Here is a 144,179-nt window from a genome sequence, read left to right as displayed (position 1 = left end):
TACATTTGCAAGAGCACTGGAGGGCAGCACTATAAGAATGTTACCCATCTGCAAGAGCACTAGATGGCAGCACTATAAGAATGTTACCCATATGCAAGGGCTCTAGAGGGCAGCACTATAAGAATGTTACCCATTTGCAAGAGCACTAGATGGCAGCACTATAAGAATGTTATCCATTTGCAAGAGCACTAGATGGCAGCACTATAAGAATGTTATTCATTTGCAAGAGCACTAGAGGGCAGCACTATAAGAATGTTATACATTTGCAAGAGCACTAGAGGGCAGCACTATAAGAATGTTACCCATTTGCAAGAGCACTAGAGGGCAGCACTATAAGAATGTTACCCATTTGCAAGAGCACTAGAGGGCAGCATTATAAGAATGTTACCCATTTGCAAGAGCACAGGATTGCAGCACTATAAGAATGTTATCCATTTGCAAGAGCACTAGAGGGCAGCACTATAAGAATGTTATCCATTTGCAAGAGCACTAGAGGGCAGCACTATAAGAATGTAATCCATTTGCAAAAGCACTAGAGGGCAGCACTATAAGAATGTTATCCATTTGCAAGAGCACAGGATTGCAGCACTATAAGAATGTTATCCATTTGCAAGAGCACTAGATGGCAGCACTATAAGAATGTTATCCATTTGCAAGAGCACTAGATGGCAGCACTATAAGAATGTTATCCATTTGCAAGAGCACTAGAGGGCAGCGCTATAAGAATGTTATCCATTTGCAAAAGCACTAGAGGGCAGCGCTATAAGAATGTTACCCATCTGCAAGAGCACTAGAGGGCAGCGCTATAAGAATGTTACCCATCTGCAAGAGCACTAGAGGGCAGCACTATAAGAATGTTACCCATTAGTAAGAGCACTAGAGGGCAGCACTATAAGAATGTTATCCATTTGCAAGAGCACTAGAGGGCAGCGCTATAAGAATGTTATCCATTTGCAAAAGCACTAGAGGGCAGCGCTATAAGAATGTTACCCATCTGCAAGAGCACTAGAGGGCAGCACTATAAGAATGTTACCCATTAGCAAGAGCACTAGAGGGCAGCACTATAAGAATGTTACCCATTAGTAAGAGCACTAGAGGGCAGCACTATAAGAATGTTATCCATTTGCAAGAGCACTAGAGGGTAGCGCTATAAGAATGTTATCCATTTGCAAAAGCACTAGAGGGCAGTGCTATAAGAATGTTACCCATCTGCAAGAGCACTAGAGGGCAGCACTATAAGAATGTTACCCATATGCAAGGGCTCTAGAGGGCAGCACTATAAGAATGTTATACATTTGCAAGAGCACTGGAGGGCAGCACTATAAGAATGTTACCCATCTGCAAGAGCACTAGATGGCAGCACTATAAGAATGTTACCCATATGCAAGGGCTCTAGAGGGCAGCATTATAAGAATGTTATCCATTTGCAAGAGCACTAGAGGGCAGCACTATAAGAATGTTACCCATTTGCAAGAGCACTAGATGGCAGCACTATAAGATTGTTATCCATTTGCAAGAGCACTAGATGGCAGCACTATAAGAATGTTATCCATTTGCAAGAGCACTAGAGGGCAGCACTATAAGAATGTTATCCATTTGCAAGAGCACTAGAGGGCAGCATTATAAGAATGTTATCCATTTGCAAGAGCACTAGAGGGCAGCACTATTTCCTGCCGTGCTCCAGACGCTACCTAGGTATCTCTGCAACAAAGAATATAATGGAAAAAGAAGCAAGATTGATAATAGAAGTAAGTTGGAAACATTTTTTAAATTGTATGTTCTGTCTGACTCACAAAATAAATATTTTTGGTGTCATCTCCCTTTCAGCTCACTACTCCATGAAGACGTAAGGAAGGAAGGGAGAATTTAAGAAGTAATATCCAGCAGGAGATGATATGAAATTGAAATGGTTTCTCTTGTTAGAACACGTTTCTAATCAAATTCCTCTTATCAGGGCTAGTAGAGGAATAATGATTTATCTGAAAGAAGGAAAGCCAGGAATTAAATAAGCTTCAAAATGCTTCTTTTAATTCAGTAAATGTTTTAAGTGAATCACTATTGAGAACTTTGTAGATAGGGATATGGGTAATGCCACCATCTATTCTAATCACTTTGATTAAATGGGAGTAAATAAAACTTGTGTTGCCCAATAACGGAGTTAGGGGAGATAGGATACTTGATAAGGATGGATATTTATGGGATAGATGATAAGGATGGATATTGATGGGATAGATGATAAGGATGGATATTGATGGGATAGATGATAAGGATGGATATTGATTGGATAGATGATATGGATGAATATTGATGGATAGATAATAAGGATGGATATTGATAGGACAGATAAGGATGGATATTGATTGGATAGATAATAAGGCTGAATATTGATGGGATAGATGATAAGGATGAATATTGATGGATAGATAATAAGGATGAATATTGATGGATAGATAATAAGGATGGATATGGATGGGATAGATGATAAGGATGGATATTAATGGGATAGATAAGGATGGATATTGATAGGATAGATGATAAGGATAGATATTGATCAGATAGATAAGGATGGATATTGATGGGATAGATAAGGATGGATATTAATGGGACAGATAAGGATGGATATTTATGGGATAGATAAGGATGGATATTAATGGGATAGATAAGGATGGATATTAATGGGATAGATTAGGATGGATATTGATGGGATAGATAATAAGGATGGATATTGATGGGATAGATGATAAGGATGGATATTGATTGGATAGATAAGGATGGATATTGATGGGATAGATAAGGATGGATATTGATGGGATAGATAAGGATGGATATTGATAGGATAAAAAATAAGGAAGGATATTGATAGGATAAATAATAAGGATGGATATTAATGGGATAGATTAGGATGGATATTGATGGGATAGATAATAAGGATGGATATTGATGGGATAGATGATAAGGATGGATATTGATTGGATAGATAAGGATGGATATTGATGGGATAGATAAGGATGGATATTGATGGGATGGATATTGATGGGATAGATAAGGATGGATATTGATAGGATAAAAAATAAGGAAGGATATTGATAGGATAAATAATAAGGATGGATATTGATGGGATAGATAAGGATGGATATTGATGGGATGGATATTTATGGGATAGATAAGGATGGATATTGATAGGATAAAAAATAAGGAAGGATATTGATAGGATAAAAAATAAGGAAGGATATTGATTGGATAAATAATAAAGATTGATATTGATGATATTTTGAGAGAGGCTATTCTTCCTATCCACGATAGACCTAGACGGGAAAGCCATGAGTGAAGGGAAGACTGTATATACTGATTTAAGGGATTGTAATTTAATTTGAAAATATCCGAGAGGTTGTAGAAGATTGGGTGTTGAACCGTGTTATTTTGTGAACTTCATGTAGTGTTTGGTGAGTGGCGGAGATATTAAGAATATCTGTTTTATTGTAATTAATAGAAAAATCGGCCAATGGTTGTATCTATCAAATGTATTTATTAATGGAATGACAGAAAATATAGGGGATGACAGCGTTAATATAATATCATCAGCAAATAGGAAAATGTTATATTCTGTCAGGCCCTGTATGGAGTGAGGACAAATAAAAGGGGGCAGTCTTGTCCGGTACTATTAAAGGGACAGTCTTCTCCAGAATGGTTACTGATAATCCCTTTATTACCCATTCCCCAGTTTTGCACAACCAACACACTTACATTCATATACTTTTTACCTTTGTTATTACCTTGTATCTAAGCCTCTGCCCCCTGATCACATGGCTATTAATTTATTATCTATTGAGTTGCATTTTAGCAAAATTAGTGCAATGTCAGCCACAACCATTGTTAATAGCCTTCTAGGTATCCATGGAGATAAAGAGTTATTGAACTGGAAGAGATTTCAAAGCATGTATTAAAGGGATAGTAAAGTCCAAATTAAACTTTCATGATTCAGATAAAGAATGTAATTTTAAACAACTTTCTAATTTACTTGTATCATCAAATTTGCTTTGTTCTATTGGTATTCTTAGTTGAAAGCTAAACCTAGGTAGGTTCATATGCTAATTTCTAAGCACTTGAAGGCTGCCTCTTATCTGAATGCATTTGACAGTTTTTCACAGCTAGAGGGCGTTAGCTCATATGTTTTATAAAAAGTAACATTGTGCTCACGCACGTGAAGTTATTTAAGAGTCAGCACTAATTGCCTGAAATGCAAGTCTGTCAAAAGATCTGAGATAAGAAGGCAATCAGCAGAAGCTCAGATACAAGGTAATTACAGAGGCTAAAAGTATATTTTTACAACAGTGTTGTTATGCAAAACTGGGGAATGGTAAAGAAAGGGATTATCTATCTTTTTAAACAATTACATTTTTGGTGTTTACTATCCCTTTAACCCCTTAACGCCCTTATGCCGTTCTAACCGCAGTGGGCTTTAACACCCTTAGGACGGCATAGAACGTCCTACCTAGCCTTTTAGCCATACTAAAGCCAAAGGCGCTTCCCGAATGGGATCACGGGCTGGAGGGCGTGCCTAGTGTCACTCCCCCCAGACACGATCCCATTGCATGAACGATCGAGTGATTTTAATATTTAACTTATTTGTTTTTATTGGAACTTTGTTCTGGTGTAGACATATAAGTCCGGCCGTTAAGGGGTTAATTGTATATTTCTAGTGGTATTATCCTTCAATTCTCATCCTAAAACAAAGCCAGTTTGGTCAGGATGGACCAAGAGTGGGAGGATTCTATTCATGCTATTGGCTTACACCTTAGCATAAATGTTGACATTGGTATTAATCAGAGATATTGGTTTATAGCTCTGTGGTAACAATGGACTCTCTAACATGGACTCAGGAAATGGGCATTGACTATCCATAGAGTAAAACATATCCGTAAGAGGCGATGCGAGAGTATCTTTAAAATGCGAATAATAGTGAGTAGTGAAGCCGTCTGGGCATGGGCCTTGCCAGCAGGAAAGCTTTTGATAGCGATAACACTGCAGATTCTGTAATAATGCTTCTAGTGCATCACTGTCTTCTGCAGATAATGTAGGGGACTGTATTTGTTAAGAGGAGCGATTGAAGAGTAAGTGGGGAGGGGGACTTGAAGAATATAATTTTGTATATTATTGCAAAATGTATCAGTAATATCATCATTAGTGACACATACCTTGGTACTTGGCGTGTGCGCCTGTTTACACGTGTTCTGGTCTCCTGTACCCTCAATTCTAGATACACATTAGAGGGGTGTAATTTATGCTCCGGAATATTGTCTACGCTGCTTACTTAAAGTGGCTTTTATTTGAATCAATTACGTCTTTAAGTCCACTTGTGAGCCATCTCACAGATATTCCAGCGTGCGGATATTAGAACAAATATCCAAACATAATTAGTCACTATTCATTCATTTCCTTTTATCTGAGGGGGTTAACCCCTTAAGGACAAGGCCATTTTTCAATTTCTTTCCCTTAAGGACCAGGGCTATTTTTACATTTTTGCAGTGTTTGTGTTTAGCTGTAATTTTCCTCTTACACATTTACTGTACCCACACATATTATATACCGTTTTTCTCGCCATTAAATGGACTTTCTAAAGATAGCATTATTTTCATCATATCTTATAATTTACTATAAAAAAATTATAAAATGAGGTAAAAATTGAAAAAAACCCCACACTTTTTCTAACTTTGACCCCCAAAATCTGTTACTCATCTACAACCACCAAAAAACACCCATGCTAAATAGTTTATAAATTTTGTCCTGAGTTTAGAAATACCCAATGTTTACATGTTCTTTGGAGTTATAGGGCAATACATACAAGTAGCACTTTGCTATTTCCAAACCACTTTTTTTTCAAAATAAGCGCTAGTTACATTGGGACACTGATATCTTTCAGGAATCCCTGAATATCCCTTGACATGTATATATTTTTTTTTTTAGAAGACATCCCAAAGTATTGATCTAGGCCCATTTTGGTATATTTCATGCCACCATTTCACCGCCAAATGAGATCAAATAAAAAAATTGTTCACTTTTTCACAATTTTTTTCACAAACTTTAGGTTTCTCACTGAAATTATTTTCAAACAATTTGTGCAATTATGGCATAAATGGTTGTAAACGCTTCTCTGGGTTCCCCTTTGTTCAGAAATAGCAGACATATATAGCTTTGGTGTTGCTTTTTGGTAATTAGAAGGCCGCTAAATGCCACTGTGCACTACATGTGTATTATGCCCAGCAGTGAAGGGGTTAATTAGGGAGCATGTAGGGAGTTTCTAGGGTTAATTTTAGCTTTAGTGTAGTAGACAACCCCAAGTATTGATCTAGGCCCATCTTGGTATATTTCATGCCACCATTTCACCGCCAAATGCGACCAAATGAAAAAAAAGTTACACTTTTCACAATTTTAGGTTTCTCACTGAAATTATTTACAAACAGCTTGTGCAATTATGGCACAAATGGTTGTAAAAGCTTCTCTGGGATCCCCTTTGTTCAGAAATAGCAGACATATATGGCTTTGGCGTTGCTTCTTGGTAATTAGAAGGCCGCTAAATGCAGCTGCGCACCACACGTGTATTATGCCCAACAGTGAAGGGGTTAATTAGAGAGCTTGTAGGTTTAATTTTAGCTTTAGTTTAGTGTAGTAGACAACCCAAAGTATTGATCTAGGCCCATTTTGGTATATTTCATGCCACCAGAACTAATGTAATTGTGTGCATGCTTCTTTTTGTATATGGAAAATGTCAGTCTAAAAACAGATTGAGGGTAAGAAGGCGCCAGACATAGGGTAATATTGTTACAATCTGCAAACACGCTCAAGTAACATATAGATGGAATACTTACAAACGCAGCGGCACCAAATTGTGCCTAGTGAGACAGACCGGGACCTCAACCGTCGCCCGGAAGACCAACCAATGGCGTGCACCAAACTCCCGCAGTCACGTGAATGTTGTAGCCAATCACCGATTCTTTGGGCTCACACACCTTCCTTGCAGACGTCCGATTCAAACAATAGGATCACAGTGTAGACAAACCAGGTGTCCCATACACTGCGGTTTCAAGATATTGATTGGTAACAGTGCTAGAGTGAAAGTAAAACCCACTCCAAACGAGGTACACTAAAAACAATTTATTTAAAATGTTTAAAATCAGCAACGCGTTTCTCGACCATGCAGGGTCGTTTCATCAGGCTTCAGGGTCGTTTCATCATTAAAGCCTGATGAAACGACCCTGCATGGTCGAGAAACGCGTTGCTGATTTTAAACATTTTAAATAAATTGTTTTTAGTGTACCTCGTTTGGAGTGGGTTTTACTTTCACTCTAGCACTGTTACCAATCAATATCTTGAAACCGCAGTGTATGGGACACCTGGTTTGTCTACACTGTGATCCTATTGTTTGAATCGGACGTCTGCAAGGAAGGTGTGTGAGCCCAAAGAATCGGTGATTGGCTACAACATTCACGTGACTGCGGGAGTTTGGTGCACGCCATTGGTTGGTCTTCCGGGCGACGGTTGAGGTCCCGGTCTGTCTCACTAGGCACAATTTGGTGCCGCTGCGTTTGTAAGTATTCCATCTATATGTTACTTGAGCGTGTTTGCAGATTGTAACAATATTACCCTATGTCTGGTGCCTTCTTACCCTCAATCTAGATTCGCTCATCGTACCCCAAACAATTGGAAGAGCTGCCGTATTTTGGACTCGATTGGACTTTTTATCCGACATTACCTTCCGTGAGCGCACCTCTACAGGGAGTCCTAAAAAACCCCTGAAACCTTTGTAGTCTAAAAACAGGTAGTCTTTAATAGCGACCAATCTATGGAGTTGAGATCACATGATCACACTGGATATTAAACACTTTGAGATGGTAATATAAATTATATATATTAAAAACCTACAATATACTTTATTTATTGTGTCCTCTTTTTCTTTAATTCTATTCTGAAATTGTGAGCTTTTCAGTTCCTGTTAGAGATAGTACAGACCACTGTTTTATTCCACACAGCCATTGGCTACGCACTCTAGTGACCTATTTATAACTGTCCCTAATTGGGCACAGCAGAGAAAGGAACCTAACTTACAACATGGCAGCTCCCATTGTTTTATAGACACTAAAACTTTACACTTATTTTGTCAGTATCTAAACAACTAATGAAACTTTAATCTTCTTCAAATGCACCTTTTTATCTAGCATTTATTTAGTTTAATGTCCCTTTAATAAAATATAAATGCTATACATGTACAATGTGTGTTTAGTAAATGAACATATATAATAATAGTAACACTGATACGGAAGTGGTATTTTGAGAATACAAAAGGAATTGGATGTTTTCTTTTGAAAAAGCCTGTGTGTTATTTGATTGACTGTGTGGGACACCTGGCTGTGATATTGCTGGGAAATTCACATTGGGAACCTCAGATTCTAACGCCTATATTAGATCATCAGCCACAGTATTCATGCACCAATAGAACAACCAGAACTAATTAGCAATGTTCTATTTAATGATGAAGATCTGATGTCACTAATATGTTTATACTCCGGCTGTAACTGTATGCAGGTTGCGCCAATTCACGGAAGGTAACTGACCTGTCTAACAGGTTTTAGCTTCAAAACAACCCTCAGGAATTTCCAATGACCTGAGTTTCTTTTCCTGAAAGCTATTGTAAAATGAAGGGAGAGCTGTGTGTCTATATATGCACAGTGTATTTAAATCTACAGCATATACACACACATAATACCACAGGAAAGAGGGAACAGTTACATACAGGATGTGACTACTGCGCACCCCATCCTTGTATTGTAATTTTATGGATAACTCTAACCCATCTACCTGTAGATTGCCTATCCAATGTGCACTACATGTTTGTTTCGGGAATGATAACAGTGCAAGAAATTCTCATGTGTTTGCATAAGTTGATAATATCATAAAACCATTAATTATGCCCCTATCCTCCAAATCCTTTAGTAAATGTTGTTGGTTTTAAAGATCTTAGACAACATTTAGATAGGACCGCTGGTCATTCAGGGGAGAACCTGAAATGTATACAAGAGTATATACAAAGTTTAAAAAACATCTTACATGACATAAGCGTCAGATGTAGTTATGTGGCCTTCCTTGCTAAAGGAGCAACACATATAGACCAACAGGTATACTTTAGATACTTGTAAATCCATGTCCAGAGTAAGTAAAGACTGTGTATACCCACAAAGTAAATTTACAAAGTGCATAGTTAATGAAAATATTCCTAATTAATGCTCAGTGTCTGCATGATAAATGTATGTGCATACATATAAATCAATCACTTATACGATGGAATAAAAGAGATACCAATGGATCTTATCTCTAAAGGATCTCTACAAATAATGAAAAACAGAATTTATGTTTACCTGATAAATTACTTTCTCCAACGGTGTGTCCGGTCCACGGCGTCATCCTTACTTGTGGGATATTCTCTTCCCCAACAGGAAATGGCAAAGAGCCCAGCAAAGCTGGTCACATGATCCCTCCTAGGCTCCGCCTACCCCAGTCATTCGACCGACGTTAAGGAGGAATATTTGCATAGGAGAAACCATATGTTACCGTGGTGACTGTAGTTAAAGAAAATAAATTATCAGACCTGATTAAAAAAACCAGGGCGGGCCGTGGACCGGACACACCGTTGGAGAAAGTAATTTATCAGGTAAACATAAATTCTGTTTTCTCCAACATAGGTGTGTCCGGTCCACGGCGTCATCCTTACTTGTGGGAACCAATACCAAAGCTTTAGGACACGGATGAAGGGAGGGAGCAAATCAGGTCACCTAAATGGAAGGCACCACGGCTTGCAAAACCTTTCTCCCAAAAATAGCCTCAGAAGAAGCAAAAGTATCAAATTTGTAAAATTTAGAAAAAGTGTGCAGTGAAGACCAAGTCGCTGCCTTACATATCTGATCAACAGAAGCCTCGTTCTTGAAGGCCCATGTGGAAGCCACAGCCCTAGTGGAGTGAGCTGTGATTCTTTCAGGAGACTGCCGTCCGGCAGTCTCATAAGCCAATCGGATAATGCTTTTAATCCAGAAGGAGAGAGAGGTAGAAGTTGCTTTTTGACCTCTCCGTTTACCAGAATAAACAACAAACAAAGACAAAGTTTGTCTGAAATCCTTAGTAGCTGCTAAGTAAAATTTGAGAGCACGAACTACATCCAAGTTGTGCAACAAACGTTCCTTCTTTGAAACTGGATTAGGACACAAAGAAGGCACAACTATCTCCTGGTTAATGTGTTTGTTAGAAACAACTTTTGGAAGAAAACCAGGTTTAGTACGCAAAACCACCTTATCTGCATGGAACACCAGATAAGGAGAAGAACACTGCAGAGCAGATAATTCTGAAACTCTTCTAGCAGAAGAAATTGCAACCAAAAACAAAACTTTCCAAGATAATAACTTAATATCAACGGAATGTAAGGGTTCAAACGGAACCCCCTGAAGAACTGAAAGAACTAGGTTGAGACTCCAAGGAGGAGTCAAAATTTTGTAAACAGGCTTGATTCTAACCAGAGCCTGAACAAAGGCTAGAACATCTGGCACAGCTGCCAGCTTTTTGTGAAGTAACACAGACAAGGCAGAAATCTGTCCCATCAAGGAAATCAGAATGTCGTCCAAGTAAGGTACTACAGCAATGCCCCTTGGTCTTAGCACCGCCAGAAGGGACCCTAGTACCTATGAGAAAATCCTAGGAGCAGTGGCTAATCCGAAAGAAAACGCCACGAACTGGAAATGCTTGTCCAGGAATGCAAACCTTAGGAACCGATGATGTTCCTTGTGGATAGGAATATGTAGATACGCATCCTTGAAATCCACCTTGGTCATGAATTGACCTTCCTGGATGGAAGGAAGAAGTGTTCGAATGGTTTCCATCTTGAACGATGGAACCTTGAGAAACTTGTTCAAGATCTTGAGATCTAAGATTGGTCTGAACGTTCCCTCTTTTTTGGGAACTATGAACAGATTGGAGTAGAACCCCATCCCTTGTTCTCCTAATGGAACAGGATGAATCACTCCCATTTTTAGCAGGTCTTCTACCCAATGTAAGAATGCCTGTCTTCTTATGTGGTCTGAAGACAACTGAGACCTGTGGAACCTCCCCCTTGGAGGAAGCCCCTTGAACTCCAGAGAATAACCTTGGGAGACTATTTCTAGCGCCCAAGGATCCAGAACATCTCTTGCCCCAGCCTGAGCGAAGAGAGAGAGTCTGCCCCCCACCAGATCCGGTCCCGGATCGGGGGCCCGCATTTCATGCTGTCTTGGTAGCAGTGGCAGGTTTCCTGGCCTGCTTTCCTTTGTTCCAGCCTTGCATAGGTCTCCAGGCTGGATTGGCTTGAGAAGTATTACCTTCCTGCTTAGAGGACGTAGCCCTTGGGGCTGATCCGTTTCTGCGAAAGGGACGAAACTTAGGTTTATTTTTGGTCTTGAAAAGACCTATCCTGAGGAAGGGCGTGGCCCTTGCCCCCAGTGATATCAGAGATAATCTCTTTCAAGTCAGGGCCAAAGAGTGTTTTCCCCTTGAAAGGAATGTCAAGCAATTTGTTCTTGGAAGACGCATCCGCTGCCCAAGATTTTAACCAAAGCGCTCTGCGCCACAATAGCAAACCCAGAATTTTTTCGCCGCTAACCTAGCCAATTGCAAGGTGGCGTCTAGGGTGAAAGAATTAGCCAATTAAGAGCACGAATTCTGTCCATAATCTCCTCATAAGAAGAAGAATTACTAATAATCGCCTTTCCTAGCTCATCAAACTAGAAACACGCGGCTGCAGTGACAGGGACAATGCATGCAATTGGTTGTAGAAGGGAACCTTGCTGAACAAACATCTTTAGCAGACCTTCTATTTTTTTATCCATAGGATCTTGGAAAGCACAACTATCTTCTATGGGTATAGTGGCGCGCTTGTGTAGAGTAGAAACCGCCCCCTCGACCTTGGGGACTGTCTGCCATCAGTCCTTTCTGGGGTCGACTATAGGAAAACAATTTTATAAATATGGGGGGAGGTACTAAAGGTATACCGGGCCTGTCCCATTCTTTACTAACAATGTACGCCACCCGCTTGGATATAGGAAAAGCTTCGGGGGGCCCCGGGGCCTCTAAGAACTTTTCCATTTTACATAGTGGTTCTGGAATGACCAGATAATCACAATCATCCAAATTGGATAACACCTCCTTAAGCAGAGCGCGGAGATGTTCCAACTTAAATTTAAAAGTAATCACATCAGGTTCAGCTTGTTGAGAAATGTTTCCTGAATCTGAAATTTCTCCCTCAGACAAAACCTCCCTGGCCCCCTCAGACTGGTGTAGGGGCCCTTCAGAAACCATATCATCAGCGTTCTCATGCTCTACAGAATTTTCTAAAACAGAGCAGTCGCGCTTTCGCTGATAAGCGGGCATATTGGCTAAAATGTTTTTGATAGAATTATCCATTACAGCCGTTAAATGTTGCATAGTAAGGAGTATTGGCGCACTAGATGTACTAGGGGCCTCCTGTATGGGCAAGACTGGTGTAGACGAAGGAGGGGATGATGCAGTACCATGCTTACTCCCCTCACTTGAGGAATCATCTTGGGCATCATTTTTACTAAATTTTTTTATGACATAAAATACATATAGTTAAATGAGAAGGAACCTTGGTTTCCCCACAGTCAGAACACAATCTATCTGGTAGTTCAGACATGTTAAACAGGCATAAACTTGATAACAAAGCACAAAAAACGTTTTAAAATAAAACCGTTACTGTCACTTTAAATTTTAAACTAAACACACTTTATTACTGCAATTGCGAAAAAGTATGAAGGAATTGTTCAAAATTCACCAAAATTTCACCACAGTGTCTTAAAGCCTTAAAAGTATTGCACACCAAATTTGGAAGCTTTAACCCTTAAAATAACGGAACCGGAGCCGTTTTTATATTTAACCCCTTTACAGTCCCTGGAATCTGCTTTGCTGAGACCCAACCAAGCCCAAAGGGGAATACGATACCAAATGATGCCTTCAGAAAGACTTTTCTATGTATCAGAGCTCCACACACATGCAGCTGCATGCCATGCTGTCCTCAAAAACAAGTGCGCCATACCGGCGCGAAAATGAGGCTCTGACTATGATTAGGGAAAGCCCCTAAAGAATAAGGTGTCAAAAACAGTGCCTGCCGATATAATCATATCAAAATACCCAGAATAAATGATTCCTCAAGGCTAAATATGTGTTAATAATGAATCGATTTAGCCCAGAAAAAGTCTACAGTCTTAATAAGCCCTTGTGAAGCCCTTATTTACTATCTTAATAAACATGGCTTACCGGATCCCATAGGGAAAATGACAGCTTCCAGCATTACATCGTCTTGTTAGAATGTGTCATACCTCAAGCAGTAAGAGACTGCACACTGTTCCCCCAACTGAAGTTAATTGCTCTCAACAGTCCTGTGTGGAACAGCCATGGATTTTAGTTACGGTGCTAAAATCATTTTCCTCATACAAACAGAAATCTTCATCTCTTTTCTGTTTCTGAGTAAATAGTACATACCAGCACTATTTTAAAATAACAAACTCTTGATTGAATAATAAAAACTACAGTTAAACACTAAAAAACTCTAAGCCATCTCCGTGGAGATGTTGCCTGTACAACGGCAAAGAGAATGACTGGGGTAGGCGGAGCCTAGGAGGGATCATGTGACCAGCTTTGCTGGGCTCTTTGCCATTTCCTGTTGGGGAAGAGAATATCCCACAAGTAAGGATGACGCCGTGGACCGGACACACCTATGTTGGAGAAATATTAATTACCAATGTTCAGTATCTGCATGAAAGAACCTTAGTGCATATAAATTACACATAACATAGGTATAGAGATACCAATAGATTTTATCTCTAAAGGAGCTCTACATATAGTAAAATATTCATGACCAATGTTCAGTATCTGCATGAAGAACCTCTGTGCATATAAATTATAGACTTGTGCGCGGCGAAAAAATTCGTATCGATTCGGATGTTTTCGAATTTTATTTTCGGATCGATTTGAATTCGGATACATTCGAATGCATTTGTTTCGGATTTGTTCGGATTCTAATAAATTCGGATGTATTCGGTTCGGATTCGATTCGTAAATTCGGTATGTGTTAGGTGGGATGTGCTGTGTATTAGACTAGTATTATGTACTGTAATATTAGGTGTAACCCATAGCAGAGTGATATAACCTAATATACAGTACAATACTAGTGTAATTGTGATTAGTCCATGGCCATCCGAATGTTACGAATAAATCCAAACTAATTTGGATTTATTTGTTAGATTCGGTGCTACGGTAATTCGGAAATTCGAATTTGACAAATTCGTCCGAATTTAAAATTTCGAATGAAACGAAACGCACATGTCTAATAAATTACACATAATCTAGGTATAAAAGAGATACCAACAAATCTTATCTCTACAGGATCTCCACGGTTGTATTAAAGTGTAAACTTTGGCTATTGAATCCACACTATATATAATTATTCATAAAAAGAGGGTCACTTTCATTCATAAAAATAATTACCATTAGTGATCGTAAACATAGCGCCATTCCTCCACCCAAATCCCATACTCTATTTTTCTCTTTGATGACGAATCCTGCTTCAGCCAATCATTGCATGCGTACTTTGGCGTCCAAATCGAGTATGAGATGCAGACAGAGGAATGGCACGATGTTTACAATCACTAATGGTAGTTATTTTAAGAATGAATTGTCTATTTTTGTGAATGAAAGTGCTCCTATTTTTATGAATAATTATATAAAGTAAGATTCAATATCCAAAGTTTACAGTCACTTTAAAATACAGATAAATCCTACAAACTGCAATAGGAAATAAACATGCAGAGTATAATAAATCAAAAGGTAAATACCTAGAGGGGTATATACTATAGATTGTATAGTTAAGATATAATGAATATCTGGCATGTTAAGGGGGTCCTGAGGACTGGAGTTGAGAAACACTGCCCTAAACTACCCCCTGGCAGCTCCTGTATTGGTACTCACCCTTTTCCTGGATTTGGCAGGTACTGAAAATCAGATTACAACCTGTTCAGAAGTAGGCCCCAAATGTTGTAGCTGAAATCTAGTCACAGAGTATGCAGATTGAGAGAAAAGCCCAGAAACACTGAGGGGGCGGAGCTACAGTCAGGAGTAAAGCTAGAGTCCTTGTATAATGAAAAATCACTTTTGGTTGTTTGTGAATAAAATATAGTGCACTAAGCATATAAACCCTGTCAAATTGTGTTCCCAAGCCAAACCGGAACCTGCACAACTGCACCACATCATGCACTAAGCCTTTGCCGGTTCTCTTAAAGGGCCATACACATTTTTTTTTTAAAGTGCTCAAATAATAATCCATAAAGCTGCCAAAGGGTTAAAATGGGTCAGAGGTTTCTCTAATAATGTTCCCAATACTAGTAGAACTGCTAGGGACATGACATAGAGAAAAAATTATGTCATAAGAAGAGCAGGTTAAGTCTCCTGGCTATGCTGCACTTGTGTCAGAGTACCTACAAATAGCTTCTGGGCTGTGTCTGTGTTGTGTAAAGGCACTTACCTTACGCAGCACCACTCCACTGGCTTACCAGGCATATCAATGTCAATGCAGCAGTATCCAGTAGAGAGCCCATCCAGTGCAGGTATCGAGTACTGCAGTGGATTGCAGTAGAAAATACTGTAGTCCCCACAACACCTAAGGGTAGTTATGGCTGAAGTCCGGTTAGGGAAATGCTGTGCACATAACAAGGTATTCATGTGTCCCTGTATTATTCAGCTGCTGTGAAGTCTTTTCTGTCTGCTTTGTAAACAATACTCCCCAGGGACTCTGGGTCTCACATAGGTCTAAGCTCCCAATTTGTAATCCATAAGCAAGTAGCTAGAACAATCTTTATTCTCAACCATCTCCTACGAGGCCAAGAACAAAACTTAGAGAGAGATGGGAGGGTTTTAAAGCTCTTGTATGGGTTCTTGACCTTCTCCTAGTGCTGGAGTGTATTACATTTTTACAACTATCTCCATTACCCCTATTTTAGCATTTGAAATAGCTGATTTAGCCTGTGGTATCCCCACCTATACTGAAAGTTTCTATACTGGAGTATAGGCTATATAAATAGCCTAAGTAAACACAACCAGCAGAAGAAATTACACCCAGTGGGGTGCAGGATAGTTAAAGGGATAATAAATTCAAAATTAAACTTGCATGATTCAGATAGAGTATGTAATTTTAAGACACTTTTAAATTCACTTGTTTTCAACTGTGCTTTGTTCTCTTAGTATCCCTTGTTTGAAAAAGAATGTGCACATACCCTACACTATTGGGAGATAGCTGCTGATTGGTGACTGCACACATTTGTCTCTTGTGATTGGCTCACTAGATGTGCTTAGCTAGCTGCCAATCTTCCTTCAGCAAAGGATAATAAGAGAATAAAGCAAATTTGATAATAGAAGTAAATTGTAAAGTTGATTAAAATTATATGTTTTATTCTAATTATGAAAGAAAAAGTATATTTATGCTTACCTGATAAATTGATTTCTTCTATGATACGACAAGTCCACGGATTCATCCTTTACTTGTGGGATATTATCCTCCTGCTAACAGGAAGTGGCAAAGAGCACCACAGCAGAGCTGTCTATACAGCTCCTCCCTTAACTCCACCCCCCAGTCATTCGACCCAAGGTACAGGAAGAAAAAGGAGAAACTAAAAGGTGCAGAGGTGACTGAAGTTTTAAATCAAAAAAATATAACCTGTCTTAAATTGACAGGGCGGGCCGTGGACTCGTCGTATCATAGAAGAAATCAATTTATCAGGTAAGCATAAATTTACTTTTCTTCTATAAGATACGATGAGTCCACGGATTCATCCTTTACTTGTGGGATACAATACCAAAGCTATAGGACACGGATGAACGGGAGGGACAAGACAGATGGCTAAACAGAAGGCACCACTGCTTGAAGAACTTTTCTCCCAAAAATAGCCTCCGAAGAAGCAAAAGTATCAAATTTGTAAAATTTGTAAAAGGTATGAAGTGAAGACCAAGTCGCAGCCTTACAAATCTGTTCAACAGAAGCATCATCTTTAAAAGCCCATGTGGAAGCCACCGCTCTAGTAGAGTGAGCTGTAATTCTTTCAGGAGGCTGCTGTCCAGCAGTCTCGTATGCCAAACGGATGATGCTTTTCAGCCAAAAGGAAAGAGAGGTAGCCGTAGCTTTTTGACCTCTACGTTTTCCAGAATAGACAATAAACAGAGAAGATGTTTGAAGGAAATCTTTGGTCGCTTGCAAGTAAAACTTCAAAGCACGAACCACGTCCAAGTTGTGCAACAGACGAGCCGAAGAGATAGCAACTAAAAACAGAACTTTCCAAGATAGAAGCTTAATATCTATGGAATGCATAGGTTCAAACGGAACCCCTTGAAGAACTCCATGGCAGAGCAACAGGTTTAAACACAGGCTTGATTCTAACTAAAGCCTGACAAAACGACTGAACGTCTGGAACATCTGCCAGACGCTTGTGCAGTAAAATTGATAAAGCAGATATCTGTCCCTTTAGGGAACTAGCTGATAACCCCTTCTCCAATCCTTCTTGGAGAAAGGACAAAATCCTGATCTTACTCCATGAGTAGCCTTTGGATTCACACCAATAAAGATATTTACGCCATATCTTATGATAAATTTTCCTAGTGACAGGTTTTCGAGCCTGAATCAAGGTATCTATGACCGACTCAGAGAATCCCCGCTTGGATAAAATCAAGCGTTCAATCTCCAGGCAGTCAGCCGCAGAGAAACTTGATTTGGATGCTGGAACGGACCTTGAATGAGAAGGTCCCGTCTCAGCGGCAGTGTCCACGGTGGTAGAGATGACATGTCCACCAGGTCTGCATACCAAGTCCTGCGTGGCCACGCAGGTGCTATCAAAATCACTGAAGCTCTCTCCTGTTTGATTCTGGCAATCAGACGAGGAAGGAGAGGAAAGCCAGGTTGAACGACCAAGGTACTGCTAGAGCATCTATCAGTAGTGCTTGAGGATCCCTTGATCTGGACCCGTAACAAGGAAGTTTGGCATTCTGACGAGATGCCATCAGATCCAATTCTGGTGTGCCCCATTGATGAATCAATTGTGCAAACACCTCCGGATGGAGTTCCCACTCCCCCGGATGAAAAGTCTGACGACTTAGAAAATCCGCTTCCCAGTTCTCCACTCCTGGTATATAGATTGCTGATAGATGGCAAGAGTGAGTCTCTGCCCATCGAATTATTTTGGAAACCTCTATCATCGCTAGAGAACTCTTTGTTCCCCCCTGATGATCGATATATGCTACAGTCGTGATATTGTCCGACTGGAATCTTATGAATCTGGCCGAAGCCAGCTGAGGCCACGCCTGAAGCGCAATGAATATCGCTCTCAGTTCTAGAATATTTATCGGGAGGAGAGCCTCCTCCTGAGTCCACACACCCTGTGCTTTCAGAGAATTCCAGACTGCACCCCAGCCCAATAGGCTGGCGTCCGTCGTCACTATGACCCATGCTGGCCTGCGGAAACACATTCCCTGGGACAGATGATCCTGTGACACCCAACAAAGAAGAGAGTCTCTGGTCTCTTGATCCAGATTTATCTGAGGAGATAAATTTGCATAATCCCCATTCCACTGATTGAGCATGCATAGTTGCAGTGGTCTGAGATGCAAGCGAGCAAACGGAACTATGTCCATTGCCGCTACCATTAGTCCGATTACCTCCATACACTGAGCCACTGACGGCCGAGGAATGGAATGAAGAGCTCGGCAGGTGGTTAAAATCTTTGATTTCCTGACCTCCGTCAGAAAAATTTTCATGTCTACCGAATCTATCAGAGTTCCCAGGAATGGAACTCTTGTGAGGGGGATAAGTGAACTCTTTTTTACGTTCACCTTCTACCTGTGAGATCTTAGAAAAGCCAACACGATGTCTGTGTGAGATTTAGCTAGTTGGTAAGTTGACGCCTGAATTAAGATATCGTCCAGATAAGGCGCCACTGCTATGCCCCGCGGCCTTAGAACCGCCAGAAGGGACCCTAGCACTTTTGTGAAAATTCTGGGAGCTGTGGCCAACCCGAAGGGAAGAGCCACAGACTGGTAATGCTTGTCCAGGAAGGCGAACCTGAGGAGCTGGTGATGATCTTTGTGGATAGGAATGTGAAGATACGCATCCTTTAAATCCACGGTGGTCATATATTGACCCTCCTGGATCATTGGTAAAATAGTCCGAATGGTCTCCATCTTGAAGGATGGGACTCTGAGGAATTTGTTTAGGATCTTGAGATCTAAGATTGGTCTGAAGGTTCCCTCTTTTTTGGGAACCACAAACAGATTGGAGTAAAACCCCTGCCCCTGTTCTGCTTTTGGAACTGGGCAGATTACTCCCATGGTATAAAGGTCTTCTACACAGCGTAAGAACGCCTCTCTTTTTGTCTGGTTTACAGACAATCGAGAAAGATGGAATCTCCCCCTTGGAGGAGAATCTTTGAAGTCTAGAAGATATCCCTGGGTCACGATTTCTAAAGCCCAGGAGTCCTGAACGTCTCTTGCCCAAGCCTTAGCAAAGAGAGAAAGTCTGCCCCCTACTAGATCCGGTCCCGGATCGGGGGCTGCCCCTTCATGCTGTCTTGGTGGCAGCAGCGGGCTTCTTGGCCTGTTTACCCTTGTTCCAAGTCTGGTTAGGTCTCCAGACTGACTTGGATTGAGCAAAATTCCCCTCCTGCTTTGCAGCAGGGGAGGAGGTAAAGGAACCACCTTTGAAGTTTCAAAAGGAACGAAAATTATTTTGTTTGGTCCTCATCTTATTTGTCTTATCCTGAGGAAGGGCATGGCCTTTTCCTCCAGTGATGTCTGAAATGATCTCTTTCAGTTCAGGCCCGAATAGGGTCTTACCCTTGAAAGGAATGGCTAAAAGCTTAGATTTTGATGACACGTCAGCAGACCAGGACTTAAGCTATAACGCTCTACACGCTAAAATGGCAAAACCTGAATTCTTTGCCGCTAATTTAGCCAGTTGAAAAGCGGCATCTGTAATGAAAGAATTAGCTAGCTTGAGAGCCCTAATTCTATCCAGAATATCATCTAATTGAGTCTCAACCAAAACGCAGCTGCAGTAGTTACAGGAACAATGCACACTATAGGTTGCAGAAGAAAACCCTGATGAATAAATATTTTCTTTAGAAGACCCTCCAATTTTTTATCCATAGGATCTTTGAAAGCACAACTGTCCTCAATAGGTATAGTTGTACGCTTAGCCAGGGTAGAAATAGCTCCCTCCACCTTAGGGACCGTCTGCCACGAATCCCGAATGGTGTCTGATATGGGAAACATTTTCTTAAAAGTAGGAGGGGGAGAAAACGGAATACCTGGTCTATCCCACTCCTTAGTAAAAATGTCCGAAATCCTCTTAGGGACCAGAAAAACATTAATGTAAGCAGGAACCTCTAGATATCTATCCATTTTACACAATTTCTCTGGTGGAATTACAATAGGGTCACAATCATCCAGAGTCGCTAAAACCTCCCTGAGCAACAAGCGGAGGTGTTCTAGCTTAAATTTAAAAGCCGTCATATCTGAGTCTGTCTGAGGGAACATCTTTCCTGAATCAGAAAGCTCTCCCTCAGACAGCAATTCCCTCACCCCCAACTCAGAACATTGTGAGGGTTCATCGGAGATGGCTAATAAAGCGTCAGAGGGCTCAGCATTTACTCTCACACCGGACCTACTGCTCTTCCCCTGCAACCCAGACAGTTTAGATAAAACCTCTGTGAGGGTAGTAGACATAACTGCGGCCATATCTTGCAGGGTGAAAGAATTAGACGCACTAGAAGTACTTGGCGTCGCTTGTGCGGGCGTTAATGGTTGTGACACTTGGGGAGAATTAGATGGCATAACCTGATTCTCTTCTGACTGAGAATCATCCTGCGACATACTTTTATCAGCTAAAATATGTTCTTTGCAATTTATTGCCCTTTCAGTGCATGAGGGACACTTTTTAAGTGGGGGTTCCACAATGGCTTCCAAACACATTGAACATTGGCTTTCCTCAATGTTAGACATGTTAAACAGGCTAGTAATGACCACAAACAGGCTCGAAAACACTTTATTTAGTGAAAAAATAATCTTAAAAAACGGTACTGCGCCTTTAAGAGAAAAAAAGCAAACACGTTTTGCAAAACTGCTTTAAAATAATCAAATCGTTTCAATTTTTTTATATAAGTATTCAAATTATGCAGCTAAGTTTGTCCCACAAGGAAAGGAACACTTAACCCTTACTGTTACGGATAATTAATAAACGTTTAAATCCGGAAAAAAACACCCCCTACACCTCGCCACAGCCCTGCTGTGGCGCCAACCTGCCCTCAGGGATCTGGAAAACAGGGTTAAAGCTTCGATTTGGCCCAATACTCTCACAAGGGCCACTGGAGTTGGAGCTTGCTGCTTGCCTGTCAAATACAACTGCGTAACTGAGGCGCGAAAAAATAGGCCCCGCCCATCTCACTCGATGTCTCTCAGCCCAAATGAACCGCACCAGAGCGGTCTCAAACTAGCCATGTGGGTTCTTAAACCCAAAAAGAAGCCAAGTGTACCCTCTCATTAAAGCATCAAAAACGTTCCTGCCAAAAACGTTATCAGCACTCCCAGTTAAATAAACGTTTGCCCACAAACATTCAAACTCAGTGTCAACCATTTTTTCTTAGCCCCTATATGCAAGCTTAGTAATAACCCTCTTCTTTTGGGATTACTGCTTACCCTTACCCTCATGGGGATACTGTCAGCCAATTCTGAAATACCACAGTCTCTCCAGAAAAAAATGACTGAACATACCTCACTGCTTATAGCACGAAAAACGTTCCTCACACTGAAGTTTCTTAAGTACTCCTCAGCCATTCTGTGGGAACTGCTCTGGATCTCCAGCCTCCAGGCAGAAGTCTTCATCCATCTGCTGCCTGAGAGTAAATAGTACACACCGGTACCATTTAAAATAAAAAACTCTTGCTTGAAGAAAATAAAAACTAATATTTTATCACCACTTTCACTTTACCCTTCCTAGTATTTAGAGTAGGCAAAGAGAATGACTGGGGGGTGGAGTTAAGGGAGGAGCTATATAGACAGCTCTGCTGTGGTGCTCTTTGCCACTTCCTGTTAGCAGGAGGATAATATACCACAAGTAAAGGATGAATCCGTGGACTCGTCGTATCTTATAGAAGAAATGCTGGTTTCCTGTTCCTTTAAGTAATAAAATGATAATGTTCCATTGAGCTTTGGTTTACAGATAAATATAAGATAAGGAAGCAAGTGTGTGTACACAAAGTGATAACATAATGAGATCTGATATTACCTAAAGCTCAACCCATTGTAATAGGCTGTGGTTTAAAAGCACAAAACCAGCTACTTCATATACACAAATAAACCTGAATATGCAATTTATCATACATTTTATACTCAGCAGCTGGTAGAACAAGTCATTAAGAAAACATTAATATAAAACAGTTTTACAGTGTACTGTCCCTTTAACAAGACGTTCCCAGAGGCCTGCTGTAAGGTTATCAGTGATATGTATAAGCATAGGTTCTGTGTGAAGTCCAATTTTATTTCAAGAACTTAGCCTTTTGTTTTATGTGTAACCTCTGTCTTTTTGTCATTAAAATTTTAATCTAATTCTGTCTTTGGGCTGTAGTTTCTGAATTCACAAACTCCTAGAGACAAGGTTGTAATCACGTTATCAAACTGTTAATGATGTGGGTTATTGGTAAATTTGCTATGCTAAGTATTACTGGAGTGTAATTGGGGTTCCCCAAGACACCCTTATCCAAAGTTCTTGAGTGGTGGCAGTGTAGTTAAACAGGGGTGGTGCAGGCTGGATTTGGGGGTTGATTTGGTGTCCCTTTATGCCCTTGTAGAAGTATAGGAATAAGGTAGCCATTGGCTGAGTGCTATTAACCCCTTCATGCCCACAGTCACAGCTGGTCAGATAGACTTAGCCGTAACATCTAACCTCAGACAAGTAATTACATTATTGGAACTCACTTTGATGTGGTCACTGTTTGTTCCCCGATGAGCTCTTCTCTCTCTTAATTACATATTCAGACCAACCATATTGTTCTAGAAATCATATTACATTACAACATCAAAACGTAGAACTATGTATTTAAATAAAATCCCACAGATGTGTCACTATTTGCATTACGTTAAAGACAACCTGCAGCACTTGACTGTCTCAGTTTAATTACCTCCTTATTTGACACACATCCGTAACTCCTTTTCTTTAATTTACAAGGCTCAGTTTTTTCACGTTCAAGGTCTTTATTCTTTAAGAAATGTTAATTGATCAGACAGCCAATGGCAAATCATAGGTTTCCTTTTCGTGTTTAGTAGCCACTGTGAAATACACTGCCTTTCTGACACATGCCATAGAGAATTCTGAATAAATATCGCTACAGGGCCCGAGGTATGTACAAATATCTCAGCCAAAAATATTATGTTTACAAATTTATATACAATAAAAACAAGAACAGAAAATTAAATGTAAACTGTCATATCAGAAGTTTAACAGTAAGAACAGTGTGTTGGAGAGGAGAAAAAAACCGTAAAGACATCAGAGATTTGAGGTTGAATAAGTGTTAAAATTAAGTGTGCTTAAAAATAATGTGCAGAGGACATTTCAAGATTAACACTCACAGCTCGGAGAGACCTCAATGATCTCACCAGGGAAGGATTTAAACGGGAAGGCCGAAATAATGCTGAAATATATTATATAATATCTATGTACATATAAACAAAAAAAGAACATTTATATTGAACTAAACCGAACGCTCTAGTGGATTTGCTCGTTATCGTTTGTGAGTGGGCTCCACAGAGACTGAGGCACATCAAGACAAAGGAAAATGTACACAAATAGAAAGCTCCAAAGGCTCACAATGTACCTAGTAATCAAACAGGTTGCTGAACAGCCTCAGTGCTGGCACTGCGGGGCGCACAGCATTGCTGCTTTATCTCAACATAAAACCGTTCTTGCAGGGTGAAAGTACTTTTGCGGAGATGAACTTCGCTGCATTCCCTGTAATTCAGCAAGGAGAGGGGAGATGAAGGTTTTGGAGCACTTTATCCCAAGCTTGGTACTTTCTTGGCAGGTGAGGAACATCCATTCTTCCTTCTTCACCTGCTGCGTCAAATAGCTACGGTCTTCCTACTAGACATAGAGAGACACGGGAGAGGAGGTATAACGCCAACAGAACTTTGTACTTCAAGTTTCCTTTGAGTTGGTACCACAACACTACACGATATAAGGAACTTGAAGCAATGTCCAAGGTGACGAGAAGCATTCGAATGGCAGCAGCAGATATTCAACTCTTTATTGCCAATCCAGCTCAAGTATATAGTTTAAAGTTAAGCATGTTTTGTTCTCTTATGAAACTGTAGAACCACAGTTATTATAGCAGTCCATCCTCTGGGCTCATATACTCAAAGGAATTAATCCTGGTGGTGACGGAGGTTTGGACCCTATTACTCCAGGAGGGTCGTATCCATTCACTGCCCTGAAATGAGACAGAATGATTTATAAAACATCAAAAAGGTGGTAGGGGGAATAAAAAAACAAACATTTGCAATCAAACGGGAGTATTCTTAACACCTTAAAAAGACAAAAAGCTGCAATAAAAATGCTCTAATTTATTAAATCATTATCTTACGGCTCTATTGCTGGCTTTGTGTTCCTAAAACCGATATGGGCCGGTGAGCAAATAACGAACATAATGTCTGTGTAGCTGTCAATCACATGCCCATGTCCGACTCAGGAGCAGAAATGCACAGCTAGTCTTGTGCGGAATTTAACACTTTTGTAGGAGTTAATAATCTTATAGTGATCTATAAGAGAAATAAGATTGTGCTACTGCAACTTTAGGTCTAAACTAAACCGACCAATAAGGGAGCAGAATAAATTAGAGGAAATAGTTTAGAATGGCTAAAAATGGGAACCAATTCTGTCGTTACATCATAACAGAGATCTGCCACACACGACTAAGCAAAACATAAACGTAGGACAAACACATCGATACATGACTCCACACCAGTCATGTATATAGCTGTAAGTGTAAACACATTTGTTATGGTGAGAAGGAGCCCAACGTGCAGGTCTGTCTACGTCTCACCTCTACAAGGGGAGTGTCTGCATTGTTAGCACTGCTCAGAGGGGAAACGTGAGTTAGGAGACAGCCCAATCCTGCAGCTGTTAGTAGTAACAGTTTGTGTTATTACCTCTTCAGATCAGCAAGCGTAAAACCCAAGGAATGATTCTAGCCAATATCACTGGCAGATACGGCTGCTCTCTATCTCTAGGTCACTTACTGCTTTTAGGAACAGCCAGGGCATTAGATGCCAAGACAAATAATCAGAGCAATTCAGGAAATCAAACTTCATAATAAAATTTGGTGAGTACAAAATGTATAACATTGTACTTGTGAGTATGAGCGGTCAGCAAGCACAATGCTGGTAAACAATGTACTTGTGAGTATGAGCGGTCAGCAAGCACAATGCTGGTAAACAATGTACTTGTGAGTATGAGCGGTCAGCAAGCACAATGATGGTAAACACTGTACTTGTGAGTATGAGCGGTCAGCAGGCACAATTCTGGTAAACACTGTAGTTGTGAGTATGAGCGGTCAGCAAGCACAATGCTGGTAAACACTGTAGTTGTGAGTATGAGCGGTCAGCAGGCACAATGCTGGTAAACACTGTACTTGTGAGTATGAGCGGTCAGCAAGCACAATGCTGGTAAACACTGTACTTGTGAGTATGAGTGGTCAGCAGGCACAATGCAGGTAAACACTGTACTTGTGAGTATGAGCGGTCAGCAAGCACAATGCTGGTAAACACTGTACTTGTGAGTATGAGCGGTCAGCAAGCACAATACTGGTAAACACTGTACTTGTGAGTATGAGCGGTCAGCAAGCACAATGCTGGTAAACACTGTACTTGTGAGTATGAGCGGTCAGCAGGCACAATGCTGGTAAACACTTTAGTTGCGAGTATGAGCGGTCAGCAGGCACAATGATGGTAAACTGGTACTTGTGAGTATGAGCAGTCAGCAAGCACAATGCTGGTAAACACTGTACTTGTGAGTATGATGGTAAACACGCACTGTACTTGTGAGTATGAGCGGTCAGCAGGCACAATGCTGGTAAACACTGTAGTTGTGAGTATGAGCGGTCAGCAGGCACAATGCAGGTAAACACTGTACTTGTGAGTATGAGCGGTCAGCAGGCACAATGCTGGTAAACACTGTAGTTGTGAGTATGAGCGGTCAGCAGGCACAATGATGGTAAACAATGTACTTGTGAGTATGAGCGGTCAGCAGGCACAATGATGGTAAACACTGTACTTGTGAGTATGAGCGGTCAGCAGGCACAATGCTGGTAAACACTGTACTTGTGAGTATGAGCGGTCAGCAAGCACAATGCTGGTAAACACTGTACTTGTGAGTATGATGGTAAACACGCACTGTACTTGTGAGTATGAGCGGTCAGCAGGCACAATGCTGGTAAACACTGTAGTTGTGAGTATGAGCGGTCAGCAGGCACAATGCAGGTAAACACTGTACTTGTGAGTATGAGCGGTCAGCAGGCACAATGCTGGTAAACACTGTAGTTGTGAGTATGAGCGGTCAGCAAGCACAATGCTGGTAAACACTGTAGTTGTGAGTATGAGCGGTCAGCAAGCACAATGCTGGTAAACAATGTACTTGTGAGTATGAGCGGTCAGCAAGCACAATGCTGGTAAACACTGTACTTGTGAGTATGAGCGGTCAGCAGGCACAATGATGGTAAACATGCACTGTACTTGTGAGTATGAGCGGTCAGCAAGCACAATGCTGGTAAACAATGTACTTGTGAGTATGAGCGGTCAGCAAGCACAATGCTGGTAAACACTGTACTTGTGAGTATGAGCGGTCAGCAAGCACAATGCTGGTAAACACTGTACTTGTGAGTATGAGCGGTCAGCAGGCACAATGCTGGTAAACACTGTACTTGTGAGTATGAGCGGTCAGCAGGCACAATGCAGGTAAACACTGTACTTGTGAGTATGAGCGGTCAGCAGGCACAATGCAGGTAAACACTGTACTTGTGAGTATGAGCGGTCAGCAGGCACAATGCAGGTAAACACTGTACTTGTGAGTATGAGCGGTCAGCAAGCACAATGCTGGTAAACACTGTAGTTGTGAGTATGAGCGGTCAGCAGGCACAATGCTGGTAAACAATGTACTTGTGAGTATGAGCGGTCAGCAGGCACAATGCAGGTAAACAATGTAGTTGTGAGTATGAGCGGTCAGCAGGCACAATGCTGGTAAACACTGTAGTTGTGAGTATGAGCGGTCAGCAGGCACAATGCTGGTAAACACTGTACTTGTGAGTATGAGCGGTCAGCAGGCACAATGCTGGTAAACAATGTACTTGTGAGTATGAGCGGTCAGCAGGCACAATGCAGGTAAACACTGTAGTTGTGAGTATGAGCGGTCAGCAGGCACAATGCTGGTAAACACTGTACTTGTGAGTATGAGCGGTCAGCAGGCACAATGCTGGTAAACAATGTACTTGTGAGTATGAGCGGTCAGCAGGCACAATGATGGTAAACACTGTACTTGTGAGTATGAGCGGTCAGCAGGCACAATGCTGGTAAACACTGTACTTGTGAGTATGAGCGGTCAGCAGGCACAATGCTGGTAAACAATGTACTTGTGAGTATGAGCGGTCAGCAGGCACAATGCTGGTAAACACTGTACTTGTGAGTATGAGCGGTCAGCAGGCACAATGCTGGTAAACACTGTACTTGTGAGTATGAGCGGTCAGCAGGCACAATGCTGGTAAACAATGTACTTGTGAGTATGAGCGGTCAGCAGGCACAATGCTGGTAAACACTGTACTTGTGAGTATGAGCGGTCAGCAGGCACAATGCTGGTAAACAATGTAGTTGTGAGTATGAGTGGTCAGCAGGCACAATGCTGGTAAACAATGTAGTTGTGAGTATGAGCGGTCAGCAGGCACAATGCTGGTAAACACTGTACTTGTGAGTATGAGCGGTCAGCAGGCACAATGCTGGTAAACACTGTACTTGTGAGTATGAGCGGTCAGCAGGCACAATGCTGGTAAACACTGTACTTGTGAGTATGAGCGGTCAGCAGGCACAATGATGGTAAACACTGTAGTTGTGAGTATGAGCGGTCAGCAAGCACAATGCTGGTAAACACTGTAGTTGTGAGTATGAGCGGTCAGCAGGCACAATGATGGTAAACACTGTACTTGTGAGTATGAGCGGTCAGCAAGCACAATGCTGGTAAACACGCACTGTACTTGTGAGTATGAGCGGTCAGCAGGCACAATGCTGGTAAACACTGTACTTGTGAGTATGAGCGGTCAGCAGGCACAATGCTGGTAAACACTGTACTTGTGAGTATGAGCGGTCAGCAAGCACAATGCTGGTAAACACGCACTGTACTTGTGAGTATGAGCGGTCAGCAGGCACAATGCTGGTAAACACTGTACTTGTGAGTATGAGCGGTCAGCAGGCACAATGCTGGTAAACAATGTAGTTGTGAGTATGAGTGGTCAGCAGGCACAATGCTGGTAAACACTGTACTTGTGAGTATGAGCGGTCAGCAGGCACAATGCTGGTAAACAATGTAGTTGTGAGTATGAGCGGTCAGCAGGCACAATGCAGGTAAACACTGTAGTTGTGAGTATGAGCGGTCAGCAGGCACAATGCTGGTAAACACTGTAGTTGTGAGTATGAGCGGTCAGCAGGCACAATGCTGGTAAACAATGTAGTTGTGAGTATGAGCGGTCAGCAGGCACAATGCTGGTAAACACTGTACTTGTGAGTATGAGCGGTCAGCAGGCACAATGCTGGTAAACACTGTACTTGTGAGTATGAGCGGTCAGCAGGCACAATGCTGGTAAACACTGTACTTGTGAGTATGAGCGGTCAGCAGGCACAATGATGGTAAACACTGTAGTTGTGAGTATGAGCGGTCAGCAAGCACAATGCTGGTAAACACTGTACTTGTGAGTATGAGCGGTCAGCAGGCACAATGATGGTAAACACTGTACTTGTGAGTATGAGCGGTCAGCAAGCACAATGCTGGTAAACACTGTACTTGTGAGTATGAGCGGTCAGCAGGCACAATGCTGGTAAACACTGTACTTGTGAGTATGAGCGGTCAGCAGGCACAATGATGGTAAACACGCACTGTACTTGTGAGTATGAGCGGTCAGCAGGCACAATGCTGGTAAACACTGTACTTGTGAGTATGAGCGGTCAGCAGGCACAATGATGGTAAACACGCACTGTACTTGTGAGTATGAGCGGTCAGCAGGCACAATGATAGTAAACACGCACTGTACTTGTGAGTATGAGCGGTCAGCAAGCACAATGATGGTAAACACTGTACTTGTGAGTATGAGCAGTCAGCAGGCACAATGCAGGTAAACACTGTAGTTGTGAGTATGAGCGGTCAGCAGGCACAATGCTGGTAAACACTGTAGTTGTGAGTATGAGCGGTCAGCAGGCACAATGCTGGTAAACACTGTACTTGTGAGTATGAGCGGTCAGCAGGCACAATGCTGGTAAACACTGTACTTGTGAGTATGAGCGGTCAGCAGGCACAATGCAGGTAAACACTGTACTTGTGAGTATGAGCGGTCAGCAGGCACAATGCTGGTAAACACTGTAGTTGTGAGTATGAGCAGTCAGCAGGCACAATGCTGGTAAACACTGTACTTGTGAGTATGAGCGGTCAGCAAGCACAATGCAGGTAAACACTGTAGTTGTGAGTATGAGCGGTCAGCAGGCACAATGCTGGTAAACACTGTACTTGTGAGTATGAGCGGTCAGCAGGCACAATGCTGGTAAACACTGTACTTGTGAGTATGAGCGGTCAGCAGGCACAATGCTGGTAAACAATGTACTTGTGAGTATGAGCAGTCAGCAAGCACAATGCTGGTAAACACTGTACTTGTGAGTATGACCGGTCAGCAAGCACAATGCTGGTAAACACTGTAGTTGTGAGTATGAGCGGTCAGCAAGCACAATGCAGGTAAAACACTGTACTTGTGAGTATGAGCGGTCAGCAGGCACAATGCAGGTAAACACTGTACTTGTGAGTATGAGCGGTCAGCAGGCACAATGCAGGTAAACACTGTACTTGTGAGTATGAGCGGTCAGCAAGCACAATGCTGGTAAACACTGTACTTGTGAGTATGAGCGGTCAGCAGGCACAATGCTGGTAAACACTGTAGTTGTGAGTATGAGCGGTCAGCAAGCACAATGCTGGTAAACAATGTAGTTGTGAGTATGAGCGGTCAGCAAGCACAATGCTGGTAAACACTGTACTTGTGAGTATGAGCGGTCAGCAGGCACAATGCTGGTAAACACTGTACTTGTGAGTATGAGCGGTCAGCAGGCACAATGCTGGTAAACACTGTACTTGTGAGTATGAGCGGTCAGCAAGCACAATGCTGGTAAACACTGTACTTGTGAGTATGAGCGGTCAGCAGGCACAATGCTGGTAAACAATGTACTTGTGAGTATGAGCGGTCAGCAGGCACAATGCTGGTAAACAATGTACTTGTGAGTATGAGCGGTCAGCAGGCACAATGCTGGTAAACAATGTACTTGTGAGTATGAGCGGTCAGCAGGCACAATGCTGGTAAACAATGTACTTGTGAGTATGAGCGGTCAGCAGGCACAATGCTGGTAAACACTGTAGTTGTGAGTATGAGCGGTCAGCAGGCACAATGCTGGTAAACAATGTACTTGTGAGTATGAGCGGTCAGCAGGCACAATGCTGGTAAACACTGTACTTGTGAGTATGAGCGGTCAGCAGGCACAATGCTGGTAAACAATGTACTTGTGAGTATGAGTGGTCAGCAGGCACAATGCTGGTAAACACTGTACTTGTGAGTATGAGCGGTCAGCAAGCACAATGCTGGTAAACACTGTACTTGTGAGTATGAGCGGTCAGCAGGCACAATGCTGGTAAACAATGTACTTGTGAGTATGAGCGGTCAGCAGGCACAATGCTGGTAAACACTGTAGTTGTGAGTATGAGCGGTCAGCAGGCACAATGCTGGTAAACAATGTACTTGTGAGTATGAGCGGTCAGCAGGCACAATGCTGGTAAACACTGTACTTGTGAGTATGAGCGGTCAGCAGGCACAATGCTGGTAAACAATGTACTTGTGAGTATGAGTGGTCAGCAGGCACAATGCTGGTAAACACTGTACTTGTGAGTATGAGCGGTCAGCAAGCACAATGCTGGTAAACACTGTACTTGTGAGTATGAGCGGTCAGCAGGCACAATGCTGGTAAACAATGTACTTGTGAGTATGAGCGGTCAGCAGGCACAATGCAGGTAAACACTGTACTTGTGAGTATGAGCGGTCAGCAGGCACAATGCAGGTAAACACTGTACTTGTGAGTATGAGCGGTCAGCAGGCACAATGCTGGTAAACACTGTACTTGTGAGTATGAGCGGTCAGCAAGCACAATGCTGGTAAACACTGTACTTGTGAGTATGAGCGGTCAGCAGGCACAATGCAGGTAAACACTGTACTTGTGAGTATGAGCGGTCAGCAGGCACAATGCTGGTAAACAATGTACTTGTGAGTATGAGCGGTCAGCAAGCACAATGCTGGTAAACAATGTACTTGTGAGTATGAGCGGTCAGCAAGCACAATGCTGGTAAACACTGTACTTGTGAGTATGAGCGGTCAGCAGGCACAATGATGGTAAACACTGTACTTGTGAGTATGAGCGGTCAGCAAGCACAATGCTGGTAAACACTGTACTTGTGAGTATGAGCGGTCAGCAGGCACAATGCTGGTAAACAATGTACTTGTGAGTATGAGCGGTCAGCAGGCACAATGCTGGTAAACACTGTACTTGTGAGTATGAGCGGTCAGCAGGCACAATGATGGTAAACACGCACTGTACTTGTGAGTATGAGCGGTCAGCAGGCACAATGCTGGTAAACACTGTACTTGTGAGTATGAGCGGTCAGCAGGCACAATGCTGGTAAACAATGTACTTGTGAGTATGAGCGGTCAGCAAGCACAATACTGGTAAACACTGTACTTGTGAGTATGAGCGGTCAGCAGGCACAATGATGGTAAACACTGTACTTGTGAGTATGAGCGGTCAGCAAGCACAATACTGGTAAACACTGTACTTGTGAGTATGAGCGGTCAGCAGGCACAATGATGGTAAACACTGTACTTGTGAGTATGAGCGGTCAGCAGGCACAATGATGGTAAACACTGTACTTGTGAGTATGATGGTAAACACTGTACTTGTGAGTATGAGCGGTCAGCAGGCACAATGATGGTAAACACTGTAGTTGTGAGTATGAGCGGTCAGCAGGCACAATGCTGGTAAACACTGTACTTGTGAGTATGAGCGGTCAGCAGGCACAATGCTGGTAAACACTGTACTTGTGAGTATGAGCGGTCAGCAAGCACAATACTGGTAAACACTGTACTTGTGAGTATGAGCGGTCAGCAGGCACAATGATGGTAAACACTGTACTTGTGAGTATGAGCGGTCAGCAGGCACAATGCTGGTAAACACTGTACTTGTGAGTATGAGCGGTCAGCAAGCACAATGATGGTAAACACTGTACTTGTGAGTATGAGCGGTCAGCAAGCACAATGCTGGTAAACACTGTACTTGTGAGTATGAGCGGTCAGCAGGCACAATGATGGTAAACACTGTACTTGTGAGTATGAGCGGTCAGCAGGCACAATGCTGGTAAACACTGTACTTGTGAGTATGAGCGGTCAGCAGGCACAATGCTGGTAAACACTGTAGTTGTGAGTATGAGCGGTCAGCAGGCACAATGCAGGTAAACACTGTACTTGTGAGTATGAGCGGTCAGCAGGCACAATGCTGGTAAACACTGTACTTGTGAGTATGAGCGGTCAGCAAGCACAATGCTGGTAAACACTGTACTTGTGAGTATGAGCGGTCAGCAGGCACAATGATGGTAAACACTGTACTTGTGAGTATGAGCGGTCAGCAGGCACAATGCTGGTAAACAATGTACTTGTGAGTATGAGCGGTCAGCAGGCACAATGCTGGTAAACACTGTACTTGTGAGTATGAGCGGTCAGCAAGCACAATGCTGGTAAACAATGTACTTGTGAGTATGAGCGGTCAGCAGGCACAATGATGGTAAACACTGTACTTGTGAGTATGAGCGGTCAGCAGGCACAATGATGGTAAACACTGTACTTGTGAGTATGAGCGGTCAGCAAGCACAATGCTGGTAAACACTGTACTTGTGAGTATGAGCGGTCAGCAGGCACAATGATGGTAAACACTGTAGTTGTGAGTATGAGCGGTCAGCAAGCACAATGCTGGTAAACATGCACTGTACTTGTGAGTATGAGCGGTCAGCAAGCACAATGCTGGTAAACAATGTAGTTGTGAGTATGAGCGGTCAGCAGGCACAATGCTGGTAAACAATGTAGTTGTGAGTATGAGCGGTCAGCAGGCACAATGCTGGTAAACATGCACTGTACTTGTGAGTATGAGCGGTCAGCAGGCACAATGATGGTAAACACTGTACTTGTGAGTATGATGGTAAACACGCACTGTACTTGTGAGTATGAGCGGTCAGCAAGCACAATGCTGGTAAACACTGTACTTGTGAGTATGAGCGGTCAGCAGGCACAATGCTGGTAAACAATGTACTTGTGAGTATGAGTGGTCAGCAGGCACAATGCTGGTAAACAATGTACTTGTGAGTATGAGCGGTCAGCAAGCACAATACTGGTAAACACTGTACTTGTGAGTATGAGCGGTCAGCAGGCACAATGATGGTAAACACTGTACTTGTGAGTATGAGCGGTCAGCAGGCACAATGATGGTAAACACTGTACTTGTGAGTATGAGCGGTCAGCAGGCACAATGATGGTAAACACTGTACTTGTGAGTATGAGCGGTCAGCAGGCACAATGCAGGTAAACACTGTACTTGTGAGTATGAGCGGTCAGCAAGCACAATGCTGGTAAACACTGTACTTGTGAGTATGAGCGATCAGCAGGCACAATGCTGGTAAACACTGTACTTGTGAGTATGAGCGGTCAGCAGGCACAATGCTGGTAAACACTGTACTTGTGAGTATGAGCGGTCAGCAGGCACAATGCTGGTAAACACTGTACTTGTGAGTATGAGCGGTCAGCAGGCACAATGCTGGTAAACACTGTACTTGTGAGTATGAGCGGTCAGCAGGCACAATGCTGGTAAACATTGTACTTGTGAGTATGAGCGGTCAGCAGGCACAATGCAGGTAAACAATGTACTTGTGAGTATGAGCGGTCAGCAGGCACAATGCAGGTAAACACTGTACTTGTGAGTATGAGCGGTCAGCAAGCACAATGCTGGTAAACAATGTACTTGTGAGTATGAGCGATCAGCAGGCACAATGATGGTAAACACTGTACTTGTGAGTATGAGCGGTCAGCAGGCACAATGCTGGTAAACACTGTAGTTGTGAGTATGAGCGGTCAGCAGGCACAATGCTGGTAAACATTGTACTTGTGAGTATGAGCGGTCAGCAGGCACAATGCTGGTAAACACTGTACTTGTGAGTATGAGCGGTCAGCAGGCACAATGCTGGTAAACAATGTACTTGTGAGTATGAGCGGTCAGCAAGCACAATGCTGGTAAACAATGTACTTGTGAGTATGAGCGGTCAGCAAGCACAATGCTGGTAAACACTGTAGTTGTGAGTATGAGCGGTCAGCAAGCACAATGCTGGTAAACACTGTAGTTGTGAGTATGAGCGGTCAGCAGGCACAATGATGGTAAACACGCACTGTACTTGTGAGTATGAGCGGTCAGCAGGCACAATGCTGGTAAACACTGTACTTGTGAGTATGAGCGGTCAGCAGGCACAATGCTGGTAAACACTGTACTTGTGAGTATGAGCGGTCAGCAGGCACAATACTGGTAAACACTGTACTTGTGAGTATGAGCGGTCAGCAGGCACAATGCTGGTAAACACTGTACTTGTGAGTATGAGCGGTCAGCAGGCACAATGCTGGTAAACAATGTACTTGTGAGTATGAGCGGTCAGCAAGCACAATGCTGGTAAAAAATGTACTTGTGAGTATGAGCGGTCAGCAGGCACAATGCTGGTAAACAATGTACTTGTGAGTATGAGCGGTCAGCAGGCACAATGCTGGTAAACAATGTACTTGTGAGTATGAGCGGTCAGCAGGCACAATGCTGGTAAACAATGTACTTGTGAGTATGAGCGGTCAGCAGGCACAATGCTGGTAAACAATGTACTTGTGAGTATGAGCGGTCAGCAGGCACAATGCTGGTAAACACTGTACTTGTGAGTATGAGCGGTCAGCAAGCACAATGCTGGTAAACACTGTACTTGTGAGTATGAGCGGTCAGCAAGCACAATGCTGGTAAACACTGTACTTGTGAGTATGAGCGGTCAGCAGGCACAATGATGGTAAACATTGTACTTGTGAGTATGAGCGGTCAGCAGGCACAATGCTGGTAAACACTGTACTTGTGAGTATGAGCGGTCAGCAGGCACAATGCTGGTAAACAATGTAGTTGTGAGTATGAGCGGTCAGCAGGCACAATGCAGGTAAACACTGTACTTGTGAGTATGAGCGGTCAGCAAGCACAATGCTGGTAAACAATGTACTTGTGAGTATGAGCGGTCAGCAGGCACAATGATGGTAAACACTGTAGTTGTGAGTATGAGCGGTCAGCAAGCACAATGCTGGTAAACACTGTACTTGTGAGTATGAGCGGTCAGCAAGCACAATGCTGGTAAACACTGTACTTGTGAGTATGAGCGGTCAGCAGGCACAATGCTGGTAAACACTGTACTTGTGAGTATGAGCGGTCAGCAAGCACAATGCTGGTAAACACTGTACTTGTGAGTATGAGCGGTCAGCAAGCACAATGCTGGTAAACACTGTACTTGTGAGTATGAGCGGTCAGCAGGCACAATGATGGTAAACACTGTACTTGTGAGTATGATGGTAAACACGCACTGTACTTGTGAGTATGAGCGGTCAGCAAGCACAATGCTGGTAAACACTGTACTTGTGAGTATGAGCGGTCAGCAAGCACAATGCTGGTAAACACTGTACTTGTGAGTATGAGCGGTCAGCAAGCACAATACTGGTAAACACTGTACTTGTGAGTATGAGCGGTCAGCAGGCACAATGATGGTAAACACTGTACTTGTGAGTATGAGCGGTCAGCAGGCACAATGATGGTAAACACTGTACTTGTGAGTATGAGCGGTCAGCAGGCACAATGATGGTAAACACTGTACTTGTGAGTATGAGCGGTCAGCAGGCACAATGCTGGTAAACACTGTACTTGTGAGTATGAGCGGTCAGCAAGCACAATACTGGTAAACACTGTACTTGTGAGTATGAGCGGTCAGCAGGCACAATGCTGGTAAACACTGTACTTGTGAGTATGAGCGGTCAGCAAGCACAATGCTGATAAACACTGTACTTGTGAGTATGAGCGGTCAGCAGGCACAATGCTGGTAAACACTGTACTTGTGAGTATGAGCGGTCAGCAAGCACAATGATGGTAAACACTGTACTTGTGAGTATGAGCGGTCAGCAAGCACAATGCTGGTAAACACTGTACTTGTGAGTATGAGCGGTCAGCAGGCACAATGATGGTAAACACTGTACTTGTGAGTATGATGGTAAACACGCACTGTACTTGTGAGTATGAGCGGTCAGCAGGCACAATGCTGGTAAACACTGTAGTTGTGAGTATGAGCGGTCAGCAGGCACAATGCTGGTAAACACTGTACTTGTGAGTATGAGCGGTCAGCAGGCACAATGCTGGTAAACACTGTACTTGTGAGTATGAGCGGTCAGCAGGCACAATGATGGTAAACACTGTACTTGTGAGTATGATGGTAAACACGCACTGTACTTGTGAGTATGAGCGGTCAGCAGGCACAATGCTGGTAAACACTGTAGTTGTGAGTATGAGCGGTCAGCAGGCACAATGCAGGTAAACACTGTACTTGTGAGTATGAGCGGTCAGCAGGCACAATGCTGGTAAACACTGTAGTTGTGAGTATGAGCGGTCAGCAGGCACAATGCTGGTAAACACTGTACTTGTGAGTATGAGCGGTCAGCAAGCACAATGATGGTAAACACGCACTGTACTTGTGAGTATGAGCGGTCAGCAAGCACAATGCTGGTAAACACTGTACTTGTGAGTATGAGCGGTCAGCAGGCACAATGCTGGTAAACAATGTACTTGTGAGTATGAGCGGTCAGCAGGCACAATGCTGGTAAACACTGTAGTTGTGAGTATGAGCGGTCAGCAAGCACAATACTGGTAAACACTGTACTTGTGAGTATGAGCGGTCAGCAGGCACAATGCTGGTAAACACTGTAGTTGTGAGTATGAGCGGTCAGCAAGCACAATGCTGGTAAACACTGTACTTGTGAGTATGAGCGGTCAGCAGGCACAATGCAGGTAAACACTGTACTTGTGAGTATGAGCGGTCAGCAAGCACAATGCTGGTAAACAATGTAGTTGTGAGTATGAGCGGTCAGCAGGCACAATGCTGGTAAACACTGTACTTGTGAGTATGAGCGGTCAGCAGGCACAATGCTGGTAAACAATGTACTTGTGAGTATGAGCGGTCAGCAAGCACAATGCAGGTAAACACTGTAGTTGTGAGTATGAGCGGTCAGCAGGCACAATGCTGGTAAACAATGTACTTGTGAGTATGAGCGGTCAGCAGGCACAATGCTGGTAAACACTGTACTTGTGAGTATGAGCGGTCAGCAGGCACAATGCTGGTAAACACTGTACTTGTGAGTATGAGCGGTCAGCAGGCACAATGCTGGTAAACAATGTAGTTGTGAGTATGAGCGGTCAGCAGGCACAATGCTGGTAAACAATGTACTTGTGAGTATGAGCGGTCAGCAAGCACAATGCTGGTAAACACTGTACTTGTGAGTATGAGCGGTCAGCAGGCACAATGCTGGTAAACAATGTACTTGTGAGTATGAGCGGTCAGCAAGCACAATGCTGGTAAACACTGTACTTGTGAGTATGAGCGGTCAGCAGGCACAATGATGGTAAACACTGTAGTTGTGAGTATGAGCGGTCAGCAAGCACAATGCTGGTAAACACTGTAGTTGTGAGTATGAGCGGTCAGCAGGCACAATGCTGGTAAACACGCACTGTACTTGTGAGTATGAGCGGTCAGCAGGCACAATGATGGTAAACACGCACTGTACTTGTGAGTATGAGCGGTCAGCAGGCACAATGATGGTAAACACGCACTGTACTTGTGAGTATGAGCGGTCAGCAGGCACAATGATGGTAAACACTGTACTTGTGAGTATGATGGTAAACACGCACTGTACTTGTGAGTATGAGCGGTCAGCAAGCACAATGCTGGTAAACACTGTACTTGTGAGTATGAGCGGTCAGCAGGCACAATGCTGGTAAACAATGTACTTGTGAGTATGAGCGGTCAGCAAGCACAATACTGGTAAACACTGTACTTGTGAGTATGAGCGGTCAGCAGGCACAATGATGGTAAACACTGTACTTGTGAGTATGAGCAGTCAGCAGGCACAATGCTGGTAAACACTGTACTTGTGAGTATGAGCGGTCAGCAAGCACAATGCAGGTAAACACTGTACTTGTGAGTATGAGCGGTCAGCAGGCACAATGCTGGTAAACACTGTACTTGTGAGTATGAGCGGTCAGCAGGCACAATGCAGGTAAACACTGTACTTGTGAGTATGAGCGGTCAGCAGGCACAATGCTGGTAAACACTGTACTTGTGAGTATGAGCGGTCAGCAGGCACAATGCAGGTAAACATTGTACTTGTGAGTATGAGCGGTCAGCAGGCACAATGCAGGTAAACACTGTACTTGTGAGTATGAGCGGTCAGCAAGCACAATGCTGGTAAACAATGTACTTGTGAGTATGAGCGGTCAGCAGGCACAATGCTGGTAAACATTGTACTTGTGAGTATGAGCGGTCAGCAGGCACAATGCAGGTAAACATTGTACTTGTGAGTATGAGCGGTCAGCAGGCACAATGCTGGTAAACATTGTACTTGTGAGTATGAGCGGTCAGCAGGCACAATGCTGGTAAACATTGTACTTGTGAGTATGAGCGGTCAGCAGGCACAATGCAGGTAAACATTGTACTTGTGAGTATGAGCGGTCAGCAGGCACAATGCAGGTAAACATTGTACTTGTGAGTATGAGCGGTCAGCAGGCACAATGCTGGTAAACAATGTACTTGTGAGTATGAGCGGTCAGCAGGCACAATGCTGGTAAACATTGTACTTGTGAGTATGAGCGGTCAGCAGGCACAATGCTGGTAAACAATGTACTTGTGAGTATGAGCGGTCAGCAGGCACAATGCTGGTAAACATTGTACTTGTGAGTATGAGCGGTCAGCAGGCACAATGCTGGTAAACACTGTACTTGTGAGTATGAGCGGTCAGCAAGCACAATGATGGTAAACACTGTACTTGTGAGTATGAGCGGTCAGCAAGCACAATGCTGGTAAACAATGTAGTTGTGAGTATGAGCGGTCAGCAGGCACAATGCTGGTAAACAATGTACTTGTGAGTATGAGCGGTCAGCAGGCACAATGCTGGTAAACAATGTACTTGTGAGTATGAGCGGTCAGCAGGCACAATGCTGGTAAACACTGTACTTGTGAGTATGAGCGGTCAGCAAGCACAATGCTGGTAAACACTGTACTTGTGAGTATGAGCGGTCAGCAAGCACAATACTGGTAAACACTGTACTTGTGAGTATGAGCGGTCAGCAGGCACAATGCTGGTAAACACTGTACTTGTGAGTATGAGCGGTCAGCAGGCACAATGCTGGTAAACACTGTACTTGTGAGTATGAGCGGTCAGCAGGCACAATGCTGGTAAACAATGTACTTGTGAGTATGAGCGGTCAGCAAGCACAATGCTGGTAAACAATGTACTTGTGAGTATGAGCGGTCAGCAAGCACAATGCTGGTAAACACTGTACTTGTGAGTATGAGCGGTCAGCAGGCACAATGCTGGTAAACAATGTACTTGTGAGTATGAGCGGTCAGCAAGCACAATGCTGGTAAACAATGTACTTGTGAGTATGAGCGGTCAGCAGGCACAATGATGGTAAACACTGTAGTTGTGAGTATGAGCGGTCAGCAGGCACAATGCTGGTAAACATTGTACTTGTGAGTATGAGCGGTCAGCAGGCACAATGCAGGTAAACATTGTACTTGTGAGTATGAGCGGTCAGCAGGCACAATGCTGGTAAACATTGTACTTGTGAGTATGAGCGGTCAGCAGGCACAATGCTGGTAAACATTGTACTTGTGAGTATGAGCGGTCAGCAGGCACAATGCAGGTAAACATTGTACTTGTGAGTATGAGCGGTCAGCAGGCACAATGCAGGTAAACATTGTACTTGTGAGTATGAGCGGTCAGCAGGCACAATGCTGGTAAACAATGTACTTGTGAGTATGAGCGGTCAGCAGGCACAATGCTGGTAAACATTGTACTTGTGAGTATGAGCGGTCAGCAGGCACAATGCTGGTAAACAATGTACTTGTGAGTATGAGCGGTCAGCAGGCACAATGCTGGTAAACATTGTACTTGTGAGTATGAGCGGTCAGCAGGCACAATGCTGGTAAACACTGTACTTGTGAGTATGAGCGGTCAGCAAGCACAATGATGGTAAACACTGTACTTGTGAGTATGAGCGGTCAGCAAGCACAATGCTGGTAAACAATGTAGTTGTGAGTATGAGCGGTCAGCAGGCACAATGCTGGTAAACAATGTACTTGTGAGTATGAGCGGTCAGCAGGCACAATGCTGGTAAACAATGTACTTGTGAGTATGAGCGGTCAGCAGGCACAATGCTGGTAAACACTGTACTTGTGAGTATGAGCGGTCAGCAAGCACAATGCTGGTAAACACTGTACTTGTGAGTATGAGCGGTCAGCAAGCACAATACTGGTAAACACTGTACTTGTGAGTATGAGCGGTCAGCAGGCACAATGCTGGTAAACACTGTACTTGTGAGTATGAGCGGTCAGCAGGCACAATGCTGGTAAACACTGTACTTGTGAGTATGAGCGGTCAGCAGGCACAATGCTGGTAAACAATGTACTTGTGAGTATGAGCGGTCAGCAAGCACAATGCTGGTAAACAATGTACTTGTGAGTATGAGCGGTCAGCAAGCACAATGCTGGTAAACACTGTACTTGTGAGTATGAGCGGTCAGCAGGCACAATGCTGGTAAACAATGTACTTGTGAGTATGAGCGGTCAGCAAGCACAATGCTGGTAAACAATGTACTTGTGAGTATGAGCGGTCAGCAGGCACAATGATGGTAAACACTGTACTTGTGAGTATGAGCGGTCAGCAGGCACAATGCTGGTAAACACTGTACTTGTGAGTATGAGCGGTCAGCAGGCACAATGCTGGTAAACACTGTAGTTGTGAGTATGAGCGGTCAGCAGGCACAATGATGGTAAACACTGTAGTTGTGAGTATGAGCGGTCAGCAGGCACAATGCTGGTAAACACTGTACTTGTGAGTATGAGCGGTCAGCAGGCACAATGCTGGTAAACACTGTACTTGTGAGTATGAGCGGTCAGCAAGCACAATGCTGGTAAACACTGTACTTGTGAGTATGAGCGGTCAGCAGGCACAATGCAGGTAAACACTGTACTTGTGAGTATGAGCGGTCAGCAAGCACAATGCAGGTAAACAATGTACTTGTGAGTATGAGCGGTCAGCAGGCACAATGCTGGTAAACACTGTACTTGTGAGTATGAGCGGTCAGCAGGCACAATGCTGGTAAACACTGTAGTTGTGAGTATGAGCGGTCAGCAAGCACAATGCAGGTAAACACTGTACTTGTGAGTATGAGCGGTCAGCAAGCACAATGCTGGTAAACACTGTAGTTGTGAGTATGAGCGGTCAGCAGGCACAATGCTGGTAAACACTGTAGTTGTGAGTATGAGCGGTCAGCAAGCACAATGCAGGTAAACACTGTAGTTGTGAGTATGAGCGGTCAGCAGGCACAATGCAGGTAAACACTGTACTTGTGAGTATGAGCGGTCAGCAGGCACAATGCTGGTAAACACTGTAGTTGTGAGTATGAGCGGTCAGCAAGCACAATGCAGGTAAACAATGTACTTGTGAGTATGAGCGGTCAGCAAGCACAATGCTGGTAAACACTGTACTTGTGAGTATGAGCGGTCAGCAGGCACAATGCTGGTAAACAATGTACTTGTGAGTATGAGCGGTCAGCAGGCACAATGCTGGTAAACAATGTACTTGTGAGTATGAGCGGTCAGCAGGCACAATGCTGGTAAACACTGTACTTGTGAGTATGAGCGGTCAGCAAGCACAATGCTGGTAAACACTGTACTTGTGAGTATGAGCGGTCAGCAGGCACAATGCTGGTAAACACTGTACTTGTGAGTATGAGCGGTCAGCAGGCACAATGCTGGTAAACAATGTAGTTGTGAGTATGAGCGGTCAGCAGGCACAATGCTGGTAAACACTGTACTTGTGAGTATGATGGTAAACACGCACTGTACTTGTGAGTATGAGCGGTCAGCAAGCACAATGCTGGTAAACACTGTACTTGTGAGTATGAGCGGTCAGCAGGCACAATGATGGTAAACACTGTACTTGTGAGTATGATGGTAAACACGCACTGTACTTGTGAGTATGAGCGGTCAGCAAGCACAATGCTGGTAAACAATGTACTTGTGAGTATGAGCGGTCAGCAAGCACAATACTGGTAAACACTGTACTTGTGAGTATGAGCGGTCAGCAGGCACAATGATGGTAAACACTGTACTTGTGAGTATGAGCGGTCAGCAGGCACAATGATGGTAAACACTGTACCTGTGAGTATGATGGTGTAAACACGCACTGTACTTGTGAGTATGAGCGGTCAGCAGGCACAATGCTGGTAAACAATGTAGTTGTGAGTATGAGCGGTCAGCAAGCACAATACTGGTAAACACTGTACTTGTGAGTATGAGCGGTCAGCAAGCACAATGCTGGTAAACACTGTACTTGTGAGTATGAGCGGTCAGCAAGCACAATGCTGGTAAACACTGTACTTGTGAGTATGAGCGGTCAGCAGGCACAATGATGGTAAACACTGTACTTGTGAGTATGAGCGGTCAGCAGGCACAATGCTGGTAAACACTGTACTTGTGAGTATGAGCGGTCAGCAAGCACAATGCTGGTAAACACTGTACTTGTGAGTATGATGGTAAACACGCACTGTACTTGTGAGTATGAGCGGTCAGCAGGCACAATGCTGGTAAACACTGTAGTTGTGAGTATGAGCGGTCAGCAGGCACAATGCAGGTAAACACTGTACTTGTGAGTATGAGCGGTCAGCAAGCACAATACTGGTAAACACTGTACTTGTGAGTATGAGCGGTCAGCAGGCACAATGCTGGTAAACACTGTAGTTGTGAGTATGAGCGGTCAGCAGGCACAATGCTGGTAAACACTGTACTTGTGAGTATGAGCGGTCAGCAGGCACAATGCTGGTAAACACTGTATGAGCGGTCAGCAGGAGTTGATGTGCCAGCACAGGCTGAGCACTAACATCCAGCACAAAAGGCACATCTGTGTCATGGCAAAAATAACCTTAGAAAATGCCAGCTCCGATTGTTAAGTGAAGTAAAAAGAAAAAAAACTTTCAGCAACCCTTTAATATATAACAATCAGACACTGCTCAGGCTTTAGGGACAATGAGGCATATTAGCAAAATACCTTTAGAGATCAGAGACCACCCAAGTGACAGGCCGCCCCCTTGTTTACACAAAGTATTCATGAGGCTCATTTTATTAGTCCGTCTATTGAGGAACCAAATGCATAAATATGTAACTCATTATGTAATACAATGCTGGGGGTTTCTCTTTTACAGGGGTCTCAACAACATTATAAAAAAATGATAAACAGAATAATTCATTGTATTGAGCATCTCCCTCACCCAGACTACCAGGTTATATGCAGCTGCAACTTCCGGCCTCCCTTGCAAAACCAGTAGAGGAACTCACGAGAGAATAGTGGGGACGACCACTTCATTATTTTTATATTGTTTATTTTAGGTTCTTGTTATATCCTTGATTAAATAAGTCCCATTCAATAAATACAATTAGTGCATATAATATGTATATGGCACAGACAGACATCACACATTCCTAAACAATGGCTATGTATTTGATCAATGTTATACAAATAGCTCAATGGAACATTCTGATGTGCTATATATAAACCATCAGTATGTGCCCAGCCCTACTAAGGATGACAAAGACAGAGACCAGATTAATTATGTGCCACTTAAAGACAATGCAGGGAAACTATAGGACACATCAAGCAAAGTCAGATAATAGGAGAGGAATTCTGTGCCTAGTATGGCGTTTCCTCTGATCTGCCACTTCCCGTTATCAGCCTCTTGTGCACATCCCATATTACACAGACAAATGTCTAACACAGGCTTCACTACATATTCACAATAAGGAAGTGACTGCGCACACCCCTATGATTTTGTTCTTGTTGCCAAATCACAGATTTATCATTTTATATCTCCCTGTGTCTGATCAGTGACAAGGAACACGGTAAGTAAAAATCATGGTCACTGCCACAGCATATTTGTTCAACTATCAACAGAAACTAGAAACAAATTTGCTTATAGCCAGTGTTGGACAATGATGAAAAAAATAGCAAGGTAAAAAAAATCACACAAGTGCCATCAACTTAAAGGGCCATGAAACCCACATTTTTTCTTTCATGATTTAGAAAGAGCATGCAATTTTAAACATCTTTCTAATTTACTTATATTATCTAATTTGTTTTATTCTCTTTATATTCTTTGCTGAAAAGCATATCTAGATATGCTCAGTAGCTGCTGATTGGTTGCTGCACATAGAAGCCTCATGTGATTGGCTCACCATGTGCATTGCTTTTTCTTCAACTAAGGATATATAAAAAATGAAGCAAAATAAATAATAGAAGTAAATTGTAATGTTGTTTAAATTTGTATTCTCTATCTGAATCATGAAAGAAAGATTTGGGGTTTAGTGGCCCTTTAATGGTAGTTTGTTTAAACCTTTGTAGCACAGGTGTTTCTATATTCAGGACTATGATTTAGACTAACATTTCAGAATAGGGGGTGGATTGTTACAGGTTGGTATTTGCTTATTAACAGCAGAATAGTCACACTTTTTAACATCTATTCTGTTTAATTCAGGGTGGTGCCATCTGCACATTTGTTTTTATTTGTAATATTCATGTAGATAAGATTTGTTCTAGTGTATGCTAATTTAAGTGCTGATATCCCTCACTGTGGGGGTTAATTGGCGATTTAACCGCCTGTTTTTCAACTTGATTTAAATTAATAGAACTGTTAAAGGGACAGTCAACTCCAAAATGTTTATTGTTTAAAAAGGTAGATAATCCCTTTATTACCCATGCCCCTGGTTTGCATGACCAACAGTTATATTAATATACTTTTAACCTCTGTGATTACCTTGTATCTAAGCCTCTACAGACTGCCCCCTTATTACAGACTTGTATTTTAGCCAATCAGTGCTGACTAAATAATTCCACAGGAGTGAACACAGTGTTATCAATATGGCACACATGAACTAGCGCTGTCTAGCTGTTCCCCAGTTTTGCATAACCAACAGTTATATTAATACACTTTTAATGATCACATGACTTTTTATTATCTCCCGATTTGCATTTTAGCCAATAAGTGCAGTGTCAGCCACAACCCACGGGTGTGGACACAATGTAATCTATATGGCTCACATGAACTAGCAGTCTCCTGTTGTGAAAAGCTAATAAAAACAGAATTTATGTTTACCTGATAAATTACTTTCTCCAACGGTGTGTCCGGTCCACGGCGTCATCCTTACTTGTGGGATATTCTCTTCCCCAACAGGAAATGGCAAAGAGCCCAGCAAAGCTGGTCACATGATCCCTCCTAGGCTCCGCCTACCCCAGTCATTCGACCGACGTTAAGGAGGAATATTTGCATAGGAGAAACCATATGATACCGTGGTGACTGTAGTTAAAGAAAATAAATCATCAGACCTGATTAAAAAACCAGGGCGGGCCGTGGACCGGACACACCGTTGGAGAAAGTAATTTATCAGGTAAACATAAATTCTGTTTTCTCCAACATAGGTGTGTCCGGTCCACGGCGTCATCCTTACTTGTGGGAACCAATACCAAAGCTTTAGGACACGGATGAAGGGAGGGAGCAAATCAGGTCACCTAAATGGAAGGCACCACGGCTTGCAAAACCTTTCTCCCAAAAAATAGCCTCAGAAGAAGCAAAAGTATCAAACTTGTAAAATTTGGTAAAAGTGTGCAGTGAAGACCAAGTCGCTGCCCTACATATCTGATCAACAGAAGCCTCGTTCTTGAAGGCCCATGTGGAAGCCACAGCCCTAGTGGAATGAGCTGTGATTCTTTCAGGAGGCTGCCGTCCGGCAGTCTCGTAAGCCAATCTGATGATGCTTTTAATCCAAAAAGAGAGAGAGGTAGAAGTTGCTTTTTGACCTCTCCTGTTACCAGAATAAACAACAAACAAGGAAGATGTTTGTCTAAAATCCTTTGTAGCATCTAAATAGAATTTTAGAGCGCGAACAACATCCAAATTGTGCAACAAACGTTCCTTCTTCGAAACTGGTTTCGGACCCAAAGAAGGCACGACTATCTCCTGGTTAATGTTTTTGTTAGAAACAACTTTTGGAAGAAAACCAGGTTTAGTACGTAAAACCACCTTATCTGCATGGAACACCAGATAAGGAGGAGAACACTGCAGAGCAGATAATTCTGAAACTCTTCTAGCGGAAGAAATTGCAGCCAAAAACAAAACTTTCCAAGATAATAACTTAATATCAACGGAATGTAAGGGTTCAAACGGAACCCCCTGAAGAACTGAAAGAACTAAGTTGAGACTCCAAGGAGGAGTCAAAGGTTTGTAAACAGGCTTGATTCTAACCAGAGCCTGAACAAAGGCTTGAACATCTGGCACAGCTGCCAGCTCTTTGTGAAGTAACACAGACAAGGCAGAAATCTGTCCCTTCAAGGAACTTGCAGATAATCCTTTCTCCAATCCTTCTTGAAGAAAGGATAGAATCCTAGGAATCTTTACCTTGTCCCAAGGGAATCCTTTAGATTCACACCAACAGATATATTTTTTCCATATTTTGTGGTAAATTTTTCTAGTTACAGGCTTTCTGGCCTGAACAAGAGTATCAATAACAGAATCTGAGAACCCTCGCTTTGATAAGATCAAGCGTTCAATCTCCAAGCAGTCAGCTGGAGTAGGACCAGATTCGGATGTTCGAACGGACCTTGAACAAGAAGGTCTCGTCTCAAAGGTAGCTTCCATGGTGAAGCCGATGACATATTCACCAGATCTGCCTACCAAGTCCTGCGTGGTTACGCAGGAGCTATCAAGATCACCTACGCCCTCTCCTGATTGATCCTGGCTACCAGCCTGGGGATGAGAGGAAACGGCGGGAATACATAAGCTAGGTTGAAGGTCCAAGGTGCTACTAGTGCATCTACTAGAGTCGCCTTGGGATCCCTGGATCTGGACCCGTAGCAAGGAACCTTGAAGTTCTGACGAGAGGCCATCAGATCCATGTCTGGAATGCCCCACAGTTGAGTGATATGGGCAAAGATTTCCGGATGGAGTTCCCACACCCCCGGATGCAATGTCTGACGAATCAGAAAATCCGCTTCCCAAGTTTCCACTCCTGGGATGTGGATTGCAGACAGGTGGCAGGAGCGAGTCTCCGCCCATTGAATGATTTTGGTCACTTCTTCCATCGCCAGGGAACTCCTTGTTCCCCCCTGATGGTTGATGTACGCAACAGTCGTCATGTTGTCTGATTGAAACCGTATGAACTTGGCCCTCGCTAGCTGAGGCCAAGCCTTGAGAGCATTGAATATCGCTCTCAGTTCCAGAATATTTATCGGTAGAAGAGATTCTTCCCGAGACCAAAGACCCTGAGCTTTCAGGGATCCCCAGACCGCGCCCCAGCCCATCAGACTGGCGTCGGTCGTGACAATGACCCACTCTGGTCTGCGGGAGGTCACCCCTAGCGACAGGTTGTCCAGGGACAGCCACCAACGGAGTGAGTCTCTGGTCCTCTGATTTACTTGTATCTTCGGAGACAAGTCTGTATAGTCCCCATTCCACTGACTGAGCATACACAATTGAAATGGTCTTAGATGAATGCGCGCAAAAGGAACTATGTCCATTGCCGCTACCATCAAACCTATCACTTCCATGCACTGTGCTATGGAAGGAAGAGGAACGGAAGGAAGTATCCGACAAGAGTTTAGAAGTTTTGTTTTTCTGGTCTCTGTCAGAAAAATCCTCATTTCTAAGGAGTCTATTATTGTTCCCAAGAAGGGAACTCTTGTCGACGGAGATAGAGAACTCTTTTCCACGTTCACTTACCATCCGTGAGATCTGAGAAAGGCCAGGACTATGTCCGTGTGAGCCTTTGCTTGAGGAAGGGACGACGCTTGAATCAGAATGTCGTCCAAGTAAGGTACTACAGCAATGCCCCTTGGTCTTAGCACCGCCAGAAGGGACCCTAGTACCTTTGTGAAAATCCTTGGAACAGTGGCTAATCCGAAAGGAAGCGCCACGAACTGGTAATGCTTGTCCAGGAATGCGAACCTTAGGAACCGATGATGTTCCTTGTGGACAGGAATATGTAGATACGCATCCTTTAAATCCACCGTGGTCAAGAATTGACCTTTCTGGATGGAAGGATTGTTCGAATGGTTTCCATTTTGGACGATGGAACCTTGAGAAACTTGTTTAGGATCTTGAGATCTAAGATTGGTCTGAACGTTCCCTCTTTTTTGGGAACTACGAACAGATTGGAGTAGAACCCCATCCCTCGTTCTTTTAATGGAACAGGATGAATCACTTCCAGAAGATAACCTTGGAAGACTATTTCTAGCGCCCAAGGATCCAGAACATCTCTTGCCCAAGCCTGAGTGAAGAGAGAGAGTCTGCCCCCCACCAAATCCGGTCCCGGATCGGGGGCCCGCATCTCATGCTGTCTTGGGAGCAGTGGCAGGTTTCTTGGCCTGCTTTCCTTTGTTCCAGCCTTGCCTTGGTCTCCAGGCTGGATTGGCTTGAGAAGTATTACCCTCCTGCTTAGAGGACGTAGCACTTGGGGCTGGTCCGTTTCTGCGAAAGGGACGAAAATTAGGTTTATTTTTGGCCTTGAAAGACCTATTCTGAGGAAGGGCGTGGCCCTTGCCCCCAGTGATATCAAAGATAAACTCTTTCAAGTCAGGGCCAAACAGTGTTTTCCCCTTGAAAGGAATGTCAAACAATTTGTTCTTGGAAGACGCATCCGCTGACCAAGATTTTAACCAAAGCGCTCTGCGCGCCACAATAGCAAACCCAGAATTTTTCGCCGCTAACCTAGCCAATTGCAAGGTGGCGTCTAGGGTGAAAGAATTAGCCAATTTAAGAGCACGAATTCTGTCCATAATCTCCTCATAAGAAGAAGAATTACTAATAATCGCCTTTTCTAGCTCATCGCACCAGAAACACGCGGCTGTAGTGACAGGGACAATGCATGCAATTGGTTGTAGAAGGTAACCTTGCTGAACAAACATCTTTTTTAGCAAACCTTCTAATTTTTTATCCATAGGATCTTGGAAAGCACAACTATCTTCTATGGGTATAGTGGTGCGCTTGTTTAGAGTAGAAACCGCCCCCTCGACCTTGGGGACTGTCTGCCATAAGTCCTTTCTGGGGTCGACTATAGGAAACAATTTTTTAAATATGGGGGGAGGTACGAAAGGTACACCGGGCCTGTCCCATTCTTTATTAACAATGTACGCCACCCGCTTGAGTATAGGAAAAGCTTCGGGGGGCCCCGGGGCCTCTAGGAACTTGTCCATTTTACATAGTGTTTCTGGAATGACCAGATAATCACAATCATCCAAATTGGATAACACCTCCTTAAGCAGAGCGCGGAGATGTTCCAACTTAAATTTAAAAGTAATCACATCAGGTTCAGCTTGTTGAGAAATTTTTCCTGAATCTGAAATTTCTCCCTCAGACAAAACCTCCCTGGCCCCCTCAGACTGGTGTAGGGGCCCTTCAGAAACAATATCATCAGCGGCCTCATGCTCTTCAGTATTTTCTAAAACAGAGCAGTCGCGCTTTCGCTGACAAGTGGGCATATTGGCTAAAATGTTTTTGATAGAATTATCCATTACAGCCGTTAATTGTTGCATAGTAAGGAGTATTGGCGCGCTAGATGTACTAGGGGCCTCCTGTATGGGCAAAACTGGTGTAGACGAAGGAGGGGATGATGCAGTACCATGCTTACTCCCCTCACTTGAGGAATCATCTTGGGCATCATTTTTACTAAATTTATTATGACATAAATCACATCTATTTAAATGAGAAGGAACCTTGGCTTCCCCACAGTCAGAACACAATCTATCTGGTAGTTCAGACATGTTAAACAGGCATAAACTTGATAACAAAGCACAAAAACATAATTTATGCTTACCTGATAAATTCCTTTCTTCTGTTGTGTGATCAGTCCACGGGTCATCATTACTTCTGGGATATAACTCCTCCCCAACAGGAAATGCAAGAGGATTCACCCAGCAGAGCTGATATAGCTCCTCCCCTCTACGTCAGTCCCAGTCATTCGACCAAGAATCAACGAGAAAGGAGTAACCAAGGGTGAAGTGGTGACTGGAGTATAATTTAAAAGATATTTACCTGCCTTAAAAACAGGGCGGGCCGTGGACTGATCACACAACAGAAGAAAGGAATTTATCAGGTAAGCATAAATTATGTTTTCTTCTGTTATGTGTGATCAGTCCACGGGTCATCATTACTTCTGGGATACCAATACCAAAGCAAAAGTACACGGATGACGGGAGGGATAGGCAGGCTCATTATACAGAAGGAACCACTGCCTGAAGAACCTTTCTCCCAAAAATAGCCTCCGAAGAAGCAAAAGTGTCAAATTTGTAAAATTTGGAAAAAGTATGAAGCGAAGACCAAGTTGCAGCCTTGCAAATCTGTTCAACAGAGGCCTCATTCTTAAAGGCCCAAGTGGAAGCCACAGCTCTAGTGGAATGAGCTGTAATTCTTTCAGGAGGCTGCTGTCCAGCAGTCTCATAGGCTAAACGTATTATGTTACGAAGCCAAAAAGAGAGAGAGGTAGCAGAAGCTTTTTGACCTCTCCTCTGTCCAGAATAAACGACAAACAGGGAAGAAGTTTGACGAAACTCTTTAGTTGCCTGCAAGTAGAACTTGAGGGCACGAACTACATCCAGATTGTGTAGAAGACGTTCCTTCTTTGAAGAAGGATTTGGACACAAGGATGGAACAACAATCTCTTGATTGATATTCCTGTTAGTAACTACCTTAGGTAAGAACCCAGGTTTAGTACGCAGAACTACCTTGTCTGAGTGAAAAATCAGATAAGGAGAATCACAATGTAATGCTGATAACTCAGAGACTCTTCGAGCCGAGGAAATAGCCATTAAAAACAGAACTTTCCAAGATAACAATTTTATATCAATGGAATGAAGGGGTTCAAACGGAACCCCCTGTAAAACGTTAAGAACTAAGTTTAAACTCCATGGTGGAGCAACAGCTTTAAACACAGGCTTGATCCTAGCTAAAGCCTGACAAAAGGCCTGGACGTCTGGATTTTCTGACAGACGCCTGTGTAACAAGATGGACAGAGCTGAAATCTGTCCCTTTAATGAACTAGCCGATAAACCCTTTTCTAAGCCCTCTTGTAGAAAAGACAAGATCCTAAAGATCCTAACCTTACTCCAGGAGTAACGTTTGGATTCACACCAGTATAGGTATTTACGCCATATTTTATGGTAAATCTTTCTGGTAACAGGCTTCCTAGCCTGTATCAGGGTATCAATAACCGACTCAGAAAAACCACGTTTTGATAAAATCAAGCGTTCAATTTCCAAGCAGTCAGTTTCAGAGAAGTTAGATTTTGATGTTTGAACGGACCCTGTATCAGAAGGTCCTGTCTTAGAGGTAGAGACCAAGGTGGACAGGATGACATGTCCACTAGATCTGCATACCAAGTCCTGCGTGGCCATGCAGGTGCTATTAGAATCACTGATGCTCTCTCCTGTTTGATTTTGGCAATCAATCGAGGAAGCAGCGGGAAGGGTGGAAACACATAAGCCATCCCGAAGTTCCAAGGTGCTGTCAAGGCATCTATCAGAACCGCACCCGGATCCCTGGATCTGGACCCGTAGTGAGGAAGTTTGGCGTTCTGGCGAGACGCCATGAGATCTATCTCTGGTTTGCCCCAACGTCGAAGTATTTGGGCAAAGACCTCCGGATGAAGTTCCCACTCCCCCGGATGAAAAGTCTGGCGACTCAAGAAATCCGCCTCCCAGTTCTCCACTCCCGGGATGTGGATTGCTGACAGGTGGCAAGAGTGAGACTCTGCCCATCGAATTATCTTTGATACTTCCATCATTGCTAGGGAGCTCTTTGTCCCTCCCTGATGGTTGATGTAAGCTACAGTCGTGATATTGTCCGACTGAAACCTGATGAACCCCCGAGTCGTTAATTGGGGCCAAGCCAGAAGGGCATTGAGAACTGCTCTCAATTCCAGAATGTTTATTGGAAGGAGACTCTCCTCCTGATTCCATAATCCCTGAGCCTTCAGAGAATTCCAGACAGCGCCCCAACCTAGTAGGCTGGCGTCTGTTGTTACAATTGTCCAGTCTGGCCTGCTGAATGGCATCCCCCTGGACAGGTGTGGCCGATGAAGCCACCATAGAAGAGAATTTCTGGTCTCTTGATTCAGATTCAGAGTAGGGGACAAATCTGAGTAATCCCCATTCCACTGACTTAGCATGCATAATTGCAGCGGTCTGAGGTGTAGGCGTGCAAAAGGTACTATGTCCATTGCCGCTACCATTAAGCCGATCACCTCCATGCATTGAGCTACTGACGGGTGTTGAATGGAATGAAGGACACGGCATGCATCTTGAAGTTTTTTTAATCTGTCCTCTGTCAGGTAAATCTTCATTTCTACAGAATCTATAAGAGTTCCCAAGAATGGAACTCTTGTGAGAGGAAAAAGAGAACTCTTCTTTTCGTTCACTTTCCATCCATGCGACCTTAGAAATGCCAGAACTAACTCTGTATGAGACTTGGCAGTTTGAAAGCTTGAAGCCTGTATTAGAATGTCGTCTAGATACGGAGCTACCGAAATCCCTCGCGGTCTTAGTACCGCCAGGAGGGCACCTAGAATCTTTGTGAAGATTCTTGGGGCCGTAGCCAATCCGAATGGAAGAGCTACAAACTGGTAGTGCCTGTCTAGGAAGGCAAACCGTAGATACCGGTGATGATCTTTGTGGATCGGTATGTGAAGGTAAGCATCTTTTAAATCTACTGTGGTCATGTACTGACCCTTTTGGATCATGGGCAAGATTGTCCGAATAGTTTCCATTTTGAACGATGGAACTCTTAGGAATTTGTTTAGAATCTTTAAATCTAAGATTGGTCTGAAGGTTCCCTCTTTTTTGGGAACCACAAACAGGTTTGAGTAGAACCCTTGTCCTTGTTCCGACCGCGGAACCGGATGGATCACTCCCATTAATAACAGATCTTGTACACAGCGTAGAAACGCTTCCTTCTTTATCTGGTTTGTTGACAATCTTGACAGATGAAATCTCCCTCTTGGTGGAGATAATTTGAAGTCTAGAAGGTATCCCTGAGATATGATCTCTAGCGCCCAGGGATCCTGAACATCTCTTGCCCAGGCCTGGGCGAAGAGAGAAAGTCTGCCCCCCACTAGATCCGGTCCCGGATCGGGGGCTCTCGGTTCATGCTGTCTTTGGGGCAGCAGCAGGTTTCCTGGCCTGTTTGCCCTTGTTCCAGGACTGGTTGGGCTTCCAGCCTTGCCTGTAACGAGCAACAGCTCCTTCCTGTTTTGGTGCAGTGGAGGTTGATGCTGCTCCTGTTTTGAAATTCCGAAAGGGACGAAAATTAGACTGTCTAGCCTTAGCTTTGGCTTTGTCTTGAGGTAGGGCGTGGCCCTTACCTCCTGTAATGTCAGCGATAATTTCTTTCAAACCGGGCCCAAATAAGGACTGCCCCTTGAAAGGTATATTAAGTAATTTGGACTTAGAAGTAACATCAGCTGACCAGGATTTTAGCCACAGTGCCCTACGTGCCTGTATGGCGAATCCTGAGTTCTTAGCCGTAAGTTTGGTTAAATGTACTACGGCCTCCGAAATGAATGAATTAGCTAGTTTAAGGACTCTAAGCCTGTCCATAATGTCGTCTAGTGTATATGAACTAAGGTTCTCTTCCAGAGACTCAATCCAAAATGCTGCCGCAGCCGTAATCGGCGCGATACATGCAAGGGGTTGCAAAATAAAACCTTGTTGAACAAACATTTTCTTAAGGTAACCCTCCAATTTTTTATCCATTGGATCTGAAAAGGCACAGCTATCCTCCACCGGGATAGTGGTACGCTTAGCTAGAGTAGAAACTGCTCCCTCCACCTTAGGGACCGTTTGCCATAAGTCCCGAGTGGTGGCGTCTATTGGAAACATTTTTCTAAATATTGGAGGGGGTGAGAACGGCACACCGGGTCTATCCCACTCCTTAGTAACAATTTCAGTTAATCTCTTAGGTATAGGAAAAACGTCAGTACTCGCCGGTACCGCAAAGTATTTATCCAACCTACATAGTTTCTCTGGTATTGCAACGGTGTTACAATCATTGAGAGCTGCTAAGACCTCCCCTAGTAATACACGGAGGTTCTCCAATTTAAATTTAAAATTTGAAATATCTGAATCCAATCTGTTTGGATCAGAACCGTCACCCACAGAATGAAGCTCTCCGTCCTCATGCTCTGCAAGCTGTGACGCAGTATCCGACATGGCCCTAGTATTGTCAGCGCACTCTGTTCTCACCCCAGAGTGATCACGCTTGCCTCTTAGCTCAGGTAATTTAGACAAAACTTCAGTCATAACAGTAGCCATATCTTGTAATGTTATCTGCAATGGCCGCCCAGATGTACTAGGCGCCATAATATCACGCACCTCCCGGGCGGGAGATGCAGGTACTGCCGCGTGAGGCGAGTTAGTCGGCATAACTCTCCCCTCGCAGATTGGTGAAATTTGTTCACATTGTACAGATTGACTTTTATTTAAAGTAGCATCAATACAGTTAGTACATAAATTTCTATTGGGCTCCACCTTGGCATTGGAACAAATGACACAGATATCCTCTGAGTCAGACATGTTTAACACACTAGCAATAACTTGCAACCTGGTTATAATCTTTTTTAGCAAAAACGTACTGTGCCTCAAAGAGGTACTTAAACGATTAAATGATTAAATGACAGTTGAGATAAAAAACTGAGAACAGTTATAGCATCAACTTTAAAACAACACAACTTTTAGCAAAGGTTTTGTTCCCATTAGTAAGATAACATAACTAAATTTGACATAAAAATTATTGAGTAACGTCTTTATCCACAGTCAATATAAAAAATTCTCACAGCTCTGCTGAGAGAATGTACCTCCCTTCAAGAAGTTTGAAGACCCCTGAGATCTGTCAGAGATGAACCGGATCATGCAGGAAAAATAATAGCTGACTGGAAATTGATGCGTAGCAAAGAGCGCCAAAAACGGCCCCTCCCTCTCACACACAGCAGTGAAGAGAAACGAAACTGTCACAATTCAAAATAAACTACTGCCAAGTGGAAAATAAAGCCCAAACATTTATTTACTCAGTACCTCAGCAGTGTAAACGATTCTACATTCCAGCAAAAACGTTTAACATGATATAATACTTATTAAAAAGATTAGTGACCTTTAACAAAGTAGTTCCGGTGAAGTACCATTCCCAGAATACTGAAGTGTATACATACATGTCATTATAACGGTATAGCAGGATTTTCTCATCAATTCCATTCAGAAAATAAAAACTGCTACATACCTCAATGCAGATTCATCTGCCCCTGTCCCCTGATCTGAAGCTTTTACCTCCCTCAGATGGCCGAGAACAGCAATATGATCTTAACTACTCCGGTTAAAATCATAGTAAAAAACTCTGGTAGATTCTTCCTCAACGTCTGCCAGAGAAGTAATAACACGCTCCGGTGCTATTATAAAATAACAAACTTTTGATTGAAGTCATAAAAACTAAGTATAATCACCATAGTCCTCTCACACATCCTATCTAGTCGTTGGGTGCAAGAGAATGACTGGGACTGACGTAGAGGGGAGGAGCTATATCAGCTCTGCTGGGTGAATCCTCTTGCATTTCCTGTTGGGGAGGAGTTATATCCCAGAAGTAATGATGACCCGTGGACTGATCACACATAACAGAAGAAAAACATTTTAAAATAAAACCGTTACTGTCACTTTAAATTTTAAACTGAACACACTTTATTACTGCAATTGCGAAAAAGTATGAAGGAATTGTTCAAAATTCACCAAAATTTCACCACAGTGTCTTAAAGCCTTAAAAGTATTGCACACCAAATTTGGAAGCTTTAACCCTTAAAATAACGGAACCGGAGCCGTTTTTATATTTAACCCCTTTACAGTCCCTGGAATCTGCTTTGCTGAGACCCAACCAAGCCCAAAGGGGAATACGATACCAAATAATGCCTTCAGAAAGACTTTTCTATGTATCAGAGCTCCACACACATGCAGCTGCATGTCATGCTGTTCTCAAAAACAAGTGCGCCATACCGGCGCGAAAATGAGGCTCTGACTATGATTAGGGAAAGCCCCAATAGAATAAAGTGTCTAAAACAGTGCCTGCCGATATTATTTTACAAAAAATACCCAGATTAAATGATTCCTCAAGGCTAAATATGTGTAAATATGATCGATTTAGCCCAGAAAATGTCTACAGTCTTAATAAGCCCTTGTGAAGCCCTTATTTACTGTGTGAATAAAAATGGCTTACCGGATCCCATAGGGAAAATGACAGCTTCCAGCATTACATCGTCTTGTTAGAATGTGTCATACCTCAAGCAGCAAAAGACTGCTCACTGTTCCCCCAACTGAAGTTAATTCCTCTCAACAGTCCTGTGTGGAACAGCCATGGATTTTAGTAACGGTTGCTAAAATCATTTTCCTCATACAAACAGAAATCTTCATCTCTTTTCTGTTTCAGAGTAAATAGTACATACCAGCACTATTTTAAAATAACAAACTCTTGATTGAATAATAAAAACTACAGTTAAACACTAAAAAACTCTAAGCCATCTCCGTGGAGATGTTGCCTGTACAACGGCAAAGAGAATGACTGGGGTAGGCGGAGCCTAGGAGGGATCATGTGACCAGCTTTGCTGGGCTCTTTGCCATTTCCTGTTGGGGAAGAGAATATCCCACAAGTAAGGATGACGCCGTGGACCGGACACACCTATGTTGGAGAAAAAAGCATGTGATAAGAGGCTGTCTGTAGTGACTTAGAAACAGGCAGAGGTTTAAATGTTATAAAGTATATTAATATAACAATGTTGGTTGTGCAAAGCTGAGGAATGGGTAGTAAAGGCGTTAGCTATCTTTTTAAACAATGACAATGTTGGTGTAGACTGTCCCTTTAACCTCGTATAGGCTAATAGCATTATATTACCTTGGTATTCTGTGGTTGCACATAATCGCTTGGTACTATAACATTAATTAGTAATAGTTGCACCAGAGATGCTGTATTGTGTGTGCTGTAAGTATTCGCCAATTACATGATGTAAATAATTTCTAAATCATCAGATCCAATACTGGGCTTTTACCGATTCCCCCTTCCCATATCACTATTGTCACATTGTGTCACCTCACCCGGTCCTCTGCTTTACCCTCTAGCTCCAAATCGTGCAGCTTCCATATGGGGCAAATTGCCCACACAAGACACAATAACAGTTAGCACGTCCCATCTTGTCTACTGCAACTCTCTTCTAGTCGTACACAAGAGGCAGGAAGAATACTGAGGAGCTACACGCGGGAGGGTTTATATAAATAGAAGTAAATTAGCGGAAGTACAATTCCAGCAGCCATGGGTAGCTGTATTTGTCAATTTATGCTGTGTACCGAATTAAAGAATTATTAGTTAAAGGGACATGAAACCCAAAAAACGTCTCATGATTCAGATTTTTCTTCACTCTCTTTTTATGTATCTTTTGTTGAAAAGCAGGGATGTATGCTTAGGAGCCCTATATGGCAGTAGTTTTGCAAGAGCACTAGATGGCAGATGTCATGTAGTGCTCCAGATGCTACCTGGGTATCTCTTCAGCACAGAATATCATGGGAACTAAGCACATTGTATAATAGAAGTAAATTTAAAACATTTTAAAATGGTCAGTTCTGTCTGAATCACAGAAGAACAAGTTTTGGGGTTCATATCCCTTTAAGTGTTTTAAAGGGACACTGTACCAGAAGAAAACAGATTATGCATAGGAGAGCGCGACAAACAGCTCAATATATTTTTACAAGAAGTTAAAATGGTTTTCTTTAAACTGAAGATTGCTGCATCTGTAGGGATTTGTGCCAACACCTGCACTGCAAGAAAACCATCGCTTTAGCAATACAATTTGATTATGCACTATGGGATGCAACAATAAAATGATGTTCCTGCACTCCAACAGAAAATACTAATTATTCTATTATACACACATTATGCTTATTTGCTATTGGTTCCTGTTGGAGATCTGACACTCCTGAGGTACTGGCGGGTGTAATGCTCGCTAATGACAAAACACAGGCTGCTCGTACAGCGCTACCGCTTCACCATCACGGGCAGCTATACCGGACCCTCTGCATATACACAAAATGTGCTTACACATATGCTCATCTGACTGCTGCCTACAAGTACTAGGGGCTAATTCTAGTAAAGTATGCTCGCTAATGTCTAAACACAGGCTGCTCGTACAGCGCTACCACTTCACCATCACGGTCAGCTATACCGGACCCTCTGCATATACATAAAATGTGCTTACACATATGCTCATCTGACTGCTGCCTACAAGTACTAGGGGCTAATTCTAGTAAAGTATGCTCGCTAATGTATATACACAGGCTGCTCGTACAGTGCTACCGCTTCACCATCACGGTCAGCTATACCGGACCCTCTGCATATACATAAAATGTGCTTACACATATGCTCATCTGACTGCTGCCTACAAGTACTAGGGGCTAAATATTAACCACCTCATGCTTAGATTTAAACAAGAATAACAAATAAAATAGAGAAGTTTAAGCATTTTAGTGCCGCAGCTAGAATACAAAACAAACAGTCTAATGTGTATAACACTCGCTATCACTTTCTATAGCAGAGCTAAATGTGAGGCGGTCATCTCTATATACGCTGAAAGGTGTAATCGTGTCTAGGATCGGCTTTTGCTTGTTAGAGCTGCTAGACCAGCTTCACCCTGTATTAGTCAGACGACATTTTGCAAGGAATGTAAATATGCGGCCGGAACGAGGAGCTTGTAAAAACAGCAGTGCTCACAAAGGGGACAATATATAGTGGTTTTCATTGTGTTGAAATTTGCAGGGAAATAAAAGGATGGGAAGAGATCTATAGCTAGTGGGCGTCAGTAAAACAATAAATGTACTACATATGACAACAAGGTGTGAGTTATATTCTCTCTCTCTAAAGAGGGTGGCGCACTTTAGGCACTGCCTGCTGGCTCATGTACAAAGGCAATAAAAAAACAGAACCTAAAACCAGTTACAAAAGATATGTCCTGAATAAGGGAGGCCAATGTGACACTAGCCAGAGATGTGTATTTAATACAAACAAATTAAGTATGTGCCTCTTTAGAACGTAACCCTTCACTAGCCATAACTAAACCCTAACCCTTTTTTTGTTGCCAGATCAGCCGATTTGCCGCAGAGGGCAGCACCCCATGCAGTTAGTAAAGAGAGAGGGGTTAATACACTTGTCACCCACAGCTCAGCACCCGCATGCAGCCTTATTACTAAATGTAAGTTACCCATAAACAACGTTGGGAAAATGACCTTTTCCTGCCTAGTAAGGGGAAAAAAGGACACGTTATTCCGGCACTCGTAGGAAACTAAACATGAAGTCATTAAAATGGCTACTTACCTGCTCCATAATAGTGTGTAACTTCTTCAGATTTACAGGGTTTATTACATTCAACATACACAGAAGGGTAAAAGCCAAAGGACATATGGAGAATAAAAAACAGAGGATCTGAGCCTGTGACTAGCGAGCATTTGGTACTTACCCCTTATCGAAGAACGATGTGTGCCCTTGATGTGAGTACTTTATGCTACTGTTGTTCAGTATAGTGCCGTTATTCAGGTTTGATGGGACGTAGGATTTTCTTAAGGCCTGGTCCTTAGCAAAGTTCCTGCAAGCCACTAGTTTAGATTCTAAGGCCTGAGAGGGAGAATGACAAGGAAGGACATGGAATTGTGAGATCTACTAGTAGAGGGCAGACACAATCTATAGACTTACAAGAGGCTGTAACAGAAAATATTAGTAAAACAAATATATTGTAAATTTGTATTAGCTATTTTGATCCATTTTTCCTAAATTTAAGTCCAGACTTTCTGGGAGTTGTAAAAAAACTACAGCTTTTATATTTAAATTACTGGAAAGTGCATTGTAAAGAATTTCATGACGTATAATGAAACATTTTATGGGGATAACATTTTTGAGTTGAATGTTTCTTTAAGATTAATTAAAGAGAAGGGAACTCATTTTAAGTACCCTGCATTAAAAGAAGAGGAAGATCATCATTCCTTAGTGTAATTACACAACCATAAAATGACCACTGATTGCAATAAGAGCTCTGTTAGTTGCTTCTCTGGAGAGCACCTGTTTGTCTACTAAATCTAGAGCTGTTATTCTGTGAGGTTATTGGTATTTTATACACTTGCTTAAACTTCTCACTCACAGTGGCTATTTTATGTAGATCAAGGGACTTTTACATAATTACTTTCTACTTTGTGTTTCTCTATTCCTTACTAACCTCTGTGAGTGGTAACAGATCATTAGGCATTTATGGTAATACAAAAACTGTACTGAACTGTTTAGACACACAGCCACACTTATTATAAGCAGATCCTGGAATAGTAACAGACTAAAAGAGATGTTAATTCGGGAAGAAATTGTCCTCCAAACCATTCTGTAAAAATGATGAAAAATGTTGAAATATTACCCTTTCAACATTTATATTATCATTATTATGTATTATTGAGGAATTGCTGAGTTCCTGAATTCCAGGCACATGTACTGCACATTATATTTTATTGTATTTGGTTAAAGGGACAGTCTACACCATAGTCATCTTAAAGTCTTACCTTAGATTAAGCTGCAAAAAGCCTCCTGCAAACCTTTCTATATCATGCAGCAGGAACGGTAAAACCACTTTACAATGGATGCCAAGCTGTGCCCAATCTGGGAGGCAAACAGCATCCAATTACAAAAGGCTCACTAGTTGGATTCAGCAGACTGTCAATGGTATTCAGCAGAGGGCCTAGATGCAGCCCATATCTTGATGTCATCAGTGGGCGGAGCTTGGCAGCTATTTCAGTGGCCAGAAACAATATTCCTTTTAAAATAACTTTTTTACAGTTACTGATGCACGATATAGAAATGGTGCAGGATGCCATTTGCAGCTTAATCTAATGTAAGACTAAGATGACTAAAGTGTAGACTGTCTCTTTAAGATATTATTTAACTGTTTTAACACTTTAGCTTAAAAGAACACAGACACAGCTAATTTAGCTGATAATTAATAACTCCCATGGTGCTCTCGGTGATGCACTAAAGACAAAGAATCTATTTTTCAAGCACAGAACCCTCCAACTTATGTTTTTATTTGCAATCAATAGTACTGTATTGTTCCTATTATCAACCATTGGGGCAGCTGATGCTGGATGTTTAATTACGTATTATAAATATGTAATATTTACAGTTCAGCCGATACCTGAACAATCCGTCTACAGACACTGTGGGTCTGAAAACGATTAACAATGTGACATAACGGGCGAAGGTTCTTTCAAGTCTTGAAAGCATAATCCTTTAGTGATTTAATTTGAATGGCACAAGTTATAAAGAAATACAGAATGTAGTGGCCCAATATTAGAAATGTTCCATACGGCTTTTTTGTGTCACTTTAAGTGCAGCTTCCAAGTAACGTTGTAACAACCAGGAACCGTAACAAAATGGTGATGTAGGGTATGAAAGAAATACACATCGCTATAAATGAGATTGCTCAGATGCACTATATAGAGGGGTACTTACACCAACTTTTTTTAGCAGGTCCCCCACAATGTTAAGTGCTGATATCCTGGCGGACGGTGTGAGGGGTGTGGTACCAAAACCGTTGGGAATCCCTAGAGAAGAACAAGACAAAGATTTACCCAGCTTTATTAACATTTAATACAAAAATACAGATTCCACTAGTGCTCTCGTAGCTTTACACCATCTCACAAAGGGAAAATTATCCATCTTTCTAATTCTGTTTTTATATATTTGTTTTAATCTTTGTGTTTATTAAGCAGCAAAAGATTTCTGACTCTGATTTCCCAGCTGCTGCCACCTACTGTATTAAGGGAAGGGGTGGGGGGGGGGGAAATCACACATAAGTGTGCGCTCTCTGCAATGTATTCTACAGATCTTACGCAGCATCTCATAGCTGTAAGATCGCTTCTGTCGATTTTTTTTTTTAAAAAAAGCTTCACTCCTGGGACAGGAGGCAGAAAAAAGATGAGTGACTTTAACAGGTAATGTTTGGATTTTCAGACACTTTCTTAAACCGCCACCAACTGTAATTCAAATTGTCAAATGCACGGAATCTTTTTGTCCCATTAAAGAACACAACGTCATTAATAAGAACGAGCACAAGTTACAAAGCAGACAGCAGTAAATCTGCTATAGACAAAAGCTCAGCCTGGACCCATATAAAGAATGTAGAGAAGGAGCCAATCCTGCTAACGTTTTACTTGTGGCTCTCGGGGTCTTGGATTGCTTTGTACAAAGCTAAACATAACTACTCCATTAATATTTTGGCTGCCAGCCCTAGCTCACTCTAATGCGGCATCTAAGCAGCTGTTACGCACTATCCTGCATGCAGGCATCACACCAACCTTTAGGAGAGGTAAAGCCGTTTTCTGAAATTTTGCCCACAGGTGTGGCAGGTAGTGAGAGAGATGCTTGAACCGCAGAATCCATCTTCTCACAGTCCAAGGTGGGGGAGCTGGGTGCAGACTTCCTCGTTCCATCTGTCTGTCTTTCTCGTACGGCTAATTCTTGTCGCAAGTCTTAAGAAAAACACAAATAACTTGTATGAGCGTACATCTAAAAGGAAATACATATCAAATCTACCTATATCTTTTAAAAATGCTTCACTGTAAAAGTCATACATGTGCTGCACATAAGCGGCCTTGACAGACCTGCAGGGATGGTGAAAATGATATAAAATACCTTTTTCCTGCAAAGGGAGGAAAAACCACCACCACTAAATACCAAGTATCACCCCAAGTGACTGGCTCTACTAACGTACATGCACTCTGCTCAGATAACGCAGGAGCGGTCAGCATTTTACACAAAATCCTTCAGTCTGCTAATGGCAAAACTGACAGAATTATAAACTAGGCAGGTGTCTGGGCGTATTCGAAGAGAATTAAAGCCATATTATATAAAAACAATATTTATAAAATAAACAGTAAGAAATAAAATAGTTATTCTAACTACAATTTTTTTCCTGCAATGTATCCAACACATTTTGCCCCCACACCAGAGGGCAGCACAGATAGTCAGATGCCTACCACCCCCTAGAGTGCAATTAGAGCACACTTTTTTATTATTATACTTTATTTATAAAGCGCCAACATATTCCCCAGCGCTATCCATGGGCACAATTCATTTAAATAAAATAAAACTTGCATTATAGCCTGTGCCCTTTATAGAAGGGATGAAAAATACTTATAAGCTGCTTTAAAATAGTATCTCTTATGGAGGGAATAAAGGGACAGAAAATCCCTCCGTTGTATAAATCATAAATAGCAAAACACAAGCATAAAAAACACATAATTGTACATTTTCCCACATTCCCTCTTCTCTCCCAGCTGATCTATTTATAGTGATATCCCATATGCATCAGTAAGGGTGTACCATAAGTGCACGAGTCAGGAAATAACAGATGAGCGTATATATATTTAGAAACAAGCATGTGATATGATTGTGTAGCACACCCAGAGGCGTGAGCAGGGAAACTGATGTATGATTAATTGCTGGGTCACGAAATCTCACCTCTCGCTTCATCCTTTAATCTCTGCACAGAAACCAATAACGACTCCTTTTCATCCAGCTCACTCTCTAGGAAGGCATTCCTCTCAATTGCCTGATTCAACCTTTGTTCAAAGTCTTCCAGGGACACTATTGTTGCTCTAAAAAAGAAGATGATAAACATTAAAGGGACATTCCGGGCAAAATTTAAATGTACATAGATGAATTACATCTTTAAATAGAAATATATTTGCAAAATACATGTATTGGCAAAAATGCTTCTAGTAAAAGTTACTAGTAACATTTTCCCTGCACGTGCATGTGAAGCATAGCTAGATATTCTCAGTGCACAAGCATTTAAAATATTACAGCTGCTCAGAACTCCAGTGGGGACTGTATCATGTCAGCAATTAACAAATTGAGTCATTACCAGATGGTACAAGCACCTTAGGGCTCACTGTGCAAGTATTGTGTTTAAAATGCTGGTGCACGGTGCAAACTTAAATACACCTTTGAAACAGCTAAATATATATTACAAAAATGCAAGCAGAAAAAAAAGAAATCTTACATGTAGGTTAGAAGTTGTACAGAAGACGTACACCTGGCTCACATGCGCTAAAATATTACAACTAATAAATGACATTTGTTACAAATGCTGAATATGATCGCAGGTAGCAGCATTTAACTATTTGTGGTGCCAAAGTTACTAGTGCGCAAATCCAAATCTGTGTGTTGTATTTTGATACTAATAAAGTTGTTGTCAAGAAGAGCAAAATGCTGCCCATACCTAATAAACGCTGACATCCAGCTACTTTCTTGCCTGCATGTATTTATCATGATTGCAAGTAGAGTGCTCCTGCAATGCTGCATCAGGCGGCACAAGAGCTTTCTTGTACAATGATAGCCCCTATTCTAACAAATAATAAAATGTACTCTAATAATTTAATATATATCTAACCAATACACATTAATCATGGTGCTCATTCACATATAAAAGACAAGTCAAGCTTTTATCACAACATAATCTTTCATTTACAGCAAGTGGTTCTTTGTAAGAGATTCACAAGGACTCATCCCTTGCAGATCTGCAGTGTAGATTAAGATCGCTTTTGAAAACAGAATGGATGAAAAGAGCAAAGCCACAACCCCCGCTCATAGAGAGATTATCATTAATGCGACTGACCAGTGTGACATTGGTTTCAGGTGCTAGTTAGGCCTCTAGATGGATCACAAAATTATTTTATGGTGAAGGGTTCCTCCCTTTATCACCTGTTTTGTGACCAGAATGCATAGCATCAAACAAGACAGTAAATTTAGATGAATTGTATCAGCTATAATACTTAAAGGGACAGTCAACTCAAAAATGTTATTGTTTAAAAAGATAAATACTCAGACTTATGTTGTGAGTGTTTTATTCTCTGCTTGTAAATGTTTGAAGTTATTTCAATAAATCTTTTTCAAAACTCAAAAAAAAAAAAAAAAGAAAAGATAAATACTCCCTTTATTACCCATTCCCCAGTTTTGCATAACCAACAGTTATATTAATACACTTTTTACCTCTGTGATTACCTTGTATCTAAGCCTCTGCAGACTGTCCCTTATCACATGGCTATTTATTATCTATTGACTTGCATTTTAGCTAATTACTCATAAAGAACTCCACGGGCATGAGCACAATGTTATCTATATGGCCTTTATGAACTAGCAGTCTCCTGTTGTGAAAAGCAAATAAAAAAGCATGTTAGAAGAGGCTGTCTGTAGTGACTTAGAAACAGGCAGAAATGTAGAGGTTTGAATGTTATAAAGTATATTAATATAACAATGTTGGTTGTGCAAAGCTGGGGAATGGTTAGTAAAGGTGTTATCTATCTTTTTAAACAATAAAAATTCTATTGTAGACTGGCCCTTTAAGACGACACAGATTACTGTCATTTTATTGTATGCTAATCATTAGAACTTATTTATTGCCACTGAAAGATGACAACACTTTATAATCAGATATGCAGTGGAATTACCAGAGGGGAGAAAAACATCAGACATTATAATTCGCTTTGTTTAGTCTATTTAATTTATCATTTCACAATTATTTATTGTGGGGTTTGTATACAAGTTTTACCCTTTGCTCAGAGTAATGTATTGCAGCTGGAAGGTGAGGGGTTAATAAATAAATGCATAAGGATGGATGCAGATCCCATATCTGGAGTAGTTTAGTGATGCGTACAGATTATTACTAAAGCTTGTTCATCCGTGCAAGAGACTAACAGAGGCAAACAGTGAGGTGTGAGGGATGTATAATTGTTGTCTGTGGCACACCCTGCTACTGAGAACTATTTACATACAACACACAGGGCTGAGACACAGAGCAACAGCTCAGGTATACAGACTGCTTTCATCTGCCTGCTGAGAATTTCTAAATCAATGATTAACAGAAAAAAATTATAAATTATTACAGAGTCAACACCTCTCCCCCAACTCAGGATGGAGGGTGAAGTATTCAGACGACATCACTTGATTGTATGGGGTCCTCTAACCAGAAGAGGTGAGGAGCATCTTGTGTTACAGCTCCCTGATGGTACGGGGTCCTCTAACCAGAAGAGGTGAGGAGCATCTTGTGTTACAGATCCCTGATGGTATGGGGTCCTCTAACCTAACCAGAAGAGGTGAGGAGCATCTTGTGTTACAGCTCCCTGATGGTATGGGGTCCTCTAACCAGAAGAGGTGAGGAGCATCTTGTTTTACAGCTCCCTGATGGTATGGGGTCCTCTAACCAGAAGAGGTGAGGAGCATCTTGTTTTACGGTTCCCGTATGGTATGGGGTCCTCTAACCAGAAGAGGTGAGGAGCATCTTGTTTTACGGTTCCCGTATGGTATGGGGTCCTCTAACCAGAAGAGGTGAGGAGCATCTTGTGTTACAGCTCCCTGATGGTATGGTGTCCTCTAACCAGAAGAGGTGAGGAGCATCTTGTGTCACAGCTCCCTGATGGTATAGGGTCCTCTAACCAGAAGAGGTGAGGAGCATCTTGTGTTACAGCTCCCTGATGGTATGGGGTCCTCTAACCAGAAGAGGTGAGGAGCATCTTGTTTTACAGCTCCCTGATGGTATGGGTTCCTCTAACCAGAAGAGGTGAGGAGCATCTTGTGTTACAGCTCCCTGATGGTATAGGGTCCTCTAACCAGAAGAGGTGAGGAGCATCTTGTGTTACAGCTCCCTGATGGTATAGGGTCCTCTAACCAGAAGAGGTGAGGAGCATCTTGTTTTACAGCTCCCTGATGGTATAGGGTCCTCTAACCAGAAGAGGTGAGGAGCATCTTGTGTTACAGCTCCCTGATGGTATGGGGTCCTCTAACCAGACGAGGTGAGGAGCATCTTGTTTTACAGCTCCCTGATGGTATGGGGTCCTCTAACCAGAAGAGGTGAAGAGCATCTTGTGTTACAGCTCCCTGATGGTATGGGGTCCTCTAACCAGAAGAGGTGAGGAGCATCTTGTGTTACAGCTCCCTGATGGTATGGGGTCCTCTAACCAGAAGAGGTGAGGAGCATCTTGTGTTACAGCTCCCTGATGGTATAGGGTCCTCTAACCAGAAGAGGCGAGGAGCATCTTGTGTTACAGCTCCCTGATGGTATGGGGTCCTCTAACCAGAAGAGGTGAGGAGCATCTTGTGTTACAGCTCCCTGATGGTATGGGGTCCTCTAACCAGAAGAGGTGAGGAGCATCTTGTGTTACAACTCCCTGATGGTATGGGGTCCTCTAACCAGAAGAGGTGAGGAGCATCTTGTGTTACAGCTCCCTGATGGTATGGGGTCCTCTAACCAGAAGAGGTGAGGAGCATCTTGTGTTACAACTCCCTGATGGTATGGGGTCCTCTAACCAGAAGAGGTGAATAACCTCTTGTTTTACAGCTCCCTGATGGTATGGGGTCCTCTAACCAGAAGAGGTGAGGGGCACCTTGTTTTACAGCTCCCTGATGGTATGGGGTCCTCAAACCAGAAGAGGTGAGGAGCACCTTGTGTTACAGCTCCCTGATGGTATGGGGTCCTCTAACCAGAAGAGGTGAATAACCTCTTGTTTTACAGCTCCCTGTGCCATACACAAACTAGTTATGTGCCTGGGAATCCAGTTTAAATGGCCAGCATACTCCAAAAATATCTTTTGTTGAAAAGGAGGGATGTATGATTAGGAGCCAGCCCATTTCTGGAGCATTATATGGCAGCACTTTAGCAAGAATGTTATCTATTTGCAAGAGCACTAGAGGGCAGCACTATTTACTGCCATGTAGTGCTCCACACAACTATGTAGCGATCTCATCAACAAAGAATTTCATGGAAACAAAGCAAATTTGACAGAAATAAATTTGAAACTTTTTCACAAAAGAAAATGTTTGCGTTTCATGTCACTTTAAGCATGATGTATACGTTTCCAATGTTTGCTCACAATATTGACATTTGCATTATATTTTGTTACCATTTGTCATGATACACTCATGAGGAGTACTGTAGTTAATACCTGGAATAGCTACTCAGCAGAGGTAGTATGGTGTCTCACCATTGCCAGGGTTAATCTGAAATGTTCTTTGTGTAACATCTCTGTTTGTTAAAGAATGCAGTGATCTAAAGACCCCCCTCCTCCTGGTGCCTGCTATCTCTTAGTACTGTAGGGTTAAGGACTTGCAAGGGGTGTTTAGGTGATTGTAAATTATCACAAGGGCTGTAGTCTTAGCAAGAGACTGAGATATAATTGAATGTTACAGAAAAATTACTCAGAACTAGATATCTATACAATTGAGTTGTGCTTCTTAAACAAATACTGTTAATTATTTGAAATATGATCATAGACAGGTTTATGTATGGTGTTTGCTATTTTCGGAGAGGGGGGTAGCGTAGTTAGTCAGAGAAATTACTGCACAGGCGGTCAGGACTCACCGTTTGGCACGTTCCAAGTCATCGTTTGCTTGCTCCAGTTCCCGCACATATTTATTCAGCTGATCCTTAATCCCCCGAGTTCGGCCAAGCTCATCTTCTAGCAGTGAAACCTGCTTATAACTTTGTGAATATTGATGTTCAAGTTTCTCCTGTGAGAGAATAAGAGAACAATTCAGGTCAGGCACATTCAGATACGTCTTGATTCTCAGCTATACAAATGCATTGCTCATGTATTAATCAGGGATTATACAAGAAATCTAAAGACCATTTTGCTATTAAATACCTAATGGGGTCACACATGCATCTTCATATAGAGGAATATTATTCTACCATATAATTATAAAACATATCTGTGTTTCTCGTTGTCCTGGGTTTTCATTTCTGTGGGTATACTGGTCCTGTGTGTTTACAAAGAATATTTAAAAGGAAAATAAAAGTATATTTTATCTAGAGATATTTGGCCAAGGATGATGTATACACATAGAATCTTAAATTGTTGTTTGTTAAAAATCAGTTATGTAGGCTCAGGGGCGTGCACGTGTCTGAAGCGCTATACTTAATACATTTACAACAGCGCTAGATGGCAGCTACCTAAGTATCCTCTTACAATGAGCACCATGAGAAAGAAGCACATTTTAAAATTTTATACTAGAGGGCCATTGGAAATTTTTATAAATTGTACGCTTTGTCTGAATCATAACAAAATAACAACACAGGCTGATTTAGCGTATCATTAATAATGACTGAAACAACTTACACTGCATGAGTCACAAATCAGCCTGAACCTTTAACTGCAGAAAATTATTTTAACTATCCAACTGGGCAGAATGTATCTCTTGTGCTAAAGTAAAATGCTGTACTGCTGTAAGCACATGGTGCATTAGAACGTAAAACTCTCGCTATCCCACACCAACTGGGCAGAATGTATCTCTTGTGCTAATGTAAAATGCTGTACTGTGTGAGCACATGGTGCATTAGAACGTAGAACTCTCGCTATCCCACACCAACTGGGCAGAATGTATCTCTTGTGCTAAAGTAAAATGCTGTACTGCTGTGAGCACATGGTGCATTAGAACAGAGAACTCTCGCTATCCCACACCAACTGGGCAGAATGTATCTCTTGTGCTAAAGTAAAATGCTGTACTGCTGTAAGCACATGGTGCATTAGAACAGAGAACTCTCGCTATCCCACACCAACTGGGCAGAATGTATCTCTTGTGCTAAAGTAAAATGCTGTACTGTGTGAGCACATGGTGCATTAGAACGTAGAACTCTCGCTATCCCACACCAACTGGGCAGAATGTATCTCTTGTGCTAAAGTAAAATGCTGTACTGCTGTGAGCACATGGTGCATTAGAACAGAGAACTCTCGCTATCCCACACCAACTGGGCAGAATGTATCTCTTGTGCTAAAGTAAAATGCTGTACTGCTGTGAGCACATGGTGCATTAGAACGTAGAACTCTCGCTATCCCACACCAACTGGGCAGAATGTATATCTTGTGCTAAAGTAAAATGCTGTACTGCTGTGAGCACATGGTGCATTAGAACAGAGAACTCTCGCTATCCCACACCAACTGGGCAGAATGTATCTCTTGTGCTAAAGTAAAATGCTGTACTGCTGTGAGCACATGGTGCATTAGAACGTAGAACTCTCGCTATCCCACACCAACTGGGCAGAATGTATATCTTGTGCTAAAGTAAAATGCTGCACTGCTGTGAGCACATGGTGCATTAGAACTCTCGCTATCCCACACCAACTGGGCAGAATGTATATCTTGTGCTAAAGTAAAATGCTGTACTGCTGTGAGCACATGGTGCATTAGAACAGAGAACTCTCGCTATCCCACACCAACTGGGCAGAATGTATCTCTTGTGCTAAAGTAAAATGCTGTACTGCTGTAAGCACATGGTGCATTAGAACAGAGAACTCTCGCTATCCCACACCAACTGGGCAGAATGTATATCTTGTGCTAAAGTAAAATGCTGTACTGCTGTGAGCACATGGTGCATTAGAACGTAAAACTCTCGCTATCCCACACCAACTGGGCAGAATGTATCTCTTGTGCTAAAGTAAAATGCTGTACTGCTGTGAGCACATGGTGCATTAGAACGTAAAACTCTCGCTATCCCACACCAACTGGGCAGAATGTATCTCTTGTGCTAAAGTAAAATGCTGTACTGCTGTGAGCACATGGTGCATTAGAACGTAAAACTCTCGCTATCCCACACCAACTGGGCAGAATGTATCTCTTGTGCTAAAGTAAAATGCTGTACTGCTGTAAGCACATGGTGCATTAGAACGTAGAACTCTCGCTATCCCACACCAACTGGGCAGAATGTATCTCTTGTGCTAAAGTAAAATGCTGTACTGTGTGAGCACATGGTGCATTAGAACAGAGAACTCTCACTATCCCACACCAACTGGGCAGAATGTATCTCTTGTGCTAAAGTAAAATGCTGTACTGCTGTGAGCACATGGTGTATTAGAACGTAGAACTCTCGCTATCCCACACCAACTGGGCAGAATGAATCTCTTGTGCTAAAGTAAAATGCTGTACTGCTGTGAGCACATGGTGCATTAGAACGTAGAACTCTCGCTATCCCACACCAACTGGGCAGAATGTATCTCTTGTGCTAAAGTAAAATGCTGTACTGCTGTGAGCACATGGTGCATTAGAACAGAGAACTCTCGCTATCCCACACCAACTGGGCAGAATGTATCTCTTGTGCTAAAGTAAAATGCTGTACTGCTGTAAGCACATGGTGCATTAGAACAGAGAACTCTCGCTATCCCACACCAACTGGGCAGAATGTATCTCTTGTGCTAAAGTAAAATGCTGTACTGCTGTGAGCACATGGTGCATTAGAACTCTCACTATCCCACACCAACTGGGCAGAATGTATATCTTGTGCTAAAGTAAAATGCTGTACTGATGTGAGCACATGGTGCATTAGAACAGAGAACTCTCGCTATCCCACACCAACTGGGCAGAATGTATCTCTTGTGCTAAAGTAAAATGCTGCACTGCTGTGAGCACATGGTGCATTAGAACATAGAACTCTCGCTAACCCACACCTACTGGGCAGAATGTATCTCTTGTGCTAAAGTAAAATGCTGTACTGCTGTAAGCACATGGTGCATTAGAACAGAGAACTCTCGCTATCCCACACCAACTGGGCAGAATGTATCTCTTGTGCTAAAGTAAAATGCTGTACTGCTGTAAGCACATGGTGCATTAGAACAGAGAACTCTCGCTATCCCACACCAACTGGGCAGAATGTATCTCTTGTGCTAAAGTAAAATGCTGTACTGCTGTAAGCACATGGTGCATTAGAACAGAGAACTCTCGCTATCCCACACCAACTGGGCAGAATGTATCTCTTGTGCTAAAGTAAAATGCTGTACTGCTGTGAGCACATGGTGCATTAGAACGTAGAACTCTCGCTATAACACACCAACTGGGCAGAATGTATCTCTTGTGCTAAAGTAAAATGCTGTACTGCTGTGAGCACATGGTGCATTAGAACAGAGAACTCTCGCTATCCCACACCAACTGGGCAGAATGTATCTCTTGTGCTAAAGTAAAATGCTGTACTGCTGTGAGCACATGGTGCATTAGAACGTAGAACTCTCGCTATCCCACACCAACTGGGCAGAATGTATCTCTTGTGCTAAAGTAAAATGCTGCACTGCTGTGAGCACATGGTGCATTAGAACTCTCGCTATCCCACACCAACTGGGCAGAATGTATCTCTTGTGCTAAAGTAAAATGCTGTACTGCTGTGAGCACATGGTGCATTAGAACAGAGAACTCTCGCTTTCCCACACCAACTGGGCAGAATGTATCTCTTGTGCTAAAGTAAAATGCTGTACTGCTGTGAGCACATGGTGCATTAGAACGTAGAACTCTCGCTATCCCACACCAACTGGGCAGAATGTATCTCTTGTGCTAAAGTAAAATGCTGTACTGCTGTAAGCACATGGTGCATTAGAACAGAGAACTCTCGCTATCCCACACCAACTGGGCAGAATGTATCTCTTGTGCTAAAGTAAAATGCTGTACTGTGTGAGCACATGGTGCATTACAACAGAGAACTCTCGCTATCCCACACCAACTGGGCAGAATGTATCTCTTGTGCTAAAGTAAAATGCTGTACTGTGTGAGCACATGGTGCATTAGAACAGAGAACTCTCGCTATCCCACACCAACTGGGCAGAATGTATCTCTTGTGCTAAAGTAAAATGCTGTACTGCTGTGAGCACATGGTGCATTAGAACGTAGAACTCTCGCTATCCCACACCAACTGGGCAGAATGTATCTCTTGTGCTAAAGTAAAATGCTGTACTGCTGTGAGCACATGGTGCATTAGAACGTAGAACTCTCACTATCCCACACCAACTGGGCAGAATGTATCTCTTGTGCTAAAGTAAAATGCTGTACTGCTGTGAGCACATGGTGCATTAGAACTCTCGCTATCCCACACCAACTGGGCAGAATGTATATCTTGTGCTAAAGTAAAATGCTGTACTGCTGTGAGCACATGGTGCATTAGAACAGAGAACTCTCGCTATCCCACACCAACTGGGCAGAATGTATCTCTTGTGCTAAAGTAAAATGCTGTACTGCTGTAAGCACATGGTGCATTAGAACAGAGAACTCTCGCTATCCCACACCAACTGGGCAGAATGTATATCTTGTGCTAAAGTAAAATGCTGTACTGCTGTGAGCACATGGTGCATTAGAACGTAAAACTCTCGCTATCCCACACCAACTGGGCAGAATGTATCTCTTGTGCTAAAGTAAAATGCTGTACTGCTGTGAGCACATGGTGCATTAGAACGTAAAACTCTCGCTATCCCACACCAACTGGGCAGAATGTATCTCTTGTGCTAAAGTAAAATGCTGTACTGCTGTGAGCACATGGTGCATTAGAACGTAAAACTCTCGCTATCCCACACCAACTGGGCAGAATGTATCTCTTGTGCTAAAGTAAAATGCTGTACTGCTGTAAGCACATGGTGCATTAGAACGTAGAACTCTCGCTATCCCACACCAACTGGGCAGAATGTATCTCTTGTGCTAAAGTAAAATGCTGTACTGTGTGAGCACATGGTGCATTAGAACAGAGAACTCTCACTATCCCACACCAACTGGGCAGAATGTATCTCTTGTGCTAAAGTAAAATGCTGTACTGCTGTGAGCACATGGTGCATTAGAACGTAGAACTCTCGCTATCCCACACCAACTGGGCAGAATGAATCTCTTGTGCTAAAGTAAAATGCTGTACTGCTGTGAGCACATGGTGCATTAGAACGTAGAACTCTCGCTATCCCACACCAACTGGGCAGAATGTATCTCTTGTGCTAAAGTAAAATGCTGTACTGCTGTGAGCACATGGTGCATTAGAACAGAGAACTCTCGCTATCCCACACCAACTGGGCAGAATGTATCTCTTGTGCTAAAGTAAAATGCTGTACTGCTGTGAGCACATGGTGCATTAGAACAGAGAACTCTCGCTATCCCACACCAACTGGGCAGAATGTATATCTTGTGCTAAAGTAAAATGCTGTACTGATGTGAGCACATGGTGCATTAGAACAGAGAACTCTCGCTATCCCACACCAACTGGGCAGAATGTATATCTTGTGCTAAAGTAAAATGCTGTACTGATGTGAGCACATGGTGCATTAGAACGTAGAACTCTCACTATCCCACACCAACTGGGCAGAATGTATATCTTGTGCTAAAGTAAAATGCTGTACTGATGTGAGCACATGGTGCATTAGAACAGAGAACTCTCGCTATCCCACACCAACTGGGCAGAATGTATATCTTGTGCTAAAGTAAAATGCTGTACTGATGTGAGCACATGGTGCATTAGAACGTAGAACTCTCGCTATCCCACACCAACTGGGCAGAATGTATCTCTTGTGCTAAAGTAAAATGCTGCACTGCTGTGAGCACATGGTGCATTAGAACATAGAACTCTCGCTAACCCACACCAACTGGGCAGAATGTATCTCTTGTGCTAAAGTAAAATGCTGTACTGCTGTAAGCACATGGTGCATTAGAACAGAGAACTCTCGCTATCCCACACCAACTGGGCAGAATGTATCTCTTGTGCTAAAGTAAAATGCTGTACTGCTGTAAGCACATGGTGCATTAGAACAGAGAACTCTCGCTATCCCACACCAACTGGGCAGAATGTATCTCTTGTGCTAAAGTAAAATGCTGTACTGCTGTGAGCACATGGTGCATTAGAACGTAGAACTCTCGCTATAACACACCAACTGGGCAGAATGTATCTCTTGTGCTAAAGTAAAATGCTGTACTGCTGTGAGCACATGGTGCATTAGAACAGAGAACTCTCGCTATCCCACACCAACTGGGCAGAATGTATCTCTTGTGCTAAAGTAAAATGCTGTACTGCTGTGAGCACATGGTGCATTAGAACGTAGAACTCTCGCTATCCCACACCAACTGGGCAGAATGTATCTCTTGTGCTAAAGTAAAATGCTGCACTGCTGTGAGCACATGGTGCATTAGAACGTAGAACTCTCGCTATCCCACACCAACTGGGCAGAATGTATATCTTGTGCTAAAGTAAAATGCTGTACTGCTGTGAGCACATGGTGCATTAGAACGTAGAACTCTCGCTATCCCACACCAACTGGGCAGAATGTATCTCTTGTGCTAAAGTAAAATGCTGTACTGCTGTGAGCACATGGTGCATTAGAACTCTCGCTATCCCACACCAACTGGGCAGAATGTATCTCTTGTGCTAAAGTAAAATGCTGTACTGCTGTGAGCACATGGTGCATTAGAACGTAGAACTCTCGCTATAACACACCAACTGGGCAGAATGTATCTCTTGTGCTAAAGTAAAATGCTGTACTGCTGTGAGCACATGGTGCATTAGAACAGAGAACTCTCGCTATCCCACACCAACTGGGCAGAATGTATCTCTTGTGCTAAAGTAAAATGCTGTACTGCTGTGAGCACATGGTGCATTAGAACGTAGAACTCTCGCTATCCCACACCAACTGGGCAGAATGTATCTCTTGTGCTAAAGTAAAATGCTGCACTGCTGTGAGCACATGGTGCATTAGAACTCTCGCTATCCCACACCAACTGGGCAGAATGTATCTCTTGTGCTAAAGTAAAATGCTGTACTGCTGTGAGCACATGGTGCATTAGAACTCTCGCTATCCCACACCAACTGGGCAGAATGTATCTCTTGTGCTAAAGTAAAATGCTGTACTGCTGTAAGCACATGGTGCATTAGAACAGAGAACTCTCGCTTTCCCACACCAACTGGGCAGAATGTATCTCTTGTGCTAAAGTAAAATGCTGTACTGCTGTGAGCACATGGTGCATTAGAACGTAGAACTCTCGCTATCCCACACCAACTGGGCAGAATGTATCTCTTGTGCTAAAGTAAAATGCTGTACTGCTGTAAGCACATGGTGCATTAGAACAGAGAACTCTCGCTATCCCACACCAACTGGGCAGAATGTATCTCTTGTGCTAAAGTAAAATGCTGTACTGTGTGAGCACATGGTGCATTACAACAGAGAACTCTCGCTATCCCACACCAACTGGGCAGAATGTATCTCTTGTGCTAAAGTAAAATGCTGTACTGCTGTGAGCACATGGTGCATTAGAACAGAGAACTCTCGCTATCCCACACCAACTGGGCAGAATGTATCTCTTGTGCTAAAGTAAAATGCTGTACTGCTGTGAGCACATGGTGCATTAGAACGTAGAACTCTCGCTATCCCACACCAACTGGGCAGAATGTATCTCTTGTGCTAAAGTAAAATGCTGTACTGCTGTGAGCACATGGTGCATTAGAACTCTCGCTATCCCACACCAACTGGGCAGAATGTATCTCTTGTGCTAAAGTAAAATGCTGTACTGCTGTGAGCACATGGTGCATTAGAACGTAGAACTCTCGCTATCCCACACCAACTGGGCAGAATGTATATCTTGTGCTAAAGTAAAATGCTGTACTGCTGTGAGCACATGGTGCATTAGAACGTAGAACTCTCGCTATCCCACACCAACTGGGCAGAATGTATCTCTTGTGCTAAAGTAAAATGCTGTACTGCTGTGAGCACATGGTGCATTAGAACGTAGAACTCTCGCTATCCCACACCAACTGGGCAGAATGTATCTCTTGTGCTAAAGTAAAATGCTGTACTGCTGTAAGCACATGGTGCATTAGAACAGAGAACTCTCGCTATCCCACACCAACTGGGCAGAATGTATCTCTTGTGCTAAAGTAAAATGCTGTACTGCTGTGAGCACATGGTGCATTAGAACGTAGAACTCTCGCTATCCCACACCAACTGGGCAGAATGTATCTCTTGTGCTAAAGTAAAATGCTGTACTGCTGTGAGCACATGGTGCATTAGAACGTAGAACTCTCGCTATCCCACACCAACTGGGCAGAATGTATATCTTGTGCTAAAGTAAAATGCTGTACTGCTGTGAGCACATGGTGCATTAGAACGTAGAACTCTCGCTATCCCACACCAACTGGGCAGAATGTATCTCTTGTGCTAAAGTAAAATGCTGTACTGCTGTGAGCACATGGTGCATTAGAACGTAGAACTCTCGCTATCCCACACCAACTGGGCAGAATGTATCTCTTGTGCTAAAGTAAAATGCTGTACTGCTGTGAGCACATGGTGCATTAGAACGTAGAACTCTCGCTATCCCACACCAACTGGGCAGAATGTATCTCTTGTGCTAAAGTAAAATGCTGTACTGCTGTAAGCACATGGTGCATTAGAACAGAGAACTCTCGCTATCCCACACCAACTGGGCAGAATGTATCTCTTGTGCTAAAGTAAAATGCTGTACTGCTGTGAGCACATGGTGCATTAGAACGTAGAACTCTCGCTATCCCACACCAACTGGGCAGAATGTATCTCTTGTGCTAAAGTAAAATGCTGTACTGCTGTGAGCACATGGTGCATTAGAACGTAGAACTCTCGCTATCCCACACCAACTGGGCAGAATGTATATCTTGTGCTAAAGTAAAATGCTGTACTGCTGTGAGCACATGGTGCATTAGAACGTAGAACTCTCGCTATCCCACACCAACTGGGCAGAATGTATCTCTTGTGCTAAAGTAAAATGCTGTACTGCTGTGAGCACATGGTGCATTAGAACTCTCGCTATCCCACACCAACTGGGCAGAATGTATATCTTGTGCTAAAGTAAAATGCTGTACTGCTGTGAGCACATGGTGCATTAGAACGTAGAACTCTCGCTATCCCACACCAACTGGGCAGAATGTATATCTTGTGCTAAAGTAAAATGCTGTACTGCTGTGAGCACATGGTGCATTAGAACATTAGAACTCTCGCTATCCCACACCAACTGGGCAGAATGTATCTCTTGTGCTAAAGTAAAATGCTGTACTGCTGTGAGCACATGGTGCATTAGAACATAGAACTCTCGCTATCCCACACCAACTGGGCAGAATGTATCTCTTGTGCTAAAGTAAAATGCTGTACTGCTGTGAGCACATGGTGCATTAGAACGTAGAACTCTCGCTATCCCACACCAACTGGGCAGAATGTATCTCTTGTGCTAAAGTAAAATGCTGTACTGCTGTGAGCACATGGTGCATTAGAACAGTAGAACTCTCGCTATCCCACACCAACTGGGCAGAATGTATCTCTTGTGCTAAAGTAAAATGCTGTACTGCTGTGAGCACATGGTGCATTAGAACGTAGAACTCTCGCTATCCCACACCAACTGGGCAGAATGTATCTCTTGTGCTAAAGTAAAATGCTGTACTGCTGTGAGCACATGGTGCATTAGAACGTAGAACTCTCGCTATCCCACACCTACTGGGCAGAATGTATCTCTTGTGCTAAAGTAAAATGCTGTACTGCTGTGAGCACATGGTGCATTAGAACGTAGAACTCTCGCTATCCCACACCAACTGGGCAGAATGTATCTCTTGTGCTAAAGTAAAATGCTGTACTGCTGTGAGCACATGGTGCATTAGAACGTAGAACTCTCGCTATCCCACACCAACTGGGCAGAATGTATCTCTTGTGCTAAAGTAAAATGCTGTACTGCTGTGAGCACATGGTGCATTAGAACGTAGAACTCTCGCTATCCCACACCAACTGGGCAGAATGTATATCTTGTGCTAAAGTAAAATGCTGTACTGCTGTGAGCACATGGTGCATTAGAACGTAGAACTCTCGCTATCCCACACCAACTGGGCAGAATGTATCTCTTGTGCTAAAGTAAAATGCTGTACTGCTGTGAGCACATGGTGCATTAGAACGTAGAACTCTCGCTATCCCACACCAACTGGGCAGAATGTATATCTTGTGCTAAAGTAAAATGCTGTACTGCTGTGAGCACATGGTGCATTAGAACGTAGAACTCTCGCTATCCCACACCAACTGGGCAGAATGTATCTCTTGTGCTAAAGTAAAATGCTGTACTGCTGTGAGCACATGGTGCATTAGAACGTAGAACTCTCGCTATCCCACACCAACTGGGCAGAATGTATATCTTGTGCTAAAGTAAAATGCTGTACTGCTGTGAGCACATGGTGCATTAGAACAGAGAACTCTCGCTATCCCACACCAACTGGGCAGAATGTATCTCTTGTGCTAAAGTAAAATGCTGTACTGCTGTGAGCACATGGTGCATTAGAACAGAGAACTCTCGCTATCCCACACCAACTGGGCAGAATGTATCTCTTGTGCTAAAGTAAAATGCTGTACTGCTGTGAGCACATGGTGCATTAGAACGTAGAACTCTCGCTATCCCACACCAACTGGGCAGAATGTATATCTTGTGCTAAAGTAAAATGCTGTACTGCTGTGAGCACATGGTGCATTAGAACATAGAACTCTCGCTATCCCACACCAACTGGGCAGAATGTATCTCTTGTGCTAAAGTAAAATGCTGTACTGCTGTGAGCACATGGTGCATTAGAACGTAGAACTCTCGCTATCCCACACCAACTGGGCAGAATGTATCTCTTGTGCTAAAGTAAAATGCTGCACTGCTGTGAGCACATGGTGCATTAGAACTCTCGCTATCCCACACCAACTGGGCAGAATGTATCTCTTGTGCTAAAGTAAAATGCTGTACTGCTGTGAGCACATGGTGCATTAGAACGTAGAACTCTCGCTATCCCACACCAACTGGGCAGAATGTATCTCTTGTGCTAAAGTAAAATGCTGTACTGCTGTGAGCACATGGTGCATTAGAACGTAGAACTCTCACTATCCCACACCAACTGGGCAGAATGTAAATCTTGTGCTAAAGTAAAATGCTGTACTGCTGTAAGCACATGGTGCATTAGAACAGAGAACTCTCGCTATCCCACACCAACTGGGCAGAATGTATCTCTTGTGCTAAAGTAAAATGCTGTACTGCTGTGAGCACATGGTGCATTAAAACAGAGAACTCTCGCTATCCCACACCAACTGGGCAGAATGTATATCTTGTGCTAAAGTAAAATGCTGTACTGCTGTGAGCACATGGTGCATTAGAACGTAGAACTCTCGCTATCCCACACCAACTGGGCAGAATGTATCTCTTGTGCTAAAGTAAAATGCTGTACTGCTGTGAGCACATGGTGCATTAGAACAGAGAACTCTCGCTATCCCACACCAACTGGGCAGAATGTATCTCTTGTGCTAAAGTAAAACGCTGTACTGCTGTGAGCACATGGTGCATTAGAACGTAGAACTCTCGCTATCCCACACCAACTGGGCAGAATGTATCTCTTGTGCTAAAGTAAAATGCTGTACTGCTGTGAGCACATGGTGCATTAGAACGTAGAACTCTCGCTATCCCACACCAACTGGGCAGAATGTATCTCTTGTGCTAAAGTAAAATGCTGTACTGCTGTGAGCACATGGTGCATTAGAACGTAGAACTCTCACTATCCCACACCAACTGGGCAGAATGTATCTCTTGTGCTAAAGTAAAATGCTGTACTGCTGTGAGCACATGGTGCATTAGAACGTAGAACTCTCGCTATCCCACACCAACTGGGCAGAATGTATCTCTTGTGCTAAAGTAAAATGCTGTACTGCTGTGAGCACATGGTGCATTAGAACAGAGAACTCTCGCTATCCCACACCAACTAGGCAGAATGTATCTCTTGTGCTAAAGTAAAATGCTGTACTGCTGTGAGCACATGGTGCATTAGAACGTAGAACTCTCGCTATCCCACACCAACTGGGCAGAATGTATAGCTTGTGCTAAAGTAAAATGCTGTACTGCTGTGAGCACATGGTGCATTAGAACGTAGAACTCTCGCTATCCCACACCAACTGGGCAGAATGTATCTCTTGTGCTAAAGTAAAATGCTGTACTGCTGTGAGCACATGGTGCATTAGAACATTAGAACTCTCGCTATCCCACACCAACTGGGCAGAATGTATCTCTTGTGCTAAAGTAAAATGCTGTACTGCTGTGAGCACATGGTGCATTAGAACAGAGAACTCTCGCTATCCCACACCAACTGGGCAGAATGTATCTCTTGTGCTAAAGTAAAATGCTGTACTGCTGTGAGCACATGGTGCATTAGAACGTAGAACTCTCGCTATCCCACACCAACTGGGCAGAATGTATCTCTTGTGCTAAAGTAAAATGCTGTACTGCTGTGAGCACATGGTGCATTAGAACGTAGAACTCTCGCTATCCCACACCAACTGGGCAGAATGTATCTCTTGTGCTAAAGTAAAATGCTGTACTGCTGTGAGCACATGGTGCATTAGAACATTAGAACTCTCGCTATCCCACACCAACTGGGCAGAATGTATCTCTTGTGCTAAAGTAAAATGCTGTACTGCTGTGAGCACATGGTGCATTAGAACAGAGAACTCTCGCTATCCCACACCAACTGGGCAGAATGTATCTCTTGTGCTAAAGTAAAATGCTGTACTGCTGTGAGCACATGGTGCATTAGAACAGAGAACTCTCGCTATCCCACACCAACTGGGCAGAATGTATCTCTTGTGCTAAAGTAAAATGCTGTACTGCTGTGAGCACATGGTGCATTAGAACGTAGAACTCTCGCTATCCCACACCAACTGGGCAGAATGTATCTCTTGTGCTAAAGTAAAATGCTGTACTGCTGTGAGCACATGGTGCATTAGAACTCTCGCTATCCCACACCTACTGGGCAGAATGTATCTCTTGTGCTAAAGTAAAATGCTGTACTGCTGTGAGCACATGGTGCATTAGAACGTAGAACTCTCACTATCCCACACCAACTGGGCAGAATGTATCTCTTGTGCTAAAGTAAAATGCTGTACTGCTGTGAGCACATGGTGCATTAGAACGTAGAACTCTCGCTATCCCACACCAACTGGGCAGAATGTATCTCTTGTGCTAAAGTAAAATGCTGTACTGCTGTGAGCACATGGTGCATTAGAACGTAGAACTCTCGCTATCCCACACCTACTGGGCAGAATGTATCTCTTGTGCTAAAGTAAAATGCTGTACTGTGTGAGCACATGGTGCATTAGAACGTAGAACTCTCGCTATCCCACACCAACTGGGCAGAATGTATATCTTGTGCTAAAGTAAAATGCTGTACTGCTGTGAGCACATGGTGCATTAGAACATAGAACTCTCGCTATCCCACACCAACTGGGCAGAATGTATCTCTTGTGCTAAAGTAAAATGCTGTACTGCTGTGAGCACATGGTGCATTAGAACGTAGAACTCTCGCTATCCCACACCAACTGGGCAGAATGTATATCTTGTGCTAAAGTAAAATGCTGTACTGCTGTGAGCACATGGTGCATTAGAACGTAGAACTCTCGCTATCCCACACCAACTGGGCAGAATGTATATCTTGTGCTAAAGTAAAATGCTGTACTGCTGTGAGCACATGGTGCATTAGAACGTAGAACTCTCACTATCCCACACCAACTGGGCAGAATGTATATCTTGTGCTAAAGTAAAATGCTGTACTGCTGTGAGCACATGGTGCATTAGAACGTAGAACTCTCACTATCCCACACCAACTGGGCAGAATGTATATCTTGTGCTAAAGTAAAATGCTGTACTGCTGTAAGCACATGGTGCATTAGAACTCTCGCTATCCCACACCAACTGGGCAGAATGTATCTCTTGTGCTAAAGTAAAATGCTGTACTGCTGTGAGCACATGGTGCATTAGAACTCTCACTATCCCACACCAACTGGGCAGAATGTATCTCTTGTGCTAAAGTAAAATGCTGTACTGCTGTGAGCACATGGTGCATTAGAACGTAAAACTCTCGCTATCCCACACCAACTGGGCAGAATGTATCTCTTGTGCTAAAGTAAAATGCTGTACTGCTGTGAGCACATGGTGCATTAGAACAGAGAACTCTCGCTATCCCACACCAACTGGGCAGAATGTATCTCTTGTGCTAAAGTAAAATGCTGTACTGCTGTGAGCACATGGTGCATTAGAACTCTCGCTATCCCACACCAACTGGGCAGAATGTATATCTTGTGCTAAAGTAAAATGCTGTACTGCTGTGAGCACATGGTGCATTAGAACAGAGAACTCTCGCTATCCCACACCAACTGGGCAGAATGTATATCTTGTGCTAAAGTAAAATGCTGTACTGCTGTAAGCACATGGTGCATTAGAACTCTCACTATCCCACACCAACTGGGCAGAATGTATATCTTGTGCTAAAGTAAAATGCTGTACTGCTGTGAGCACATGGTGCATTAGAACGTAGAACTCTCGCTATCCCACACCAACTGGGCAGAATGTATCTCTTGTGCTAAAGTAAAATGCTGTACTGCTGTGAGCACATGGTGCATTAGAACGTAGAACTCTCGCTATCCCACACCAACTGGGCAGAATGTATATCTTGTGCTAAAGTAAAATGCTGTACTGCTGTGAGCACATGGTGCATTAGAACTCTCGCTATCCCACACCAACTGGGCAGAATGTATCTCTTGTGCTAAAGTAAAATGCTGCACTGCTGTAAGCACATGGTGCATTAGAACGTAGAACTCTCGCTATCCCACACCAACTGGGCAGAATGTATATCTTGTGCTAAAGTAAAATGCTGTACTGTGTGAGCACATGGTGCATTAGAACGTAGAACTCTCGCTATCCCACACCAACTGGGCAGAATGTATCTCTTGTGCTAAAGTAAAATGCTGTACTGCTGTGAGCACATGGTGCATTAGAACTCTCACTATCCCACACCAACTGGGCAGAATGTATATCTTGTGCTAAAGTAAAATGCTGTACTGCTGTAAGCACATGGTGCATTAGAACGTAGAACTCTCGCTATCCCACAAGCCCACACGTGGTCACCTTAAGCGACTCTACTTCATATTTAAGCCTTTGGTTGTCTGCTAACAAGTCCCTGTTCCTCTGCTCTGCCTGGACAAGTTGTGCCTCCAGCTCGGCCTCCAGCTCCCGACTTCCCTCCTGAAATTCCAACAGCTCGTCGCGGGCTTCTTTGTAACTAAAGGGAAAAAACACAGAGCTGTAAGTTTATCCACAGGTTAGGTGGCATTTAAACCACAGCTAACAGAGCAGGCTGCTACATAATGCTAAATAATATATTACTGCCTTATCTCGCAAAGGGTTAAGCACTCCCTGTAATATAAAGAAATGTAATAAGTCACTACAAAGGGAAAAAACACAAACCATCACAGACCTACACCTGTTTCTACCATGTTTTTGTTTTTTTAATAATTTAAGTTAATTGTCAGACAAATCCCAGCACAAAGTTTCTTTTCCTGTTAGATTACAGCTACATCTGAGGCATAAAAAACACAAAGTGACGAATATTTCTCCCTAATGTATTCATTTATAAAAGGCAGACGCACTAATACCAGAGGGAAACAAGAACACAGAGTGCCACTCCATTATAGGCAGAGAGCAAATCAGCCCCAACAGCAAATAAAGAATTGTAAGAGAAGAGCTGTGTGCACTGTTGCCTGAGGTGTGGGGGAAATGCTATAAATGTTATAACAGTGTGTACATTGTATGCAGGCAGAAGTATACTCCATAACTGTACAATACACAGGTGCTGCAATAACCCTTTTATTTTCTGACACATTAGCCCCAATCCTGTGTCTATATGCTCTTTATGTGTAAGTGTGCTGTATATTTGTTTGTGATATGCCTTACAAAGCCACGAGATACGCTGCAGAAGTATACAGAGATGATCAGGAAAAGCATACGTCATAAATGCAGCTTAAAAGATATGCAAGTTTTAATAAGCCCCTGCTAGAGAACAGACAGATAGGTAACTTATACCCACACACACATTATGTATATGTCCAATATCAACAACAAAGTACAGCCCTTGTGTGGATCAGTGTGTGTGTGTGTGTGGGGGGGGGGGGGGGGTATGTGGCCATTCAAAATACCAATGGTCTCAAAACAAAAACATTTATAAAAAAAAACAAATGCCAGCTTGCACTGCTATATGTAACACATCAGGATTAAAAGAGACAAACAATGTGCATAGTAAAAAATAATTCTACCCCTTTTTCTTGTGAGTTTTCCAATTCTGTGCATTGGAAGTGCACACTACAGTCTTAGGAAACCTAGCCCTGCTACATATATGTCTTTAATTGGCCCCACAGAGCAGACAATGTAAATCACAGTGGCTACCTGGGTCTACTTCAGTAACACAACCTGATTAGCTGCTCCAAATAAAGCCCAGGGTGGGGAAGTTTAGCCACCAAAACACAAATGCAGCAAAGTGTTAATTTGTTCAGAACATGATTACATTCGGCTAACAAGGTAATCTACTGCAAGACAAAAGAAAGTCTTGCAATCACAACATATTTACATTTATGTCCCTTTAAGGGCAGTTTCTGAAGTGAGATAATGCAGTGGGTACGTTCGCTAACATCACGAAAATAAACCTATACAGTGACAATCAGGGTGGATAAATATCAACTATTATTACAAATAAATAAATCTGATTGTTCTGAATTAAATAGGATTTCTCTATATAAAGTGAGTTTCTATTTAAGATGCATTATAAGCTAAAGGTTAATCATCCGGAAATGTAGATTTGTTTTTAAGGCTATAGCCAGATGCTGTATATTCATGGCTGTAATGTTTAATCCATTCACAATGTCCTGCGCTCTCAGAGTAGTTCTCAAAACTGTGAATTGTGATAGAGCAGACAGAATGTACAATTTTCAGATTTACTTCTAATACCACATTTGCTTCATTCTCTTGGAATCCTTTGTTGAAGGAGAGTAATGCTCTACCGGGGCTTAGCTGAACACATTGGGTGAGACAGTGACAAGCAGCTAGCTCACAGTAGTGCATTGCTTTTGAGCCTACCTATGTATGCTTTTCAACAATGGATACCAAGAGAACGTAGCAGATGAGAAATAAAATTGGAAAATTGTTAAAAATTGCATGTTCCTTCTAAATCATGAAAAAGTTTCATTTAAACTTTACTGCACGTGTAATGTCATTGCTCCCCTGCAAATCTATGTACACAGAATCAACCCATACTAAGCATCAAGAAGCTCACTGATTAGAGGTTTGTTTGTAGTGGAAAAGATCTGCACAAGGACCTAAGTGTGAGGAGCGAGGGGGCAAGCATTAAAATTAAATATAATGTTATCGTTTTAGTTAATTAAAACTATTTAAATTATTATTAAGGTAATGGTTATTATTCTTTAGTCAAATAAAATGATTTAAATTGTTATTAATGTAATGGTTATTTTTCTCCTGAAAAGTTGATCAAATATGAATGATTAGTTCACCTCCCAATAATGTAATTAATTTCATTGATCTATTTATGTATATAACTAAATCAGTAATGATTTTATATAACAAGAAAAATAATCTGAAAAGTTATTCTAAAAATGAAAAGCACTTAGCTTTAAAGCCACCCTGGTGAGAATACAGACAGGAATTAACATACCTCTGCTTTAAGGTCTTGCAAAGTTCTCGCCAGTAAACGATTTCTTCTTTAGAACTCAAAAATTCTGGAATTTCATCATTATCCATGTTGAGTGAAATCTACAACAAAGCACAAAGAACCAATCAGCATTGGGAAATGTCACTAATACACAGATAATAAACACAAATCGTCAGGATACCATTGCTGTGATTTTAGCTGCAATATTCCGAGACTTATCCATCATCAAATATTTTCTGTTGCAGTCGTCAACCATTGGCAAGAACCCTCTCGGGCTGAGCACAGCAGTCTGCTTTTTTCACTAATTACATTCAATCAGCAGTCTCTAAAGCGTGATCACACTGCTTCAATATCAGCAAAAAGATTAATTTTGTTATTTCCGTAGGAAAGGCTTCATACACAAGTGCTTCTCTGCAATTAGTTGTAGCCAAGGAGCCAAAGACGCTTTCTAGTAGCTCGAAACAAAGACAGGTGGTCTCAGCCCTACTAGCTGATACAGTGTGATTTTACTTTTGTGGATAATGTTTCCGCTGCACAAGAGAGCGGCCACATAAACCCAGGAGCTGATGTAATATGCAGAAATCCTGGTTTGTATTACTTCCTTAGCAAACCCCTTTTTCTTGTGTCCTTTCCAGTCTGGATGAGATCACACAGATGGAATTTGCTTTAAGGAGCTTTACAAACAGATCACTGTGCTCTGTAAAGTGCCACACTAGCGATCACATGTACTTGGTAAAAAAAAAAGGAGAGACCATTTAGCGCACACGTCTGCCGTACAAAGCCTTGCACTGCATTTCTTAAACCAGTTAGAAAATGAGATTAGTCCTGTAGTAAGTCACAGGTTGTTTAAAAGAAAAAATACAAAAATGTGCATCTAATCTATGCAAAATGTTCTGCTTAGACCCCACTCAGGGGAGTCCTGCGTTATTTGCCCTGAGTGGTATAAGGACAAAGCAGGTCATGACCTCTCCGAAGCTAAATCACCACAACCTCATGAGCAGAAGAACTGTTACACTGTGGCACCAGTACAGACAAAGCTATGCTGCTCATATACTTGCAAGACTCAATGCAATATGTCCAAACTCCTATTACTGGATTTATGAGATTAAAGGGACATTATCTCATTTGTTTTGTTCTCTTGGTATCTTTTGTTGAAAACATTTTGGGTTTCATGTCACTTTAAGTTAAAACATGGCTGCACATATATGCCAAAAACTATTAGTTTTTAAAATTCCACTGAGTTTCTATAAAGCAATGAGTGCAGCCATGTTTTAACTTAAAGTGACATGAAACCCAAAATGTTTCTATTATGATTCAGATAGAAAAAGATAGATAATACGATTTTAAACAACTTTCCAATTTACTTCTATTATCTAATTTTCTTCCTTCTCTTGTTATCCTTTGCTGAAAGGTTTATCTAGGCAAGCTCAGGAGTAGAAAACAACCTAGGTTCTAGCTGCTGATTGGTAGCTGCATATATAAACTGATTGTAATTGGCTCATCCATGTGTTCAGTTAGAAACCAGTAGTGTAGTGATACTCATTCAACAAAGCATACCCAAAGTACAAGGAAAAATGATAATAGGAGTAAATTAGAAAGTTGCTTAAAATTATTTCTTTATCTGAATCATGAAAGAAAAAATGTGGGTTTCATAGTTTCCTTTATTTAAGTTTCCTGTGAAACCTAAGTGATCGGACCATTTATCAATTTTCTTACCATTAAGGACCAGGGCTATTTTTACATTTCTGCGGTGTTTGTGTTTAGCTGTAATTTTCCTCCAACTCATTTACTGTACCCACACATATTATATACTCATTTACTGTACCCACACATATTATATACTCATTACTGTACCCACACATATTATATATTCATGTACTGTACCCACACATATTATATACTCATTTACTGTACCCACACATATTATATACTCATTACTGTACCCACACATATTATATACTCATTACTGTACCCACACATATTATATACTCATTTACTGTACCCACACATATTATATACTCATTTACTGTACCCACACATATTATATATTCATGTACTGTACCCACACATATTATATATTCATGTACTGTACCCACACATATTATATACTCATTTACTGTACCCACACATATTATATACTCATGTACTGTACCCACACATATTATATACTCATGTACTGTACCCACACATATTATATACACATGTACTGTACCCACACATATTATATACTCATTTACTGTACCCACACATATTATATACTCATTTACTGTACCCACACATATTATATACTCATGTACTGTACCCACACATATTATATACTCATGTACTGTACCCACACATATTATATTCTCATTACTGTACCCACACATATTATATTCTCATTACTGTACCCACACATATTATATTCTCATTACTGTACCCACACATATTATATACTCATTACTGTACCCACACATATTATATACTCATTACTATACCCACACATATTATATACTCATGTACTGTACCCACACATTATATACTCATTACTGTACCCACACATATTATATACTCATGTACTGTACCCACACATATTATATACTCATGTACTGTACCCACACATATTATATACTCATGTACTGTACCAACACATTATATACTCATTACTGTACTCACACATATTATATACTCATTACTGTACCCACACATTATATACTCATGTACTGTACCCACACATATTATATACTCATGTACTGTACCCACACATATTATATACCATTTTTCTCGCCATTAAATGGACTTTCTAAAGATACCATTATTTTCATCATATCATTTAATTTACTATAAAAAAAATTATAAAATATGATGAAAAAATTGAAAAAAAAAACACTTTTTCTAACTTTGACCCCCAAAATCTGTTGCACATCTACAACCACCAAAAAAAAACCCATGCTAAATAGTTTCTAAATTTTGTCCTGAAAAATACCCAATGTTTACATGTTCTTTGCTTTTTTGCAAGTTATAGGGCAATAAATACAAGCAGCACTTTGCTATTTCCAAACCATTTTTTTTTTTTCAAAATTAGCGCTAGTTACATTTTAACATTGATATCTGTAGGAATCCCTGAATATCCCTTCACATGTATATATATATATTTTTAGTAGACAACCCAAAGTATTCTTCTAGGCCCATTTTGGTATATTTCATGCCACCATTTCACCGCCAAATGCGATCAAATAAAAAAAATTGTTAACTTTTTCACTAACTTTAGGTTTCTCACTGAAATTATTTACAAACAACTTATGCAATTATGGCACAAATGGTTGTAAATGCTTCTCTGGGATCCCCTTTGTTCAGAAATAGCAGCTAAATGCCACTGCGCACCAAACTTTTATTACGCCCAACAGTGAAGGGGTTAATTAGGTAGCTTGTAGGGTTAATTTTAGCTTTAGTGTAGAGATCCGCCTCCAACTTGACACATTCCACCCCCTGATCCCTCCCTGACCCCCCTCAAACAGCTCTCGTCCCTCTCCCACCTCACAATTGTCACCGCCATCTTAAAGTCTGCCAAAATAAAAATAAGTTGTGTGCAGAATTATATAACATTATTTTGTAGGTTTACTGGCCCTTTACAGGGACATTTCAGCAAAAATTGGAGTCCACATGGATGCATTCTAGTTTAACAGAAGCACTTTTGTAATATACATGTATTAGTAAAAATTATTTTAATACAAGCTATAGCTGTTTCAAAAGTGTACCACCATGTAAACACCAGCAGTGAGCCTAAGGTGCTTGTACCATCTAGTAATGCCTCAATTTGTTAATTACCGACACGATACAAGCCCCACTGGTGCTTTGAGCAGCTGCAGTATTTAATATGCTGGTGCACTGAGAATATCTAGCTATGCTTCACATGCAGAGAAAAGCACTAAAACAGCAATAACTTTCACTAGAAGCATGTCTGACAATACAGGTATATTGCAAATATGTTTCTATTCAAAGGTGTAATTCATCTAGGTGCATTTCAGTTTGGACCGGAATGTAACATTGAGGCACTCATTACCTTATTGAAAACTAAACCTTTACGGGAGCCGGCACTCACAGGAGATGGCCGCACTTTAGGTGAGCTCCGGAACACCAGCCCAGCAAACGGCTCAATATGCACCTAAAGCTGTTTTAAGCAATCGGAGGAAAGATCCGATCAGTTCAGAAGTGATAGTCACTTAACTTGCGGCAAAAGTGATACATTTTAAAAGCATCGGTGAAGCTCTCCAGATCGGGGCCTGCTAAAGTGAATGCGCAGGAAGCCGGAGCGTTATGAACACAGCAACGTGGGATTGATATTAAAGCCTCTGAACCGTTTAAACAGGAGATCGTCATACCGTAAGGCAACAAATATAAACTTACAGGCTTGTCAATACCTTACATCGGGGTGGATCTTCCAACAAGCCCAATAAACGATAGAAACCATTTTGTAGCAGCCACGCAGAGATGCAAATAACCGCCAGGATAATAGGCTCTGCAGCGGTATGTAAATTGCTCAGGAGACTTTATTAATGAATAAAGCACAAGTCACAGCCATCATACAGCACGATATCTAGAGCTGAAATGTCTTTCTAGCCATATCATTACATTAGCCCGTAAGCACTCAATAAATGCATAAATAAATAACTTTGTGATACTTCCAGTGCTGCGGCTAAAACACACGCCCATATTCACAAAGAACTGTCTCTCTCTGTCACAAAAAGAGTCCTGTATTAAGATATATATAAAAGCAATCTCAGCTGATTGGACAATTCTGGAACATTTTCTCAATATTGTCAGCGCTTTTTATCAGTCCATCCTCATTGGCACGTAATCTGCAGCTATGTCTCCTAGAAAAATGCCTCAGAAGGATAAAGAAAAACGCTCTAAACCTAAAGTATCATCTACACCATCAGTAGATCACTTTTTTAAAACAGCAAACCCACAAGTCTCAGATCTATCTCTTTCTACGTCTCCTAAGATAACACATACACCATCCACCTCTGAGTCTGATTCAGATGAAGAGCAAGCAGCAAGCAACCATTTGTGTCCCCAAATCCTTACTCTCTTACCTACCTTCAAAGGAAGACTTTGCAACGTTGCTTATTCAAGTAAAGGAGTGCATTAAAGACGAGATCTCAGATTTAAAAAAGGACATATTAGATATTGGCAACAGGGTGGAAAAGCTTGAAAATGATTGGGGAAATTATAGCTCAGAGGCAGCTGAAATGAAAACCCAACTGGACCAACAAGATAACACTATACAACAACTGGAAAACAAATTAGATGATCTGGAGAACAGATCCAGAAGGCATAACATAAGAATTAGGGGAATTCCAGAAACAGTCCAAGCAGCAGATCTACCTATTTCTATATCTCAGGAACCAAGAAGTTCCACCTTCAGTTGAAATCGATAGGGCTCATAGAGCACTAAGACCCACTCCTCAAGAAGGAGCTTCCCCGAGAGACATTATTGTCAGAATAACTAATTACTCAGTGAAAGAGCAAATAATGAAAGGAGCAAGAAGTAAACAACCTATACAATTTGAGGGTGTGAATCTCCAGTTTTATACAGATCTCTCCAGCAGAACCCTTCAAAAGAGGAAAGAATTGGCTCCACTAACATCTCACCTTAAGATCATTGAACATCAAATACAGATGGAACCATCTATTTCAATTAGTGGCAACGTGGAACAACAGAAGAGCAATCTGCGCAGCCCCATCAGAAATGTTGGATTGCTGCCGCAAACTAAAAATTCCTCCTATGGCATCAGACACAGAAGTACCCAGGGAACAAAGAGAGAAGTTGAGGCAAAGAGCATCCCCTAAACCTCAACGTACAGAATGGCAACAAGTGCAGAGGAAAAAATAACAACTCATATCATTTGGAACACCAACATGGCTGGTGGGTGACTAGATCTGAGATCTACAATGGCACCCAAGAGTATCCTTTTTGGGCCTTTGAGCCTAGGTTATTGAACTATTAAGATGGATTTTGCTTTAAGTGTACTGTTACAATGGAAAAATATGCTATATTACTATGTTTATAAATAACAACCGTTTGCTGGGTGGGGAGAGTTCCATTGGGAATTCTTGTTAGTTGTGACCCCCCCCCCCCGTAACTAATCTTAGATTAGTCCTAGTTTTCAGTGTTATTTTTCTAGTTTGTTATAGTTGTTTGTTATTTGTTACAGCAGAAACTGTCTTATTGAGTTGGAAGATGAACAATTTATCACTCATTCAGTTAAACCAAACACATCGATGAGTGAAACCACGATATGTATATTATCCCAGAATGTTAAAGGGTTTGATAGTCCCAATAAAAGGTCCATGGCGTTTAGGGATATTATTCACAAAGGAGGTAACATTGTGGGATTACAAAAAACACATTTTAAGAGAGGCAACATACCACAACATTATCACAGTAACTATTCCCAACACTTTCATAGTGCACACCCAAAAAAAAAAGTCAATGGAGTAAGCATATTAATCCACAAGTCGATCCCTTTTAAGTTAATAAATCAGAGCAAAGATAGGGAAGGGAGATTCTTAGCTATAAGCAGTGTGCTATTCCACAACCAACTACCATAATAAACATCTACGCTCCAAACCAGAAACAAGCCAGCTTCTTAAGATCTATTGTTCCCCTGATTCAGGATATATTGGTGGGCCAGTTGATAATTTTGGGGGACTTTAATATCCCACTACTCCCCAAGTTAGATAGTTCTAATGGCAATATTCATACTCCTAAAAAATCCCTTAAAATGGTTTGGAACCTTATAAAAACATTTGGGTTGCATGATACTTGGAGAGTATTTAATCTAGGGAAAAGAGATTACACATTTTTCTCGGCCCCAAACAAAACATATTCTAGATTAGATCATATATTGGTAGATCATCTCACCCTATCTCATGTTAAAGACATAGCTATTTTGCACACAGCCTGGTCAGACCACTCCATGGTGAGGTGCAACATAAATTGGCCATCTGCTCTACTTAGAGTTTAGTTGGAGGCTAGAAAGCACGCTTCTGTTAGACCCTGAGATAAATAAATTAGTTTCAGGGGAACTAAAGGAATTTTTTTTTTTAAATGTACAGGAAGGCATGGCTTCTACCACAGTATGGGAAACCCATAAAAGCTATATAAGGGGGGTGCTGATACAAGCCAGAGCACATAGAAATAAAATCCTCAGAGAAGAATACACCCACATAGCTAGGGAATTGTCTCACTTAGATTATTTGCACAAACTACACCCTTCTGATAATAAAATCCAAGAGCAGATTGATTTTTATAGATTTAAAATGCAGACACATCTACATATTAAAGCACAATCTTCTGCCCTAAAACTGAAACAAAAGTACTATGCAGAGGCAAATAAACCGGGACGTCTTTTAGCAAGATCTCTCAAAACAAAGCAAGCAAAAAATTACATTCACTCAATAAAGCAACCAAACGGTAAAATTGTAGAAGACACAAATCAAATAGCAGAAACCTTTAAAAATTATTTTCATTCTCTCTATAATCTGTTTCCCGATAAAATACAAGCCCAACATCCCACAAAGTGCTCCCAATATTTAGAAGGGGTCCAATTAACCCAACTAACTGAGGAAAAAAAATTAAGTATTGAACTCACCAATCCTAAAATCAGAGGTAATAGAGGCAATTAAAACACTTAAAACTGATAAAGCTTCTGGCCCTGATGGGTTCTCAGGCATTTATTATAAAGTGTATCAAAACTCGCTAATCCCTCATATGTTAAATGTTTTCCATCAAATAGAGAACACAGGCATATTCCCAGACAGCATGCATCACGGTTTTGCCCAAACCAGGGAAGAAGAACGATCAACCTGCAAATTTTAGGCCCATATCCCTTCTGAATCTTGATTTAAAAATATACGCCAAAATATTAGCCACCAGAATGAACAAAGTTTTACCTAAATAAATCTCCCCTGACCAGGTAGGTTTCGTACCGAGAAGGAAAGCAAAAGATAATACGCTTAAGATCTTAGACGTACTAGACCATGTGAACAAGAATAACATCCCGATAATACTACTATCAACGGACGCTGAAAAGGCGTTTGATAGGCTCGACTGGTCCTTCCTAGAAGTCACCCAAACAAAATTTAATTTCCCGCCCCTATTCATAAAACAAATTATGGCACTTTATACTTTCCCCTCGGCACAGATTCGGATAAATGGCACACTATCAGATCAATTCAAAATGAGAAACGGAACTAGACAGGGGTGCCCACTGTCCCCCCTTCTTTTTGTCCTGTCTCTGGAGGTTTTAGCATCCAAGATAAAACATAACAATTCCATTGAGGGAGTCACGATCGCAAATAAAGTTTATAAATTGTGCATGTTCGCGGACGACATTCTTATGTCGTTAACGTCGCCAGTAAAATCTATTGCAAATGTCCAAAAGGAACTTGCAGATTATGGGAAGGTGTCTAACTTCCTAGTAAATATTACAAAATCGGATATCCTCCCCATTGATGTCCCCCATACTATATTGACTGAAATTAGAAAAAAAATGTAAATTCTCTATCCAACCTAAAGCTATTAAATATCTAGGTATAAATATAACACCCAAGGTGGAGTCTATCCGCTCAACCAATTATACAAAACTTTTAGCAGAAATTACAAAGCTCACATCCTCCTGGAAATCCAAAAACACATCGTGGATAGGTAGGATACATTCTGCTAAAATGGTGTTACTACCCAAGATTTTGTATTTACTTCAAACAATCCCACTCCCTCACACCGAGATTTATATTAACAAACTACAAAGATTAATAAACAGGTTAATTTGGAAGAATAAACCCTCAAGGATAAATAAGGCTACAATGTACGCAATAAAAAGACCAAGGAGGATTAGGGGTTCCCAACCTTTTGTTATATAAAAGAGCGATATCCATGCAGAGGATTATAGAATGGTGTAGATTTAATGTAGATAATTTTAAACACTGGGTACAAATTGAACACGACATATCAGGAAATAAGCAATTAGGTGGGGCCTGTTGGCTACCTAACAACCCATACTATACGCATGGGGAGAAGTTGCAAACTATCACTAACACACTAACTGATTGGAAATTAATATGCGCACTTAGTAAGGAGATATCAAGCAGATTCTCGCCATTAACTCCCATATTAGCTAATCCAGATCTCCCAATAGAGACGTTAATCACCCAGGACTCAGATATGTCCATACATGGAGGCATACCAATAGTTACTTTGATACATAACAATAAACTGAATCCCAAATCTGAATTAGGATCGCTAGAAGGGGACATCTTGACACCTTGGTTGAGATATCACCAAGTTAATCACTATATTAATACTCATAGAGAAAGAAGTAATTTTCTAAGACCACTCACCACATTTGAAATAATGTGTTACACAACTCTCCCACAAAAAGGAATTATCTCACAAATGTACAAGATATTGCTGAAAGTAACATCTCCAAAACCACACAAGTATATTAGGGCTTGGAAGAGAGATTTATGAGTTCAATTCAATGCTAAAGATTGGCAAAACATCTTTTATAATACAGCTCACTCTGCACACTCCACTCAAGGGCTGGAAACAAATTACAAGATTATATTAAGGTGGTATCTCACTCCGCTCAGACTCAAACATATGTCTGGCAGAGCCTCTGATAGATGTTGGAGGTGTAATTTAGATATGGGAAATATGGGTCATATATGGTGGTCTTGTCACATTATCCAGGATTTCTGGAAATTAATATTAAAAGAGGTCAATACAGTCCTGTCCAGTAGCCTTCCAGTTTCACCAAGGATCTGTTTATTCAACACTTATAGCGAAGTGCAATAAAGAAACTTCTAGCATAAATACTCCTAAGTGCGGCTAAAATTTTGATAGCCTCTCATTGGAAATCTAATGCGGCTCCTTCTGTGGGAGAATGGAGAAATAAAGTACAAAATCTCATCACCCTGGAGAGATATTTTTTCCTTAAAAGCAATAGATTACAAACATACCATGATATGCTTTTCTTTTAGGACTCATATATAGGGACTATCTGTTAGCTGAGTTTAACCATGACTCAAGAAGGGCTCACACTCACTCGTCCATTTTCTTTTCTTACTGTTGTATATAACTATGCAAATGTTAATGCATTTTATTCTGGAAACAATTGTTCATTGAAGAAGTAATTACCTCTAAAGTAGGTATAGCAAATGTCAGATTCTGCTACATTTTGTTTTTGTTTTAGATTAGTTTTCTGTTAATTCAGACTAAGTTTAGGTCAGGTTACAGATCTGCAATTTAAAGAGACTCGTTGTGCACTTTGCAATGTTTTGTAGAGAATATCTTGTTGTAAGTTGTGCATCATGATGTAATCCTTATGATGTCTACAATATGTAAAACCTTCAATAAAGAAATAATAAAGAAAACTAAACCTTTACACTCATTTCTTTAATATCAATTGTAAAACCTACATATTAGTCTAAGGCTAATCTTTCCTTATGTCTAGTGTGTATTCACTGTTTAATATCCCTTTAAATGACTAATAAGTGTATTCCAGCCAATAAATGAGTAAAGTCACTGATGCAAGTGATGTTAGAAAAAAAGTGCAATGATTTAAATTTGATTGACAGTGTGTTCTGGGTAAGGAACTGTTAAAGGGACATACCAGACAAAATATAACTGCACAGAGGAATTACATCTTTGAATAGAAACATATTTGTAATATAAATGTATTAGCTAAAATGCTTCTGGTAAAAGTGATCACTGATTTAATGGTAACATTTTTCTCTGCACGTGCATGTGAAGGATAGCTAGATATTCTCAGTGCACCAGCATTTTAAATACTGTAGCTGCTCAGAGTGCCAGTGGGGCTTGTATCATGTCAGCAATTAAATGGAGTAATTACCAGATGGTACAAGCACCTTAGGCTCTCTGAGCAAGTGCTGTGTTTAAAATGCTGGTGCATGGTGCATATTTAAATACACTTTTGAAGCAGCTATAGCTTTTATTAGAAGCATTTTGCTAACACATGTCTATTACAAAAATGCTTCTATTCAAAACTGAAATGCATCCATGTGTATTCCAATTTTGACTGGAATGTCCCTTTAAGTCACCGCTGCATAATTGTTCTGGGTTGTAATAGTGCTGCAAGTACAAACTGTAGCAGCAGTTTAGCCCTTGACTATCCATATCTTTTGGCAAGAAAGGCTTAAATCATTTCTGCAAATGCATATGCAGTGATTTAGGGCCTGCTTGGAGAGAAATTGTAGTGCAGACTTCACATGTGCTTATCTCACTGAATGCTTCAAGGAAACGAGTGGGACACTCCAGCACTGTAAGGTTTCTTACAAGATTCTAGACAGCCAAATGTAGCTATAGTTGTCTAAGCAGTGTTCCGTGCATTTCTGTATGTGAAGGAGAGACAAGCCTAGTGCAAATTAGAATCATACTTTGTATATTACTGTGTATATTTTACAAATTACATTGTACTCTGCATTTGCTTCATTGTAAACTAAGGGCTCCATGTACTAAGCAGTCAGCGAGCTACCCGCAACAAATCTCGCGTCAAAACTCGCAAACTGATATGTACAAAGTCGTCAACTATGTTCAAACTCACATCTTTAAAATTGCGAGCGTACTTATCCGCCAAACCTCGCAACCTCTCCATTTTACACTGTAATTAGATACATTTGACCACCAACTCGCCAAAGACGAATGTACTAAAAAATCTATTTGTCCGCTCACTACAATTTCCGCTCCCACCTCGTTATTTTTGCCTCGCCACCTTTTAGGTGGCAGGCAAGGTAAAAAACAATAGGAAAGTCAATCTAGACGCCAGTCTAGACATATATAAAAGGCAGTAATATCAGCATTGTACAGCATTACTGGCGTCTAATTTGTCTCTCATTTCCATGTACATAAATTGCGCCCAATTTGTCGACTGTAATTAAAGAGTAATCTATATTTTAAATTTGTATTGTATAGTTGTCAATCTTTATAATTATTTTTATATTAATATTTATATATTATCAGATCCAGATGAAGCCATATCCAAATGAAATATACAAAATAAATAAATATTACAAAAATAACGCTCTGTTATCACTCTTCAAAAAATTTTGAACAATAATAAAGTTGTTTAGATAAGTTGAACTTTTATAGGAGCAAAATTCTATTCCCGCGACTACTATGATGTTCGTGACACCTTGCATGTCACGTGTTAATAATTGGCCAGACAATTCAACTGAAAGTTAAGTACATCAGCTTAGTCGCGGCGAGCGAGGCGTCAAATTTATCAATAATCCGCAACTGCTCGCGGCGGGCTAGACTTGTCTATTTATTGGGGGATTATTAGTACATAGCGACAGCGGACACCATTTCGCCCGCAGCGAGTAACGGCGAGTTTATCCGCGTCTACAATGACGGATGAATTGACGGCTTAGTACATGGAGCCCTAAAACTGACAGTTTCAGAAAGTGGGAGGGACAGGGCAGTACCCTGGGCTGAACAGGGGAGTTCCCAGGGTATGTCTAAAGTTCTCTCACAATTCTTGTGAAATTATGTAAGCATAATAAACAAGCTGGTCTCTCTGATTTATCTTGCCAGCTGTATAAAGGTGAAGTTTGTTCAAAATTCACAATACACTTATTTAATTGACAACAAAAAATAATATATATATATAAATTATGTATAGAGAGCACTCTCACTTTCAAAGTTCTTTAGTGCCAGGGTGCCAGCAGGTAAGTAAGTATACAAGGTAAAGGAAGGCACTCACTGGTCTTTTCATCAAATATTTATTATCATGCGTGACGTTTCGGGGACACACTCCCCTTCCTCAGACAAACACAAGCCAACAAAGACTGAAAATATAAAGCCAAACAAGCCCCTCCCCAGAGCAAAATTGCGCCAAAAATGGTTACCATAGTGATCCTCAACAACACAGAAATCCCTAATGAGTTCCACATGCAATGCAAGTGTTAACAGCTGTTCCTCATGCAGGCAGTACATTTTAAACAAACATATAAGAAACATATAGTGAATATATCAAAAGAGCGCATATCAAATATAATCATATGTGTACCATAATGCAACAAAGTGTAGTGAATATACAAAGAGAGCATATATCAAGCATACTCGTATATATACCATGCTAAAGTAAAATCTATATGTGTTATAAATCCCCATGTGTCCCCTAACACATATGCTGAATCAATGTGTATTGTGTGCTATTGTGAAATGTACACTAATATGTTGTGCACTTGTGGTCAATTTGTATATACAGTCAGCCCAATGGACACAATCCAAATGTATGGTCAAAATCAGATGAAATAAAATAAATAATCTTTAGATCAAAGTATAAACTAATAGGAGTAGCAGACAGAATCGTCAAACCCTGTTACAATCTTGAAGGATACTGAATGTAATCACGATATAGTAAATTATCTGACAGTGGGATACTACGTGTCTAGTGACCACCCTTATGAAAGTAGAAAATCGTTATACTTAAACGTTCAGCATACTGGATTCTATATAATACATATCAATGTACCTGATTGAATTTCTATTCAGTAATGGCGAACGGTTTGTCTTAGACGCACACACCCGGTGTTGACGTCATAAGCTGACTAGCTACACAAAGTAAATGGTTGCCACAGCAACGATGCACAACTAAGCTAGTGGTGAAATTGTAAATTGAGAAGCCCTAACCTACAGTACGTCTAGGCAAACGCCCAGAATACTATAATAAATAAAATAATTCTCAATGTGAAACTACTATGTACATAAATGGTACGTGTGAGTGTATGACCCAGAGCGGGCAAAACTTAGCAGCAGTGATTATTAGACAATAGCACCTAAATAAATACATATCTAAAGTCTGCCCAAAATAAATACATGGGTAAAGGAGCCAAACGGCATCACTAATGCTGCCACATAGGAAACAAAGTAGATGGGGAAATAAAGAAGCAAGGAAACAAACAAGAGTGAGTGGAAAAACAAAGAGAAAAAAAATAAAGAGAAAAAATAAAAATAAAGAGTAAAATAAATAGAGAAATATAAAGAGAAAGTAAAGAGAAAAAAAATAATAAAATGTTTAAATAAATGAATGTAACATAAGCCCAAAAGAAAAATGTGTGAGGAAAATAAACAAATAAATCAATAAAGTAAACTAAAATAAATAAAAGAAAAATATAAGTAAAAGATATAAGAAAAAGATATAAGAAAAAATAAGAAAAATTATAGGAAAAAATAAGAAAAAGTAAATGAAATTAATAAATAGATGGATAAATATACAGGGAAATAGATGACAGAGAAGAGAAAACCCCGTCTAAACCAAGGAAGCGTGAAAAAGATGAAAAGCACATACAAAGAGATAAAGAAATAGGAAGGAAAAAGGAAAGGAGAAAGGAAAGGAGAAAGAGAAGGAAAAAAGGAAGAATAAAGAATGGATCATCAACTTTCACAGGCCATGCCATGTAGGTATCAAGTTCATCTACCACAGGGTTCTATTCAACCAAGCTTCTTCAAAGTCGTCCACTTCAATTCAACGAAACACTTCAATAATAGGAAACAGTGCCAGTCCAAGTTCACATTCAATCCCCTCGGACGTATAGTGTTTAATCTGAATATCCACTTGGATTCTAGTTGTAATAATTTATTATCCCTGTCACCACCCCTTGGGGGGATAGGAGCATGGTCGATAATCTTGAATCTTAAGTCCTGTACACTGTGTCCGCTGCTGGCGAAGTGATGTGCCACCGGTTGATCACTCCCGTGATTCTTGATGGCTGTCCTAATGGCTGATCTATGGTTGGCCATGCGGGTACGGACATCATCAACCGTTTTCCCCACATAGAACAAACCACATGGACAGTTGATTAGATAGACCACGTAGGTTGTGGTGCAGGTAAGGTAGAATTGAATTTTGTAAGTTAAATTCGTATCAGGGTGGCGGAATGTGGCCCCGGGGATCATTGCGTGACATGTAGTTCATCTGCTGCAGCGGTAGCATCCTTTCTTACTGGAAGATAACCAGGTCTTTCTGTCGTAGCAATGTTTAGGGTCCGTCGCCACCAGTTGGTCCCTCAAATTCCGGTTTCTCTTGAACCCCACTCTGGGACTCCCCCACTCGCCAAACGGTAGACCAGTATCATCCTTAATAATGTGCCAGTGAGTCCTTAGAAAATGTCCTATGTTCTTTGTATCTGGACAGTATTTGGTTACGAATGTCATCCTTTTGGTGTCATCTCTCTCATGCCTCATGTTGGGATCACCCTGTTCCCTCATGCATTCTAGGAGATAATCCCATTTGTAGCCTCTTGCCAAGAATTTCTTTGCAATGTCTTGGAGCTGTGTCTTCATAACTTCAGTATTGCTGTTGTTTCTGTTTACTCTTGACATCTGGCCCCGGGGTATGGCCTTGAGTAAAGATGATGGATGGCAGCTGTGTGCGTGTAATACAGAATTCCTGTCTGTAGGTTTCTGATACAGCGTTGTTCCTACAGTCGTGCCATCTCTAAAGATGCACAAATCAAGAAATTCCACCTTTTCTTCACTGCAACACATTTTAAACTGGATAGGATGATTCAATCCATTTAGTTGGTCAAACCATTTCTGTAAAGATTCCCTTGAGCCGCCCCACACAATGAAATATATATATATATATATATATATATATATATATATATATATACACACACACTAAAAACTATTGGCAAAACAAGTTAAAACAGTTTAATTTGTATTTGCTGAAACTGAGATTTTATATCAGCCCCAGGTGTTCTGTTTAATTCTCTGTCCCCTGTGAAATTATGTATCCTACACAGCCTCATTACTTTCTATGGATGACATCTCTCAACTCTCTGGGTCTTCCAGGTTCTGCCCTTTTTCTTGTAGAATTCAGTGAGTTCAGCCTCTGCGACGTCTACAATATAATTTCTCTCCAAAATGGAGAATCTTTGCTTACCGGGCCCATAGAAAATAATAAAGCTCTCTGAGAGACTGTATTTCTTACATTTAAAATAAAACTGAAAACGGACAGCTTCAAAGTGCAATGTAATTTACAATCCACAATGAATGTCTCTGCCAGGCTCATCTTCCTTACACGTCGCTCTTCATCTGCTGCACCTCTCTGCCAATCCCTTCACTGGCTTCCTCTTGCCTCTAGGATAAAACACAAAACTCCTTCTGACATACAAAGCCCTCAATTGCATTGCTCCCCCCTATATCTCAGACCTTATCTCCAGATACTCTCCCTCCCGTCCCCTTCACTCTGCTCATGACCTCCTACTCTCCTCCCCTCTTGTTACCTCATCACACTCCCGTTTACAGGACTTCTCCAGACTGGCTCCCATCTTGTGGAACTCTCTGCCTCGCTCCACAAGACTCTCCCCTAGTTTTGAAAGCTTCAAGCGCTCCCTAAAGACTCTACTGTTCAGGGATGCATACAACCTACACTAACCTTACATTATACCAGTTCCTCTCCTCCATTGCTATCCCCTGAACCCACTTAGCATGTAAGCCTAAGAGTCCAGCTGTTTGTAGATCACCTTCTTAAGAGCTGACTACAAAAGTGTGACTCTTGGCAGGGCCCTCTACCCATTTGATCCCTATAATTGTTTTGTTGTACTCCGCCTTTGTTTATAGCGCTGCAGAATCTGTTGACGCTTTACAAATAACTAATAATAATAATATACAAAGTATGATACTAATTTGTTAAAGTTACACAGAAACTGTGAACGCATAATCAGAATTTGGAAAATCCCAATCCTTAATTAACTGCTGTATACAAAATAGAAAGTGCAAAATCTAAATGTAATAAGACTGAATCTGAAGTGTAAAGTAATATAAAATAAAAAGCACAAAGAGTAAATGCAGCAGAACTGTCATGCAGTGCTATATTGCACTGGGATTGTCTCTCCTTCACATACAGAAGTGCAGGGAACGCCTCGTGGAGAAGTAAAGCAAAATCTGCCTTTTCAGAATTTCACTAGGGATCTCGGGTTGCTGTAGGATAATTTTAAATCATCTCATCTGAGGGGAAAGGTTTATAGCATTAGGCCCCTCAAACACTTGATTACCAAAGGCTTTATTCACATAAACATATGTATAATAAAAATCAGTTTCTAATGGCTATTTGTTTAGCTTCTATATTTTAAATAAATGTACTGAAAATCATTTGTTAGCTTCAACTCCCAAGTATAACAGAGTTTATAAAACAAGTCTCGTTAATTATGATGGACTTTAGCTACAGGTTTAAATCATACAAAGTATAAATACACAATTTAATGGAAGGAGAAATATGAAATGCTAAAGCAAGTGAGATATATTTACCACAAAAAAAAAGAATTGTTGTAAAACCACCTTTTAAAGCAGACAAAGTTCTTTAGTTAGTGAAACACTATAAAGCATGTAAAGGGCTGTTTTCCCCAATGCTGCTGGGAAAATTAGGCCTCAAATGAAGGAAACCCTAATACAAAGAGCACAGTCTAATTGTGACACAGACCCTGCCCCCCCCCCCCGATAACGTCTAACTCTGCCTGTTGTTTGCAAACTGCAGGCAAGTCGCTAACAGGCGGCAATCAGCACTCAAGCAACTCACTGAGGTTCATTTTAAAGGGAAATTAGACGTAGAATAGGGCCTGACCTGGATGTCACATTAGCAGAACAAAGTGTGGGAACTGCTGTGAGTGTCAGTATTCACCAGCTGAAAAGCACAGGGCTGGAAAATGCGCTCTAATAGCCTAGAGAATAACAAGGGACACTAAAAATGCATAAGATTACAAATACAGATATTTAACCCTTTCCCTGCCAGAGAGGGCTGAACTGCACTTTAAAGGAAAATTAAAGTCAAAATTAAAGGGATAGTAAACCCATTTTTTTTTCATGATTTAGATAGAGCAGAAATTTTAAGCAACGTTCTAATTTACTCCTATTATCAATTTTTCTTCGCTCTCTTGATATCGTTATTTGAAAAAGCAGGACTCTAAACTTAGAAGTTGGCCCATTTTGGTTGGTGGCTAAATGTAACCACCAATGAGCAAGCACTATCTAGGATGCTGAACCAAAAATGGGCCGGCTGCTTAGTTTATATTCCTGCTTTTTCAACTTAAGATAGCAAGAGAATGAAGGAAAATTGATAATAGAAGTAAATTAGAAAGTTGCTTAAAATTGCTGCTCTGTCTGAATCATGAAATAAAAAAATAGTGTTTACTATCCCTTTAAAATGTTCATAGTTCAGATAGTGCATGACATTTTAAAGGGACAGTCTACAATAGAATTGTTAGTTTTAAAAGAAAGATAATCCCTTTATTACCCATTCCCCAGTTTTGCATCACCAACACAGATATATTAATATGCTTTTTACCTCTGTGATTATTGTATCTAAGCCTCTTCTGACAGCCCCCTGGTCACATGACTGTTTATTATCTATTGACTTGCATTTAACATTGTATTGTGCTAAATCTTAAATAACTTTCTGTGCCGGAACACAGTGTTATCTATATGGCCCACGTGAACTAACAAGTCTTTTGATGTGAAAAACAATTTTAAAAGCATGTGATAAGAGGCAGCCCTCAAGGGCTTAGAAATTGGCATATGAGCCTACCTAGATTTAGTTTAAAGTAAGAATACCAAGAGAAAAAAGCTAATTTGATGTTAAAAGTAAATTGGAAATATGATTAAAATGACATGTCCTATCTGAATAATGAAAGTTTAATTATTTTTTTTAATTTTTTTTATACATTTTTTTATTGAGGTTATTAAATGATACAGCGTTGAGAATTACATATAGTTTGTAGGTCAATAATTAAGAACAAATATAACGACATCCCAAATAAAGATGTTAAGGCACAGGTTACAGCACGTTATGCAAATAAAAATACAACATACTGAGGAATAGGAGAACTAACAATCTAGATTGAGTAACAATTCACTAATAATGAATCGTTCATATACCTTTAACAAACTTCATAGTTCTCCAATACACAAACAGCAGTAAGACGTAAATAAGGACTACGTGTATATACCAAAAATAGGAAATCAGACCTGCTATATAACTATAAGTAACTGACTGAGAAAGGGATAATAACAGGAGGACTAAACAAACTAAATTGGAACCTCTTTTTCTCTTAGGGGGTATTGGGGGAGGAAAGCAGTGGGAAAAACCACTCGAGTAAGGGAGAAGAGGGGAAGATAAAGTAAAATGTTTTCATATTGGGCTAGTGAGTATACTATGACATGGAGGGGGAGCCGAGTATATTCAAGTAGAGAGAGTAGTATATGCCTAGGATATGTATTTATATATATTCTTAAATAGGTCAGGGTACAGATGTAAGAAAAGGTCAATTGTAGACATAATGCATAATGCTAAAAGAGAGCTGAAAGTGGCTAGGGACCTAAGTAACAAGAATTAAGGCATAAAATATGGGGTGACTATAAGCTAGGAGCGGGGAAGGTAAAGACCCCAGTCCTCACATCCAAGAAGGGAACCTTTAACCAAAGTTATAACAGGTATCTGCTTCAAGGTAATATTGCTCCCTGCGTCTCTTGCGTATAACTTAGAATATCTAATAGGTGCAAAAGAGGGGAACATAATCCTAAGCATCTAGCAGCAACAACTATTATGATATGTCATCACCTTCCATCTGTAATGCAGCATGTATCCTCACTATATGCTAGACTGGGGATTCAACAATAGATGTTATAAATTTTATACATCAACTTTAAGTGTAAAACAATTAGCAAAGTTATTCTAAGACCATTCACTCTAAATCTAAACAATGGCTGGGGAGATAAATGAGCAATATCAGCAGTTAGGAGTGTCAGCATGAGTAATGAATGGAGCATCAAGCTCAGACGTGTAAAAACATACATACATATAGGAATTAGTATCAGTAAGAATGGCTTAGAAGCATAAACATGTAAAAGAGGGGATTGCAACTTAGAGCAATAATGTCCAGTACTTCACATGGGAAAGTGGGTTCTAATGATTAACCCACTCCACTCCTAAAGAATTGGTCTGGATCAGGACAGTTACTTCTGAGCAGATCAGCATCCCCACTTGGAGGCCGAGTAAACGGCAAACTTGGATAGATCTGGACTCGAGATGTGAGAGATTGTGCGCTACTTGTGATGGTATTCACTCCATAACCCATTCCGCTGGATCGCCACTCACCGCTCCGCTGCTTATTTGTAAAGGAGAACTGTGACCCTGAGGCCCCATCGTCCCTCCAGAGGCCGCACCATCCAAAGAGACGACTAAGGGGAGTCCGGTGGTATACTTCGGCAGATAGCGATGAGTGCAGAAAACGGCTCCAGGCGAACAGTCGAGTTCAATGTTACTCAGAGCCCGAATGTTCCCCGGTTTCTCTATACCGTCACCAGTCTGGAAGTCACAGTGTGCTGTAGCAAGAGGATAAATACTGGCTTCAATCTGTAGCGGTATGTTTTCTCGTGTATAGAAGGCCCCCTGCGGGGCTACTAGCTCCTCCATTTTCTGACCAGGCTGAGGATCGGAAGTAAGATTTAGTGAGCGGTTTTGCCCATCTATGTTAGATGTCTCCTGCTGCGTAGTGATCCCCATTACTTGTGCTGCTCCAGATGACTCGTGAACATTCTTACCCCTAGCAGATCGCAGGGTACGGCGTAAGTCCTCAAAGTTGTGGAGCATCTGTAGCTCCAGCCCCTCCAGCATTAGCTGTAGCTGCATCTTAATATCCCCCTCCATATCCAAGTACGAGGTGTCAAAAAAAAGTTAAGGCACTCACTAGCATTAGGCTATTATACCCGGATGTTAACAAACCGGGGGGGGGGGGGATAGCTGAATGTAAAATAAGTATGAGGCCGCAGCCGTCGCTCTTTCGAACCTCAGAGTATCTTTGCTGCTGATAGAAACAGGGAAATCTGTAGCATCAAACAACTCCTTGGCTTTTCCTCTATTAAGTTCACAATTTATGCGAGGTTATAGCTGGTTAGCAAAGAAATAACTGTCAAAACGTGGAGTTATAGAGGGAGCTTCTCCATCTTGCGACTTCTCCCGGCTGCGGCTAGGAAACGCCCCCCTCATGAAAGTTTAATTTTGACTAGACTGTCCCTTTAAAGGGACACTCAATCAAAATTAAACGTATTATTCAGATAGAGCATGCAATTTTAAACAACTTTCTAATTTACTTCCATTAACAAAATGTGCAGAGTCTTTTTATATTTAAACTTTTTGAGTCACCAGCTCCTACTGAGCATGTGCAAGAATAAGTGTGTATGCATTTGTGAATGGCTGATTGCTGTCACATGGTACGTGTGTGCATTTGTGATTGGCTGATGGCTGTCACATGGTACAGGGGGAGTGTAAATAGACATAACTTTTAAAATTGTCAGAAAACAATCTACTACTCATTTGAAGTTCAGACTAAGTTCTATTGCATTGTCTTGTTATCTTGCATTTGTTGAGTATGCAAATCTACAGTGTTGACTGGTCCTTTAAGAGACTTTTCAATTGAATGCTATTATCAAATGATCTTTGTTCTCTTAGTATCCTTTGTTGTAAAGCATACCTAGGTAAGCCCAGAAACTGCAATGCACTACTGGGGGCAAGCCAATAGGTGGTTATGCGCATACGCCTTTTGTCATTGCCTCACTAGATGTGTTCAGGATTGACCATAACTATGTGTTGCAATAAAAATCATCAACACATTACAGCCTCACTTTAACTCTCTCTGACAGCCAAGGCGTTACACAGCACCGTGGAGAGGAGGAAAAGAAAAAAAACTGATAAACACTTGTGGCTATATTACACAAACACTTAACTGCAACAAGTAAAGTGTTAAATGAGTTTGTGATGCAATGTTAGTGCCATAAAGCAAATTGGCTAATGAGGGTAAATTATAAAGTGTTTGTTTTATTAAGAATACAAAGAACAAGGATGGAATATTTTCCAGAGCCCTTTAAAGCCAAGAAAACAGCGTGATCGCCACAAAAAGATATCCCAATTGATAACGCACTTCTGATTTCGCCTTTGGGGTAATGAGTACTTCGCTTTCAACACCAGTAATAAAACAAATTTATATAAAAGCACATGACACCTTAAAGGCAATGACATGCTTAGCACAGCATACAGATGGTCATATTATACAACATAATCAGGATTTTATTTCATCATTCAGATAGAGAATACTTTCATTCAGATAGAAAAACTTTCCAATTTACTTCTATTATCAAATTTGTTTCATTCTCGGTATCCTCTTCTGAAAGAGCTGCAAATGCAATGCTGTGAGCTATCTAAACATCAGCTGAGTCAAGGACAAGAGGCATAACCTAGGTATTCTCTTCAACAAAGGACACCAGATTTTAAAGTTGTTGAAAAACGCCAATTTGTGATTCGGATAGAGCATGCAATTTTAAGCAACTTTCTAATTTACTCCTATTATCAAATTTTCTTCATTCTCTTGATATCTTTATTTAAATGTAAGAATGTAAGTTTAGATGCCGGCCCCTTTTTGGTGAACAACCTGAGTTGTTCTTGCTGATTGGTGGATAAATTCATTCACCAATGAACAAGTGCTTTCCAGAGTGCTGAACCAAACAAATAGCTTAGATGCTTTCTTTTCAAATAAAGATAGCAAGAGAACGAAGAAAAATTGATAATAGGAGTAAATTAGAAAGTTTCTTAAAATTGCATGCTCTATCTGAATCCCGAAATAAAACATTCGGGTTCAGTGTCCCTTTAATTGACTTTACTGTCCCTTTGTGTGTTCCAGTAGTTCTATAACACTGCAGCATCACTCCATATGAATGCAAGAAGGCTGCATAGACTGCTCCCAGTTATATTTTGTCTTTGAATGTATTTTCCATCTACCTGCTAAACATTCAGTCATTTATAGTAATAACTACAGGTCCTACAGCTAAACTCACAAATCACCCAGGGCTCATGCAAGGAAAACAATTTCTCCTATTATACAAATCTTTGAGAAGCATTTATACTATAAAGTACAAATATGAGCTACAGGTTCAGTAAACTCACAGCATAACATTAAGAACTGCATTGCAAGTTAAAACAGCAGTGAAAATGCATTTTGTGATTGGATGATTGCGATCACATGATACAAGGGGAGGGGAAAATTGGATTAGCCTTAAAATTTGACAGAGAATATTTTTCTGCCCATTTCAAATTCAAAGTAAGTGCAATTGCATTGTCTTTTTTATTATTTGTCAATTGGAAAATTCTGCTATATTTAGTGGTCCTTTTATAGGCTTGCGCGTTGAGCTAAACAATCACTTTGTAGAATGTTTCTGGCTTAAGATAATTCCAATATATTTAGGCACGAGTAACAAATTTAATTTTCATGATTCACATAGGAGAACACAATAAAAAAAAATCTAATTTACTTCCAATATCAAATTTTCTTTGTTCACTTGGTATCTAGGTATACCTACATATGCTGAGGAGCACATATTTTTACATGGAGACTAAACGTTGAATTTAATTTTAACAATGGCTACACTATAAATGAGACTTGTATATTCAGGTAAATATAGATTTTTTTATCAAAAGAGCAGGGCTGTGTGCAATTTATTTCTAAATGAGCCAGAGAAAGGGCACTGACCAATGGATTTGGTACCAATGAGAAGGCTCTGAAGTACCTCAACCAGGAATATGAGGCTTACAGGAATGATCACCTCAAGCCTGAGATTTTGCAGTTCATCACCCTCTGAGGTTACAAAAAGAAAATTCAGGAGAGCTCAGCACTCACTTTCTTCCAAGGCATTAATGGCATTAGACAGATTTAGTGAGATGTGTCACACAGAATTATTACACTTAAAACGCTGAATCACTGTAAAAATCAGACTATAAAAGATCACATGAACATCTCTATCTAAAAAGGGAGATATTTTACCTCATGTTTCTCAGTAGCTACATCTTATTACAAAGGGACTGTCAGCTTCCAATCAGAATGCATGCCCCAGGACTTGTAAGGGAGTGTGCAGCACAGTAACTTTATTTCTATGCTCAGTTTAAGGAAGTTTACTATGAAATCTCATGAGTTTATTTTCACCAGCAGATGACAGTAAAAAGAGTAGCTGAAGATAACTGCTCACCCCAGTGAGCAAAATATCTTCCATTTTCACACAAATGTTTACGTGATTTATTTAGAAGACAGCTTCGTAAAGTTATGCTGCCCCACTTTCAAGTCATTTAGCATATAAATATTATGTCCCTAAAGCATTATAAAAGCAAACATAAAACAAAACAGTTTTGTCACAGTAGCTAGGTAATGCTTGGTTACCTATAGTCTGCGTTTAGTTCTCTCCTATGTGTAAGTAGCAGTTTCTAGAGACGCCTTATACCGTGTGAATAGACATCTAGTGTAAGACCCTTTAGATAAAAATGCACTTAACAGTATGAAACAGATAAGAGGAGAAAACAAAACCACACCTAATGCAATTTACAAACCAATTTACAAACCAATTTTTTTTTAGTCAAACAAAAATGTACTCAAATTTAACGGTCATTTAAGTTGTATCAGTTGCTGTAATGAAAGTGGGAAGTAACATGACAGTAGTGACAAAACTGGCTGATGACTTTGGGGGTGGGACAGGACATGCCCCAAATATCAGCCAAGTCTCCTCTGAACAAAATAAAAAGTCTAGACTATGTTGTGGCCTTTATGAGGTTGGTCAGCAAGGTCCACTTACATTACTCCGTGCATAAGGAAATCCCAAATCAGCTGGCAAATATCACATCCTAGATCTGTTTTTATACAAACACCCTCCTCTGGTTCCTCCGTACTCTTCCCGGCTCCTCAGTTTTGTCAACCCATGAGTCACAGTTTTCAGGACCCAACAACAAATTAAAAGAATGCAACTTTGGTTCTGCAGAGTTGATATTAAAAGATACTCTAAGGGTATAAACCTGGGATTTTTTCTGTATTACGTGAAGAAATTGCAATGCCAGAGGACAATAAACATTCCTGCGTTACTGAACCAAACACCTGCTGTGTATCAGATTTCTCACACAGCTTTATGTTAATTTAAACCTTGGGAAAACTTGTTAATATAATATCTCACTCAGAGGAGCGGACCCCCACGTGATCCCACAGCTTCCCAGCAACTCTTCCCAGGAACAGTAAGAGAGAACAAATTAAATGTCTGACAACATCCAGTTGTTTTCAGTTAACAAAAGTAAATATAGTGAATCATATCTTAGTCACTTTTATTCATAAAACTATTTGTATATGATTGTACAAGATCAGAGGGTTTAACCCATTAAGCTAAGAAGAACTAGTAACCCGACTAACGTATCAATTAAAGAACACATTTTACTTCTTACTTGCACTTTCAAAAGCTCCTTGTTTTTCTCAAATCTTGGTACACAAGTTAAAAATCTTAATTAGGCAGACGATAAGTCTAGATTAAAAACCACCTGAGCACAACACAAAAGAAAGTTGTATAATAATACATCCGATAAATGAATACATTTATAGTTAATAGTTCCTCCTTCTGGCTTATTGTCACCAGACACGTCAGTGTTACATCTATTATTGCTTAGCATATGACTTATTAGACGTAGCCTGCGTATGCTTAAAATAAGCACAGAGTCCCTGAGGGGTTAACGTCACAGTGACACAAACAACTGAGTCGTCAGCAAACAGCTACAGACAAAACAGTTTACAGGACCCAGACCACCTGGTACTTGCAGGTAACAATACAACCAGACTGCTCCAAATGCCAGTGTAAACGATTAGATACCCTGTTTTACATCTGGCCAAGGCAAGAACTGTCTGACATTACATTATAACAATTGTAACTATAATACGCTAGTGAGACTGTAATAAAACTGCAGTATCACAGCTCATTTTTTTTGGCAACATCACATACATTTTTAAAGACATGATACACAAAGTTTACCCCTAGTATCAGAAAAAAATATATGAAAAGGCAAAAAAAAATGCTTTCAATTTTAAAATAACACATGTATTTATATTTAGGATAGGCAAATCTAAGTAACTTAAAAATAGGTTTCTGCACAAAGAACGAAACTGAAATCAATAACATTCAATCGCATAAACAATACTACACAAGCCTCACTGACCCCACAAATATTATATATCATCCTCACCTTTGTTTACCAGTTCCTCACCTTCAGAACTATTTCAATGTGACACATTCAGAAAGCCGTCGCGACACAACCAGGCTGTTTCACAATATCTTAAATTAACTCCAGATATCTCCAAACCCAAGCAGGGAATTCCCAAAACGACTAATAAGTGAATCATATCTTAACATGACAATTACTGTGAATAAACACATAAATCAACAGGGAAATCAGGTCAAAGTAGATCTGAATTACAGGGAGAGAAGCCAACATGATATTCCTGCATTTACTGTGTGCACAATAAACTGTACCTGGGTTATCAGCTTCAAAGTCATTTAGCCCCTAGTAAACTTCTGCAAAGCGCCTTAGAGCCGTGCAGTGGCAGGAAAGTGATTATTAAGGAAGGAAATGCGAGATTCCAGCATTGCCTACCATGGTCACCCCCCTCGTGAGAATGACGAGCAGGGAGGGCGGCTCAGTATGTCAGCTTACAGCTATGGCCACAGACACAACACAGCTGCTTAGTGACTCTGAGCACAGCCAATACATGAAAGGTGATATCACGGCCATCCCCCTGCACTGGCCAATAGCAGAATGCCAGGGGTGGGACTGAAATGACAGCTGACTGTTACTCTCACACTGGGTGACACAATCCCAACTTCCCAGCACCTCGGCAGCCAGAGCTGCAATGTGCTGCAGGCAACCAAGGTTTCAATTCTCAAACAGTAGCCACCCAATATCCCCCGAATCATAATAAATCAGCTCAGTATCCATTTTGTTATCTGAACCTTAATATCGGTCATCTCATCTAGTGTCACAAAAGTAATTTGCTAACTCCGTAATAGCTCAAACTGACCCTCATTATAGGTTATAGCTCATAAATCCTAGTACAGGTCACTGGACTGCCATATGTGTATTTGTTGTCACTGCAAGCCTGTGTATCTGATGTCATCACAGTCATCTAAGCAATCTGACACTGCAAGCTGTCACCTGTGTATTTTGTCACTGCAAGCCTGTGTATCTGATGTCATCACAGTCATCTAAGCAATTTTACACTGCAAGCTGTGACGTGTGTATTTTGTCACTGCAAGCCTGTGTATCTGATGTCATCACAGTCATCTAAGCAATTTTACACTGCAAGCTGTGACGTGTGTATTTTGTCACTGCAAGCCTGTGTATCTGATGTCATCACAGTCATCTAAGCAATTTTACACTGCAAGCTGTGACGTGTGTATTTTGTCACTGCAAGCCTGTGTATCTGATGTCATCACAGTCATCTAAGCAATTTTACACTGCAAGCTGTGACGTGTGTATTTTGTCACTGCAAGCATGTGTATCTGATGTCATCACAGTCATCTAAGCAATCTGACACTGCAAGCTGTGACGTGTGTATTTTGTCACTGCAAGCCTGTGTATCTGATGTCATCACAGTCATCTAAGCAATTTGACACTGCAAGCTGTCATTTGTGTATTTTGTCACTGCAAGCCTGTGTATCTGATGTCATCACAGTCATCTAAGCAATTTGACACTGCAAGCTGTCATTTGTGTATTTTGTCACTGCAAGCCTGTGTATCTGATGTCATCAGTCATCTAAGCAATTTGACACTACAAGCTGTCACCTGAGTATTTTGTCACTGCAAGCCTGTGCATCTGATGTCATGACAATCATCTAAGCAATTTGACACTACAAGCTGTCACCTAAGTAGTTTGTCACTGCAAGCCTGTGCATCTGATGTCATGACAATCATCTAAGCAATATGACACTGCACACTGTCACCTGTGTATTTTGTCATCACTGCAAGTCTGTGCATCTGTCATGAGTTATTTAAGCAATTTGTTAATGCGCACTGTCAGCTGTGTATTTTGTCATTGAAAGCCTGTGCATCTAATGTCATGAGTCATCTAAGCAATTTTACACTGCAAGCTGTCATTTGTGTATTTTGTCACTGCAAGCCTGTGCATCTAAAGTCATGACAGTCATCTAAGCAATCTGACACTGCAAGCTGTGACGTGTGTATTTTGTCACTGCAAGCATGTGTATCTGATGTCATCACAGTCATCTAAGCAATTTGACACTGTAAGCTGTCATTTGTGTATTTTGTCACTGCAAGCCTGTGTATCTAATGTCATCACAGTCATCTAAGCAATTTTACACTGCAAGCTGTCATTTGCGTATTTTGTCACTGCAAGCCTGTGCATCTAAAGTCATGAGTCCCCTAAGCAATTTGACACTGCAAGCTGTCACCTGATTATTCTGTCACTGCAAGCCTGTGTATCTGTCATGACAGTCATCTAAACAATATGACACTGCACACTGCCAGCTGTGTATTTTGTCATTGCAAGCCTATGCATCTAATGTCATGACAGTTATCTAAGCAATTTGACATGCACACTGTCACCTGTGTATTTTGTCACTGCAAGCCTGTGCATCTAATGTCATGAGTCATCTAAGCATTTCACACTGCAAGCGGTCACCTGAGTATGTTGTCACCACACTGCCATATGTGTATTTATTGTCACTGCAAGCTGTCACCTGAGTATGTTGTCACCACACACTGCCATGTGTATTGTCACTGCAAGCTGTCACCTGAGTATGTTGTCGCCACGCACTGCCATATGTGTATTTATTGTCACAGCAAGCTTTCGCCTGTGTATTTTGTCACCATGCATTGCCATATGTGTATTTATTGTCACTGCACCCTGTAATCTGAGTATGTTGTCACCACACACTGCAATATGTGTATTGTCAATGCAAGCTGTCACCTGAGTATGTTGCCACCACACACTGCCATATGTGTATTGTCACTGCAAGCTGTTACCTGAGTATTTTCTCACCATACACTGCCATATGTGTATTGTCACTGCAAGCTATCACCTAAATATGATGTCACTGCACACCTGTGAATGATCCCATAATCTAAGCAATGTGACACTGCAAGCTGTCACCTGAGTATGTTGTCACTGCAAGCTGTCACCTGTGTATTTTGTCACTGCAAGCTGTCACCTGTGTATTTTGTCAATGCAAGCCTGTGCAATTTGACATTGCAAGATGTCACCTGTGTATTTTGTCACTGCAAGCTGTCACCTGAATATGTTGTCACCACACACTGCAATATGTGTATTTATTGTCACTGCAAACTGTCACCAGAGTATGTTGTCACTGCAAGCCTGTGAATCTGATGTCATCATCTAAGCAATGCACTGCAAGCTGTCACCTGAGTATGTTGTCACTGCAAGCTGTCACCTGAGTATGTTGTCACTGCAAGCTGTCACCTGTGTATGTTGTCACTGCAAGCTGTCACCTGAGTATGTTGTCACTGCAAGCTGTCACCTGTGTATGTTGTCACTGCAAGCTGTCACCTGAGTATGTTGTCACTGCAAGCTGTCACCTGTGTATATTGTCACTGCAAGCTGTCACCTGAGTATATTGTCACTGCAAGCTGTCACCTGAGTATGTTGTCACTGCAAGCTGTCACCTGAGTATGTTGTCACTGCAAGCTGTCACCTGAGTATATTGTCACTGCAAGCTGTCACCTGTGTATGTTGTCACTGCAAGCTGTCACCTGTGTATGTTGTCACTGCAAGCTGTCACCTGAGTATGTTGTCACTGCAAGCTGTCACCTGTGTATATTGTCACTGCAAGCTGTCACCTGAGTATATTGTCACTGCAAGCTGTCACCTGTGTATGTTGTCACTGCAAGCTGTCACCTGAGTATGTTGTCACTGCAAGCTGTCACCTGAGTATGTTGTCACTGCAAGCTGTCACCTGTGTATATTGTCACTGCAAGCTGTCACCTGAGTATATTGTCACTGCAAGCTGTCACCTGTGTATGTTGTCACTGCAAGCTGTCACCTGAGTATGTTGTCACTGCAAGCTGTCACCTGAGTATGTTGTCACTGCAAGCTGTCGCAAGTCTATCTCACTACACATTATCACCTCTGTTATACCTCACTGTATCTGATGATAAGTTGTCACCTCCATATTACACTGTGTTGTCTTGCTCAGGCTGGTCAGTGTGAGTAGCACCTCAGCTGTCACCTATGCATTTACTGTCGCCTGTATAACACTGCAATACAATTTTATATGTCAACACAAACTGTCACCACAACCAACCGTCTGTGTAGTAGATGCTCCCTCTGCATATGAAGAAAGCTGTGTATCAGATAATCTGTGTGTAAGTCTGTGCCGCCCCATAAAGGTCTCATGCAACAACATCCGCCCTCAGTATCATACAGTGAGCACATATTGCACTTCAGTGACCCGCAGCGTACGTATAAATGCCACCCGCAGCTCAGAGGTAAGGTGCCCCGGTACAGGGCCATTACCTGCCGCTCCCTGCCAGCTCTCCCGGTCTCTCTCCCGCACTACACCGAACAGCGGCTTCCGGCAGACACGCAGCGTACTACGTCATCGGGTTAGTGTGGGCGGAGCCATAGGGAGAGACGCAAGAGCTGGACTCACTGTCTGGCTGCGGGTGGGCGCGACACGGCTAAAGGGCGTGGTGTCTGAGTCTATATTATTAGTGTGGGCGTGGCCTTACAATAGTACGTTGCCTGCGAGTGACGTCCTTGCTCGATCACGTGATAGATACGTTACTGTGTGCTGGAAGTTCACTGCTGAGCTGAGTGCTGTGTTGTGATTTGTTCACTGTGACAGACCGGGCTATATTCATTAAACGTTCTGTCCGTACTCTCCAACCTCACCGGTACTCGTGTTATTCTACCGATTGTAATGTTCTCTTATCTGTCCCTTCTGTAGTGAATCCGACAGCAAAGGATAACATACAAACAAATGAGAGAAACACCCGTTACATCTATATATAATACCCGTTACATCTATATATAATACCCGTTACATCTATATATAATACCCGTTATATCTATATATATAATACCCGTTATATCTATGTATAATACCGTTATATCTATGTATAATACCGTTATATCTATGTATAATACCCGTTATATCTATATATAATACCTGTTATATCTATATATATAATACCCGTTATATCTATATATAATACCGTAATATCTATATATAATACCGTAATATCTATATATAATACCGTAATATCTATATATAATACTGTTATATCTATATATAATACCGTTATATCTATATATAATACCCGTTATATCTATATATAATACCTGTTATATCTATATATAATACCCGTTATATCTATATATAATACCTGTTATATCTATATATAATACCCGTTCTATCTATATATAATACCCGTAATATCTATATATAATACCTGTTATATCTATATATAATACCGTAATATCTATATATATAATACCTGTTATATCTATATATAATACCCGTTATATCTATATATAATACCTGTTATATCTATATATAATACCCGTTATATCTATATATAATACCGTAATATCTATATATATAATACCTGTTATATCTATATATAATACCCGTTATATCTATATATAATACCCGTTATATCTATATATAATACCCGTTATATCTATATATAATACCGTAATATCTATATATATAATACCTGTTATATCTATATATAATACCCGTTATATCTATATATAATACCCGTTATATCTATATATAATACCTGTTATATCTATATATAATACCCGTTATATCTATATATAATAACTGTTATATCTATATATAATACCCGTTATATCTATATATAATACCTGTTATATCTATATATAATACCCGTTATATCTATATATAATACCTGTTATATCTATATATAATACCCGTTCTATCTATATATAATACCCGTAATATCTATATATAATACCTGTTATATCTATATATAATACCGTAATATCTATATATATAATACCTGTTATATCTATATATAATACCTGTTATATCTATATATAATACCTGTTATATCTATATATAATACCTGTTATATCTATATATAATACCCGTTATATCTATATATAATACCGTAATATCTATATATAATACCTGTTATATCTATATATAATACCCGTTATATCTATATATAATACCTGTTATATCTATATATAATACCTGTTATATCTATATATAATACCCGTTATATCTATATATAATACCCGTTATATCTATATATAATACCGTTATATCTATATATAATACCCGTTACATCTATATATAATACCCGTTATATCTATATATAATACCCGTTACATCTATATATAATACCCGTTATATCTATATATAATACCTGTTATATCTATATATAATACCCGTTATATCTATATATAATACCCGTTATATCTATATATAATACCGTAATATCTATATATAATACCCGTTATATCTATATATAATACCCGTTACATCTATATATAATACCCGTTATATCTATATATAATACAGTAATATCTATATATAATACCCGTTATATCTATATATAATACCTGTTATATATCTATATATAATACCCGTAATATCTATATATAATACCCGTAATATCTATATATATAATACCAGTTACATCTATATATAATACCCGTTATATCTATATATAATACCCGTTATATCTATATATAATACCCGTTATATCTATATATAATACCCGTTATATCTATATATAATACCCGTTATATCTATATATAATACCCGTTATATCTATATATAATACCCGTTATATCTATATATAATACCAGTTATATCTATATATAATACCCGTTACATCTATATATAATACCGTTATATCTATATATAATACCCGTAATATCTATATATAATACCCGTAATATCTATATATAATACCCGTAATATCTATATATAATACCGTAATATCTATATATAATACCCGTTACATCTATATATAATACCGTTATATCTATATATAATACCCGTTACATCTATATATAATACCCGTTATATCTATATATAATACCGTAATATCTATATATAATACCTGTTATATCTATATATAATACCCGTTACATCTATATATAATACCGTTATATCTATATATAATACCCGTAATATCTATATATAATACCCGTAATATCTATATATAATACCCGTAATATCTATATATAATACCGTAATATCTATATATAATACCCGTAATATCTATATATAATACCGTAATATCTATATATAATACCTGTAATATCTATATATAATACCCGTTATATCTATATATAATACCTGTTATATCTATATATAATACCCGTAATATCTATATATAATACCGTAATATCTATATATAATACCCGTAATATCTATATATAATACCGTAATATCTATATATAATACCGTTATATCTATATATAATACCCGTAATATCTATATATAATACCGTAATATCTGTATATAATACCCGTTACATCTATATATAATACCGTTATATCTATATATAATACCTGTTATATCTATATATAATACCTGTTATATCTATATATAATACCCGTTATATCTATATATAATACCCGTTATATCTATATATAATACCCGTTATATCTATATATAATACCCGTAATATCTATATATAATACCCGTTATATCTATGTATAATACCCGTAATATCTATATATAATACCGTTATATCTATATATAATACCAGTTACATCTATATATAATACCCGTTATATCTATATATAATACCCGTTATATCTATATATAATACCCGTAATATCTATATATAATACCCGTTATATCTATGTATAATACCCGTAATATCTATATATAATACCCATTATATCTATATATAATACCCGTTATATCTATATATAATACCCGTTATATCTATATATAATACCCGTTATATCTATATATAATACCCGTAATATCTATATATAATAGCTGTTACATCTATATATAATACCCGTTACATCTATATATAATACCTGTTACATCTATATATAATACCCGTAATATCTATATATAATACCCGTTATATCTATATATAACACCCGTTACATCTATATATAATACCCGTTATATCTATATATAATACCCGTTACATCTATATATAATACCGTAATATCTATATATAATACCGTAATATCTATATATAATACCTGTTATATCTATATATAATACCTGTTATATCTATATATAATACCCGTTATATCTATATATAATACCTGTTATATCTATATATAATACCCGTTATATCTATATATAATACCCGTTACATCTATATATAATACCGTAATATCTATATATAATACCCGTTACATCTATATATAATACCCGTTATATCTATATATAATACCCGTTATATCTATATATAATACCAGTTACATCTATATATAATACCCGTTATATCTATATATAATACCCGTTATATCTATATATAATACCCGTAATATCTATATATAATACCAGTTACATCTATATATAATACCCGTTACATCTATATATAATACCCGTTATATCTATATATAATACCCGTTATATCTATATATAATACCCGTTACATCTATATATAATACCGTTATATCTATATATAATACCGTTATATCTATATATAATACCCGTTATATCTATATATAATACCCGTTATATCTATATATAATACCCGTTATATCTATATATAATACCCGTTATATCTATATATAATACCGTTATATCTATATATAATACCCGATATATCTATATATAATACCCGTTATATCTATATATAATACCCGTTATATCTATATATAATACCGTTATATCTATATATAATACCCGTTATATCTATATATAATACCCGTTACATCTATATATAATACCCGTTACATCTATATATAATACCCGTTATATCTATATATAATACCCGTTATATCTATATATAATACCCGTTATATCTATATATAATACCCGTTATATCTATATATAATACCCGTTATATCTATATATAATACCCGTTATATCTATATATAATACCCGTTATATCTATATATAATACCGTTATATCTATATATAATACCCGATATATCTATATATAATACCCGTTATATCTATATATAATACCCGTTATATCTATATATAATACCCGTTATATCTATATATAATACCCGTTATATCTATATATAATACCCGTTATATCTATATATAATACCCGATATATCTATATATAATACCTGTAATATCTATATATAATACCGTTATATCTATATATAATACCTGTAATATCTATATATAATACCCGTTATATCTATATATAATACCCGTTATATCTATATATAATACCGTAATATCTATATATAATACCCGTTATATCTATATATAATACCCGTAATATCTATATATAATACCGTAATATCTATATATAATACCCGTTATATCTATATATAATACCGTTATATCTATATATAATACCTGTAATATCTATATATAATACCCGTTATATCTATATATAATACCCGTAATATCTATATATAATACCGTTATATCTATATATAATACCCGTTATATCTATATATAATACCCGTTATATCTATATATAATACCCGTTATATCTATATATAATACCCGTTACATCTATATATAATACCCGTTATATCTATATATAATACCCGTTATATCTATATATAATACCCGTAATATCTATATATAATACCCGTTACATCTATATATAATACCCGTTATATCTATATATAATACCTGTTATATCTATATATAATACCCGTTATATCTATATATAATACCTGTTATATCTATATATAATACCTGTTATATCTATATATAATACCTGTTATATCTATATATATAATACCGTTATATCTATATATAATACCCGTTATATCTATATATAATACCCGTAATATCTATATATAATACCCGTTACATCTATATATAATACCCGTTATATCTATATATAATACCTGTTATATCTATATATAATACCCGTTATATCTATATATAATACCTGTTATATCTATATATATAGGCTTACCAGAAGTCCCACTTTTACTGGGATTGTCCCGGTTTGGAGGCGCTGTCCCAGTGTCCCACCCAGTTGTTCATTCTGTCCCAGTAGGGTTGCCACCTCCAGGTTTCAAATCATGTGTCTGGGTTTCAGCCCACCTGAAACCCGGACACATTATTTAAAATGACTGGACTGTGGCTCTCCAGCATAGTTGGATGCTGATACTTTGTTACATGTAGCCCTGCTTAGCTTAACGTTCGTGTCCTTCAAATTTTACATTTAGTAATACAGGCTGAGTGAGCAGCATAGGGTTTTTTTTAATTTTGTAGTACTACTTGGTTTATCTTTCTAAGAATTTAACCCCCCCCCCCCCCCGACCCCTGGTGACATTGCCGGTAATAAACCTTTAGGGGAATCATGTGGGTATGACTAGGAAGTACAGACAGGCAGGATTTTTGGCGTGGATCTTGCTTTACTGCATGCAAGATAGCATTTTGGCTATAATCTTCCTGCATTATGGTATAGAGTAACCTCTTAAACAGCTTTAGCAGGTACGCGTTTCTTTTTTTACTTTCATTCAATGTTGTATTTATGCCTTATCAGTATTTGGCTCTGTTCTTTAATTAGACACATAAAACACATATTACACTGCAGATATTAAATTGTGAAATTGATAATTATGAGAGTGATAATTATGCTTGATGTTTGGCATTATTTAGAATCTGCGATTTAGATAAATGATTTATTTGCCATGACAACATAATGGTGCCTTTTTCACTAGGGGGTGGTGTTATGCTCTATTTAAACTGTGTGATTCACTTGTTTGACTGAGGAAGGGTAGAGTATCCACAAAACATTACACACATAAAATCTACTACTTTAAAAGGACCGGTAATTGCCACACACCCTTGACCACGCTCCTGACCACACCCCCACTGGCACCGCACCAGGTGGTCCCAGTTTCATCTCTAAAAATTATGGTAAGCCTATATATATAATACCTGTTATATCTATATATAATACCTGTTATATCTATATATATAATACCGTTATATCTATATATAATACCCGTTATATCTATATATAATACCGTTATATCTATATATAATACCTGTTATATCTATATATAATACCTGTTATATCTATATATAATACCCGTTATATCTATATATAATACCTGTTATATCTATATATAATACCCGTTATATCTATATATAATACCCGTTATATCTATATATAATACCCGTTATATCTATATATAATACCCGTTATATCTATATATAATACCCGTTATATCTATATATAATACCCGTTATATCTATATATAATACCCGTTATATCTATATATAATACCGTTATATCTATATATAATACCGTAATATCTATATATAATACCCGTTATATCTATATATAATACCCGTTATATCTATATATAATACCCGTTACATCTATATATAATACCCGTTATATCTATATATAATACCTGTTATATCTATATATAATACCCGTTATATCTATATATAATACCTGTTATATCTATATATAATACCTGTTATATCTATATATAATACCTGTTATATCTATATATATAATACCGTTATATCTATATATAATACCCGTTATATCTATATATAATACCGTTATATCTATATATAATACCTGTTATATCTATATATAATACCTGTTATATCTATATATAATACCCGTTATATCTATATATAATACCTGTTATATCTATATATAATACCCGTTATATCTATATATAATACCTGTTATATCTATATATAATACCTGTTATATCTATATATAATACCTGTTATATCTATATATAATACCTGTTATATCTATATATAATACCCGTTATATCTATATATAATACCGTTATATCTATATATAATACCTGTTATATCTATATATAATACCTGTTATATCTATATATAATACCTGTTATATCTATATATAATACCGTTATATCTATATATAATACCTGTTATATCTATATATAATACCTGTTATATCTATATATAATACCTGTTATATCTATATATAATACCTGTTATATCTATATATAATACCGTTATATCTATATATAATACCTGTTATATCTATATATAATACCCGTTATATCTATATATAATACCCGTTATATCTATATATAATACCTGTTATATCTATATATAATACCTGTTATATCTATATATAATACCTGTTATATCTATATATATAATACCGTTATATCTATATATAATACCCGTTATATCTATATATAATACCGTTATATCTATATATAATACCTGTTATATCTATATATAATACCCGTTATATCTATATATAATACCCGTTATATCTATATATAATACCCGTTATATCTATATATAATACCCGTTATATCTATATATAATACCCGTTATATCTATATATAATACCTGTTATATCTATATATAATACCTGTTATATCTATATATAATACCCGTTATATCTATATATAATACCCGTTATATCTATATATAATACCCGTTATATCTATATATAATACCCGTTATATCTATATATAATACCTGTTATATCTATATATAATACCCGTTATATCTATATATAGGCTTACCAGAAGTCCCACTTTTACTGGGATTGTCCCGGTTTGGAGGCGCTGTCCCAGTGTCCCACCCAGTTGTTCATTCTGTCCCAGTAGGGTTGCCACCTCCAGGTTTCAAATCATGTGTCTGGGTTTCAGCCCACCTGAAACCCGGACACATTATTTAAAATGACTGGACTGTGGCTCTCCAGCATAGTTGGATGCTGATACTTTGTTACATGTAGCCCTGCTTAGCTTAACGTTCGTGTCCTTCAAATTTTACATTTAGTAATACAGGCTGAGTGAGCAGCATAGGGTTTTTTTAATTTTGTAGTACTACTTGGTTTATCTTTCTAAGAATTTAACCCCCCCCCCCCCGACCCCTGGTGACATTGCCGGTAATAAACCTTTAGGGGAATCATGTGGGTATGACTAGGAAGTACAGACAGGCAGGATTTTTGGCGTGGATCTTGCTTTACTGCATGCAAGATAGCATTTTGGCTATAATCTTCCTGCATTATGGTATAGAGTAACCTCTTAAACAGCTTTAGCAGGTACGCGTTTCTTTTTTTACTTTCATTCAATGTTGTATTTATGCCTTATCAGTATTTGGCTCTGTTCTTTAATTAGACACATAAAACACATATTACACTGCAGATATTAAATTGTGAAATTGATAATTATGAGAGTGATAATTATGCTTGATGTTTGGCATTATTTAGAATCTGCGATTTAGATAAATGATTTATTTGCCATGACAACATAATGGTGCCTTTTTCACTAGGGGGTGGTGTTATGCTCTATTTAAACTGTGTGATTCACTTGTTTGACTGAGGAAGGGTAGAGTATCCACAAAACATTACACACATAAAATCTACTACTTTAAAAGGACCGGTAATTGCCACACACCCTTGACCACGCTCCTGACCACACCCCCACTGGCACCGCACCAGGTGGTCCCAGTTTCATCTCTAAAAATTATGGTAAGCCTATATATATAATACCTGTTATATCTATATATAATACCTGTTATATCTATATATATAATACCGTTATATCTATATATAATACCCGTTATATCTATATATAATACCGTTATATCTATATATAATACCTGTTATATCTATATATAATACCTGTTATATCTATATATAATACCCGTTATATCTATATATAATACCTGTTATATCTATATATAATACCCGTTATATCTATATATAATACCCGTTATATCTATATATAATACCCGTTATATCTATATATAATACCCGTTATATCTATATATAATACCCGTTATATCTATATATAATACCCGTTATATCTATATATAATACCGTTATATCTATATATAATACCGTAATATCTATATATAATACCTGTTATATCTATATATAATACCCGTTATATCTATATATAATACCCGTTACATCTATATATAATACCCGTTATATCTATATATAATACCTGTTATATCTATATATAATACCCGTTATATCTATATATAATACCTGTTATATCTATATATAATACCTGTTATATCTATATATAATACCTGTTATATCTATATATATAATACCGTTATATCTATATATAATACCCGTTATATCTATATATAATACCGTTATATCTATATATAATACCTGTTATATCTATATATAATACCTGTTATATCTATATATAATACCCGTTATATCTATATATAATACCTGTTATATCTATATATAATACCCGTTATATCTATATATAATACCTGTTATATCTATATATAATACCTGTTATATCTATATATAATACCTGTTATATCTATATATAATACCTGTTTATATCTATATATAATACCCGTTATATCTATATATAATACCGTTATATCTATATATAATACCTGTTATATCTATATATAATACCTGTTATATCTATATATAATACCTGTTATATCTATATATAATACCGTTATATCTATATATAATACCTGTTATATCTATATATAATACCTGTTATATCTATATATAATACCTGTTATATCTATATATAATACCTGTTATATCTATATATAATACCGTTATATCTATATATAATACCTGTTATATCTATATATAATACCCGTTATATCTATATATAATACCCGTTATATCTATATATAATACCTGTTATATCTATATATAATACCTGTTATATCTATATATAATACCTGTTATATCTATATATATAATACCGTTATATCTATATATAATACCTGTTATATCTATATATAATACCGTTATATCTATATATAATACCCGTTATATCTATATATAATACCCGTTATATCTATATATAATACCCGTTATATCTATATATAATACCCGTTATATCTATATATAATACCCGTTATATCTATATATAATACCTGTTATATCTATATATAATACCTGTTATATCTATATATAATACCTGTTATATCTATATATAATACCCGTTATATCTATATATAATACCCGTTATATCTATATATAATACCCTTTATATCTATATATAATACCCGTTATATCTATATATAATACCTGTTATATCTATATATAATACCCGTTATATCTATATATAATACCCGTTATATCTATATATAATACCCGTTATATCTATATATCATACCCGTTATATCTATATATAATACCCGTTATATCTATATATAATACCCGTTATATCTATATATAATACCGTTATATCTATATATAATACCTGTAATATCTATATATAATACCGTTATATCTATATATAATACCCGTAATATCTATATATAATACCCGTTATATCTATATATAATACCCGTTATATCTATATATAATACCCGTTATATCTATATATAATACCCGTTATATCTATATATAATACCCGTTATATCTATATATAATACCCGTTATATCTATATATAATACCCGTTATATCTATATATAATACCCGTAATATCTATATATAATACCCGTTATATCTATATATAATACCGTTATATCTATATATAATACCCGTTATATCTATATATAATACCCGTTATATCAATATATAATACAGTAATATCTATATATAATACCCGTTATATCTATATATAATACCCGTTATATCTATATATAATAACCGTTATATCTATATATAATACCGTTATATCTATATATAATACCCGTTATATCTATATATAATACCCGTTATATCTATATATAATACCGTTATATCTATATATAATACCCGTAATATCTATATATAATACCTGTAATATCTATATATAATACCGTTATATCTATATATAATAACCGTTATATCTATATATAATACCTGTAATATCTATATATAATACCTGTAATATCTATATATAATACCTGTAATATCTATATATAATACCTGTAATATCTATATATAATACCGTTATATCTATATATAATACCCGTTATATCTATATATAATAACCGTTATATCTATATATAATACCGTTATATCTATATATAATACCCGTAATATCTATATATAATACCTGTAATATCTATATATAATACCGTTATATCTATATATAATACCCGTTACATGTTTATATAATACCCGTTATATCTATATATAATAACCGTTATATCTATATATAATACTGTAATATCTATATATAATACCCGTAATATCTATATATAATACCCGTTATATCTATATATAATACCCGTTATATCTATATATAATACCCGTTATATCTATATATAATACCCGTTACATCAATATATAATACCCGTTATATCTATATATAATACCCGTTATATCTATATATAATACCCGTTATATCTATATATAATACCGTTATATCTATATATAATACCCAGTTATATCTATATATAATACCCGTTAATATCTATATATAATACCCGTTATATCTATATATAATACCCGTTATATCTATATATAATACCGTTATATCTATATATAATACCCAGTATATCTATATATAATACCCGTAATATCTATATATAATACCGCGTATATCTATATATAATACCCGTTACATCTATATATAATACCCGTAATATCTATATATATAATACCGTAATATCTATATATATATAATACCCGTTATATCTATATATAATACCCGTAATATCTATATATAATACCCGTTACATCTATATATAATACCCGTAATATCTATATATAATACCCGTTACATCTATATATAATACCCGTTATATCTATATATAATACCCGTAATATCTATATATAATACCCGTTATATCTATATATATAATACCCGTAATATCTATATATATAATACCCGTAATATCTATATATAATACCCGTAATATCTATATATAATACCGTAATATCTATATATAATACCCGTAATATCTATATATAATACCCGTTACATCTATATATAATACCCGTTACATCTATATATAATACCCGTTATATCTATATATAATACCCGTTATATCTATATATAATACCCGTAATATCTATATATAATACCCGTAATATCTATATATAATACCCGTAATATCTATATATATAATACCCGTAATATCTATATATAATACCCGTAATATCTATATATAATACCCGTTATATCTATATATATAATACCCGTAATATCTATATATATAATACCCGTAATATCTATATATAATACCCGTTATATCTATGTATAATACCCGTAATATCTATATATATAATACCCGTAATATCTATATATAATACCCTACCCGTAATATCTATATATATAATACCCGTAATATCTATATATAATACCCGTAATATCTATATATATAATACCGTAATATCTATATATATAATACCCGTAATATCTATATATAATACCCGTTATATCTATATATATAATACCTGTTACATCTATATATAATACCGTAATATCTATATATAATACCGTTACATCTATATATATAATACCGTTATATCTATATATAATACCCGTTATATCTATATATAATACCCGTTATATCTATGTATAATACCCGTTATATCTATATATATAATACCCGTTATATCTATATATAATACCGTAATATCTATATATAATACCTGTTACATCTATATATAATACCCGTAATATCTATATATAATACCCGTTATATCTTTATATATAATACCCGTTATATCTATATATAATACCCGTTATATCTATATATAATACCCGTAATATCTATATATAATACCCGTAATATCTATATATAATACCCGTTATATCTATATATAATACCCGTAATATCTATATATAATACCCGTAATATCTATATATAATACCGTTACATCTATATATAATACCCGTTATATCTATATATAATACCCGTTATATCTATATATATAATACCCGTAATATCTATATATAATACCCGTAATATCTATATATAATACCCGTAATATCTATATATAATACCGTAATATATATAATACCCGTAATATCTATATATAATACCCGTTATATCTATATATATATAATACCCGTAATATCTATATATAATACCCGTAATATCTATATATAATACCCGTTATATCTATATATAATACCGTAATATCTATATATAATACCCGTTACATCTATATATAATACCCGTAATATCTATATATAATACCCGTAATATCTATATATAATACCCGTAATATCTATATATAATACCCGTTAAATCTATATATAATACCGTTATATCTATATATAATACCGTTATATCTATATATAATACCCCTTATATCTATATATAATACCGTTATATCTATATATAATACCCGTTATATCTATATATAATACCGTTATATCTATATATAATACCCGTTATATCTATATATAATACCGTTATATCTATATATAATACCCGTTATATCTATATATAATACCGTTATATCTATATATAATACCCGTTATATCTATATATAATACAGTAATATCTATATATAATACCCGTTATATCTATATATAATACCCGTTATATCTATATATAATACCGTTATATCTATATATAATACCCGTTATATTTATATATAATACCGTTACATCTATATATAATACCCGTTATATCTATATATAATACCCGTTATATCTATATATAATACCCGTTATATCCATATATAATACCGTAATATCTATATATAATACCCGTTACATCTATATATAATACCGTAATATCTATATATAATACCCGTAATATCTATATATAATACCTGTTATATCTATATATAATACCTGTTATATCTATATATAATACCCGTTACATCTATATATAATACCCGTTACATCTATATATAATACCCGTTATATCTATATATAATACCCGTTATATCTATATATAATACCTGTTATATCTATATATAATACCTGTTATATCTATATATAATACCCGTTACATCTATATATAATACAGTAATATCTATATATAATACCCCTTATATCTATATATAATACCCGTTATATCTATATATAATACCCCTAATATCTATATATAATACCCGTTATATCCATATATAACACCCGTAATATCTATATATAATACCCGTTACATCTATATATAATACCGTTACATCTATATATAATACCCGTAATATCTATATATAATACCCGTAATATCTATATATAATACCCGTAATATCTATATATAATACCCGTAATATCTATATATAATACCCGTTAAATCTATATATAATACCCGTAATATCTATATATAATACCCGTTATATCTATATATATAATACCCGTTATATCTATATATAATACCCGTTACATCTATATATAATACCGTAATATCTATATATAATACCTGTTATATCTATATATAATACCCGTTATATCTATATATAATACCCGTAATATCTATATATAATACCCGTTATATCTATATATAATACCCGTTACATCTATATATAATACCCGTAATATCTATATATAATACCTGTTACATCTATATATAATACCCGTTATATCTATATATAATACCCGTTATATCTATATATAATACCCGTAATATCTATATATAATACCCGTTATATCTATATATAATACCCGTTATATCTATATATAATACCTGTTATATCTATATATATTAACCGTTATATCTATATATAATAACCATTACATCTATATATAATAACCGTTATATCTATATATAATACCCGTTACATCTATATATAATACCCGTTATATCTATATATAATACCGTTATATCTATATATAATACCCGTAATATCTATATATAATACCAGTAATATCTATATATAATACCGTAATATCTATATATAATACCAGTAATATCTATATATAATACCCGTAATATCTATATATAATACCGTAATATCTATATATAATACCGTAATATCTATATATAATACCCGTTACATCTATATATAATACCTGTTATATCTATATATAATACCTGTAATATCTATATATAATACCCGTTACATCTATATATAATACCGTAATATCTATATATAATACCCGTTACATCTATATATAATACCCGTTACATCTATATATAATACCCGTAATATCTATATATAATACCGTTATATCTATATATAATACCTGTTACATCTATATATAATACCCGTTAAATCTATATATAATACCCGTAATATCTATATATAATACCGTAATATCTATATATAATACCCGTTGCATCTATATATAATACTCGTTAAATCTATATATAATACCCGTAATATCTATATATAATACCCGTAATATCTATATATAATACCGTAATATCTATATATAATACCCGTTACATCTATATATAATACCCGTTAAATCTCTATATAATACCCGTTAAATCTATATATAATACCGTAATATCTATATATAATACCCGTTAAATCTATATATAATACCCGTAATATCTATATATAATACCGTAATATCTATATATAATACCCGTTACATCTATATATAATACCCGTTAAATCTATATATAATACCCATAATATCTATATATAATACGCGTAATATCTATATATAATACCGTAATATCTATATATAATATCCGTTACATCTATATATAATACCCGTTAAATCTATATATAATACCCGTTAAATCTATATATAATACCCGTAATATCTATATATAATACCCGTTATATCTATATATAATACCCGTAATATCTATATATAATACCCGTTATATCTATATATAATACCCGTTATATCTATATATAATACCCGTTATATCTATATATAATACCCGTTATATCTATATATAATACCCGTTATATCTATATATAATACCCGTTATATCTATATATAATACCCGTTACATCTATATATAATACCCGTTATATCTATATATAATACCCGTTCTATCTATATATAATACCCGTATATCTATATATATAATACCCGTTATATCTATATATAATACCCGTAATATCTATATATAATACCCGTTATATCTATATATAATACCCGTTATATCTATATATAATACCCGTTATATCTATATATAATACCCGTTATATCTATATATAATACCCGTTATATCTATATATAATACCCGTTATATCTATATATAATACCCGTTATATCTATATATAATACCCGTAATATCTATATATAATACCCGTTATATCTATATATAATACCGTAATATCTATATATAATATCGTAATACCAATATATAATACCCGTTATATCAATATATAATACCGTAAAATCTATATATAATACCGTAATATCTATATATAATACCGTTACATCTATATATAATACCCGTTATATCTCTATATAATACCCGTTATATCTACATATAATACCCGTTATATCTATATATATAATACCCGTTACATCTATATATAATACCGTAATATCTATATATAATATCTGTTACATCTATATATAATATCGTAATATCTATATATAATACCTGTTATATCTATATATAATACCCGTTATATCTATATATAATACCCGTTATATCTATATATAATACCGTAATATCAATATATAATACCCGTTATATCTCTATATAATACCCGTTATATCTACATATAATACCCGTTATATCTATATATATAATACCCGTTACATCTATATATAATACCGTAATATCTATATATAATATCTGTTACATCTATATATAATACCCGTTACATCTATATATAATACCCGTAATATCTATATATAATACCCGTTACATCTATATATAATACCCGTTACATCAATATATAATACCCATAATATCTATATATAATACCAGTTATATCTATATATAATACCCGTAATATCTATATATAATACGCGTTATATCTATATATAATACCCGTTACATCTATATATAATACCCGTAATATCTATATATAATACCCGTTATATCTATATATAATACCCGTAATATCTATATATAATACCCGTAATATCTATATATAATACCCGTTACATCTATATATAATACCCGTTATATCTATATATAATACCCGTTACATCTATTTATAATACCCGTTACATCTATACATAATACCCATTATATCTATATATAATACCCGTTGCATCTATATATAATACCCGTAATATCTATATATAATACCCGTTATATCTATATATAATACCCGTAATATCTATATATAATACCAGTTACATCTATATATAATACCCGTTACATCTATATATAATACCCGTTATATCTATGTATAATACCCGTTACATCTATATATAATACCCGTAATATCTATATATAATACCCGTTATATCTATGTATAATACCCGTAATATCTATATATAATACCCGTTATATCTATGTATAATACCCGTAATATCTATATATAATACCCATTATATCTATATGTAATACCCGTTATATCTATATATAATACCCGTAATATCTATATATAATACCGTAATATCTATATATAATATCGTAATACCAATATATAATACCCGTTATATCAATATATAATACCGTAAAATCTATATATAATACCGTAATATCTATATATAATACCGTTACATCTATATATAATACCGTTACATCTATATATAATACCTGTTATATCTCTATATAATACCCGTTATATCTACATATAATACCCGTTATATCTATATATATAATACCCGTTACATCTATATATAATACCGTAATATCTATATATAATATCTGTTACATCTATATATAATTCCGTAATATCTATATATAATACCTGTTATATCTATATATAATACCCGTTATATCTATATATAATACCCGTTATATCTATATATAATACCGTAATATCAATATATAATACCCGTAATATCTATATATAATACCCGTTACATCTATATATAATACCCGTAATATCTATATATAATACCCGTTACATCTATATATAATACCCGTTATATCTCTATATAATTGCCGTTATATCTATATATAATACCCGTTATATATCTATAAATAATACCCGTTATATATCTATATATAATACCTGTTATATATCTATATATAATACCCGTTCTATCTATATATAATAACTGTTATATCTATATATAATACCCGTAATATATCTATATATAATACCCGTTATATCTATATATAATACCCGTAATATCTATATATAATACCCGTTATATCTATATATAATACCCGTAATATCTATATATAATACCCGTAATATCTATATATAATACCCATTACATCTATATATAATACCCGTTATATCTATATATAATACCCGTTACATCTATTTATAATACCCGTTACATCTATACATAATACCCATTATATCTATATATAATACCCGTTGCATCTATATATAATACCCGTAATATCTATATATAATACCCGTTATATCTATATATAATACCCGTAATATCTATATATAATACCAGTTACATCTATATATAATACCCGTTACATCTATATATAATACCCGTTATATCTATATATAATACCCGTTACATCTATATATAATACCCGTAATATCTATATATAATACCCGTTATATCTATGTATAATACCCGTAATATCTATATATAATACCCGTTATATCTATGTATAATACCCGTAATATCTATATATAATACCCATTATATCTATATGTAATACCCGTTATATCTATATATAATACCCGTAATATCTATATATAATACCGTAATATCTATATATAATATCGTAATACCAATATATAATACCCGTTATATCAATATATAATACCATAAAATCTATATATAATACCGTAATATCTATATATAATACCGTTACATCTATATATAATACCGTTACATCTATATATAATACCCGTTATATCTCTATATAATACCCGTTATATCTACATATAATACCCGTTATATCTATATATATAATACCCGTTACATCTATATATAATACCGTAATATCTATATATAATATCTGTTACATCTATATATAATACCGTAATATCTATATATAATACCTGTTATATCTATATATAATACCCGTTATATCTATATATAATACCCGTTATATCTATATATAATACCGTAATATCAATATATAATACCCGTAATATCTATATATAATACCCGTTACATCTATATATAATACCCGTAATATCTATATATAATACCCGTTACATCTATATATAATACCCGTTACATCAATATATAATACCCATAATATCTATATATAATACCAGTTATATCTATATATAATACCCGTAATATCTATATATAATACGCGTTATATCTATATATAATACCCGTTACATCTATATATAATACCCGTAATATCTATATATAATACCCGTTATATCTATATATAATACCCGTAATATCTATATATAATACCCGTAGTATCTATATATAATACCCGTTACATCTATATATAATACCCGTTATATCTATATATAATACCCGTTACATCTATTTATAATACCCGTTACATCTATACATAATACCCATTATATCTATATATAATACCCGTTGCATCTATATATAATACCCGTAATATCTATATATAATACCCGTTATATCTATATATAATACCCGTAATATCTATATATAATACCAGTTACATCTATATATAATACCCGTTACATCTATATATAATACCCGTTATATCTATATATAATACCCGTTACATCTATATATAATACCCGTAATATCTATATATAATACCCGTTATATCTATGTATAATACCCGTAATATCTATATATAATACCCGTTATATCTATGTATAATACCCGTAATATCTATATATAATACCCATTATATCTATATGTAATACCCGTTATATCTATATATAATACCCGTAATATCTATATATAATACCGTAATATCTATATATAATATCGTAATACCAATATATAATACCCGTTATATCAATATATAATACCGTAAAATCTATATATAATACCGTAATATCTATATATAATACCGTTACATCTATATATAATACCCGTTATATCTCTATATAATACCCGTTATATCTACATATAATACCCGTTATATCTATATATATAATACCCGTTACATCTATATATAATACCGTAATATCTATATATAATATCTGTTACATCTATATATAATATCGTAATATCTATATATAATACCTGTTATATCTATATATAATACCCGTTATATCTATATATAATACCCGTTATATCTATATATAATACCGTAATATCAATATATAATACCCGTTATATCTCTATATAATACCCGTTATATCTACATATAATACCCGTTATATCTATATATATAATACCCGTTACATCTATATATAATACCGTAATATCTATATATAATATCTGTTACATCTATATATAATACCCGTTACATCTATATATAATACCCGTAATATCTATATATACCCGATATATCTATATATAATACCCGTTACATCTATATATAATCTATGTCTAGTCCTTCACCATCACCTGTATCTATAGATGATCATGAAGAATATGAGGTAGAGGCTATTTTAGATTCTAGAATTTTTAGACGTAGATTACAGTATCTCATAAAATGGAAAGGATATGGTCCAGAAGAAAATTCATGGCAAAATCATAAAGACATCCACTCTCCCAAACTTATTCGCATCTTCCATAGAAGATACCCATCCAAACCCCATTTGGAATCCCCGGGGGTGATTCCCTGAGACTGGGGACATGTGATATACCTTTAAATCCTTCACTTCCTCTTGAACCACAGGCCTATTTAAGGAAGCAGTTCCAGGTCATCATTGCCTGAAAATTGAAGTTGTTTCCATATGTGTTAATCCTAACACTTATTCCTAACTTTATCCTCAGGTCAAATCTATATTGAGAATTGTTGCTATTGTTTCTTCAAAGTGTTCCTAACTTTGTAATTTCAGCTTGTTTCCAAACTAACCTATTTTTTACACGGAGTTCCTGTTTACAAGATTCCTGAGCAACCGGATCTACATTTCCTATTCGCTCTTGCGGCACTCACACAGCGGATACCGCTCTCAAAGGAGTTGTCACGCTCTGCTTCACTCTTGGCCGCTGCAGCCTCCAGACTTTTATTTTAAAGTACCGCTCTCCACGCTACAGATTGGTAACGTTGTACTCAATACTTGTGACATTCATAAATTGTTCTCTGGTATATTCCTGGATAACGGTCAATCAGGTCTAAATTATCACCTATTGCTATTTGAATACCGGAACTGTTTGTATGGATGCTGCTGTATATATTTTAGTATGGCTGTTGTGAGTGCGTGAAATATATTTTATATGAGACCATTCCCTGTTGAATCCTCTTTATCTTCATCTGAGTTTAAGGATTTCATAAACCTAACTTTTACATCTGAAGTTTTTCTCATACTCTGCCTTGCTAAATCATATACATATTACCTGTATAAATCTTATTGAATATCAAAATTGTATTCATATAAGCAACACAATTACTTAATAGCATTGTCTCACTTTGTATAAACCGAGGTAATTAACCATTTTATTTCGGTTTTTACACAAAAGAGCTACAAAAATATTTAAAGGTACAGGTTATGACATATATCTATATATAATACCGTAATATCTATATATAATACCCGTAATATCTATATATAATACCCGTAATATCTATATATAATACCTGTTATATCTATATATAATACCTGTTATATCTATATATAATACCGTAATATCTATATATAATACCTGTTACATCTATATATAATACCCGTTATATCTATATTTAATACCCGTTACATCTATATATAATACCCGTAATATCTATATATAATAGCTGTTATATCTATATATAATACCCATTATATCTATATATAATACCCGTAATATCTATATATAATACCTGTTATATCTATATATAATACCTGTTATATCTATATATAATACCGTAATATCTATATATAATACCTGTTACATCTATATATAATACCCGTTATATCTATATTTAATACCCGTTACATCTATATATAATACCCGTAATATCTATATATAATAGCTGTTATATCTATATATAATACCCATTATATCTATATATAATACCCGTAATATCTATATATAATACCCGTAATATCTATATATAATACCCGTTACATCTATATATAATACCCGTAATATCTATATATAATAGCTGTTATATCTATATATAATACCCATTATATCTATATATAATACCCGTAATATCTATATATAATACCCGTAATATCTATATTTAATACCCGTTACATCTATATATAATACCCGTAATATCTATATATAATAGGTGTTACATCTATATATAATACCCATTATATCTATATATAATACCCGTAATATCTATATATAATACCCGTAATATCTATATATAATACCCGTTACATCTATATATAATACCCGTTACATCAATATATAATACCCATAATATCTATATATAATACCAGTTATATCTATATATAATACCCGTAATATCTATATATAATACGCGTTATATCTATATATAATACCCGTTACATCTATATATAATACCCGTAATATCTATATATAATACCCGTTATATCTATATATAATACCCGTAATATCTATATATAATACCCGTAATATCTATATATAATACCCATTACATCTATATATAATACCCGTTATATCTATATATAATACCCGTTACATCTATTTATAATACCCGTTACATCTATACATAATACCCATTATATCTATATATAATACCCGTTGCATCTATATATAATACCCGTAATATCTATATATAATACCCGTTATATCTATATATAATACCCGTAATATCTATATATAATACCAGTTACATCTATATATAATACCCGTTACATCTATATATAATACCCGTTATATCTATATATAATACCCGTTACATCTATATATAATACCCGTAATATCTATATATAATACCCGTTATATCTATGTATAATACCCGTAATATCTATATATAATACCCGTTATATCTATGTATAATACCCGTAATATCTATATATAATACCCATTATATCTATATGTAATACCCGTTATATCTATATATAATACCCGTAATATCTATATATAATACCGTAATATCTATATATAATATCGTAATACCAATATATAATACCCGTTATATCAATATATAATACCATAAAATCTATATATAATACCGTAATATCTATATATAATACCGTTACATCTATATATAATACCGTTACATCTATATATAATACCCGTTATATCTCTATATAATACCCGTTATATCTACATATAATACCCGTTATATCTATATATATAATACCCGTTACATCTATATATAATACCGTAATATCTATATATAATATCTGTTACATCTATATATAATACCGTAATATCTATATATAATACCTGTTATATCTATATATAATACCCGTTATATCTATATATAATACCCGTTATATCTATATATAATACCGTAATATCAATATATAATACCCGTAATATCTATATATAATACCCGTTACATCTATATATAATACCCGTAATATCTATATATAATACCCGTTACATCTATATATAATACCCGTTACATCAATATATAATACCCATAATATCTATATATAATACCAGTTATATCTATATATAATACCCGTAATATCTATATATAATACGCGTTATATCTATATATAATACCCGTTACATCTATATATAATACCCGTAATATCTATATATAATACCCGTTATATCTATATATAATACCCGTAATATCTATATATAATACCCGTAGTATCTATATATAATACCCGTTACATCTATATATAATACCCGTTATATCTATATATAATACCCGTTACATCTATTTATAATACCCGTTACATCTATACATAATACCCATTATATCTATATATAATACCCGTTGCATCTATATATAATACCCGTAATATCTATATATAATACCCGTTATATCTATATATAATACCCGTAATATCTATATATAATACCAGTTACATCTATATATAATACCCGTTACATCTATATATAATACCCGTTATATCTATATATAATACCCGTTACATCTATATATAATACCCGTAATATCTATATATAATACCCGTTATATCTATGTATAATACCCGTAATATCTATATATAATACCCGTTATATCTATGTATAATACCCGTAATATCTATATATAATACCCATTATATCTATATGTAATACCCGTTATATCTATATATAATACCCGTAATATCTATATATAATACCGTAATATCTATATATAATATCGTAATACCAATATATAATACCCGTTATATCAATATATAATACCGTAAAATCTATATATAATACCGTAATATCTATATATAATACCGTTACATCTATATATAATACCCGTTATATCTCTATATAATACCCGTTATATCTACATATAATACCCGTTATATCTATATATATAATACCCGTTACATCTATATATAATACCGTAATATCTATATATAATATCTGTTACATCTATATATAATATCGTAATATCTATATATAATACCTGTTATATCTATATATAATACCCGTTATATCTATATATAATACCCGTTATATCTATATATAATACCGTAATATCAATATATAATACCCGTTATATCTCTATATAATACCCGTTATATCTACATATAATACCCGTTATATCTATATATATAATACCCGTTACATCTATATATAATACCGTAATATCTATATATAATATCTGTTACATCTATATATAATACCCGTTACATCTATATATAATACCCGTAATATCTATATATAATACCCGTTACATCTATATATAATACCCGTTACATCAATATATAATACCCATAATATCTATATATAATACCAGTTATATCTATATATAATACCCGTAATATCTATATATAATACGCGTTATATCTATATATAATACCCGTTACATCTATATATAATACCCGTAATATCTATATATAATACCCGTTATATCTATATATAATACCCGTAATATCTATATATAATACCCGTAATATCTATATATAATACCCGTTACATCTATATATAATACCCGTTATATCTATATATAATACCCGTTACATCTATTTATAATACCCGTTACATCTATACATAATACCCATTATATCTATATATAATACCCGTTGCATCTATATATAATACCCGTAATATCTATATATAATACCCGTTATATCTATATATAATACCCGTAATATCTATATATAATACCAGTTACATCTATATATAATACCCGTTACATCTATATATAATACCCGTTATATCTATGTATAATACCCGTTACATCTATATATAATACCCGTAATATCTATATATAATACCCGTTATATCTATGTATAATACCCGTAATATCTATATATAATACCCGTTATATCTATGTATAATACCCGTAATATCTATATATAATACCCATTATATCTATATGTAATACCCGTTATATCTATATATAATACCCGTAATATCTATATATAATACCGTAATATCTATATATAATATCGTAATACCAATATATAATACCCGTTATATCAATATATAATACCGTAAAATCTATATATAATACCGTAATATCTATATATAATACCGTTACATCTATATATAATACCGTTACATCTATATATAATACCTGTTATATCTCTATATAATACCCGTTATATCTACATATAATACCCGTTATATCTATATATATAATACCCGTTACATCTATATATAATACCGTAATATCTATATATAATATCTGTTACATCTATATATAATTCCGTAATATCTATATATAATACCTGTTATATCTATATATAATACCCGTTATATCTATATATAATACCCGTTATATCTATATATAATACCGTAATATCAATATATAATACCCGTAATATCTATATATAATACCCGTTACATCTATATATAATACCCGTAATATCTATATATAATACCCGTTACATCTATATATAATACCCGTTATATCTCTATATAATTGCCGTTATATCTA

The 144,179-nt window shown here is 38.4% G+C and overlaps 1 protein-coding gene across 3 annotated transcripts; it reads right to left on the bottom strand.

The window, feature by feature from the left end:
- Positions 1-23,350: 23,350 nt before the first annotated feature.
- Positions 23,351-117,799, bottom strand: NDEL1 (nudE neurodevelopment protein 1 like 1). 3 transcript variants are annotated; one of them, XM_053709878.1, is made up of 9 exons: positions 117,712-117,799; positions 87,310-87,407; positions 84,717-84,870; positions 69,380-69,528; positions 64,483-64,619; positions 63,318-63,491; positions 62,473-62,564; positions 60,446-60,600; positions 23,351-24,602 (listed from the first exon to the last, which is right to left on the bottom strand). In XM_053709878.1, the coding sequence occupies exons 2-9, from the start codon at positions 87,393-87,395 to the stop codon at positions 24,521-24,523; spliced, it is 1,029 nt and encodes a 342-aa protein (XP_053565853.1). In that variant the 5' UTR covers positions 87,396-87,407; positions 117,712-117,799; the 3' UTR covers positions 23,351-24,520. The 3 variants fall into 3 exon arrangements, with proteins under 3 accessions (XP_053565853.1, XP_053565844.1, XP_053565835.1); XM_053709869.1 differs by lacking the exon at positions 117,712-117,799 and adding an exon at positions 113,696-113,858; XM_053709860.1 differs by lacking the exon at positions 117,712-117,799 and adding an exon at positions 60,191-60,225.
- Positions 117,800-144,179: the final 26,380 nt, after the last annotated feature.

This window comes from Bombina bombina, chromosome 1 (genome assembly GCF_027579735.1).
Source record: "Bombina bombina isolate aBomBom1 chromosome 1, aBomBom1.pri, whole genome shotgun sequence".
Lineage (NCBI taxonomy): Eukaryota > Metazoa > Chordata > Amphibia > Anura > Bombinatoridae > Bombina > Bombina bombina.
This window is presented reverse-complemented; position numbering and strand designations above follow the sequence as displayed.

What these genes read in the sequence shown, in the direction of transcription:
- NDEL1 (XM_053709869.1), bottom strand. Translation starts at nt 113,719, where the DNA reads ATGACTTTGAAGCTGATAACCCAG. An exon ending in ATGAAGTAGAGTCGCTTAAG is followed by an intron (nt 69,529 to 84,716) that starts GTGACCACGTGT and finishes ATTCTCTCACAG; the next exon opens with GAGAAACTTGAACATCAATA. An exon ending in ATTAAAGGATGAAGCGAGAG is followed by an intron (nt 63,492 to 64,482) that starts GTGAGATTTCGT and finishes GTTTTTCTTAAG; the next exon opens with ACTTGCGACAAGAATTAGCC.